This window comes from Phodopus roborovskii, unplaced genomic scaffold (assembly GCF_943737965.1).
Source record: "Phodopus roborovskii unplaced genomic scaffold, PHOROB, whole genome shotgun sequence".
NCBI lineage: Eukaryota > Metazoa > Chordata > Mammalia > Rodentia > Cricetidae > Phodopus > Phodopus roborovskii.
In genome coordinates this window covers 1-125,550 of record NW_026125529.1, presented here as the reverse complement: position 1 = coordinate 125,550, position 125,550 = coordinate 1, and the positions used below count along the sequence as shown (strand labels likewise).

General features: G+C 41.2%; 2 protein-coding genes across 2 annotated transcripts; one reads left to right on the top strand and one right to left on the bottom strand.

Moving 5' to 3' along the window:
- Positions 1 to 6,750: 6,750 nt before the first annotated feature.
- LOC127216131 (cullin-1) lies at positions 6,751 to 81,810 on the top strand. The gene is made up of 22 exons (XM_051176679.1): positions 6,751 to 6,934; positions 31,714 to 32,011; positions 43,761 to 43,935; positions 45,980 to 46,147; positions 48,554 to 48,604; positions 49,085 to 49,175; positions 49,699 to 49,862; positions 54,458 to 54,620; positions 55,153 to 55,283; positions 61,054 to 61,161; positions 61,238 to 61,344; positions 63,916 to 63,964; positions 64,518 to 64,649; positions 65,592 to 65,709; positions 66,890 to 66,966; positions 67,322 to 67,453; positions 68,472 to 68,564; positions 78,981 to 79,028; positions 79,106 to 79,189; positions 79,560 to 79,661; positions 80,361 to 80,474; positions 81,304 to 81,810. Exons 2-22 carry the CDS (start codon positions 31,872 to 31,874, stop codon positions 81,382 to 81,384), a joined length of 2,328 nt encoding a protein of 775 aa, XP_051032636.1. The 5' UTR covers positions 6,751 to 6,934; positions 31,714 to 31,871; the 3' UTR covers positions 81,385 to 81,810.
- A 1,569-nt stretch (positions 81,811 to 83,379) lies between these two features.
- Positions 83,380 to 125,147, bottom strand: LOC127216130 (histone-lysine N-methyltransferase EZH2-like). Its single transcript, XM_051176678.1, is given in 21 exon segments — positions 83,380 to 83,708; positions 84,772 to 84,856; positions 85,018 to 85,098; positions 86,153 to 86,234; positions 87,216 to 87,311; positions 91,484 to 91,662; positions 92,610 to 92,735; positions 93,167 to 93,207; positions 94,268 to 94,362; positions 94,769 to 94,938; positions 95,703 to 95,763; positions 95,765 to 95,944; positions 97,362 to 97,453; positions 99,527 to 99,690; positions 100,244 to 100,346; positions 101,854 to 101,991; positions 102,767 to 102,887; positions 106,072 to 106,188; positions 124,040 to 124,141; positions 124,764 to 124,784; positions 125,040 to 125,147. Coding segments are annotated over 21 exon segments (2,217 nt in total). The 5' UTR covers positions 125,142 to 125,147; the 3' UTR covers positions 83,380 to 83,647.
- Between the last annotated feature and the right edge of the window lie 403 nt (positions 125,148 to 125,550).

Genomic DNA, 125,550 nt, shown 5'->3' with positions numbered 1-125,550 from the left:
AGTTGTGGATGTCTCATCTAAATAACAAGGGACTTGGTCTGAGGTTAAAAATAACCCTCAAGGCCAGATAACAAGACATTTAGTCCCACAAGGTGTGGTTACTAAATGTTTGGAGGTGAGAAAAGTCTGTTTCTTCTTTGTATCATGATGACGGCTTTTGCCATTTTCCCCTTTGGTTAAGGTATATAAGGTTGTTGAAGAATAAACGGGGCATTCAGTATTCACTGGGTTTGCTCTCCTGACTCTAAATCTGTCTCTGTCTTTTCCTTAGTACCTTTGCCTCCACACATTTTCAACCCATATTCTCCCTCTGGTCTGAACCCAGGCAAGTCAGCTGGATCCGACTGAAGTACCACAAGTCAGGTTACTGCAAATGATAAGCCAATAATCTTTTAAAAGCTAAGGACAAGGTAACTGGATGATTTCCTAGTGCCAATCTTTTGTTTAAGGATTGGAGGTGTGCACCGTGACATGAATAAGGCCCAATGTGTTTGAACACCGGAATTGGAAAAACGATAAATAGGTAGAAAGAGTGTGATGGTCACTATTGTCAACCAGATTTAAACCACCCAGGAGATAAGCTCCCTGGACACACAGGTGAGAGCCCCAGAAAACCTAGATTAAGAGCCTCTGGTCATACCTGTGAGGGGATGTCTAGATCAGGCTCATTGAGATAGGAAGATACACTTTGACGATGCACAATGAATGCCACTCCCAGGGCCAGGATCCTGTACTTAATAAAAGGGGGGCTTAGGTGAGCACTAGAATTCAGAGCTGTCTACTCTGGTTGTGGTTGCCATGTGACACCAGCTCTAAACTCCTGCCACCATGAGGCTTCCTCACCATGTTGAACTGTGTATCCTTGAACTGTAGACTAAATAAATCCTTAAATTGTTTCTTGCCAAATGTTTTGTCACAACATGAGAAGAAAAGTACCTAGCACAAAGGGAGCTAATAAAGGGGAAATAAAACAGAGAAGAATGGGAAAGTTTACCAACGAGGAACAAAATTTGGTGCTTGCCTTTTTTTTTTTTTTTTTTTTGAGACAGAGTTTCTCTGGCTGCCCTGGAACTCACTCTATAGACCTGGCTGGCTTTGAACTCCCAGAGATCTGCCTGCCTCTGCCTCAGACTCCGGGAGATCAACCTGCCTCTGCCTCCCAAATTGCTGTGCTGGGATTAAAGGCAAGTGCCCACCACCACCTGGCTCCAGCCTATCTTTTTTATAGAAATAAAATTCAATTTGTTATGTTATGTCTCGACATTCTGCTCAGCCCTTATAATGATTAATCTTTCATGACAATATCGTGATATTTGGTCAAATCTTACTTTGGATGTTTCCATAGGGTGGTTTTTGTTGGCGCGTTTGTTGGATAAGGCTAACACTCAACAGTAGAGTCTAGATGAAGACAGAACCCAATACAAGAAAACCACAGGAGAATGGTATCTGTTTTAGCCCAGCATTGGTGGTGCACACCTTTAATCTCAGCACTTTCGGGAGGCAGAGGCAGGCAGATCACTTGCTGGTTGAGGCCAGCCTGGTCTGAAACTAATTCAGGACAGGCTCCAAGCAATATAGAGAAACCCTGTCTTGAAAAACAAAAACAAAACAAAAAACAAACAAACAAAAAAAAACAAAACCAATACCAAAAAACCAACCAAACAAAAAGACTGTGTTCTTAAGGGAGAATCTAAAGGTTGAGACGTAGCAATAAATAAGCAAAACAACAAAAACTTACTATTCATGGTGGTCTGATGGAGAATGGCCCCATAGGCTCATGTTTGAGTGCTTGGTTCCCAGTTGGTGGGACAGTTTGGAAGGAGTTGGGAGGTGTGGCCTTGTTGGAGCAGGTGTGGTACTGGGGTGGTCTTGGAGGGATCACAAGTCCAGCCATTTTGTGGTTTGTTCTCTCTCTATTGTGGATTAGATGTAAGCTGTCAGCTAGTGCTTCAGCATCATGTGCCTCTCTGCCCGATACTGTTACCCACCAAGATGGCCATGAACTCACCCTCAAGCAAGTAGAAAAGTAACTATGACACTATGGCAAAGTCATACATCTTCTTAAGGTAATGAGGAAAAATTAAAAAAAAAAAAGATTCCTACCCATAAAGGACTACCACCCATCATCCAAGGATAAAAGCAAAGTTTCAGGCCCCTCCATTGGGAATACTCCAAAGGGGTGAAATGTGGTCTGAATAGTTAGCTAAAAATAACCAGATGGACAGAACATAACTAAGCTAAAAGAGAAACATAAAAAAACAAAAAACATGAAAAGGGTCCAAGGTCAGAAGCAGCGAGGGGAGGCAAAGGAGGAATGGAAAAGCAGAGTGGAAAAGAAGAAGAGGTGAGTAAATGGTTATCCTGTGATGTGAGAGCAGTATTGTGGGGGGTTTAGGTTGTTGTTTTATTAAGAATAGGAATTCAAGTGTAGCTTAACAATAGCTTTGGTATAAAAACTATACAGATTTTTGTAGAGCTGGTCAGATTCTTTGAGAATACTTAAGAAAACAGAGGTTGTAGCTCTGTGAGGGCTACAGAGACTGCAGCTTCTGTCATTGGGTGTTCTGGTTTGGTGGCTTTGTTTTTTTTTAAACCATTTCTTGCAGTGTATTGCAGCAAAGCACTCTACACATTAGCACCAGTAGTACATTTTGAATTTTTTTTTAAAGAATGTTGTATTTGTGTTGTTAAATTTTGTGATAGGATTACGTAAGTTTTAAAGATCTGAGGTGATCTTGGAAGATGAGACAGGAGACTCACTAAGAGCATGGGAGTGGGGATTAGCCTGAGCAGCATAATGAGAGCACCCTATTTTTAAAACACCTAGTATCTGCCTGTGATCCCAGCAGGAGAATCAGGAGTTTTAGGCCCGCCTGGGAGATCCTGTCTCAAAAGACAACACAGGGAGCTTTTAAAATTTTATTTATTTTTATTTTATGTGCACTGGTGTTTTTCCTGCATGTATATCTGTGTGAAGGTGTAGGATCCCCTGCAACTGGAGTTACAGACAGTTGTGAACTGCCATGTGGATCCTTTGGAAGACTAGCCAGTGCTCTTAACCACCGAGCCATCTCTTCAGCCTCCTGAGCATGAACTACTTTGAAGAGGACCCAGGTGTAGTCCCCAGCACTCACATTGGGCTGCTCACAACAACCTGTAACTCCAGCCCCAGGGGATTAGACAACTACGACCTCCACAGATACATATACTCACATGCAAATACATACTCTTCATATCCCCTCAATACATATATATAGTAATAAAAAATGTCTTCAAAATCGCACACACACAAATAAAATACTTTTCAAAAATACAATTTACTTGACTGATCCCTTTCTTTTTTTTTAAGGTTTCAGTTTGTGGCACTGGCTGGTCTGGAACTATGTAGATCAGGTTGACCTTAAATTCAGAGATATACTTTCTCTGCCTCTGGAGTGCTAGGATTAAAGGGCATTTGCCACTATGTCCAGCCTATTCCTTTTATAACAACTATTTCAAAAGCTGGAGAGATGGCTCGGGAGATTAAGAGCACTTATCTATAGATGGAGTTTTGGTCCCGCCTGGTCCTCCAGCAGTTTAGTCCCAAATAAATACACAGATGGTTATGTGAATTACAAACTGTTTGGCTGATAGCTCAGGCAAACTCCATCTACAACTTATTTTTGCAGGGGACCTGGGTTCAATTCCCAGTACCCATGTGGTAGCTCATAACTATCTGTAACTCTGGACCTGGAGTAACTCTGAAACCTATTCTGGCCTCCCTCAGCAACCAGGCATGGATGAGGAAGAGCAGGACAGAATCTGGCTACATATATGTGCAGGCAGCACACTAATACACATGAGAAAATTATAAATCACAGTCTTGAAACTAGAGAGATTAGAGTATACTGTAAAGCTTAATAGTGAAATTCTTACGGTTATAACATTTGAAACTTGGATAGAAGGAGTGGTTCACTAAATCTGTGGTTTCCAACCTCAGGCACCGAGGTACTATTATTTTCACCCCTGTATCAGATGAAGTTGCTCAAAACTACCCAGCTAATAAGTGTTGAAGACAAACTGTAAACTCTACTAGTTTCAGATTTTGGTTTTGCTCTTTTCCTCCCAGGTTGGTTCTCGGATCTGCAGGGGCCCCGAGTTAGTAATTACATCGCTGGGAACAGCCCAAGCCAGATCAGTTTGGAAACCAACCTGTGAAATCCCCTCCCTTTGCACAGATGGCTAGTTCCTCACCCAAGTCTTAGAAATAATCGTTCCCATGGCTCTTCAAATGACTCGGTGCTCTTCCATTTGACTGGTAGTGAACCTGCTTTGGGCAGGCTCCAGGGTTCTTCCAGAACAATGCCAAAGGAGGCAAACTTAAGGGAAATCTCTGTCCCCGAGGCACACCTAAGGGCACATATGGGAAGCAGGCAATGAGGTTTTTAAAAAAACAGCCACTTAAACCTAAAACTTAAGCTTTCCCACCTATTTTATTGGCTCTAATTTCCGAAGCTGTATTTTTAATCTCGTTGACTTTGGCCTTGTGAGACCGTTTTTTAACCTTGATTCTAGTGTCACTATCTTTACAAATTTACAAATAGCTCATCCCGAAAGGCACCAGGTTTGCTGACACAGAGATTAAGGGTTTTTTTTTTTTTTTTTTTTTGAGAAGCAAAATTACTATTACATCTTTTGTCCTGTTTGGTAGGGTTATCCGCTCAGAACAGATGGAATCTGGTTGCGAAGTGGACACAGGTGAGTGAAATAGTCCAGCCACCAAAGATGATAGTGCTGGCGGTAGGTAACAGAGACTTAAATCAGTGGGACTAAACACTTGCATTTGAGGCGAAACCGGCTGGAGGGGCACCCTCAAAGTTGATGCACACAACTCATGTCTAAGAGGTGGGAAATCACAGAAAAGCAGACCACACAGAACGATGATCGAAGACCCAAGATTAGGGAATATGAAGAGGAGGTAAACTACCTTTGAACACATAGGAATTCAGTTTAAAATGAAAGCAGCTAAAATATACAAAATGGGACAAACTTTTTTGATTTTTAATCTCCACCCTTAACATGCATCTAAAAAAAAAAAGGAGAAAAGGAAAAAAGTTACTAAATACACCTAAGTTTCTTTTGGCCGAGTTAAAAACAATTATGGGACTGTCAGGTCGGCTAAGGATTTCTGTCCCTAAAGTAGCACTGCATTAGAGTCTGCAATGTTCTAGTTTGCTGAAAACAGCAAGTTACACCAAACACATCTTTTGCCCAGATGATGACCTAACTCAAAATCTTTCCTCGATTGTTCGGGGAATTAGATGGCAGATCTGAACTGGATTTTAAAACAGCTTCCTCTAACTAGGTCTAGCCTCTTACCTATGGCAGAGGGGTGCTGCCAAATTTACAAATGAATATTACAAACATAAGACAGCTGATTTCCAATGGATGAAATTATTCTAGATGTAAAAATACCATTCATGCCATCCCAGGTTGTGATCACAAATTCCAACTATATCCAAAATTGAACCTTACAGAGATCAAAAGTTTAAAGGATAAGGCTACTTTAGTTTGTATATAAAGTATTAGAGAGGGACACACACACAGAGACACACAGACACACACAAGGCCTGCAGGTAGCAAGGAGGTCGGGGTCTGTGCTCATAAACACACACACAAAGTTTGTATAAAGTATTAGAGATGGACACACACACACACAAAGTGTATAAAGTATTAGAGAGGGACACACAGACACACACCCAAGGCCTGCAGGTAGCAAGGGGGTCTGTGCTCATACATACATACACACACACACACACACACACACACACACACGATACACACAGTTTGTATAAAGTATTAGAGATGGACGGACACACACAGACACACACACAAAGTTTGTATAAAGTATTAGAGAGGGAGATCACTGACACACATACACAAGCTTACTTTAGTTTGTATAAAGTATTAGAGATGGACACACATACACAGACACACACACTCAAAGTTTGTATAAAGTATTATAGAGGGAGATCACACACACACACACACACACACACACACACACACACACACACACACACACACACACACACGGCCTGCAGGCAGCACGGGGGCCGGGGTCTGCGCTCATCTGGGGGCCGCCTGCCCCTCTGACTTTCTCGGCTGGCGGTCGGGGACATCGCCTGTGCATCAGCTCCAGGACACTGAGGCCGCCGCGGTCCATGTCAGCTGCCGGGACCGGGATCAGCGCGCAGCAGAGGGGCGGGGCAGGCCGGGCCGGTGCAAGCCCCGCTCCCGCCGGGCTCCCGCAGCCGCTTCCGGAAGTTTCTTCAGAGCCGGGGGCCCCCAACCTCAGCTCATCCCCCACGAGAGGACCGAAGTGGCGGGAAGCGGAGACTTGAGAGGCCGAGCCGACGCGAGGGCGGCGGGAAAACCCGGCGGAGGACCCCGCGCGTCCCGCGGGGCCCGGCTCGGCCTCGGGGAAGCAGGGGCTATGCACGGCCTGCAGGTAGGAACGCGGGCGCCGAGCGGGGCCTGCGGGAGGGCGGGCGGTTGCGGCGCCGCTGGCCGGGCGATGGCAGCGACGGTTTTTCTCGGCCCCCTCCCTCCCTTCCTCCCCCGCCCCCGCCCCCGCCCGTCCCCGACGCCGATGGCGGCGCGTTCCGGCCCTCCCCTCCCCCACAGCTTCGCCCCGTGGTCGCCGGAGCCGGTGAAGCCGGGAGGGCGGGGAGCGGCGGAGGGCGGAGGTTGCGTGGTGCAGGCGGCGGCGGCGGCGGGAGGAGGAGGAGGGCCGGCAGGCGGGCAGCAGGGGAGGAGGAGGAGGAGCGGGCGCCGTGTCGCACGCAGCTCCAGGCGGGGCAGCCCGGGCGCTGAGGGACGCGGCCAGACCTCGGCGGGCCCCGCGAGCACCACACTCGGTCGCCCGAGCGTCGGGGGGCGCCCGGAGATGCGGGTGAGTAGCGCGCTGCTCGGGCCGCGGCGGCGGCGGGAGGCGGCGCAGGCCCCGGCCGAGCCGCGGCGTCGCAGTGACTCGGGCCGCGGCGGCGGAGCCCCGGCTGCCGGCGAGGCCTGAGGCGCCGAGTCGCGCCGAGCCGCGGCCGGGCGGAATGGCGGCCGGGCAGGGAAGTCGTGGGCGGAGGACGCCGAGGGCGGAGCGGAGCGGAACGGAGCCGGCAGGCCCGGGCCTGAGTCACCCGGCCGGCCGGCTGGGCTTGGCCTGGGCCGGGACTCGCGGGGCCAGGCCCGGGCTACGCACTGGGAAAAAGCCGGACTCGGCGCGGCCTGCGTGTGTGTGTGTGTGTGTGGCGCCGGCTTCCGCGCCTCGCGCGCCTCCCCTCCCTTCCCCTTCGGCCCTGTTGGTTCCGTCGTGCTCTCGGGGAACCCGGGGCCCGCATTGTTGCGACGGTGCGGGGCATGATTATTGGGTAACAGTGCCGCCCCGGGCTCCGCTCCCTCGGGAGCGCGGCCCGCCAGGCGCTCAGGGATGCGCTGTGCTTTCCCTAACGCACGGAGCCCTGAGGCGGCCGCCAGCGCACTGGAGTCGGGCTGGGCCCAGCGCGGCGGCCTCGGCGCGCCCCCGGGCCCGGCGGGAGCGCGCGCTCTGACCCCCAAAGGTAACCGGGCGCCGGGCCAGGCGGACCGTGCCGGGGGGTCCCGGGGCTCGCGCTCCGCTAGTGTTAAATCCCGCGTGGTCCTGAACGCCCCCTCTTCCTGTCACCTGTCCACGGATTAAGGAAGGAAGGAAGGAACGCATGCACGCTTATTCCTTGAGCCCCGATCTTCAAAGTTACGGGAGCAGCCAGGTCTGCCAAAGAGAAGATTCCCCCCCCCCTCCAACGAGGTCCACCGTTGGTGCTCGTAGTTAGTTCGGAGTCGTTGGGGGCTTGCGGTAAGGGCGCACGCACTAAAATGCAGCCGAGTTGTCCGAGTGTTGTTAGTTGCTCGCTCTTTGCTGGAGTGTCATTAAAACAGCCAAGGGCCGAGAGTGGGAATAAATGATCACTTTTTTTTTTTTTTTTTAAGAAAGGCGCTTACAGGAGCGACACTGGAGGAACAAAGTTCCTTTTTACTTTAAGTTTCCAGGACCTAAAAAACCTAACCACACTGAAGAGTCGAGTGTAGTTCAAGAAAATAAGGACATGGGAGTTTTCTTTGTGCGTGAAAAGGTTTCAAGGTGTTAGATTTTATTTTTACTTAAAATGTGTATTTGTTGCTTCCCGTAATAAGTTGAAACAGTTCTGTATATCAATTTAAATTCTGAGTATGCAAACACAAGACTGGCCTGTTTTTATCTCTTTTATGCCCATTTTTGGAGGTTTTGGGGGAGCACTTCTTACTAAGCCTTGGAGAAAAGGCCAAGTGCTTTCTGAAAATGCTAACCTTCTCCTTTCCTCCCTCCCCATTGGCATCAGTTTTAAAAAAAAAAAACAAAAAAACAAAAAAAAAAAAACTATTTTTCTAAAAAGCCAAACAACTTTAAATATGCTAGAAAGTTTCACCAGTTTGCAAAACTGTCTTTACTGAGCCTTATGGTCAGGCCCTGGTAGGTGTGGCCCGAATTCCTAATATGCCACATACATCTGAGCTGATTTGGCCAGGTGTCTTCTAGGAAGCTTCACCTTCTTTATTTAATTTTGTCGGTGCAGGCTTGTTGTCCATGCAGGCTTGTTTCCCATACATTTTGACTATGAGATCATTGAAGATAAGGGAATAAATAAGTCCTTTACTTTGTATCCCTCAAATAACATAGAACATGATCTTGGTGGTGCCTTGAATGAAGTTTCTGGACCAACTAAATTAATCCTACTGCCCCTAGTTTTGGCTGCAGAAAGCATAGTCCTGTTGAGCTGGTTAAGAGTGCAAACTTTATGTTGCATGCTTCTCTAGAGTGAATTTTGTCATTCTTGTGTCTTCCCCCCATAACTGGTTACTATGTCCTAGGGGGGAATGTTGAAGGTTTCTTTAGTTGTGGAAATCCAAACAGTGTGAAATAATACTACTGGTTTAAGGGGTCACTATTCAGACTTTTCCAGTTATTGATTGATTGATTGATTGATTGATTGATTGATGAAAGCTTGCTTTTATCCCTTTGCCTTTGAAGTAAATAGAGTTACTATTTAAGGCTGCTTGCGACTGGGATGGTAGGCGGCCCAGTTGTACCAAAAGTTTCTGTGGGAAAGTTTCAGTATGGAAAATGAAGTTAAAGGAACACACTTTTAAGTCAAGCAAAGTTACCTGGCATTCCTCAGATTTAATTTGTTAGGGCCTCCAAAAGTTGTGAATTACTTGCAGTTTGAGCCCTCTGTAAGTCCCAAAGCATAGTCTCTCTACTCTTACCAATGAAATCATAGGGTGAGTTGTCTTTGAGGATCAGTGGTTTCATTTTGAAATTATCTTTTAGATGTGTCTGGAGAGAAAGCTGTTAACTGTCTATTGTAAGGGACAGCTCTAAATTCATTTTTAAAGTGTGTGTAAGCAGACATGCTTGCATGTGTATGAACCACACAGTACACTTGTCTAGCCACCATAGCATACATGTGGAAGCCAGAAGACAAACTTGAGTAGTCTATTTCCTCTAGCTTGTGGGTCCCAGGAACCAAACTCAGTCCCTTAAATCTTGGCAGCAAGCACCTTAAGGTGGTCTTAAGTGAATCCATCTAAGTTTTCTTTAGGCCCTTAAAGTATATGGATTCGTGGGAATGCCGTAACTTTTAAACAAGCGGTGCACCCTGGGGAACTACCTTATAAAAGATAGCATACCATTCATGTTTGACCACCAGAATTCTAAAAAGCCCACATCTGATAGTATTTAATTTTCCCCTTGGGAAACCCGGGCAGAAGAGAGATAATTCTGCTCGTGTTCAGCTTGATTGCATTTCTGTTCTGTGTGAACTTCATGTTTCCTTCCTTCTTACCTCTTGTCAGCTTCGGCATCTCCATCTCAGGAAAGCTGGCCCTGCATCCTGTCTAGAAGCTTTCCCTGGTCCTCATGATGTCCTGCCTATGGTACTATCTCAGTGCTTAACCTTCTGATGACACTTGGTGGTTTCTTCCACTAGACTGAACTTTACCCAGGGATAGGGAAGAACAAATCCCATCCTAGTACCTAGCACAATGTTCATGTCAACATTCATGTACATCCTTCCATTGCAAAGCCCCATGAAGTGTAAGGACTGACGTTTAACACTCCTTGTAGAAAAAAGAAGGGTCCTGAGCTTCGTGTAGTTTCCATCAAGGCTAAGAAGGTATAAAGCCCAGGTGGGAGGTTAGAGCAAGATGGTGATCCCAGTTTAACTTTAAATTTTAAATTTATTTATATGAAATGGAGAGAAAGATTAGTAGGAACTAAAGTGAGATCACTTTTTAGGATTGATGTCTGATCATTACAACAGAATGCATCATACGTAACTATGGTTGGCTCCCAAGAATGAGTTCCTGGTCCTTCAGAAAACACTGGAGAAGCCAGGCAGTGGTGGCACACACCTTTAATCCCAGCAGAGGCAGGTGGATCTTTGTGAGTTCAAAGGCCAGACTGGTCTATAAATTGAGTTCCAGGACAGGGCTACACAGAAACCCTGTCTCAAAAAGCAAAAAGAGGAAAAAGAAGGGAAAAGAAAACATTGGAGAGAACTTAGGCACTGATGGTGTAGACAAGAACAGTTGTGGAACTTTGAGTGTGATGTTATGACTCTTGCAAAAATTCTTAAAACCAGTTAATAAGCTAACAGTTTTTTAAAGGCCTGTGTCAGAAAATACTTAAGAAAACAGGCTGTCAATTTTAAGTTTGTATAAGTATGCACTGCTATAAGTAATTAAAATGGTTTAAGTAAGTAAAATGGTGGTGATTTTAGGTGAAATTATGTGCTCTTAAAATATTTTTTAGAAAAAATTAACCAAAATATAGCAATTTCAAGTCGGGGTAGAGAAACTTAATACCAAAAATACAGACTTTAAAGAAGATGGTCCAATTCAGAATTGTAATACATCCTTATAAAATATTGTAAACAGAATAAAGGGCAAATGACAAACTAACAAATGTTTTTACTACCAAATTTAATTTTTAGACTATCAAAGAGGGCTTGAAACTAATGGATTTTTTCACATGGCAAAAAAGGGGGGGATAGCCTAGAGTAGAAAATGTGAGGAAGTTTCGGCTTCACTAGTGGAGTTCACAGAAGTGGGAATTGTGATATTTTAAAATAAGCCACTCCTGTTGAGAAGATGGAGAAGTATGCCTATTCATTGCTAGAAAAATAATCTAAGTAAATGTAATTTTAAAAGTCCTTTTTCATGTGTGGGTGTTTACATGCATATATGTATATGTACCATGTGTGTGCCTGGTGCCTAGAGGCTTAAAGAGATCATTGGATCTCTCAGAACTGGAGTTCCAAGCCACCATGTTGGTTTTGGAAACTGATCCCTAGTCCTCAGGAAATGCTCTTACCTGCTAAGCCACTTGTTTAGTCCCCACTAAGTACAATTTTTCAAGAGCAAACTGCAACAGAAACTTTCAAAATAGCTAGCCTGATTTTAAGTGCTTTGTTAATGATATAGAAAGTGATAATAGATTAATGATTCCCTCCCCCCCTCCAATGTGATTGAATGCCTTCTAACCCCAAGAAAAGGTTTGTCCATGTTGCTTTTGGCTGTCATGGAGCTTGCTCTGTAGACCAGGCTGGCCTGGGACTCAGCCTATCCCTGCCTCCAAGTGCTGGAATTAAAGGCGTGTGCTGCCACCACTTGGCTTAATGCCTTCTTATTGTGCATTTTTTAGTTTGGAGTTATTGTGGATGACTATTTTAGCATTATTTAGGTAAATATTTGCATTTCTGTAATACTGTATTGTATATTAAAGTACAAAAAATACTAAAAATTAATATTTAATGTATACAGTTTGTGTGAGTATGAATTTTTGGAAGACAAACTGTTAGTAGTGATTATCTTTAAGAAGTGGTTCATTTTAGTTTTTTTTTTTTTTTTTTTTTTTTGCCAGTTTTTATAGTGCACACTTATTTATAGATAGACAACTGAATTGGAAGTTTTTGGGGTCAAGGTGCTGGGGATGGAACCCAGGGAAGCCTCAAACTCTGTATGCTAGGCAAGTCCTCCACCACTGAGCTACATTCCCAACATAGTGAGATAATTTTCAAAAGCTTAAGTTCTAAGAAAATAGTAATATAAGAACCACTGCCAAGGTAGGCCATTGTGCTTATTCAGTGCAGAAATGACTTGGTATTTGAGTTACCTGCTCCCCCTTCCCATGTGCTAATGAGTAGGGGGGTCAGATGTCTGACTTGGTAGTCCCATTCTTTGTCTCTGTTCTCATTCATCCCCCTGCATCATTTTCTACACACTTTAGACCTTTTCCATTAAAATGTCTCAATCTCATGAAGCTCACTATGTTTTGATATTTTATTGTTTATTTAAAATAGCCTTCTTAGTGGAGGTTTCCTTTCTTTTCCTTTGAAGATATATATGTGTACACAAGTCTGTGTACAGGCACCTACCAAACAGTTGTGCAAGTCAGAGGACAAACTTGTAGCACTCAGCTCTTTTCTTCTACTATGTGGGTTCTTTAGATCAAACTCAGGTCACCAGGCCTGGGGGCAGGGCCTTTCCCTGCAGAGCCATCTGGGCAGCTAGCTGAGCATCCCATCCTGTTTTGCTTAATTCATAACTCCTAATAGGAGATACATTTTAAGTTGAATGTTGGAACTGTAGTGCCTTCATGTGTAGTAATAAAACTAAAAATTAATTACTTGACAGACACAGTGTATGCTTTGGAAAACTGCAAGATTTCAATTTTTTTGGGGAGTTGAGAGAAGATAGGTACACAGAAATTTGCATAAAATGCATAGAAACTGTCACCAGATTCAAGAGGGAAATGCCTTTACTACATAGAATACACTATATACACTAAATACACTATATATACACTAAAATAGTTATCTCTGCCTGATAGGCATCTTAAACTCACACCACAGAGAAAAGGTGAGAACTTAGTCCTTCCTTCCTGGAAAGGTTTGGAACCCTGTATGAGCATGAGGTTGATGAGCCATGGAGCTCACAGACTTCTAAGTCCCAAATGGAGTGGTCCGAGGAAGGGTGCAGGTGCCAGGCTTACTTTGGGGAAGTGGAAGAGTGGCTTGGGAAGGACACCAAAGAGGACGGGTAGTGTCGCAGAACACTGATGTTCAGCACTGTCTGTGCCAGACGTGCATATATGTGCTTTCTGACTTACTGGCTGCTGCTTCTCAGCTTTCCCCTCGCAAATGCTCACATTGGCAGAAGTCCATCTTTGCTGTTCTGGTTGGAACTAGACTTTGACATGTGTCACAGAAATGTATGATGTTAGTCACCAGATAGTCTGAAATTCAACTTGAATGCTTCTTATTGGGTATAGTGATGAAAGACCATCTATTTCAGAAAATATGTAGAGAGAGGTAGGCCGCTATGACCAGGGGACCCAGAAGATAGAAAAAGAAGGGAAGTTATAGGGATGTTGAAGACTCAGCCTGTTGTTAGCTCTTCAGTGGTAGTTTTGTACATGTTTGGGGTATAATTGACTTGGCCATTTGCACTGTTTGAAAGAATTCGGAGGTATGGCTTTGTTGGAGAAGGTGTGGTCTTGGGGGCAGTGTATTGCTACTGGTTTGGGCTTTGAGGTTTCAAAAGCCCATGCCAGGACAGGCACATGTGCACTCTGTCTCTGTCTTTCTCGCCCTCTCTCTGCTTGTGGGTTAGGATATAGCTCTCAGCTACTTACTTCTCCAGCACCACTCCTGCCTGCCACCATGCTCTCTGCCATAATGATAAATGGACTAAGCCTCTGAAACTGGAAGCCAGCTTCCAATTAAAGGCTTTCTTTTATAAGCGTTGCCTTGGTCATGGTGTCTCTTCACAGCAATAGAACAATGACTAAAACAATATATGTGTGCCATGTATATGTTTGGTGTTAGAGGAGGCCAGGAGAGGGTGGTCAGATCTTCTGGAACTGGAGTTAATAGCTGTTGTAAGCCACCAAGTGGGCACTGGGGACCTAGCTTGAGTCCTCTGGAAAATCAACAAGTTCTCCGTTTTGTCATTCCCTTTTCTTTTGTTTTTAATGTATGACATCACTTTGGCTATTCCAAAGTTTTGTTTCTGTCCTAATATTTATAATGAATAGACTCATTTCTACCTGTTAACTCCTTTTTCAGAATTAAAAAAAAAATGTACTTGTGTATGTGTGTGTTCATGCACAAGGGCACATCACCACGAAAAGGTTAGAGGACAACTTTGAGGAGTTGGTTTTCTCTTTCCACCATGTGGACTTGAAGATCACACTCAGATCATCAAACAAGTACCTTCATCTGCTGGGACATCTCACCAGTCCCTTGTAATAAAATCTTAGTGCTGCTAAAACTGTGGGAGGAAATCTGGATTTTTGTAATTTTAGTGTTATCTTAAAAAAAAAAGTATATTTTCATCTGGAAGCATGAATAATGATTTTCAAAATATGCTGCTTGAAGATAAGCTTGAAAGCCCTTTGTGAGCAATACCTGAATAAATGAAGCAGGTTACGGGACAGCAAAACTATGACACCATAGTAGTTTTGTTATTGGGCTTATTGGGACCTTGGTAGGCAAACGGCTGTTGAGCTGTAATTTATCTCCCTGCCCTTTTGAATTTTTTTTTTTTTTTTTTTTTTTTTTTTCATTTTGACAAGATGTCTAGAAGTTGTCTGGGTTAGCCTTGACCTGTCTCTGTAGCTTAGGTTGGCCTTAGATTTGGGAACACTTCCCTGGCCTCCTTAGTAGCTGGAATTATAGGTCTATGTTATCAGTTCCAGTCATCTGTGCTGATTTGCTTGTTTTTGAGGCTCCCTACACTACACAAGTGCAGGGACGTGTGTGAATCTGTGCAACACCATTTACAGCTGGTGTAAGGGTAGCCGACATGAACACCTCCAAATGGAGATTGGGCTTCAGGCTTACGTAAAACACACGCAGCAGGGGTCTTCTGTTTGGTTTTTGGTGCTGGGGAATTGAATCTAGGGCCAGACTCAGATATTGCAGAGGAGCTGCCCTCAACACTCCTTGCAATGTCATCTTCTGGAGAGCCTGAGGTAGGAGGGCCATTGTAACCCGGGGAGGGTAGGTCAGCCTGGGTCCAGTTATGAAGACAAAAGCTAGAAACCCTAGTTACCACTTTTATATTTTGACGGATAAAAGCAGGTTATGCAAACTGAAGATTTTGTAATTAAAAAGAAAACCAAACAGTTCAAGAAAAATCTCCAGCATGTACAAAATTCTGGAGGCTTATCTGTTTGAAAACATCTTCTAAGGGGAAGTTGGTATTGCAGGATGAGACAGGTCATCTCAAAAACGGACAAAACCCAAAGCAGGTGGGGGCATCTGAGGGACACCTAAAGTTGGCCTCTAGCATGCACATGCATGAATACACATACACACAGATGGGATGGCTCTTATAAATGCAGCATGACCACATGCTCAGAATGGGGGTTGGCAGATGAGGTGACATGGAACTTACTATGAACTCTTGGGTACTACCAGGGTCTCCTGAGAATGGAGGGGTGCACTTAACCCCACATTTCTTTGTTTGGGGTCAGCACAGTAGAAAAATGTTTTCAAATCAAACAATGTAAAACTCCCAAGTTGGGTCTGGTGTGAAGAATGAAAGCCTCTACTACTCAGCAGGCCAATGCAGGAAGATCATGGATCAGGTTAGCCCCTACAACCTAGTGACCTGCCTTAAAGAATAGTAGTAAGATAGTAAGCATGTGTAACACAAAAAAATAAAAACCCACAGACAGGTTTTGGGGTTCAAGCTGAAGCTCAGAAAAGCAAAGCAGCCAAGCCACTAGAGAGTTCTTCACTCTACCCAGGCTCAGACGGAAATGGGCCATCCCCATCCCGTTGACTGCAGACTGTAGTGCTCTCCGCTAACCCTCAGACTCCCCGAGAGTCACTCAAGGCCTTATGCTCCTCTCTAGTGCTGGGATTAAAGGCGTATCATCCCATTGTTGGGGCCACCTTTGTGTGAGCTCTGTCTCCTGGGATTAAAGGTGTGGCTACCACTGCCTGCCCTATACGGCTAACTAGTGGTTTAGCTTTGCACTCTGATCTTCAGGTAAACTTTATTAGATTACAAACAAAATACCACTACAAGGCTGCAGCTATGCAAGAGAGTGCTTGCCTAGTATTCATGACCCCTCCACGCATCAACAAGCATTGAAATAAAAGAAGTGCATATTCTCAACTAATTTGTAGTGGTATAGGAGGAAGTATGCTTGATTGCTGGCTTAACCAAGGAGAGCTCTGAGTTATTTTAGCACAATAGAATGGGGGGTTTTGAAATCCCTGATGAGGTGATAAATAGCTTCATGTTCCCATGATGTGCTACTTTCACACTCTTATTGAGCAGGAAGTTCTTCAGGCCTTACTCGCTGACCACAGGACAAAGGGTCACTGTGCACATGAAACTGTTGGAAACTGACTGAGTAGGACTGTGGAGACAGTGAGCTGAAGGTAGAGCTCATTGCCTCAGTCTTGCCATATTTTATCTTAGCCAAAGCAGTTGTCATGCACAGACCTCAGAGAGAGGCAAAGGGAAGGGACAAGGGACCATTATCATGCACCGGTGCTGGGAACATTTTGGTGTGGATTTGGGGACATCACTGGCTCAGTCAGTATCATCATAGCAGAAGTATTGTGGAATTTACAGGCAGTATTTATTTACTTGATTTTGACTGGGAGACTTGAATTGTCCCCAAACAGACAATGAAAGAGATTTAGCAGTAAAGAGATCTACTAGTAAGTTGTGGAGTGAGAGTTTCAAGTACCATACACTCTGGTAGTGTTTCTGTATAGTACAGCAGGCATCTGAGATGCTTAAAATCAGAAACTTTGAGGACCAGCTCAATGTTCCAAGTGGGAAATTCCATATCAGATTTCATGTGACCTGGTCACTGTCAAAACCTTGGCACACTGATAATGCTGTATAAGACTAACTTCATTTCAGCCTGTGTTTGTAAGATGTGTGTAGAACATAATCTTATATGTGTCTATGACATTCCAAAGTCTGAAAGGAAAAAAAAAAAAAAAAGACACTGGTTCTGAGCATTTGGATAAGAAATACTCACCCTGTAATACATACCTTGTTAGGTCCTATGAGGTTTGTTTGTTTCCTCTTTTTTGTTTGTTGTTGTTGTTGTTTTGGTTTTCCGAGACAGAGTTTCTCTGTATTGCTTTGGAACCTGTCCTGGAACTCCTTCTGTAGACCTGGCTGGCCTTAAACTCACAGAGATCTACCTGCTTCTGCTGAGTGCTGGGATTAAAGGTGTGCCCCATTACTGCCAGGCTCCTACGTTAGTCTTTAAAAAATAGTTCCAGTTGCTGTTTACTAAATTGATTTCCTGACCTGTACGGTAATAATAGATTATAGCTCTCAGTTTGAACAACATAAATGCTATATAAGTGGATGATCGTGATAAAATATAATTCCATTTTTCTTTAGCAGTAGAACATATTAGATTACTAGTCTATATCATTGGAAAAATAGGATTCAGCTAGATTATTGCCCTGAGACTGAAAATTAAAATTTAGTTCTTAGTAATTAAAACTAGATTATTTGGGGACTGATACAAAGATGGCTTAGTATAGGTAAAAGTGCCTGCAGTCAAGCCTGACCACAGAGGTTAGTCCACATGGTGGAAGGAGAGAGCCAACTCTCAACTCCTGCAGGTTGTCCTTTGACACACATTCTCTCTCTCTCTCTCTCTCTCTCTCTCTCTCTCTCTCTCTCTCTCTGTGTGTGTGTGTCTGTCTCTGTCTGTCTGTCTGTCTGTCTGCTCTCTCCCCTCCTCTGCGGCACAAGCTTCTTTCACCCCATAAGTAAGTATAGAAAAAAATTTAACTAGATTTTGACAGTCAGGTCAGTTCTATGGCGCCTTTGGAGCCTCATGTACATATATTTCTTGGCAAATTTTCAAGTTTTCTAAATGTTCCTGGTGTCCTTGTAATCAGTGATCAAAGTAGGAAGGGTGTAGAGGTTGGCTGAGCTAAACTTCAATACAAATTAAGTGATTTTTAGTACTTTTAATGTTATTTAGAGATTTAGGCTTAATTAATTAGTCTAACAATCATCTGGTACCAGTTCTAAGAGAACAAAACTTATTTACTAATTACTAGATGTTTTGTATGAGCAAATTCCATATTTTATGATATCTGAGGTTTTCTGTAGTTGAAAACATATGTTTGAGAGAATGATTGTGTAAATATGTATATTCAACAATCAAGAAGAACAAGAATGATCAAAAGGAGAAGGCTGCTGGATTAATTTTTGTAAAACTTTGAGGGTCTGATGTCAGAGCTTGGCTAACTTCAGAGGGTCCTAGGAGCAGGACAGAACTGTGACGCTCGATGTATATATTTATTTGCTCTTGGTCTCCCCCAGGATTTATGTGTGTGAGTATTTGCCCACACGTGCATGTGTGTATCATGTGTGTGTGCTAGGTGGCAGTGATCAGAAGAAAGTGTTGAATTTCCTGGACCTGAAGTTACAAATGTTTGTGAGCCAATAAATGGGTGCTGAGCCATGGTCCCCTGCAAAGTATCCTCAGAGAGTCAATTGTGTATTTTGAGTACAGTTGAGTGCTAAAGGTTGAACTGTCAGCAGGCCCCAACTCTAGCCGTAGAACCATGGGCCTGTGGATCAGTGGTTTGCTTTTGTGAAACCTCTAAGGGAGTGAGACTTTGTGTTTACAGATAGTCATTATACATACACTGTCAGTCTCTGCTTCCTGACTGGGTCACTGTGACCAGCTGCCTCATGCTGCTGCCACGCCTCCTCCTTCCCAGTGATTGTGTACGTGTAAAACTTACTTAATAAAACATTGTTTAACCAAATAGCAGTAATTATTAAGAAAGCCTAATTTTGAATTAAGAAAGTAAGCATAACATTTAATATTAAATAATATATTTTGTTTACTAGTGTTTTCTGTCTTGTAGAATATGTGTGTTTCATGTGTGCAAAATATAAATCAGCAATGAACGTCTAGTTTCCTTTTTAAGGAAAGTTTTACAAATATTACCTGAATAAGTTCATTATTCCAGTACTGTCCTTGTGTTTAATGGATTGTAATCATTTTCTAGTAAAGCATATTAATTAGAAGCTCATGGGTTTTAATGAGCATCTACTACTCTAGGTTTCAGAAGGAAGAAAGTCATGATTGGCAGGAAGGGTTCCTACTATGTCACAGCCATCTGGTGGTGAGCTGGGACACAGTGTTGAGGTTACAAAAGACTTGTTTAAGGGAGTGGAAGGCAGAGAACATGGTCTGTTTTGTATCTAGCTGTGAATTCATGGTCGCATAAATTCAACCATGAGACATGCAGAAAGGGTTTTTGAATAAGGTATGTGATTTATTTTTGGTAATTGAGGCATGATAGTTGTCATCCTGTTTATTTGTAAGTTATACTTGCACTATAGCTTTGGAACTGACCTCATTCTGGTGTCATAATGTAATGGCAGATGAGAAAAGGCTCTCACATCTGAGGTGTTCTGGGATCCAGCTGTGATAGCGTTATCAGGAAAAGGCAGCCCCTGTTGCTGTTGGCTACAGAGTCTGCCACCCTCTTCTCACACTTGCTTTGAGTGTGCTGGTTTCCGTCTCCATTGGGCTTTTGGCTGGTTCTCTGGCTTCCCACTCCTAGTAGAGCCCTGCCTGCCCCCGAGTGTGGAGGATTGAACGCAGGGCCTGTGTACAAAGCCCTCTGCCACTGGCTATTCATCTGGAGCAACATTTTTTATGGCCACCAGTCTCTGGACGGTTACTTCAGTCGGTGACTTTTCCAGAATAGATCTTTCCATTGATTGCACTGTGTTGCATTCATCACATGAACTCCTTTTGGTTTGTGTTTCTGGCTGTGTGTATTCAGTGCAGCATAGAAGATGCTGTGTCTCAGTGGCTTCTACTGTAAGTGCCAGCCCTCATCTCTGGGTTGTTTGTTCGTTTTTGTTTTATACTTTGAAGATGAAGATTTTACCCAGGCTGATGCCTACACCTGTACATTTCTGCTTATTTCTTGAGGTGTGGTTTCTTTTGATCTTCACTTGTTTTGTTCGTTTACACTTACATTGACATTTATCGGGCAGGCATGCACACCATGACACACTATGGAGGTCAAAGGCAACTGTCAGGAATTGGTTCTCCTTTAGTTATGCGAGCCCAGGTGGTCAACCTCAGGTCATCAGGCTTAGAGCCTTTACCCACTGAGCTGATTGACTGGCCGGGTTTTATATTTTAAACTGTGCATCTGGGCATTTTCATTTTTTGTTCTTTTCAGAGTTAACGTGTAAAGTTAAGCCCCTTGTCTTCTTTCTCTAGTTGTGCGTCCTCACATAACTCATTGCCATGTGAGGTTGCTTCAGGCTTCCTTATTTTTGAGGTCTTACAGCATGAGAACTTTTAAATCAAGTATTCAGTTTAGTGCCTCAGAAAATTTCACAGAAACCCACTTACAGGTGTCTAACTGATCATTTAGCTTGTCTAGAACAATTGTGAAACAACTCACTTTTGAACTCCATGTTTGTTTACAATATGTTAAGTGATTGTTCAAACCAGGTACAATTGGTTGGGATCATACAGGCAGCTATGTTTTTTATAGCTCTTACAATATATCTTTTTTACTTAATTTTTAAAAATTATGTGTATAGGAGATTTTTGCCTACATGTACCACAGTTATGCAGTCAGAAGAAGGTGTTGGGTTCCCTGGGAGTTTCAGATGGTTGTGAGCTACCATGTGGGTGCTGGGAATGGAACCCAGGTCCTCTGAAAGAACAGTCAGTGCTCCTAACTGTTGAGTCATCTCTCCAGCACAGTTTTTGTGGATTGTTTTTGTTGTTGTTATTTTGTTTTTGGACCATGAGAAATGTTCATATGTCACAGACTGTCCATCTGAGGCTTAACCTTTACTTTCCATTTAAAAGCTAGTAAGTGTATTTTTAACTACTGTAATCTCAGTATTGGTGAGTATAAATGATACTGACAGTGACTGTCACAGGACAGTGAAAGTCATTGCAGTGTTTCCTCTCTCCCCCTCCTGTCTCTCTACCTCTCCCCTCCCCTCCCCTCCTCCCCTCCCCTTTCTCTTGTTTTTCAAATAGAGTTTCTCTGTAGTCCTGGTTGTCCTAGAATTCCCTCTGTAGACGGCTACCTGAGTTCTGGGGTTAAAGATCGTAACTTCAATTTGTTACTGAAGAAGAGTACTGCAAAATGCTGTGGTCTCTTACCAGCAAGGGGTTGTCACATTTCAGACAGGTTAGTGAAAATAAAGATGTCTCTTTCTTCATTCACAGTGACCCCGATTTATCAGTGTTTGAGTGTGAGAGAGGGCACAAGTGTGTTCATAAGAAAGTCAGAACATAACTTTCAGGAGTCAGTTCCCTCTCTCCCACTTGAGCGCTTTAGTACCCAGCTCCTTGTTAGCCCAATGCCCCTGAGTTCTACCAGGGAGCCCACCAAGGGCTCTCACTTCCTCGCTCCCCAGCCAGCGCCCTCCCTCCTGAAGGTGGCTTTTGCTTTTGCTTTTTTTTTTTTTTTTTTGTTCTTTATCTTCCTAAGAACAAATGTGCTTGTGACTGTGTGTTGGCATTTGCTCTTCCGAAAACATAGAAGGTCTCCTGCTAGGATTAGCTAATGTTTGCTGAGAAATCTTTGTGTGGTCAGCACCCAGAAGCCCTCCTCATTCCTTTCCGTAATTACACAGGCCACCATGGTGTGGACATACCAAAGTGAGATCTTCTTGTCCCCTGTGTTTTTTTTTTTTTTTTTTTTTTTTTTTTGACTAATTGCTAGTCTTTTGCAGTGACTAAACTTGAATTTACTTGTGATTTGGGATTATTTATTTAGGGGAGAGATTCCTAGAAGTGGATTTCAGGGTGAAGAGTAAATGTTTCCATTTTTAAGGAAAAAATAAACTTACTTGAATCATTGAACATTTCTGAGTTATAGCTAGGTTGAAATTTTTTTAAAGATTTATTTTTATTTCAAATTTTGAGTATATAGGGAGAGATATATGCAGATGTGTACAGAGTGCACAGCTGAGCCACTAGTTAGCCATAGAGATAGGCAGTGGTGGCCACACGTTTAATCCCGGCACTCAGGAGACAGAGGCAGATGAACCTCTGTGAGTTCAAGGCCAGCCTGGTCTACGTGAGAGTGAATCAGTTTAAAGGTGATCCCAGCACTTGGGATGGCACTCCTTTAACCCTAGCACTAGGGACTTGGGGACAGGAGTGAGGTGGCTGGGCAGAGAGAGGAACAAAATAAGGTAGGAGGAGACTGGAGCCGAGTGGCAGTCTGAGGGCAGGATCGCCTCTCTGGTCTTAGCATTGGTAGTGTTAAGAACTCTAGTGGCTGGCTCTCTGCTTCTCTGATCCTTCAGCTTTTATCCCTGATATCTGTCTCCAATTAGAATTCGTCCTACACAGGTTCTCTCCAAATCCAGAAGAGACATTGTCAGATCTGGAGTTTAAGTTTCAAGTAGTTGTGAGCTGCCTGATAATTTGTGCTGGGAACTCTGGCCCTCTGCAGGAGCGGCATATATTCCCAACAACTGAGCCCTCTCTGCGGCCCCCGAATATTAGCAATGTTATTGACGGCCCTGGGATTGAAGGAGAAACGGTTGGAGATTGATTTTCAAGAACAAATCTGAGGCAGCTGTTGTTGTCTTTCCCTCTCTCCGGGTTTGTGCCAGTGTCACAGATTCAGTCCATTTACCGTAATTCTCCACGTCTTTCTCAGCAGGCTTTTGTTTTCCTTTGCTGTTTTGGGTATTGAGCCATTACCTTAATTTTCTTGTTAAAATTCCTATTAGTTTCACTGCCTGTGTCCTCTCCAGGGTAAACTTCACTAGTAGTCAGACTAACATTTATAAACTCAGATTAGTAGAACCCTTTCTACTCCTAGCAGCAGACTAAAGGCCTTGTGTACACTTGGCACAAATGCGCCCTCCCTGCCTTGCACAGCTTTCTGCACATGTTCTTCCCCCAACCTTGCTTGATTACCCCCGTGTTCACTCTTCTTCCTAGTCACCCTTGCCAAAAGACACAGAGCATTCTATTTGAACCCTTCTTTCTTGATCACTGTGGCCAGACAAGATTCTGAGCTTGTGTTGCCATTGTTACCTATGTTGTCTTTACTGGGGTGATAAATTATATATATATCACATGACCTGTGCATTTAGGCAGATCTTTGAAATTGTACTTTTCCCTGTATACATATTGTTGCAAGGCAGGATTAAAACCTCTGCTGATAGGGTAAGCTTTGAGTTGGAGTGACCTTTTAGTGTTAGGTTAAAGCAATATATGTAGAACTCACGTCATCTTGTGGCGGTGTTTTCATTTCTGTGAATGAACTACACTCAACTCATAAAAATTTAAAACTAGCATGTTCAAGTTTAGTTATTATCCCGTCCTTCTGTGACCCCCCCCCCCCATTTCCAGGAACATTTATTTGTTTGTGTTTTTGTTTGTTTAAGTGTATTCATATTTTGCCTGTATGTATGTCTGGTGCCCAAAGATGCTAGAGAGGGCACCAGATGCCTTGGGACTAGAGTTAAAGATGGTTGTGAGATCCCTGTGGGTACTGAGAACCAAACTCAGGTCCTATGGATGAGTAGCCAGTGCTCTTAACTGCTGGGCCATCTCTTTGGCCTCCCCTTGCCCCTTAATAGCTCTGTTTAGGTGATATATACCTTAAAGTAGTATACTTGTTTAAATTCATAATTAAATTATCTCTAGAAAGTTAGCGTTATACAGCCAAGGCTATGTCCAGTTAGGAATGTTTCTACAGCCTAAAAGATTTCCTGTGCCTATTTAATCATTCCCACTGCCGATATACTTTCTGTCTAGAGTTGCTTCTTCTGGACATTTGACACAACACAAAAAATTACTTATGTGATTGATGTGTGGTGTTTTGCACCTAACATCCACTTGATTGATAATGTTTTTAGGGTTCATTTGTGTTGTATCACTACTTCATTTTTTAAAAATGTTTATGTGTGTGGGTGTTTTACCATACAATGTGCCATAGACATTGATTAAAAACATCTTTGTGTAGATTTTTTTAAAAATTGGGATATATAACTTATTGGGATTGATGAACCACATGCTAAATTTGCTTTAAGTATTTCCTTAAATTCTGTAGATACTTGCTAACTTGGAAAGAGATAAAATAAAGCATTGCAAGTATTTAGAATATCTCTGGGACTTGAGTATTTGATTTGGTTGTTCTAGAAGCAGACTTTATGTGAATATTTATGTTTCTTCTCTCAGAGCCATTTCTTAAAACCTTGAAATGGCCTAAAGAAGTAAGGATAAGCTTGATTGCTATCTATAGAAACCCTTTATTAGGGTTTTATTAAAAATTGTTTGTACTGGGGATAAAACCTAGCATTCTACCATTGAGCCAGAGTGTCAGTCTTGATTTAATTTTTATGTGCTTCTTGTCAAATGGTAGTTGTTTGAATAGAACTTCCTTTCAGTTTGTGTTTAAAAGAGGTAATTTAAAGTTTAAGTGAGTTTTGTGAGCCTTAAATTTCAGTACTGAAATTATGTAGCCTTGCATAAATTAGTAAATGCTGTCCTCGGTGGATGTACAAAAGGATTGCTGATTTTGTTTTTGTTTTTGTTTTTTGAATGCACAGGTTATATTTATAACCCACCAGTTCCTTTTCTGGAGTGCTTAAGTGAAAGTTAAAAATAACTAATTAGTGAAGATTCAAACAAATGCTTTGTGTAGGTTTAGTTGTGAAAGCTAAGGTTGTACAGTTACCTGTTCTTTCTGGACCTCTCACTTAGCAGCAGCAAGTACATTTGTCACCACATCTGTACCATGAAGCTTTTCAGCTGTCTTTTACATAGTTCTTTTGGGAGCGCCTGCTGCTGGTGTAGTATTGAATTAAGAGTAACTCTTGGAAACAACTAAAGAAACAACTTGTGGCAGGAGATAGAAAATAGACTCCATAATTTCAAATCTTAGGTTGAAATCCTTGCCATTCTGTAATACCGAGTTTGGGCAAAATATTTAAGGTCTCTGAGCCTGAGTTTCCTTGTTTGTAAGATGTAGATGGGGCCATGCAGAGAGTATATTTATTGTAAGGATTAAATTATTTGAAGCAACTTCTGTTGAACAGATATGGTGGTGCACACTTGTACACCCTGCTACTCAGGAGTCTTGAGTTTTGGGCAATACAGCAAAACTTAAGACCCTACCTCTGAAACAAAACAAAAGTGTTATGTCAGTCTAGTGTAATATTCTATAGTGAATATTAGTTCTTTTCTGTGGTTGATAAGTAGACATGAGACAGATCTACATGGAATGGTCTGGGAGTGGTTAGGAGAGAGGGTACAGCAAACACAGGCTGTAGAAAGTTATTGGGATTAAATCATTTAACAAAATGTATATGCCTGTACTAAAGAGATTTCCTGGAGCAGCAGTAAGGACATTTGATTAGAAGGGCAAGATTGCCGACACTGAGTACAGGGAAGACCCTCTAATATTAATGGCCAATCTCTAGTGGTCCTGGACATACAGAGACTGACTGGATTTAAGCTAAATTTAATAAAATTGACTTTATGTTGGGATAATAACAAGAGGAATCAAAGCCACTTCTCTAACCAGGGTGGGAAATAAAGAAATGATACTTGTTTGAAGGTGGAGAGATGAGTCATGAGGCTAGACTTGGCCTGTAAAAGAAACCCTTTTCAGGGCCCAGGGAGAAAAATGAAGAAGGGTGTGGTATGCAAGTAGTTTAAGGAGACGTGCTCTCCCAATTTTGAGTTGGATAACAGAGCCTTCCCTTTAACTAAGGGGAAAGTCAGGCAGAAGACCCATCAGAAAGAAGGAAGGAAAAGCTGCTTAGGAGGTTTCAAATGGGATTCTTGCCGTGAAGGCACAAGAATTAGCTAGTCACCACCCATCACAGGCTCAAGGGTGTGAAGGAGTAAATTTGGGTGGCTTTCCCTTGAGAAGAGTACTTTAGGGGTACCCTGCCCCCACAGAAATTCCCCCTGGACTTATCTCACCATGCTTAACTATCTAGTGCTTGAAGGCCAATGTGACAGCCTGCATGGTGCAGACTGTTCAGGTATGAAAATGCTCTGGAGTATGTGATCATAGAGAACTCACCCAGACTAACCCACACTGATAAGAGAGGCCAGGTGGCCTGCAGTGGCATCCAGATACAGCTGCTGAAGCCTTTCCACACAGGACATCCTTTAGATAACTGCTCCTGACTCAGATTTGCCTTCTCTTGGTCCTGACCTTCTTTTCTATGTCTCCATTTCCTATCTTTTAGAGCAGGAGTATTCTGTGCCATTGTATCCTAGAATTGTATGACTTGGTTTTGATTTTTAGGGACTCATAGTTGAGTTTGTCTTCAGGGTCAGAAGAATTTAGACCTTGGACTTAGAAAAGTGTTGGAACTATGAAGAGTCTGAATCTTGGAGAAAGCCATAATGCATTTTGCATTAAGAGATGGGTATGAGCATTTTGAGTGCCAGGGATGGACTGTTGTAGTTTAGGGGGTTACATTTGGATGTCAGGTTGGTGAGTAGTCATACAATGGCTAATCTTGATTGTCAACTTAATTGGATTGAGAAGTACCCGAGACGTTAGTAAAATACACCTCTAAATGTATCTGTGAGGGCTTTTCCAAGATTAATAAGGGGAAAAGACCACTTCTAAAAGGTGATTGGCACTCAGCCACACCTACCTGCCATGATGCCCCATAGACCTCTGAAACTGACTAGAATGAATTCTTGTTCTTTTAAATTATGTCAGGTATTTTATTATAGAAATAAGTAACTGTAAGGTGTATGGTTTTTCCGCTTGCCGCCGCCTGGTCTTGCTGCTGCGCCAGCCCCAAATAATACACAGAGACTCTGTATTTGATACAATGCTGTTGGCCCGGTTACTTGTTTCCCTTATCGGCTAGCTCTGCCTTAATTATTAACCCATTTCTGCTGACCTATGTATTTCTCTTACCGGGGAGCCGGAGGCATACTGCTTTCTTCAGACTCTCCATCTTGACTCCTCCTTCCTCCTTCCTATTTCCTCCTTGTCTCCTAGTCCCTCCTATCTTCCTTTCCTATTGGCCAACAGTGCTTTATTATTAACCAGTATGAGAAACATATACAAAATGACATCTCCCATCAAGTAACTAATTCATTAGCTATTAAGTAGCTTATTTGTGAATTCTGCTGGTAGGCATGTGGGCTGTCCTCCCCATTCTTATAAACAGTGGAGCCAAAGTCTATTATACACATGAAGGAGTTTCTTTAGGTCTGAATAATTTTACTGTACATTTCATAAGTATGTACCACACTGTAAGTGAAAGCCAGGGTGTTGTGAATACTTTTGATAAAGAAATAAAAAAATGAATACTAATTTTATTCAGTAATGCCCAGAATCATTTAAATTTTTATCATATTAAAATGTCACTGTTCACTGGGTAAATCACTTGTTACACAGATGTAAGGACCAGACTTTATATTTTTACTCCAAGTAAATGCTGGTGGGCCTGGTTGTCCACCTCTATTTCCAGCACTCAGAAGACAGAATCATGATGCTCAGAGCAAGCTGGCTCCCACTAGACTAGCCAAATTATCAAACTTTGGGTTTAAATGAGAGAGACTGCCTGTCTCACTTTATGGTGGAGAGCAGTTGAGGAGGAAGACATCCCACATCAACCTCTGGCCTTCATCCCCACACACAGGTGCGTGCATACCACACCTACGAATGCACAATAAGTGACCAAAAATAGAACAGCTAAACTTAGTTTTATTTGAATTTAAAAGCAAATTTTCAATGTACTTTTCATTAACTCTAGGCTTTAACTTTAGAAAGTGCCTTAACATTTTGTGTTACTAGTTTTTCTTTTTGTGTTTCAGCAACAGTCGACCTAACCAAAGCAGTTACCGTCTTCCCATGAAAAGGTGTAATTCTTGTGTTCCTGTCACAGCTCTGATTTGAATCATCTCACTTTAATACTTTTCAGCTTTGGCTCCGGCATCAGCATCAGCGAATTGTATGTCGTCTCAGTTGATAGAAATGAAGGCAGGAGTAGCACATTTTTTGAGTGCTTGAGGGATAATTGAGATGAGGGCACAGTTGTTACCGTAAGGTTTATGGATTCTGCCTTTGCGAGAGGTGTACTCATTAGAAGTCTTAAGCACTTATATTCTTCATGGTCTGTTTTCAGTGGAGTGATGCCTGAAGAAATACAGCTTTCTGACCTTTGGGTTAATGCAGTTGATGACTATGAGATATCTAGGTCTAGCATGGTGGATGCTATCCTGTTCCTTGAGTACACAGCCTCTTCTCTTTGACCTGTTTGTTTTTACTGCTGTGTTCCATTCCCGTCTCAGTTTGTCAAGACAAAAGTGAAGACTGGAAGCTGTTGTCATTCACGTAGGCTTCATGTGCCAGTGACCTTTGTATGAAGGTACAATTGCTCTGCCATCCATGTCTGTCCATGGTGTGTGGTGGTTTGTGCCTTGGTTGCCTGTTAGGTAGGAACATGTGACCTATACATCTCTCAGGGATTGGAAGGGGCCTGTATGGCTGGGGTTCCTAGAGAACACTGAAGTGGTCGGGGACCATTAGCTGCCTTAGCTGACATCACTCCCCTGGCTGGCAACCTTACCTGCAGGCTGATTGGAACACACTGCCGAACTGTGAAGTAGCAGATCTGCAGATGATGTGTTCTCTACAGCTAGGGGAGCTTTTGTCACCAGGTTGGCGACCCTGTAATACCAACAGTGCTCAAAAACAGCCTGATTTCCTAAATATGTCTTAAAATTTGGTTGAAATTAACTGTGTGTTTTGGAGAGCTATCAAGCCTTCTGGATGTGTGATAAGATAAATATTTTTACTTCTTAGTTAAAACTATCTGAATTCTGACTTAGGTGACCTGCTAAAATTTTCAGGTTTTTTGATGACTTAGTTACAACATAGAGGATGTGTAGTTGGTAAAATAATATATTTTTATCCAAAACTATTGCTATGCAAAAGAGTGTATTTCTGAAAAATCAACAGTGACAATAAGCCAGTTATTTGTGGATACCAATATTCGGCTTTACTGCTGTAGTTTTACAGTCAAGTTCATCTCACCAGCATTGGGTGCTGGTTAAGTCAGATAAGCACACAGACTTGTATCTGCATACACATGACATAGGCTGGCAAACAAATGCTTCGGGGTCTCCTGACTATTGGAGTAGTCTGGTAGACCCTAGCTTGCTGAGGTATTCTGTGTGGAGAGACTGCTCAGAGGTAAGTAATACAGAGTCAGCTTTAGCTCTAAGCTGCGTGCCCTGCCTGCCATCCTGGTTGGTCCCTGCAAGTTTGGAGACCCGGCCAAGCAGTGTCAGAGTTCACTGCTTACTTGGCCTTGGGTTTTATGGCCTGAATCATAAATACCTTCTCAGCCCAGCTGGCTTTCTGCTCTTTATTTCACAAATACCTATAACTTAAAAAAACAAACAAACAAACAAACAAAAAACCAAACCAAAAAAAAAAAAAAAAAAAAAAAACAACAAAAAGCAACTATTCCACCTTTACTGTAGACTGTTCAACTTTCCATCTGCCCTTGAGACATTTCTGCAGTATGCTTATGTTTTGACAGTTCTTTTCAGACTTAGATTTGGATTCCTCTGCCATATTTGTTACAACATACTGGTGTGAGGCTCTCTGGATTTATTAAAAATGTAAGATAAGGCTGCCCACTTATATAGATACTAACTTGGAAATCTTTGCGGACCTCTGATTGCTTATGCTTATGAGTTGTAGATACTCAGTGTGAATTATCAGAGAAAAGCAAGCGGGCAGTTAGAAATTAAGGCATAGATTACAAAAAGGGGAAAAGGGGTATGTGTCAAGCATGTTGGGGTAGAAAATGTGTTGTGAATTCTTGTGCTGTGCAAGTGTGTAGATGTCAGAGGGGCAGCTTGCAGGACCATGTAGTCCTAAGGATTGACAATGTATTAGGAATTAGGATGACTGTTTCAGGCTCCGTGCATTAAAAGGGGACAGGGGCCTGGTACAGATGGACGAGTCCAACTTAAACACATGATGATGATCTCTGGAGGAAGAAACAAGAGAACTAATCAATGTGGACGTGTCCTTGACAGCATCAGTAGCACTCTGTATCAGAATCCCTCCAAAAGTCCTAAAAGGTGGATGCAGTGGTATTCCCATTTTGGAGAAATAATCAGGTGGGTGGTAGAGAGTGCATATTTTCCTCCTTTGCTGGTAGCAATTAGAAGTAACTGCACTGTTGATTTAAGTTCCCCATGGGGAAATAAATAAAGAAGTGATGGGGAGGTAAGGGTAGAAGTTGATGCTAGTAGGTGGCAGCAGTCTAAATGCTGATTATTTTCAAGTAGGATGTTAATATGGTTTCCCCAAGGTGAATAAAAGGAAGACTGAAACTGTGTAGGAAACATTTGCTGGGTGGTTGCTTTCTTTATATTTATATTTGAATATATGAAATAAAATACTTTTAGGATAGGAATGATGGTTTAGTTTCATAGAATATTCAGTCCCGTAGATCACATTATAAATGTTAGAGATAATTGAAGTTTCAGTAGTCAAAACTTTATCTTTATGCATGCCCTAAAGAGGCCTTAAACAGGCCTTGTGTTGTGTGGAGCTTCATGTCTTTGATCAGGAGGTACAGTATGCTGAATGACTTGAGGTATCTCAAGCATAGACTAACAGCCTGTGCTGGTATCTCTCAGCCCATTTACTTCATTGGCTTTTTATTTTGTGAAGCCATTAAAATAACTCAGTGGGGTTTTTTGTTGTTTGCACTTAGAAATATTTACTTAAAACTTCTACATTTTAGTGTGCTATGCATAAACAATTCTAAAGTATGTGCACATTGTGAAGTACCAACTAAATACACTATGGTATTCTATAGGGTCCTTGATCAGTGATCCAGCAAGAAAAGCATTATAGACTGTGTTTTGAAGTAGCATCATACATTTAGAAATAACAACCATATTATTACAATATTACCATATTAATAATGCCATAGCCATTTGGTAAGTCTTTACTGTCAAATAGTCTATATATAGATCATCGATCGTTCTTAACAGCCCTGTGAGGAAAGTAATTTGCTCCCATTTTGCAGGCTAGGAAGTTAAACTTAGTAAGGTGTGAGCTGAACTTCAAAGCCAGGACTCCTGAATCCAAGGTGCATTATAAATTTTGATAATTCTCCCCAAATTCCATCTTAGCAGTGTTACCTTTTCTGCCAAGTGCTAAGTGAAGAATTCCTAAAACTCACAGGCAGCTAGTGACATTGCATTGCTTTTCCTTCTTGTTAGCTAGTGCTTCCTAGTTTTGCTGGGAGTTTCCTAAGCATGCTATCTGCCTTGTCTTCAGAGTTTGTCTAAAGTCACAAAGGTCCAGTGCTGTGTTTCAACCTTTGATAACTTTAGAAGGTAAACTATGACAAGAGTCTCTTTGCTTGTTTTCCCCAACCTTTTTCAAGAACACTAATAGCTAAATGGTTTTGGATGAAATGTCTAAGCATATTTTACACACAGACCTGTAGTGATTTTATTTTCACATAGAAAGTAAGACTATCTGAAGTTACCAGAGTGTTGCCCTGTTACTAGAAAGTTAGAATTGATCAGTTCCTCCTTTACTTCCTTTTCAGGTTTGCCTGCAATGAGATTTTACTCTCTACACTTAAAGAACATTCTTTCTGAGCTGCTGTGAATATATTTGGAATGATACTGTCTATTTTCAACTAATGGAGAATTAGCTATCTTTACAAGGGTTGCTGTATTGGACAACTTCAGAACATCCCTCATAATGTCATCAAACAGGAGTCAGAATCCCCATGGACTGAAGCAAATTGGTCTTGACCAGATCTGGGATGACCTCAGAGCTGGGATTCAGCAAGTGTACACCAGACAAAGCATGGCGAAGTCCAGATATATGGAGCTCTATACGTATCCTCTTGCTTGAGCTGTGGTTGGTGTGTCTAGAGTTGTGATTATGTAGTGGTATGTTCTTTGAATTATTAGAAATGTTATGCCATATTTCCTTCCTCATGTTTCTGTAATAAAATCACAAGTTTGCTTTTTACCTTTCTGTATTCATCAGAGGTTAATTTGGTTAGTTATTTAAAGTGGTGCAGGCTACATTTGAAACATAAATGCGCACCACACCCCACCGCCTCCCCTCCTTGTTAATAGGGTGTGCACATGGGTGGGTGTGTGCACTTGAGTGTGTACAGGGCACATGTGGAGGCCAGAGGACAACGTGAAAGAGCCAGGTCTCTCCTGCCAGCAGTCTGGGTCTGGGGGCCAAACTTAACGCCTTTAGGCTTTAGGCTCCCATTATATCAGCAGGTTCTACATCAATAGATTCAACCAACTGCTGATTGAAAATATTTGAGAAAAGGGCTCTCTGTTAAACATGTAGACCTTTTTTGTTGTTATTCTCTGAATAGTATGACAACTATTTTGTAGCATTTGCATTGTATTAGACATTGCGAGTAGTCCATTGATTTGTAAATCAAAGTATAATATGAGGATACAGGGGAATTATATGCAGTGTCATAATTTATACATTAAAAATTCAGATTTTTCCCCCTGGAGAGGTCCTATCACAGGTACCCTGTTGTATTAGTCACTTTTCACTTTTCTGTTGTCATGATGAGATGCCATGACCAAAGCAACTATTAATTTAACGGGGACTTTCTTATGGTTTCAGAGGGTGAGTTCATGGCCATCATGTTGGGGAGCATGGCGGCAGGCAGGCAGGCATGGTGCTGAGGCAGTAACTGAGAGCTCACATCTTACCCACAAGTTTGAGGTAGGTGGGGGCCAAGGTATGAGACTTTGAAACCTTAAAACCCATTCCCAGTGACTCGCCTCCAAAAGAGCCACCTCCTAATCCTTAGAAACAGTCCCATCAATTGTGGAACAGACATTGAAATACGTGAGCTTGTGAGAGCCACACCTGTAAGCACTGAGAAGTAACTATAATTTTAAAATTCAGGTCCTTAGCAATAACAGCCCTATTTCTAGGTGCTCAGTAGACTGTATTGTAGAAAGTTCTGTAGGCAGTATTGGCTTAGGTGGGTTTAAATGCTCATCCTGGCTGCCTTTGTGTCACAGGAGAGTAGGGCAGTTGTATCAGAAACAGTCTGGTCCACAAAGTCCCAAAATATTCGCTGTTCTTTATCAGGTAAAAAGTGTTTACCAGTTCTGAAGGGCATACATAGAACTAAAGCTTGATTGACTGTTACGGTTCTATTTTACAAATGCAGTACCAGGAGTACAGTAGCCATGTTTCTGGCCAACCTGACAGACAGCTTAAGGGAAGAAGGGTTTTGATGTGTTAACAGCTGTCACAGCAAGGGACACATAGCACGTGGTATCAGGTGTGCAGCTGCTGGCTGCAGCACCCACAGCAAGCAGGTGATGCGTGCTCACACTCCCTCCTCCTGCTCCTCTCTCCCTGCAGTCCAGAGATGCTGTGCTGACATAGCTGGTACTGCTCACATCCAAGGTTAATCCTCTTCCAGAATTCCCTCAGGAGTACCCGGAGGTGCTCCTCATGGGTGATCCTGAGTCCCCAGCAACTCCAAAACTGGGATTCACCATCACAGAAAGCATTTCATTGGCTTTTGGTCCATAATGTGTGTATGAGGGACTATGCTGTCTCTTACAGAAGTTATGAGGTTATCAAAGGCATAGTTCCTACTGTTACAAATCAAACCCAGTTAAATTTGTATTTTTTTTAAATATTTGTTTTTATTTACTATACATCAGTGTCTTACCTGTGTGTATGTAATGTATACCACATCCATCCCCATGCCTGAGGAGGCCCAAAGAGGACATTGAATCTCCTGGAGCTGGAATTATAGATGATCGTGAGCCCTCGCAGTGAGTGCTGAGAACTGAACCCTGATCCTCTGCAAGAGCCGGAAGTGTTCCCGCATAACTAAGCCATCTACTGAGCCCTTACTTGTGGTTGCTTGAGTCTATACAAATATAAAATTGAAAGTAGAACTCACCAGCCAGGCGTGGTGGCTCAAATATGTAATCACACCAGGATGGTCAGCAGTTCAAAGCCATCCTCAACATAGCAAGCCCAAGGCCAGCTAAAGGTGCTGAGTCCTTCTTTTTAGGAAAAAGTGAATAAAGCTCAGCTGATTGAGCAGATTGGTACTGATTCCTGAACTTTACAGTTGCTCATTTAATGGGGATATAAGTTTAAAACTTTAGTAATATCAGTACTTACCAAAATAGGTTATATCACATTTCAAATACACATTTCAAATAGTTTAATTTTAGAATACTAAAAAAATTAACATATATAAATGAAACTAAGTATCCAAATTAAATTGTATGTATATGCATAGTATACATGTGTTACTATATTTAAATATGTTTTTACTGTAGCACTTCTTTAAAAATGCAGCTTTGAAGAGCTGGAGAGATACCTCAGAGTTAAGAGTACATACCAGTTTTGTAGAGAACCTGAGTTCAGTTCCCAGGACCCATGTCAGGTGGCTCTCAATTGCTTGTAACCAGCTTCAGAGAAGTGGACTCCTTGGGCCTTCTTAGGCAAGGCAATCCATCTCACTTTCTCTTTCTGTCTCTATCTCTGTCTCTGTCTGTCTCTCTCTGTGTCTATCTCTGTGTATCACACACACACACACACACACACACACACACACACACACACACACACACACAGGCATGGAGACTGAAGTTTTTGTCCTGCCAGCTTAGTCCCAAATAAATACACAGAGGCTTATATAAATTATAAACTGCTTAGTCTTGTTTTTAAGACATGGTTTCTTTATGTAGCTCTGTAGACCAGGCTGGCCTCAAAGTCACAGAGATCTGCCTGCCTCTGCCTCCCAAGTGCTGGGGTTAAAAGGCCTGCACTACCACTGCCTGGCATTTGTTCAGGCTTCTTATTGGCTAGCTCTCTCTTATTTATTAACCCAATTCTGTTCACTGTGTGTCCCCACATGGTCTTGGTGGTTATCAGCAGACTCACTCTCTGCCTTCCTCTTTCCAGCCTCTTAATCTGGTAGCCCCACCAATAAGAGAAGCAGCATACAGAAGGACATCCCCCATCAGAGGTGTGCGCATGATTAAAAATAAGTTAAAAAAGGAAGACAAAAACAATTTTGGGCTGTCTTGATGGTTCAGTTAACAGCCACAACCTGTTTCAGTCCCTGAATCCTCCGTGGTGAAAGTTAAGAACCAGCTCCTGCAAGTTGCCCTTTGATCTCTGCAGGCACATGGGGGCATGTGTGCTACCCCACCCCGCTAAAATAAAAATACAGTAATTGGTTACCGCATGAGCTGCCAGATGTGGTGTGCACACCTTTAATTCCAGCTTTCAGTAGGCAGAGGCAGGCTGACCTCTCTGAATTCGAGCCCAACCTGGTCTACCTAGCAAGTTCCAGAGCAGCCAGGGCCACACAGTGAGACCCTATCTCAGAAACTACAGAGCTTGGAGTTAGAGAGATGGCTTAGTGGTTAAGAGCACTTTTTGCTCTTATAGAAATAGGAGTTCAGTTCCCAGCATCCATATTGGGCAGCTCACAGCAGCCCGTACCTCTACCTCCAGGGGATCTCAGTGCCTTCCTCTGACCTCCTTGGGCACACACAGACAATACAGTCTTTAAAAGGAAATTTTATAGTAGTAACAGCTTAATTGAAGTATCCATACTTAAAAATTAATTTATTTTAGAAGTGTTCGGTGCAGTGACTTTCAGTATATTTAATTTTTTAATCATTAGTATCTAATTTTAGGATATGTATGTATGTATGTATGTATGTATGTATGTATATTGATTGTTTTATGTGTGGGTGTTTTATCTTCAAGTATATGTCCCAGATGTCCTGAAGCTGTGAGCTGCCATATGGGTGCTAAGAATTGAACCCAAGTCCTTTGGAAAAACAGCTGCTACACTTATCCCCTGAGCTACACTCCAGCCCTCAGGATAGCTTCATCACTCCAGAAAGACTCCTTGTTCTCATTAGGAGTTGAATCTACACCTCCCACCCTCCCCACACACACCTCTGGTGGCCAGTTTCTATGAATTTGTCCATTCTAGACTTGTGTAGGCAGTTCTCACAGTATGTGGCTTTTGTGTCTGGTGTCTTTGACTTAGCATAATGATTGTAAGCTCCATCCTTACAGCATTAATCAGAGCTTCATTTCCTTTATGACTGAACATTTTATTATGTATATCCATTCATCAGTGATACCTTTTGTTTGTTATTTCCATGTGTTTGCTGTTAGGCACACTGTTGTTGAGTGACCATATGTTCTCTCATTCTCTTGGGTCATTCGCTAACGTGCAGTCTTTGCCAAGTGAGTGGGTAGTACGTCTCACAGGATCTGGATTGCTAGGTCTGACTCGTGGCCGACTTGCTTGTAATAGACTAAAAGGCTGGTTTCAGTGATAAATCAGACCAGCATTACTTTGAAGGAAACTTATTGCTAATCCATTTGTGGATATATATACACATACATACATACATACATACATACATACATACATACATACATACACAAACACACACAGACACACACACACACATATACATATCCATAATGGGAATCAGTGGGAGCCCACAGTGACTATCTTGACTTAAGGTCAGAGAGTTCAAGCTTGTTCTTGTTCCTCAAGGCCAAATAACAGGATGTTTGACCAAAGGCGAAGTTACTAGATGTTTTGAGAAATTAAGGATTAAGCTTGTTTGTTCCTTGAACCATGGAAAGGAAAGAAGGTGTGTGTGTATGTGCGTGTGTGCATGCGTGCTTGGGGGGCTATAAAATGACTATGAGAAGTAAATTTGGGACTGGTGCAGTATTCACTAAGAGTCCTCCTGACTCTATATTCTGTATTTTGTCTCTTTCTTAATCCTCACTCCCCTGTTCAGGTACAGGTCAGCTGGCCCTGACATAAATCTCACACACACACACACACACACACACACACACACACACACACACACACACGTATATATATAGTTAATAACATTAATATTTTCTTTTTTGAGATGAACTCAAGTTTTATAGCCCGGACTAGCCTTAAACTTGTGATCCTTCTGCCTCAGTCTACCAAGTGCTTGGATTATAGGATCATGGGTACCTAGCCCTGGGAAAATTTTTAAATTGATTGTTTAATTTGTATGAGTGTGCATGCATGATATGGGGGTGAGGTCCTTTCCATGGTGCGCATGAGGAGGTCAGGAAGAAAACTTCTTGGAGGTACTTCTCTCCATCTGCTTTTATGTGGGTTCTAAGGTCAAATTCAAGTTGGCAGGCTTTTGTGTAAACTTCAGCAGCCCAAAATTTCTTAGTATATAATTTTTCACTAAATTAGGTCATTTCTTTTTCTGGTAAATTATTTATGCTTTTTTAGGGCTGTGAGGAAGTAGAAACTTACAATGCTTAAAGAAATATGAAGTATTTAGGTAAGTGAGTAAATAGTAGATTTCTTTTGAACTTGAATTAAGTAATGACATCTCGTATTTATTACTTCTTATGGTTATTATATGTCATACCCTATGGTAGGCTCAGAAATTTTTATTTTTTAAAAAATTGTAATGTTAAAAAACATCAAATCACAGAAGAAGTCAATGCTCCGTGCTTGGCTGCTTCTGTGTGAACAGCTACTGCTGTGTTCACTTTTCACACAGAGAAAACTTTATGAGTGCTGGAATCCGGTGGAACAGTCAGGAAACAACACTCGAGTAACAGATCCACATTTCAAGGCAGGCCTTTGACACAGGAGAAGAATTTCTCACTCATAAATTGGGCCTTTCTCCATGAGAGCCTTAGCAATATTTCATTGTCTGCTTAATATTACATGTCCAAAGGGTAATTAAGATATTGTATTAAATGTACAAAAGGTGATTAAAATAAAGGAAAGGAATTCAAGAACATCTTAGCTGTTCAGCTGTTTCTACCAGTGCAGTAACTCCCAGGTTTCAGAATGGCCCCTCAACAGTCATGAGGTTGGAAGTGGGGCTTGATGGTAGAGTGCTGCCTATCCAGGTGCACAGGCCTCTGAGTTTGATCCCAGGCATGGCAAAAAATTAAAAAGATTGTTTACACAGTTTGCTTTTTCATTGGTAGAACAATCAAAGCTTGTGCTCAGGAGTTTGCTGTTTCCACTTCCCACCCTTCATTCAGCACTGGGGAAGGAAGCCTCGTGATAGGGCAGTCAGTCAGGCTTACTGAGCTCCATCACCTGAGGTAGCACTGTGCTGATGGCTTCCCAAAACTCCATCCTTTCCTGTTTCCTCTCAGTAGTAGTGTGAACTGAATGAATAGTTTTCTCAGCTGGTTTTCCTAAAATCATCTTCTCCCAGCAATCCTGGATGGGTCTGATCCTTACTCAGCCTTGACTGTTGACCTCAGCAAGTCTTTACATAAGCACACGGACCTGTCCTGTGATGACCCAAACCTTGCACCACTAGAGCCGGGTACTTAACCGTGAGTGAGTTTAGCTCTTGTGCCTGCCTGCAGCAAATGCTTGTCCCTTATGCTGCAGGAGCTGCCAGTTGCCTCCTCATGGCTGCTGTTGCTACACTCAGATCTGCAGGTTTCCCTGCATTCTTTCTGTAGGTACTTGGAGTGGGAAGCAGGATTGCAGGTGAAGCTTCCCATTTCTGCCTGCCTACTGCAGATTTCTGTTTTCCTTTGTAGAAAATAATTACAGAAAAGCAGATCAAACAGAACAAAATGTTTTCAAAATACATTGTTGTTGATCTGCAGTCTTTTTGGTATAGGAGTCTGTCTTTGCTCACCTGTTAGCATGGCTTACATCAGATGAACCTAAACATAGGAACGTTTTTAGAAATTTATCAAATATGATCTATGATTCTGCTTGGTCAAGTTTTATAATATGACTCAGCTAAGTCTACACAGATGTCTGATTCTAGTTGCTCATGAAGCTGAAGCAGGCTCTTACAGGTTTAAGCCCTGCTTGGACTACAGAAGCAGGTTCAAATCCAGCCTCAGCAACTAAGTGCAACAAAGGAAAGGAGTTGAGGATATAGCACAGTGAATGTTGTGGGTTCAGTTTCAGTGCAACAAATATAAATTAAGGCTCTGAGGAGTTACTAGTTCATATAAAGAAATATAGCTAGTAGCCATATGGGAAAATACTCAACCTTGTGACTTTTAATGAAATAAGGGGTTAAAGTGAGGTCTTTAGAATATCTAGTCAGGTGGAAAATAGTTATAAAGAACTTGTCATACAGTATTAAGGAGAGAGCGGGACTATGTTCCCACAGAACAGTTGGGAGTATTGCTGTGATCTTGTGATCTTTCTGCAGAGAAATTTGGAAACACGTTTCTCAGGAGATAAAAATACAAGATGGCTCATCAGTTTATTTACTTTTTAACTTTTAACTCTACCTTAAAGAATTAGTTGTATTTAAATTATATACATAATTAAATTATATCATATTTTGATAATAAGAAATAGCTTCAGTCTTACCTGTTATATTTAGTCATCAGATGGGTAATACATGGGTAAGGATGTGTGCCTCGGAAGGAGAGCCTGTGCCCAGCTACCCAAAGTGCTGGTTTCAGTTCCCAGCACCACAGAAAAGAAGCCCTAACGATTGTTAATTGACGGCATAATGCTCATATGATAATTTGCATGGTCTCTACCTTTGAAGCAGGTAATATACGTGTTGTACTGTGTGGAAAGAGGCCTTGCTTGTGTATTGGGGTTGAAAGTGGTTTTTTTAAAGTTCTCTTCTTTATATGTTTTCAGTATAAACATACATTTTAAAATGGGTTTTTATTTTTCTTATGTAACTCTTGATATAGATATACTCTTACAGAAATTACTGCCATGTAAGTGGTCAATTCATGATTTTTTTTTTGTTTTGTTTTGTTTTTAGTGTAGATACGGTATGTTTACTTCCAACCCTGGTGCATAGTGTATATATTCAGATTAAACATGATAAAATGGGTTTTTGGAATGATGATCTAATAGTTAAGGGCACTGACTGCTCTTCTGAGAATCTGGGCTTGGTTCCCAGTGCCACATGGTGGTTTACAACCACATAGAGCTCTAGTCCTAGGACCTTCTTCTTCTTTGTAAGCACTGGGTATAGACTTGATACACAGACGTATACTCATAAAAATAAATGACTCCTTAAAAATTATAAGAAAATTCTGTGCTTTATTGCACACAGTTGAAAGTAAACTTTGCTTTTGAAATATGCCATGAGTTGTGATACTTGTTAGGGTAGGATATTTCTTTTCAGAAATGAATGTAATTGCAGGCCAGAGAGACCTGTTTTATGACTTGTCAATCTGATTATATCAATGATATTCTACTCGATGATGAAGGTGGAAACTGATTGGTTTGTGTGCTAGGAATCGAACCCAGGGCCTTATGCATGTAGGTAAGCCATCTGTTCCTGACCAGTCCAAGTGGATGTCAGTAGAAATAGTTCAGGTTTCCACTTTTCAGTTGTAGTTGGGGAAGAAGTGGATGGGACGTGGCTCTGATAGTTTGTTTTGTCTCTTTTTTTGAATTTTCCCTTAGAAAATAGAAATTATTTGAATTTTGCAATAATTAGAAGTAAAAAGCTGATTGCCCAGTATGTGCATGTCAAGAATGATATGCTGTGGGTAGCAGCCATTTGAGTCAGCCCAGGCCCTTCTGCACTGATGCGTGTGGGGAGACATTGCATCCCCTCCTCCCCTCAGGTGATGGTGATGTGTGGGTAGCTGGAGATGAAATTTGAGGAGGTAGTTTCTCCTGTGTCTGTCCTTAACTGGGCCTGGCATAAAGTAGGTGCCTTAGGGACCTGTTGCAAGAGGACACCAATAGGATCCAGTTACAGACTTTAATTCCTATTAAGCCTAAAGAGCCAACAGAAAATGAGTCATTTCTCTGATATTGGAAGAGTTGTGTTATCTTCTGGGCCTGAACCCATCTCTGTAACATAACCATGCTGTCTGATAGCATTTCCCACCTGCTGGTAGTAGGAAACCCCAGCAGACCTCAAAGAAAAGCCTAGATCACTTTAGGTTCCTGTCAGCTTCCATGCCAAAGAAACTTTGAGGGGGTCCTTGGAAAAGAAATCAGTGTTTAAAGTCAGTGTGTGGATTTGTTATGGTCTGTGGCTGACTTAGTATTGTACAATCAACCCATTGCCTCCGGTATAAAACTTTTATTTCATTGCCTTTTAGATTTTTTAATTTCTACTGTTAAATACTATACTGCTTCTTTATTCTTATATTTCATTTTTTGTCACATTGCACTTTATTTTTTGATTTAGAAGTGATTTATGACTAGCTATGTTCTACTTAGTGTATTTTTAGATATCATCCATTTTATACCATGCATCAGCATTCCATCTTGTCTTTCAGTGGGTTGGTGGGCATTTGGGTTTTGTTTTCTGGCTGTTAAGAAAAATACAGTTCTGTGTGTGTCTGTGTTGATACAGTTGCAAAACTGTATTTTTATAAACTGACTTTTATAAAGTGGCTGCATCATTTTGCTTGCCCACTAACATTATTTGGCAGTTCCTGTTTCTTCCCATTCTGGCCTATCTTTATTTTGTTATCAATTTTAGCCATCTTAGTGAACATGAAGTAGTAGCTCATTGTGATTTGACTTGCATTCACTGGAGATTAATGCTAGTAAGGATCTTTCATGTGTTTATTGGCCATTAATATATCTTTTAGATCTTTTTTGCTTATGTTTAATTGATTTGTCTCCTTGTTACTTATGTTCCTTTCTCAGATTATGGTTTACAATATTTTCTGCTTTGTGGGTTGTCTTTTCTTTTTTAAAAAGATACTGTTTTATTATGTGTATGTGCATGAGCCTGAGTAAGTATATGTGTACCATGTGTGGTGCAGGGCCCCCATTCAGTCCAGAAGAGCATGCCCAGTAGCCTGGAACTGGATGTTAACAGGCGACAGTGAGTTGCTGTGTGGGTGCTAGGAATCAAACCTGGGTCTTTCAGAAGGGCTGCCAGTGCACTTAATCAGGTAGTGTCTGAGCCATCTCTCCAGGCCACTGTTTTGTTTTTTTAATCATTTTAAATTTTTATTTATGATTGTGTGAGTGTAGGCACATTGCAGGGGCATATGGAGTTCAAGAATTCCCTGGAACTGGGATTATAGGCAGTTGTGAACCTCCTGGCTAGGATTCTGGAATTAAACTTGCGTCCTCTAGAAGAGCAAGAAGTGCTCCTAGCCACCGAGACATATTTCCAGTCCCTCAGGTTTATTTTCTGATGTTCAGCTTATTTTACTAAGTATATATCTTTACATGTCATTCTGTATATGTTTCTCATACTGGTTAATGAATAAAGCACTGTTGGCCAATAGGAAAAGAAGATAGGAGGGACTAGGAGACAAGGAGGAAATAGGAAGTAGTAAGGAGGAGTCAAGATGGAGAGTCTGGAGAGACTAGAACCACCAGCCGCCTCTCGCTGGTAAGACCACATGGAAATACATAGAAATGGGTTAATAATTTACACAGAGCTAGCCAATAAGAAACTAGTAACTGGCCAACAGAAATATATCTATTACAGAGTCTCTGTGTGTTAATTGGGGCTGGTGCGGTGGCGGGACAAGACCAGTGGCGGCGGGAGGAAAAACTGAACGCCTTACATATGTGGTATCTGTGTTTGTGCATTCATACATGTGTTTGGAGGCCAAAGGTTGATGTCATTTGTCTCCCTCCGTCATAACCTACCTTAGTTTTTGAAACGAAACCTGTGTCAAAATCCATTGTTTAAAGGCTAGCGTGGCTGTCTAGCAAGCTCTGGGGATGATCTGTCTACTCCAGCACACCACCACTCCTGGCCTTTTTATGTGGTCTCATAACAGACTCTTCAGCTGAGCTGTCTATATTTGTCCCACTGTGCAGAGCAGTCTGGCATGGAACTTGATGTCGTTTATTAAATAATCTTTTACCCACTGATTTTAAAGTTCTTCATATAGTAAATTCTTAAGTACGGGTGAATGTTGTATTTGGTGACTGCATCCTGTATCTGACAGTAGCAGTTGACAAAGTGGCTTTCTCAAAGGCCGTCCTCTGCCTTTCTCCTCCCCAGCCCCAAGTCCTGTCTCTGATTTCCATGCCTGTCTTGCAGTGGTTTGTGGGCCTGCTGCTGGTGCTGGTGTTGTGGGAAGATGTGGCTCTGTTGCTTGTACTTTGCTTTCACTCTCAGAAATACATTTTTGGGTAAACCCAGTTTTGAGTGATCTTAAAGTTATTTATACATAGTATTTATACATGATGTGTGCTTCTGGATGTTATTTATAGCAAGCATCATTGTCTTTGATTAGTATTGGCTTCTGTTTTTCTTTAACTGAATAATGCAGTTATTATTTTTTCTTTGTTATTTGCAATCTTTCCAACCTGTTGGAGTTTTCAGGACAATTTCCACAAAATACTCAGGTTAAACAATTTTAGAGGTCTGGGGTTTTTCTTTTCTTGGCAGTATTTCAAGAATGTTCCATATGCTTTCCAGGCCTGTGGACATCCTTCTGAATGGACTTACTGGCTTTTAACTTTATCAGTTGTGTGAATGGCATCTTTTTCTATTCTAGCTTTTAGCAGGTTTTGATCAATGATTGGGAATGTATGTAAACAGAAGGAAATAAGTTCACATTAATCACCGTTAGCATCTATGGTATGTGTTAATCTCCTTAACTTTCTCCAAGTCATGTTTATAACTACTGTACTAGTGTGCATCAGTCCAACCAAGCTCGGGGAGCTGGAGTCCCTCCTTCCAAGTCAAAAAAGGGGCAGACTCCTGGAGGAGCTCAGTTTGTTGGCTTAGAGTTATACAAGCGTCTGAAGGAGTTTTTGAAGAATTACTTGACAAATCTTCTCAAGGTAAGATGTCTCACTGCTATTATAAGCTTATAAAAATGCTTTGCTTTGTTTTTCCTTAGCGTGCAGTGATTTTATCATGGCTGCCATCTGTCACGTTCACTGCTTTCAGTTGGCCCTATGCCCAGACTGGGTTGGCTGTCTATACAACTGCCCCCCAATCTGTGATTGAAAAGCTCACACTCAAACCATTGCTTGGGCAATGATGGATCTTTACCCATGGCCTTCTGCCTTTGGTGTTTAGTAGTTTGTTCTATAGCAAAGAAACTGGGTTGCCTTACACTGGCCATTGGGCGGGCAGGTAGTGTTGTACATGTCTTCAATCAATGAAGGTGTTTCTACTCTCTACCTGGAAGGTTCTGAATCTCTTTAGTGTACAGTTCATTTTTTTAATTTATGTGGATAATATATAGGGTATTCTACATATTCTACATGCTGCAGGTTTTTTTTTTTTTTTTTTTTTAATTTTACAAGCTAAGTGGAAACATCCCCTATCCCCCCTCACCCCGCACCCACCCCCCACCCTGGCTTTTCCAGACAGGGTTTCTCTCTGTAACTTTGGAGCCTCTCCTGGAACTCTCCCTGTAGACTAGGCTGACCTTGAACTCACAGAGATAGCCCTGCGTCTGCCTCTTGAGTGCTGGGATTAAAGGTGTGCACTACCATCTAGTGTGAAAACATATTCTAACTGACTATAGTTAACTGACAAGTTATAACTAATGTTCCACTTTGATGTTCTTAAACATGAAGCATCTTGCTACAGCCCCTGTCTTTTGTGTTCACAGCATTTTGCAAATAAAGCCTTGTAAGCAAAGTATGTTCTAAGTAGCTAATTTCATCAGCAACATATTTGCATCTTACATCTAGAATAGGTCAGCTTTGCAGTTTAAAATTTATTTCATTTAAATAAACAAAACCTTTGGTTGTATTTTGGTGTGGCCAGGTATTTACATAGATGGTTGGGTCACTTGAATGTTGTCACTGGGCTGTGGCTTTCCACATGAAGACACTGGGGCTTGAATAGGCCACCATTGGCTGGCCTTTACTATAGCTCTTTGACACAGCACCTGTAAATGGTAGTGCAATGTTTTCAAAGGAGGACATACTGTGGAGATACCATTAATACCTAATTTTTCAATTACTTTTGTCCACATAAAACTTGATGAGTTTAAAGTAAAAACCATTTTAATAACTTCCTACTTTCTTCCTGAGGTTTTGTTAGAGAAGAAATATTATATTGCTATAGTTAGGTTCTTTATTAAAAAATGTAACAAATGCCATAATTAAGATTAATATTTTTGTAAGTTTACAAATTTGTGAAACAGTCCATATTTTTTTAAATGATTGCATTAGTTTCCATTGTATTTATTAATAGGATAGGTTGATTTTTTTTTTTTTTTTAAACTGGAAAGATGTCAAACAGATGTTTTGGAGGTAGATTCTGTAATAAGGAATTGCATAAAAACTAAACAAAGCAGAATATGTAGGTTCATATCTGTAACTCCAGCACTTGCCTATAATCCTAGCTTTCATGGGGTTGGAGGCAGAGGAGGAACACAAAGAAATTCAAGGTCATCCTCAGCCTGATTGTGAGTTCAAGGCCAGCCTTGGAAAGCATGAGACCCAAGGGTAAAGAAATTGCCACTAGGTACTTGGGCTACATACTTGAGTTTAGGGGTAACCTGGGCAGCTTAACAAGAGCCTGTCTTGAGTTAAAAGTAGAACAGTTGCCTAGAGCTAGAGTAACCCTGGGTTCCCTCACCAGTGCTAAGGAAAAAGCATGAAAGAAATCTTCCATTGCATTCTGAAAGCTTAGAGTGCACTCTGGGACTGCATGTACACATTCAACCAACTTAACTTGATAATGAAAGAACTTTTTTAGTGTTTTTGTAAGAATTTATTAGCATATTTCATACACAGCAATTAAAAGTACCCATCTATAAACCATATATATTCATGTATTTTATGCAGTAGCTTTCTCAATAACTTCTGTCTTGATTATGTGACAAACCAGGTCATATTAAAGCTTTAGTGTACTTGTTTTTAGGATGGAGAAGATTTAATGGATGAAAGTGTACTGAAATTCTACACTCAGCAGTGGGAAGATTACCGATTCTCCAGCAAAGTGCTGAATGGAATCTGTGCCTACCTCAATAGACATTGGGTTCGCCGAGAATGTGATGAAGGCCGAAAAGGAATATATGAAATCTATTCAGTAAGATTTGTTTTTAAAAGATAAATAACATTTAAATATGTTGTGGGAAATTGGAGCTGTAAAATAAACAGTTAAACAGTCCTGTGTTTACTTTTGAAGTGTCTTCAATTCATTGACCAGTTAAGGTTTGCCTGGAACTGCTTGAGCATTACAGACTACTGAAGGCCATTCCTGCTTTTTCTCTTTCCATGTATTTTGTGCAACATTTAAAACAAGTTTAAATAAAGCACCAACATACAGACTCAGCCAGACATGGTGGCATATGCCTTTAATCCCAGTACTAGAGAGACAGAGGCAAACAAATGCCTCTTGAGTTGCAGGCAGCCTATCCCTACACAGTGACATGCTGTTAGACAAGAATGAGCCACCTTTGTTACTTCTTAAATCTGCTTTAAAATCCACACTTTCTGTGTCATCAGTGTGGCTGCTGTTTAGAAGTGCAGTGTACCGCCATAAGTTCTATCAAGTAGAAACAGTATCCCAGTCTGTGTCCAGAGTGTGCTGCTTAGAGAGCCTGCTCCAGTGATTTGCTAGTTTGTATCAAAGCTCAGTGGAACAGTTGTAGGTGTGGTTTTTGTCCTAGGCCCAGAGTCTCTAGCAAATGTGACTGCTTTGTCATGCAGTGACTTCATGACTAATTGCATGTAAGATTTTTTTTTTTCCTTTTTCTATTCATTTTTAATTAGAGAAGATTGTTGGTTTCTATTGCGGTAAATAAGGATCAGGATAAACAAATAGGCCGAATAGATGTTTATTCAGGGAGAAATAACTTACAACCTAGACAGATGAACACCAGGAAATTAAAGATCCTCTCCTGTCCGAGTCACGCCAGAAAGAGAGAGCCTTTCCTGGCCCCTCCGACCTCCTTCCACAGGTCACTTTCGCCCATGGCTCCACCCCCCAATGGGCGTGGTCAGTGCCACAGAAGGAGACAAAGTAAATATCCCACTACAGGTTTCCTTCCAAGTCACCTAGAGAATCTATGTTAATTTCATTGTTAACATGTTAAGTTTTGACACTAAGACTCGTTTGTTATAACCTTTCCTGACATTTCTTTGGTTTACCTCCTTGCCTTCTTTTGCTTTAAAAGCTTTATTTCTTTGAATCAACAGATCACCCAGAGTTAGGCTAGGTCTAAGGATGCAGTTGGTAATTTAGAAAACAGCTGGAAGAAAACATTGTTAAAGTGTAGTGAAATGTTAGGGTCTGATAGCCGTTCTCCTGTCATTCTCCTGTCTGAAGAGGCTGGGGAGGAAAGGTTTGGGGCTGAGCATAATGGTCTAGGTTGCTTCTCTCCTACAAGAATTCCTAATAATGCTGAGCCTGGTAGTATACGACTTTATTCCCAGCTCATGCAGAGGAAGGTGGGTCTCTGGGAGGCCAGCCTGGTCCACAGACATAGCCAGGGCTACATGGGGATGGGGGTGGGGGGATAGACAAAAAACTTAAATATTGCTCTTGTGGCATTTATTTTATTGGTGACACTACTTGAAAAATACTTTTGATAGAAATTATTCATATGCATATTTTCAAAAACATTTTTACAAACTTAATTTTATCTCTAGTTAATTTGGGGGAGACTGATAGCATTTATATTTAATTAATATCTTGATACTTTATGTGTAAAGAATTGTAAATTTTAATTCTTTTTTAACTTTCTAATACCTCTCCTAACAGTTTAAAATTATGTATGAATTCTAACTTTCTTCTTTATAGTAATTAATCGTAGTATAATACTTGTAGGAAGACTAGGAATGAAAAAAATGGACCATAGTATTTATACATTCATGCTAAAATGCATATATTGGGGCTGTGGAGATAGATGGTTCAGGAACACTTTAGTCTCCATCCATGTGTGTACATCCTCAGATACACATGTGAGCGTGTAACATGTACACACAAAAACATGTCTCACGTGTAGTAACATGAAGACATAAGTACAATAGGAGGTTTTAATAAGTACAAGAAACTGCATTTAAAATACATAATCCAGATATAAAATTTGGAAGATTTTTATATTTATCTTGATATGTTAGAAAACTTTGGTAGTGACTGGAATTACTTTTATCAGGTGTATCTGGTCTAAAATTATTTGATTCAGGGAATACATTGACATGTTGAATCTATTACTGGTTTTTAAGCTAATACAAGTGTTCACCTTAAATGAGAATGTTCTTTTTCAACTTTACTGTTAAAATGTGAGCTGGTTAACATCTGTGCAAAGTGATTTACTTGAGAAGGAGCTCTGATTTTATTGTAATAGTAGTTTTGTGTTGTTTTGGTTTTTTACTGAGTTTTAATCTAGGAATTTTGGTAAAACTAAGAATTCATATCATTGTCTGACTGCTTTTGTAGAACCATAGTGAAATTTAGTTATTTAATGCATCTTTCCCCCTTTTTACCCAGCTTGCATTGGTGACTTGGAGAGATTGTTTGTTCAGGCCATTGAATAAACAGGTATCTACTCTGGAATGTGTTTCCTTTTAAAATAACTTCCCACTTTTATGTTGTCTTCCCAGGCCTTTGAACTATCTCAAGAATCATTGTTGGTCTGGGTACATGGCTCTGTTGGTAAAGTGCTCGCTGTGTTTGCATGAGGCCTGGGGTAGATTCCCAGCACCCATGAGGACAGCAGGTGTGGTGATGCCCACTAGTGACCCTAGCACTTGAGAGTAGGGCTGGGCAGATCCCTGGGCCCCTGCCAGTAACACCCTAGCTCTCTGAATGCACTCCATGGCAGTGAGAAACTGCATCTCAAAAAACAAGGTGATGACCTGGGGAGCAGTACTTGAGATTGTTCACTGGTCATGTACATACCCATCCACCTAAAAAATTTGTTACCTTGTATTATTTAATGGCTTTAAACGTGTAAAGGATTTGTAAGATACATTGTGACCTGTAACATGTCTACCTAATATTTTTTCTGTATTCTTAAAGGTAACAAATGCTGTTTTAAAACTGATTGAAAAGGAAAGAAATGGTGAAACCATCAACACAAGACTGATTAGTGGTGTTGTACAATCTTATGGTAAATAATTTGTCTTTATTCAGTTTTCATATCACATGACAATTATAATTCTAACATTCATTTAAAAACATTTAAATATCAAGAATATCAATCCATTTTTAAGGTACTTTTAAGTAGTAATTTTGTAAATTATAAATAATTTAATCTTTGTACTTTGAGAAAATAAATTATCTCCTTTGCTACTTTCATGAGGAAATATGATGTGGTTGTTTTTGACTTAAGTGATAACCAGAAATCTATCAGCTTAAAAATTGAGATTGAGGCCCTGATTAACTGTAGACTTTCTCTAACTGAACTTGTGATAATTTTGGAAGTATCCCTGGCCCAGGTAGAGGTGGATTTACTGCTATGCATCTTGAAGTTTATTGTTTTGTTTTTATTGAAACAAGAATATTTCAATACTAGTGAATAGCAGTTAACCTTATAAACCTCCATTATGTATTGATCTTTCAAGTGTAACTTAAAGTATTATCTGTGAAACATAACAAAAAGTAGGGTAAACACAGCTCATATTTCTTTCTAGTGGAATTGGGGCTGAATGAAGATGACGCATTTGCAAAGGGCCCTACGTTAACAGTGTATAAAGAATCCTTTGAATCTCAATTTTTGGCTGACACAGAGAGATTTTATACCAGAGAAAGTACTGAATTCTTGCAGCAGAACCCAGTTACTGAATACATGAAAAAGGTAAGCCTAAACATACATAGTGTGTAAAGTAGGTGTCAGTTAAGGTGCTACTGCTTCCAGCTCCTCACGAGGCAGGCTTGGCCCTGCTGTCTCACCGTGTCCTCTGGGTCTAGCTTGGGGCTGACTCCTGTAACTCTGCAAGGGACTTCTACAAATTGATAGTCTTGTTCCCTTTGCACATCTAAGGAGGCGCCTAGATAACTGCACACCTTCATGTTTTGAATCACCTCCCCTTGAGTGCGACTGACTAGTGGGCTCCAGAAGTTTTCAGCTAGATACTCTTGAGATTTGCTAGTTATTATTTATTTGTTTGTTTTTGCTACTTTTCTCTTAAATATTTCCTAAGAGTCTATAGCTTAGTCTTCAAGATTATTTTAGGAAGGAGGATCTAAATTCTGACTTTGGAGAAGAACCATGTATCATATCTACGAGCATTATTTTACTACATAAAGCTTCCATGAACTTCTAATAGGATTTTTTTCTGCTTTTCCTTGGAAATTCAGGTATTCTGGATGTAGGGTCTGAGGAAAGACAATGTCAGGAGTCTACAAGCTTTCTGTTGTATACTGCCAGGCCTAAATATCTTTAGGCTTTGCATGCTATGCTGTGTATGATCTCTTCCACCACGGTTCAACTTTGCTGTTATAACACAACAGTCATAGCAATGTGCAAATAAACAAAAAATGTACATTCGGATTTTGCCAACAGACTGTAGTGTTTGGCAACTCCTCTCCTGAATGTACTAAATTTTCAGACCAACCCTAATACCTGCAATACCTGCTTGTCCTCTCTTGGGCAGGAAATGGACTGTAAAGTCTTTGCTTCCGTGTTCAGAAAAAGATTATAGAAGACCAACCACCCTGCTTCCGACTTACAGAAAAAGTCATACCCAGCTTGTGGTGTCCCAAGTGCATTTTCATATGGTGCACTTACACTAGGGATGTAAGTGGGCCTTCTGAGTTTGAAATTGAAACTCAGTTACATACTTTGATATCTCAAAACCCAACTAAAGTGAACTATTTTGTTGTTTATGTGGAATAGAAGCAGTTCTTTGTATTTTGTATGTGACTGAAACCTGGCCAGCTCCTTATGAGTATTTGAAATATAACCTGCTCATTATTTAATTTTTTAGTGTGACAGTGTAGTTTTTTGTAAGAGTGTTTGCCTTTGTTTTGTCTATATTCGTCTGTTTATATACCTGCATGTATATAGACTGGTTCTCTCCTTCTATTGTATGGGTATCAGGTCATCAAGATTAGCAACAAGCACCCTTTTCCCACCTAGCCATGTCTTTAAAATGGAACCTTCCTCCATGCTGTGTGCCACTGTGGTACCCGACTACCCTTTGTGGACTTGTGTCTGCATGCCACTGTGGTACCCACCTACCCTTTGTGAACTTGTTTATGATTGTGGTGTTGTCTCCTGCACAAGGGAAGCAAGTTTTAGGGCAGTGGTGCGTGCACACTCTAAACAAGGAAATCTGTTTTTTAACATTCTGACAACTTCAAGAATAACAGTGTCTGGTGTGTAGGGTGTTTGCAAGCCAGCCTGTGCCCAGCTTTTGAGCTTTATAAAAGCATGAAAGGTCCATCTTGTTCTGGAAATCCATAATTTAGACTCTTAAAAACAAACGATGTATAAATTCAGCCACATGAACACTTTTGTCTCATACAGCAGGAATCTTATATCCTTGTATCTTGAACTAGGCCGCTAGTTCTAAAGGTTAAAGGATGACCTTAACCATCCTATTTACCTGTGGACAGGAATAATAATAGTAGGTGATATCGGGGATTTGGTAAGCTTTAGTTTTAAAATAGTAATGAGGTTTGAAACAGTATGCATGTGCTAGATGTCTGTGTTGAAAGGAATTATAGACAAGTGTGGCAAAGCAAACGTGATGGAAGGCTCTGGCCTTACACACGTACGCCTCAGTCTCCATCGTGTACCTGGGCAGGAAGGGAACCACCAGATAAAAGTTAGCAACTTTAGTACTTTGAGAAGAAAACAATCAAGTAGAATACATCTCAGTAGAATAATACTGAGGTAATACCCTGTGACAAGATTTCCTGCCTGGTTCCATAGCCATCAACCAGTAAGAGAAACATGTACAGAATTACATCTTCCATCAGTTCCCTGCTTTCAGCAGCCTATTTGAGCTAGGTGTCGACAGTCCCTAGGTGGAGCGTCTGCTTATTTGCTGTTGTCAGGAGTATTTTAGTACAAACATTTGATAATTCCTGGTTCATCCAAGGATGGCTTAGATGGTTTAACAGCTGTAAGCTATATTAACACTTTAAAATCTATCTCATGTGATTGAGATTAATCTGACCTATGAAAAAAGCAAAAAGAAAAAAATAATTTTATCTGAATATTCTAAATTCCTAATATTTTTATTATTATTATTAAAAAAAAATATGGGCCGGAGAGATTGATCAGGAGTTGAAAGAGTGGATATTGCTCTTGCAGAGGACCTGGGTTTGGTTTCCAGCACCCACATGGTAGCTCATGGTCATCTGTAACCACATTTCTGAGGGATCCAGCAACCTCTTCTGGCCTTTGTGGGTACATAGTGTTCATACATAACATGTAGCCAAAGCACTCATTCACATAAAATAACTAGCTTCATGGTTTTGCTTACAACCTCTCAGTTTTATTTTTTTCCACCCCCTTGTTTTTGCTGAGCATTGTTCCTGATGGCGTTAATCAGGCATTTTCAAGAACTTTAGGGTACTTAAGTCATTTGAGTATGGTCAGTACTGAAGGTGAGCAATGGATCCCCAAACGGTCCCCAGTTAGGGCCTGCTTCCTTATTTATGCCACTTGGCTCCTGTAAGAAGCTCTATAAACTGACAGCCTAGTGGGTGTCCCGAGAGAATACACAGGGACATCAAAGCCTAGGTGACCCCTGTTCTCCCAAGAAATGGGTGTAACTTAAAACAGGAAGAGTGACACTTAGTGTGCCAGTGGAACGAAACCCTGGAATTGAGCAGCAGGATCTGAACTTGGAATTTATTGTTCTAGAAGAACTTTGATAGTCCAAGAAACAAAAGTTCAAATTAAAGACTTTGTAAAACACACAATGATAGCCTCAACAAGCCCGAGACACTTGGCACACTGCAGTGTTGCTGTGAGCTTTTTTATTTATTTATTTATTTTTTTTTTGTGGGAGGGGAGCCTATTTTGTTTCGTTTGAACTTAAGCATTAATGATTTAGTATAGGTTAGTGGATAATATTTCATTTATCAAGTTTACTGTAAATTATTTTACTATATTTTGAATTTTAATTTTCTTACTAGAAATTTACTAACTTCAAACTTTCGTGTTTCTTTGTGACTTATCTTTTATCTTGTTCCAGCTTTTTGGATTACTCACTGGTTGGTTAGAGGTCATTCTGTGCTAAGGCTTTGTGATGCCGATCCAGTTTACTTTATGTTTGGCTTCCTAGAAAGTATGTGATTATGTGCTGAGGCTCTAGCTGTTTTCCTGTAGTTTAATAACTACCCATTTGATGGTTCAAGTTCTGCCTAGTCAGTTTTCTTAGTATTGAATGTTTATTAAATTCCAATGGTAATTCTCCAGGTTTATCTGAGAGGTCCCTGTGAAAAGTAAAATACTTTTGTCTTTTTTTTATACAGATCAACTGAAAAATTCAAGGCTATCATTGAAATTTCTTGCTTGCTCTGATAGTGTAGCAGTTTCTCAGTGACTCTGTACCACATGTTTCTGGTGACAGATTCTACAATATACTGTCATTTACTTGGGTGTTTGTTGTATTATATTGTCTATTAGCCTCTCTTCCTTGGAGAGAAATCCCGAAGTTGAGACTCCTAAGTGGTTGAGTGGGCTTTTGAGGTGTGTTCAGTAATTGGCAGAAGAAGCCATCTCTTGCCAGGCATTAATGGCGCACACCTGTAGTCCCAGAACTCAGGAGGCAGAGGCAAGCTGATCTGTGAATTTGAGACCAGCCTGGTCTAAAGAGCAAGTTCCAGGACAGACTCCAAAGCAACACAGAGAAGCCCCATCTCAAAAAGTGCCATTTCTCCTTCCCTCCCTCCCTCTCTTCCTCTTTCTTTCCTTCTCTCCCTCCCTCCCTCCCTCCATCCTTCCCTCCCTCCCTCCCTCCCTCCATCCTTCCCTCCCTCCCTCGGTTCCTCGTTCCCTCATTGCTGGTGATTATTTCTGAGTGGTCGTTTCTGGGATTATATTGGTGTGACCCTTTAGTTCAAACAACTTTCAAACCAAAGTAGTGCTTCTTAATTCAGAGTCCATATGTTGCAAAGAACTTGTAGGTTTCTTTCATGGTCATAAGAATGTGGGTCGCTGCCTCCAAAATGTGAAGTACCATTCACCCAAAGAAAAATTATATGAAGACATTTGAATTGTTGATTATAATAATGTTCTTAGGGCACTTAAAGGGTTAGAGCATGTGTTGCAGAGAGTAGAGCATACCAGAGTCTGTATGATATGGTGGGTCGTCGGCCGCCCTCCAGTCTAATCATACTTTACTAGAGCAGATTTCTGTATTTAATTTTCATTGTTCATGTAATAGTTCTTTAGAAGTGACTCAAACCATGGTTTGATTGACTTCTCTGCAGGCTGAGGCTCGTTTGCTTGAGGAGCAGCGGAGAGTGCAGGTCTACCTCCATGAGAGCACACAGGACGAACTAGCCCGGAAATGTGAGCAGGTCCTCATTGAAAAACACTTGGAAATTTTCCATACAGAGTTTCAGAATTTGTTGGATGCTGACAAGAATGAAGGTGAATGTAATTTGTGTCATATACTTGTGTTGGTATTAGCAATGGTGGACAGATTTTTTTTTTTTAAGATGTCCTTGTTTTGTTTTCTCTTCCCTTAATTGCTCCTCTGTGCTGGTGGGAACTATTAGTGGCTCAGTGACATTGCTGTTGGGATTTAGGATTTTCCATCTTTAACCATCATAGATTGAACACATATACAAAGTGAATAATTTGGGGATCCCTCCATGACTTATAGTTGAAATGAGTATCAATATATATTAAGTTTATTTTTCAAACATATTTTAGTACCTTCTAGAGCATAAATAATATCTCATTGAGATTTTAGAAGACACTGATTACTTTTTCTCTGTTGTTACAGTAATGGTTCATGGTAAAGGAGAAATAAACTTGTAATATCCTGATTTTAACAAAACACCAGATAGTAGATGATTTCTGGTTTCACAGTATGTTGCACTTGATATAATACATAATGAGCAGAATAGGTATGCACAGTTGGTTTCCATGCATAAAATTGGCTCCTTTTTTCTTTCAGATTTGGGCCGCATGTATAATCTTGTATCTAGAATTCAGGATGGCCTAGGAGAATTGAAAAAACTACTAGAGACACATATTCATAATCAGGGTCTTGCAGCAATTGAGAAGTGTGGAGAAGCTGCATTAAATGTAAGTAGTGCCTGCCTAGTGCACCGGAGCTGGGTTTTTTTCCCCATGTCAACTGCAGTGGATATTTGCTGCTAATTCTAGGGAGGGAAGATTTTACTGATGTGCCCAGAGAACCTGTTGTTAGCTTTTGAAACTAGGGCATTCACAAGATCCTTTAATTATTCTAGCTCTTCCCTTCTCTCTTTCTCTCTCTCCTTCCTTTCTTTTTTTAAAGACAAGATTTCATAATGTAGCCCGTGATGGCCTTGAATTTATGAGATTTACCTGCCTCTTTGTTTGTGCCTCCTGAGTGTTGGGATTAAAGGCTTGCACAACCAGCCCTCTCCAGGACCTTTTTAAGTATTGATAATCTCCTTTTTTCATTTTTGTCTTGTTTTTGTGTATATAAGTGTTTCTGCCTGAGTATTTGTGTGCCTGAAGAGGTCAGAATAGGGAGGGTCTCAGATGCCTTGGAACTGGAGTTATGAATGGGTGTGAGCCATCATGTGGGTGCTGGGAATTAAACCCTGATCCTCTGGAAGGGCAGCCAGTGATTTTCAACTGTTGTGTGATCTCTCTAGCTTATTTATTTGTTTGTTCATTTGTTTATATTTTTTTCACTGTGTCAAAAAGTGGATTTGTACTCACAGGTTCAGTGCCCACAGCAGCCAGAAGAGGGTGCCATAACTCCTAGAGGTAGTGTTTTTATTGTGAGCCACCCAGCTTGGGTGCTGGGAACTAAACTGTGTCCTTTGCAAGAACATACACATTTTTAACTTCTGAGCCATCACTTATCCTAAGTTTGTGAATGATAGGGCTGTAACTTTAGAAGAACAAGGATGCTTTAACTTTTTCTTGTCATGAAACAAAGAAAAATATTCAATACTTTTTTAAATCTAGCATGACCAAGCTGTCATTTTTATGATACTCATTTTTTTTCCAACAGAAGGAGGACTTTAATCCTTCTGTTAGCAAATTTACAGAATGAATTGTGGAAGCAATTCATTCCCAAATCAGCCTTTACACCACCCACATCACACTAAACTCTAGTGTGGACCATGCTGTGGGATGATAGTACCAAAGTGAGCCCTGGTTGGTTCGAGCCCAGTCAGAAACCTGTCACTGAACCTGTCTGTTGCTGCCCTTCCTTGGTCAGATGGGCCGTGAATTCAAGGCAATCCTGGGCAACCTGGTAAATTCTAGACCAGCCTAGGTATAGAAGAAGGCCCTATCTTACTAGAATAAACCCAGAAGTTGTTCATTATGCCTGAAACTTAGAGCTAGCTATTCACAGGCAGGCCAGACATAAATGTTAGGAGAAAACAGAGGTTATAATAATGAGAATAGGTAGCATATCATAAAGCTATGTTTGTTTCTTTTTCAGACAGTAAGCCACATGCAGTCTTGTTTTTACTTACTGTCAGGGAAAACAAGTCTGTTAAGAAAATGTAAATTTCTGCTAAGAATGTATGAGGATTCATGTTTATATCCTTTTTTCTTCCCCAGTTAGGTAATATCAAAATTAATTTTATAGCTTGGCATAACAAACACCTTTAATCCCAGTACAGAGGTAGGTGAATCTCTGTGAATTCAAGGCCAGCCTGGTCTACATAGTGAGTTCCAGAACAGTCAGGGCTGTGTAGATCCCGTCTTAAAAAACAAAAAAAGAAAAAAAAAAAAAAACAAACTATATTACTGAACACACATGGGGTGGTTTAGTGGCTAGTAGGGAAAAGAATTCTGGTTAAACATTGAGTGGTTGTGCTGCAAACAGCCTGTGTGCAGTTGATGGCTTGTGGTCAGGGTGTATGTTTCTGAAACTTTGGCTTTATTTTCGTATAAATCATCTATCTCAGCATAAAGATGCTCAAAAGGCCAGGTGCTTATGGAGAAGGGTCACACATTTGTCCCCAGATGCTTGTGTGATATGTTTGCTTCTTCCTGGGGACAGGTGTTAATTTCTTTCCCCTAACTTCCCAAAGGCAAATTATCCAGAGGCGTGGTCAGTGCTGAGGAGTATCCCTGTGTCCTGCAGTCTGTGGCTAACTATTTTGTGGCACAGAAGCTTGTATAACAATTGCCCTCATTAGCCTCTGGCCCTGTGGAAATGCGGGTGCAGACTTTGCACTTGAAGGTGTATGTAGGCTTAGGTTGAAAGGGTTGTTTAGAAGGAACGCAAATTTATACATAGGAAGAGTGAGAGATGTTTTTTTAAAAATTATGTAAAATCTCAGTTTATTTCTTGAATAGTATTGGGTCACTATGAATTGTTTCTTAGAGTATTTAGTATCATAGCTGGTCCTCAGATGAGGTGTCTTGAGTCTTACTATACAGGTCAGGTGGTCTCTTCTTCTTGTCTAGCCTCCAGAATCATCCTACTGTGGTAGATTGCCCAGTGTCTGACTCAGGTCTTTTTGAAGACCAGTGTTAGTACACCTTGTGTGTGTGCATTCAAACTTGGGTCCTTATACATGTGTGTACAGGTGCGTGTAGAGGCCAGAGGTCATTGTTGATTGTCTTCTTCAGTCACTTTTCACCTAGGCAGACAGAGCCCTGGAAACTCTCAGTGACTATAAACACAGCCTAAGAAGTAAGACAGAGAGGACTAAAGGAGAGACTGGAAAGGTAGAGGTGGCTGAGCAGATGTTGGGAAAACTTGGAAGCATATAAATTATGCCAACCCCATCCTCAGGGCACAAGGGAAGCTGCTCAGAGCATTAATATTAATCATAACCATGTACTTGACAGAACATTGCTCCGTGTAGAAGGTGATTGAAACTGATAGGAGTGGCTGTAGGAAAAGCAGTAGACTTTGTGACAGCTAAGATGGAGTAACAGCTGGGGAGGGCAGTCAGTCATTGTAGCATACGAAATATAGAGTCACTTGGCCTCTGAAGGGCAGATTGTGCGGGCTTGGTGGGGACTTTGGTGTAGATATTAGATGTGTTAGTCATGGGTATCATTGCAGCTTTTAGAATCATGAATACAATCCCTTGTGGATGGAGAGGAGTTGTTTCTTATATGAAAAAGAAATCTCTCATGTACTGTTATGTATATGAATCAGACTTTAACTATTATGTTCATTTTGTTTTAAACCTAAATGTTTCCTCAAAACCAGGCATGGTGGCACATCCCTGTAACTCAGCCACTCAGGAGGCAGAGGCAGGAAGATCAGACCCAAGGCCAAGAGACTAGCCTGGATTGTGGGACCCTGCCTCAGAAAGCAAAACAAAACAAAACAAAAACCAGGGCTGGTGCAGAGGTGTTGCATGGGAAATAAGATTCTGGGACACAATGTAGGCTGATTGATGTTTTTTTCTGGGAGAAATCACTTACAGCAGAAACAGATGACCACTGTGAGTTCCCCGCCCCAAGGATGACCCTGGATGCTCTCTGTCTCCAATCAGGAATTAAGAGAGTGACTAGGGTCCGAGACCCCAGACCTAGACCCCACAAGTCATGTCCGCACCTGTTCCCTGCCCCAGTGGGCGTGGTCAGTGCATCAGGTGCAGGCAGGTGGATGTCTCATTACACAAGGGCTTGATGAGAAGGAGGCCGGGCCTGATAACCTGAGTTTGATCTCTAGGGTTCACAGTAGAAGGAAAACCCTGTCCCCAGAAAGTTGTCACCTGAGCTCACTAGTGCTGTGGCCCCTCCCCTCCCTCATCCTCAAGCATGTCATGTGTACATGGTAATAATGACATTTTTAAAGTTACTTTTCCTGGGCCTGCTCTTTTGGAACATCTTTCTGTGGGCTGCTATCAATTCTACAACCTCAGCCAAACTCTGCTGGGTCTTCTCTTATATGAAGACTTTAGAATCGATCTGCAGGCTGCTTTATTCTTTGCAAAGCTTTGCATCTCATATGGGGATTTCTTCTGAGCATTTACTAAAAAAAAATGTTTCCAAATCCTGAGTCTGAGGGAAAAATTAAAACAATGAAAAAGCCATAGAAGGGTTTTCATTCTCCTAGCACATAACAGTAAATGTAGAGTCATTACTGACGTCCCAGAATCACGGCAGGGAGCTGGAGCCTGCAGGTGAAGGCTCACATCAGTGCACAGGCCACACTGAGAGGTGAGATGAGAGCACATGGGAAGGGACTTTGCAGGCTCATCACCTACCGGCTCAATAAATGAGTTTACTGCCCCTCCACAGCTAAGCTTGAGTCACTCTCATAAGTTCTAGAATGTTTTTATACATAATATACCTTGTATGACTCCTGTGAGTGGTAGTCCCCAGAGTAGCAGGTTTTTTATAAGCAATCTTGAGTCTTTAAATTGGCAATTTTGGTATTCAATTTGTTCTTTGAAGAGATGTTATCCTCTGTGTGGGCTCTGAGTGGTCCAGCACTGGCTACTTAATTTTCCTGTAGTTGGATGCTCACTGTAGTTTAGAGTTCTTTGTAAAAACCAGTGGCCATGGAAACTAACTGTAAAAAAAGAGTATATGAACATTGTGTAGTAATTTAATGTGAGATCAGAAAGCATTGTAAAACCTGAATCCACCAAAGTAATATGGGCTTTAATGACAAAATTATATCATCACCATATATTTTTTCATGATAATTTTGCATTTATCATATTTTTAAACAATACACACCAGCAACTTATAGAGAATAATTGCATGATAGGATTCTGTTTTTACCCATTATTAAAACAAATCTTACCAAAAATTCTAAGTAATTAGTATTCAAGGGATTCTGTTTTCTCATTCCTGAATCATGCAAAGTAATGTGTCAGGAACTGGGGTCTGGACACAGAGTGGTACACCTGTAATTTCTGCAGGGGAAAGCAACAAGATCACACGTTTATGATCAGCCTGGGCTACGTAGAGAAATACTGTCAAAGCTATCAACAGTGAAATGGCACATCAGGACTTTGGAGGCACTGCCAGAATACCTCACTTCTGTGCACCCGTATCTCCTGGGTTATGAAGGGCTGGTCAAGAGCCTTTCTGCTGTGTCTTTATCAGCTGGGCCTTTTCCAGTCTCAAAGCTGAAGAGAAGAGAACATGTCCGGCTCAGGAGTCATCTACCTGATTCCTTGCTTGGCTCTGCTGCCACTTACTTTAGTAAGAAGTGTAACTAACTTAGCTCAATCATCTAAAATGGACATTTAAAAATGGTACCTACCTCATACCATGGGTCCTTGGCTGGCAAACAATGACTGCCGTTCAGCTACTTGGTATTGTGTGATTCCCCATCTTCCACCAGTGTGGTCTGTCTCCTTTAGCATGGGACATGTTCTTTTGTAGGAAGAGTTCCTGTTGCCCACCCCCAAGTTCCCAGTGCTTGCACCTGGCCTTGGCCACATAGTTGCCATTGTGGATTCCCCTAACTATGTTTAGACCTGCTGCCATTTTGAAACATAAATTCTTTCATGATACCTTCCAGGTTTTTTTTTTTTTTAAGGTACTTTTATTTTTATTTATTTATTTATTCATTCATTCATTGGCTTTTCTGTCTGTATTGCTTTGGAGCCTGTCCTGGAACTTGCTCTTTAGACCAGGCTGGCCTCGAACTCAGAGAGATCCAATTGCCTCTTCCTCCTGAGTGCTGGAATTAAAGGCATAGGCCACCAACACCCGGCAAGGTACTTAACTTTTAATCTGGAGAATTACTTTGTTTTACATGTAAACACAGTGTACTGTGTTTCAGTGGTGGAACCAAAAGTATTTCTGATCATGTTATCTTCTTTGAAGCTGTAGTTAAAACTTGTAGACTGTTTTATAGCAGCAGAAGAATATGCTCTTTAATTCTTGTTTGTTTCTGGTTTTTCCTCCACATAAGGACCCGAAAATGTATGTGCAGACAGTTCTGGATGTTCATAAAAAATACAATGCCCTGGTGATGTCAGCATTCAACAATGATGCTGGCTTCGTGGCTGCACTTGATAAGGTAAACATGTCACTGTGTTGTCTGTTTAGTATGTATGAACAGGACACCTTTTCTCTAACTGTCTTTTGTATAACAGGCTTGTGGTCGCTTCATAAACAACAATGCAGTTACCAAAATGGCCCAGTCATCCAGTAAATCTCCTGAGCTGCTTGCTCGGTACTGTGACTCCTTGTTGAAGAAAAGGTACCACCTTTGTTTTGTGGTTTTCCCTAGCACCCGATTTAACCCTCAGTTTCTATACAGGGGATCGGTATTTACATTACATTTATTCTTGTCTCATCGCGTTTGTTGATACCCGCATCAGCTCCCACTGGCTTTCAGAACAGCTTTCAGAAGACTGAATACTATGAGATGGCTATGTGATGCTTTATAAACTTAGCTTTTGACAGAGCTGCTGTGTAGCACAGCTATCTGCATACTTTAAATTTTGTTTTCATCTGGCCATTTGTTGGTGCTATGTATTCACTTTTCAGTCACCTTGTATCTCGCCTGACACTTCGTGACTCTCTTGCCTGTTCAAGGGTGGCGAGGGATGGCCAGGCGTGGCTTCCTGCTGTGGTGTGTCTACTGCTTGCGCATGTCGTGGTTCTCGGCATCTCTCCCTGTCAGTTTCTGTTGTCCAGAAATGTTCAGGGTTTGCCTCAGTCCCACATGACACATCACCAAAGGCTGTGCAGGGGCACAGACCCCTAGTGCCTAAAAGCTCTGTAAGGCTAAGCGAGCACCCACAAGTGCCAGTGTGAATAGTGACAGTCTTGCACTATCAGGACCAGAGAGATGGATTCAGTTCTTAGTATCTACACAGCACAGCTCACAAACACGCATACTTCTAGTTCCAGTGAATGTGATGCCCTCTTTGGCCTCCATAGACTCCCATGTGCATATGATGCTCATTACCCACAACCAGGTACACGCACATGCACGCATGCACACACGCATGCACACACTAATTTAAGTTAACAAATCCATGTCATCAGTGAACTGGAGAATAACTGGACAGAAGGTAGGCTGTGCAGCATCCTCAGACTAAGGTGGTGGCTCCACAGTAGCACACCTGACACCGCTCACTATGCTCGGAGAAAGGTCCTCTGTTTGGTACATGGGGGCAAACGTTGAGTAAGGGTCACTTGCTACCTCTGTTTTTAAATAGCTGTTTCTCTTTGCTTTACCAGAAAGCCCATCCTCCCGGAGCCAGTGGGAACTTGAATATTTTATTATTTTTCTGTGTATTGTCATGCTGGTCTGATACATTATTTATTCTAGTCAGTTATTTATTCTAATCAGATGCACTAAACGTATTCTTTCCAATAAGGAGTAAAGGACTTTAAATTTTGTATTATGTTTTATTTATTTTGGGGGCTATGTGACACACATTTGTGGAGGTCAGAGGACAATTGCAGGAATCAGCTCCCTCCTACCATGTGAAATACTGGCATCAAACTCTGATCAGCAGGCTTGGCCACAAGTGCCTTTCACTGTGCTATCTTGCTGGTTTGGAAAAAGGAGTTTACACTTGGTGCCTCTTAGGATTTGGTACTGCTTCTCAGGCCATTGCCGATGATTAAGTGACTTTAATTCACAGTTGCTCCATAAGGCCTTCAGTTTGTGTGACAGAACAATTGTGTGCCCATAATTGTCTATAGTTTATTAGTCACGGCTATTAAAATTGAATGGTGGAGACATTCCAGATTGCTACTTTAGCAAGTGTGTGTTGGTGAGCAGAGGCTAGTTGGCATTGAGCAATGAGGAGAGATAAGCTACCTGGCCTTGGAAGGACAGGGCCAGATCTTCTGAGCCAACTCTCTTATGAAACACTTTTTCATAATGGATATGATGGTGCATACCTGTGTTTCCAGCATTCATCCTGAGGCAGGAAGATTTCCAGGAGTTGGGCGGTAGCACGGGATGTCTCAGAACAGTAACAGATCACAACAGTTTTAGAGATTGTTTGACCAGCTCTTTTTTTGTTTGAGTTGGGTTTTTTGTTGGTGGGGTTTTTTTTTGGGGGGGGGGGATTATAATACAATTTCTTACCTTTCCTCCTCCTCAGCTCCCTCTCTTGTTATACTCCCTACCCACCCAATTTCAAATCGTGGCTCCTTTTTCTTTAATTGTTGTTTGGTGGTGGTAGTAATGTGTATGTGTATTCCTAAGTACATAGATACAGCCTGCTCAATCTGTATAATGTTAGGAGTATGTATATGATTTCAGGGCTGAACATTTGGTATTAGATAACCAACTGGTGTTCTGTTCTGCTCTATGCATTCCTTAGTTGTCTGGGTTGAGGTAAACTCGTACATTTTACACAGGATCCTTCTACAAATTTTTTTTAAAGCCAATTTACCCTTAGTTGGCCTTTGCTTAATTCTATCCATAGACTAAATTAATCAATTGTTTTAAAGATACAAGCACAGATGAAAGCACACCTCACCCGTGGCTCAAACCTTTTCATTACCTTTAATTATTAGGCCATTTAACAGGGACTATCTTAAAACTTTATAATAGTGTAATTAGCTTCTGTTGATATTCATCTTAGATATTGTGATTATTTTATAATCTCTTCCATGGTCAGGTACAGTGTGAGACTTGCCGAATTGTGGTAGGAAAGGAGAGTGACCTCCTCTTGCATACCAGCTGACCTGACAGGTCCACATTTAATACTTGAAACCACATGTAGCCCTGCCAGTTTGGCAGAATGGTTTGTGTGCACATCTGCTGGCTTGTTTGTAAACACACTGCCCTGTTCCATTTCAGTTCCAAGAACCCAGAAGAGGCAGAGCTAGAAGACACCCTCAATCAAGTGGTAAGCTGCTCCCTGGCCACACCCATTGCCCACTAGTACATAGGGCCTGAAATGTGCGAAGCAGTGGGCATTTGATTTTGAGTGTATGGTTTTACTCCTAAAATTGTTATTAGTTTAGTGTTGGAACTTTGCTCAGTTTTTTTTTTTCATTTAATTTTTCAAAGATTGGTTTATTTTACTATATGCATGAGCGTTTTGCCTGTATGTGTGTGTATATGTACCACATGTGTACCTGTTGTCCAGGCAGTTCCTTTGAAACTGGAGTTACAGGTGGTTGTGAGCTACCATGTGCTAGGAATAGAATTCAGGTCCTCTGTTAGAAAGAACAGCAAGTATTCTAATCCAATGAGCCATCTCTCCAGCACTAGTACTTAGCTTTTGGCTACTAAGTCTAGTTTAATTAAATGGGATATAAGGAATGGACGGCAGTACTTATTAAGCATTCTGGGGTGAATTTATGCTGTCTATTCAGGTAAGTCCTCGGCTCCTGGTGGTAGCCAGAGATAGCTTGTGAGTTTACTTCACCAAGGTGTGTTTCTCCTGGCTTTGTCAGATGGTGGTCTTCAAGTACATCGAGGACAAAGATGTGTTTCAGAAGTTCTATGCAAAGATGCTTGCTAAGAGACTGGTGCACCAGAACAGTGCGAGCGACGATGCTGAAGCCAGCATGATCTCCAAGTTAAAGGTGCTGCTCTTTTCCTGAAGTCCAACTCTTCCTCCTCAGCCTTTACTGATGTGCTTTCTAGTGTCCCCGCTGTCGGCGGACGGGCAGGGGAGTTGGTGCTTGAGAGCCCTGCTTCCCAGCCACACGTGTAGCGCTTTCCCCTCCTTTACCACCTTGTTTGGGCCCTTCTGTCCTGCTTGGTCTGGCTCGTCATACCCTCATCCTCGCCCCCCCCCACACACTCAGCCTCGTTGACTTTGGGTGGACTCTTAGCTTCTTAGCTCAAGCGGTCAAAAACGAAACACCATGGACCAGGTAACTTAGGCACAGACACTAAGTCTCCATCCCTGAAGAGGGCACTCCTCCTCCTCGAAGTCGATTGCTCCACTTGGCAGAGTACTTTTGGAGAGCATCCTCTTAGAGAGGCACCAACCCCATGATAAGAGCCCTACATTCTCCTAACTCCTCCAGCTTAGAGGTTTAAGCTTCAGGCACATTGTGGAGGAGACACTTTGGCAGTAGGTTAAGGGATAAACAGATTATTTGGGATATGGAGGGGAGGTAGATTGAAGGATACTTGTGACAGCCTAGGGTAGCCTCAGATTGTGATTCTATTACCTCTGCTTCCTGAGCACTGGGCTTTCAGATAGATTTGTATCACTACACCTGGTTGTAATCATTTCCTAATTGTAATCTACCGAAGTGGTGGAACACCTTGTTTTAAATGCTGCGATATACTTATTGTATATTAAAAACTTAATTGTTCAATTTTTAATGATCATTTTATCGCATACAAATTTTAATCAGTATGTATTTATACCATAAGATATGACTGTTACTAGTAGTTGGTTCATACAACAAAGATATGTTGTACTGTGATTTCTCTAAAATTCCCTTATATACGTTGTATACATTTCGTGTTTCTATACGAATTAATGAGACAATTGCCTTGGTTCATTTCAGCAAGCTTGCGGTTTTGAGTACACCTCCAAACTTCAGCGAATGTTTCAAGACATTGGTGTAAGCAAAGATCTGAACGAACAGTTCAAAAAGCACCTAACAAATTCAGAACCACTGGACTGTGAGTATTGAGTGCTCATAATCATTGCAGAGAAGAGAAGTGACAGAGTTTGGAGTAAGGGTGGTAGATGGTGACAGAACTCCTAACGCCCAGGATGGTAGGATGGTAGCCTGTGTCAGGACCAGAGGGATCAGGCCAAGTCACATGTTTCTGTAAACATAGTTCTTAATTGGTCTAGATAATAAAAAGCTGGAGTCTAATAGAGAGGGAAATGCTTAGAGGTCAGGGAGAAGGAGCGAGTCACGGCACACCTGCCTCCTTACCGTCTTAGCAGACGAAAGAGGAATTTTCCTGTTTCTGCCCAGCTATCTCACTTCCTGTCTGTCTGTACAGACCTCCAGACCTCTGTGCTTAGCTAGTGGCGAGCTCCATTCTCTGACCCTCAGGCTTTATTTGTACAAGCAAGATATCAATCACCACATGTTCCAGCTTGCGCCTTTCTGATGTGTGGGTTTGTCTTCTTTCGAACCTTAGTTTGGATACATTTCTGATTATTTTCCTTCTCTCATGTTTTTGATGAAAATTGGAGAATTTTATTCTTCCCAAACCAGAACTTCTATCATCATTAAACTTAATGGTTTTGGTAGTAGAATCTAAGTTGTCTGTGAAGATGAAATTATCCTAATGTGTAGGTTATACATGATCTCTACTATTTGTCTTCACGGTAGTGAATGGTGCATGAGCTGTAATGGAGGTAGTTGTTTGCTGTTGAGCTTTCCATGTCCTTGTGTTTGGATCTGTTAAACTAAACTATTCCTGGTTACCACATACTGCTTGAGCAGGCTGAACTTCATATGAAAAAAAAAAGAAATTGAACAAGGCAGACCAGCTTGGAACTCTCCATTGACAGTAAAGTGGAGAACTGTTGTCCCAGAGGAAAGCGGTTTCTGTTCTGCAACCTGTAGTCTGAATTTTTGACTTAGAGCATCTGGCTGTGTAGCCTGCTAGCCTGGGACGAATTGTCCTCTGGGACTGATGTTGGGATCACAAGTGTGCACCACCATGTTAGGCTTCCATTTTTACTAATTTTAATTAGATAAGGTGAAACTCTTTGTGTTGAAATCTTAATTTTATATTTAAGCAAGACTCAATGCCTTTTCTTTAATGTTGATCATTTCTGTGTATGTGAAAATAGGATCTTTGCATTTGTAAGAGTAATTAAGTGTGTTCCCACCCCCAGTGGACTTCAGTATCCAGGTCCTCAGCTCTGGGTCTTGGCCCTTTCAGCAGTCTTGCACGTTTGCCTTGCCGTCAGAGGTAAGGGTTGTTTCCTGCTCTCTGAGCTGTGTGGAGAGGGCAGGGACAGTGTGTGCTGGGCGGTCGGTTGTCGGTGTCGATGGAGAGCAGGAGGTGGGCCTGGGTTGGGTAGCGGAAGGCTGGTCACTCTTGCAGCAGTGTTGATTTATTGCGGAAGCACGGTGAACTCTGGGCCTGCCGGGCCTCAAGTGGAGACTTTGGTTCTGCTCCGCAGGGCCCTACAGGTGCCTAACGGCTGCGTTCACGTCTCTGTAAGCACTGCTTTTGTTCTCAGAACTTGGCAGGAAGTTTTATTTAGAAACGTGGACTGTACAATGTAGAGCCATCTATGATAGAGCGCTGTTCTTCCATCCAGCTGGAGCGCAGTTATCAGCGGTTTACAGCCTTCTACGCCAGCCGTCACAGCGGCAGAAAACTGACGTGGTTGTATCAGCTGTCCAAAGGGGAACTAGTCACTAATTGCTTCAAAAACAGATACACTCTGCAGGTAAAGCTGTCTTTTTAATTGGGGGGCAGGTCTCTGACAAAGTAGTGTAGGGGTGGCGCATGCTTGTGGTCAGGTGAGCGGAACTCATGTTTGCCTGGGGTCGTCACCTCCTTACTTGGAACCTCGGTTTTCTCCTCCATTTTGAGTCAAGAGTGTTTTTGCTAATGCCACAGAAGTGCTCTTTGGTTGGTGTCTGGCATGCCCCTTGCCTGACACGCTCAGTTGACAGATTTAAGAGCTAACAGCTCACATGTCTAATTCTAGTCACAGCTCTCTGCAGCCTCGCGTTGCTGAGACTCCTTAGTGTGGAGTGCTGAATGACGACAGCTGTGGCACTGATTGCACTTGTAGATGAGAAAGCTGGGGTCATTTAACTGACATTGTTCTGTGACTTATTTGTTGCAGGGCCTAATTTTCTGTTAAGGTATTTTCTTTCAGTCTAGAGTCTTTCTATTTTAACTTCTGTACTTGGTGTGTTAAAAGTAATGCTTATTTCATATTGTAAGATGGTCTCAGTTGTGAGCTGGTAACAATAATTACAAATACCTTTTAGTGTTAAACATTAGAATGGGTGACTCAAAGTACTCACTAGTTTAACCTTTCAACCCCGACATCGATGAGGTACTTAAGACCAGGTAACCATTATAACTGGTCTGGAGGTCTCTATCAACTTGAACACACATGCATTATATATACATGGTTATGTACCAAAAAGTCATTTTTGCTCTACTGGGTATAAAAATATAATTCACGACTAATGTCTTTGATGTGGTGTGTACTTTTACGAGAGTAGAGATGCTTATATAGTTATCTTTGTATAGAGGACACATTTCAGGAGAAAACGGAGTCTTTTCAGTGTTTCAACAGTGACTTTAGGGAAAAAGTACATTACCCTGGCCTTGTGACATTTTTTACTCCCTTTTTTGCATCTGTTGGAAGACTATTTTGTGAAAATAGGTTGTACTTGTAAGACCATTTCTCATTTTCACATTTCTCTTTTTTCTGTGGGGTCTTGAAGGCCTCCACATTCCAGATGGCCATCCTGCTTCAGTACAACACAGAAGATGCCTACACTGTGCAGCAGCTGACTGACAGCACTCAAATTAAAATGGTAACCCTACTGTTTCACGCTCGCCTTGTACTTTGTCAGGATGTTGGGGAAGAGGAAAGGACATGGGTGTCTTTGACTCAGTAGATGTTTGCAGCATGAAAAAAAAACAGAACAAAAGGACCCCCCCCCTTGCAAACAGTAAACTTTGTCTGACCACAGGCAGCAGAGATCATGCCAGATCCACAGAGGGCTCTGCGCTGGGACCTCTAACATACCTTTGGTGGCAGCAAATCCAGTGAATACCCATGGTTTATGTGGGGGTGTGGGTGTATAATAGGCAGAGTTCATTTGGCCAAAAGTTAACCTAACTTACCTCAAGATAGTGTGAGGGACATCCAGCACATTCCTGGTGCTGGTGGCACTAAGATCCAGGTTGTTAAGCTCCATGTGTCATTGTGATGATTTTTTTGACTGTAGTTTGTAATGGGTACTCAGGCAGACATGGTAGCTAGCACTTATGATGGTTGTGGTCAATTCCAGCTGAATCCCAACAAGCTTTTATGCCAGCGTTGTAAAGCCGTTACAAATTTCTCTATTTTTAAACCCAGTCAGTCTCTCTCTCTCTCTCTCTCTCTCTCTCTCTCTCTCTCTCTGTGTGTGTGTGTGTGTGTGTGTGTGCGTGCGTGCGTGCGTGCCTGCCTGCCTCCCTGCCTGCCTGCCTCCCTGCCTGCCTGCCTATGTATTCCTCGCATTCATTTAACCTATTCTGCTTTGAGACAATGAAATGTCTCATTCTTTAGCCAAGGATGACCTGAAACTCTTTATCTCCCCCTGCCCCCATCTCGGGTGCTAAGTACAGGTGTTCCTCAAATCTGACTCTCTCTCATTTAACCATCTCTTATCCTCTTTTCCTGCTAGAATTTTCTGATTAAATTTTGAGTTATTTTTTTCTGCCATTCTTCCCATTAGTTGTATTGTCCTGCAGTATCTTTCAAATAGCATGAAGTTTCATGTGATATAAAGTGGACCATTTAAAGTGTTTATTTAGTCAGGAAACGATTTTACATAGCCATTACTGGTATGCAGTTCCAGAACATTTCCATCTCTTGAGAGTAGACCCACAACCATTAGCAGTAACAACACCACCTTCCCTCTTTGCCCTGCGTCAACCTCTGTGGACTCTCTCTTCAGAGGCCACGGCATAGAAGTGGAAGCGGGTTGATGTGTCTTTCTGCCTTATTTCACTTAATATATTCTGTCTGCAAGGTTTTGCAGGTGTCAGTACTTTATTCATTTGCGTGTGTGCACATTTGTGTGTACATGTGCACCTGTATGCATTGGAGTCAGGCGTTGCTGTTGTATACCTTCCGTCCTATCTTACTCATCCAGCTGGGCATCAAGGCCAGTAAGCTTCAGGGATGCACTTATGCCCACTAAGTTTTTACATGGTCCTCATGCCTGTATGGCACTGAATCATCTATTCAGCTCCACTGTTTTAATTTTTAATTGTTTTTATTGTTTGGGAGGGAGCATACACGCATGCCATTGTTTAATTATTTTTATTGTTTGGGAGGGAGCATACACACATGCCATTGTTTGCCTATGGAGATCAACGGAACAAAGTTTTAGTTATTATGACTACTCATGCTATTAGTGTGACATGGCTCAGTCACGTACTCACTTTGTATTAGCTTTGGAACATAGGCACACTATTCCATGGTTTTTGTTTTCCAGCTTTTCACTTTGTTCTTCCTGTACAATGGAGCTCCTAGTCCCTCATTAGCTTTCCTTTTTTCTTCTATATCCTGATGAGCATGCAGTATCTCAGTATGGTTTTGCATTTTCCTAACCAGTAGTGGAATTGAGAATGTTTTGGGTGATTATACTGTTTGTGTTCCTTGGGAGAAATACCTGTTCAGTGTTGTAGTCTGGTTGTCTTCATTGTCAGGTTGTAAGAATCTTTACATAATTATTCATTTTGTTAGGCTACACAGCCAGTAAGTGTCGTGGATGCACGAGACGCACCAATGCCCACGCCGTGCACTACAGACAAGAAGCTTCCTTCCACATGGCTGCTGGGGGTCAGATACATGATTTACAATATTTGTCAGGGGTTTGGTTTGGTTTTGGGGACAGGGCTCCTGTAGACCAGGATGACCTCAGACTCACTAGGTAGAACATTCTTGAACTCGGTGTCCTTTTACCTCTGCACAAATACCCTTGAGTACCAGATTCCTGGCATGCTCCGCCACAGCTGTGTTTATGCAGTGCTGGGGATTGAACCCGGGGCCTTGTATGTGCTAGGCAAACACTCAGCAAAGCTATTGTCCCAGCCCTCATTTTATTTTTAATTGATACATGTACTTGTCGATGGCTACAGTATCAAGACCCATGTGCACAGTTTTTATTTTTTTTTTTTTTTTTTTTTTTTTTTTTTTTTTTTGCATATAGAGTATTTTTTATTTAATTTTATATAACAAAGTCCAATTAAATGAAAACAAACATTTATACACAATATTTGGGAATTTGGGCGTCGTTCTTTCCAAACTACTTCCTGCTGGTAAGGGGCGCTGTCTTGGGGGATTCGAAGAAGATTCAGATATCCTAGCTGTAGTCTGTAGGGCTGTTTTGTCCAGCTGTTTGGAATGTAGGATCAGCTTGTACTCTGTTTCAGGCGGTCTGGTGTGATCAAACCACATTAGTCTGGAAGGAATCCACATCTTTTCATTTTCTGTGGAAACAAAAATAGAAATACTTTTCCCCCAGTAACTTGTTCTTCAACTTAAATTTTGGAGTCAAAGCGTTTTTTTTTTTTTTTTTTTTTTTTTTATTATTATTATTTTACATGTCGATCCCAGTTCCCTCTCCCTCCCTCCCTCCCTCCCCCCCAAGCCCTCCCTCCCTCCTTCCCTCCCTTTTGCCCTCTCTACCCTCTCCCATGCACTCTAAACACCCTCCCCTCCCAACCCCCCACCACAATACAATATGTAGGGGAATGCCATCCAGTTGGGGTCATGTAGATCTGACAGGTCCTGTGAAGTAGGGACTAGGGCTTCTCTCCTATCTCTAGAATAAGGCAGTTATCCCTCCATGGGGGATATGTTTGCAAAGTCATTTTGTGCACCAGGGATACATCCTGGCTCCACTGTCTGAGGTCTCTTAGACTGCTCAGACCTTCTGGCTGAGACCCATATTCAGGGGAGTCCGAGTCAGACCTCTGTTGGCTTCCCAGCTATCAGTCTAGTGGCCCTTAGCTCCTCCTTGTTCAGGTAAGCTGTCTCTATGTACTTCTACCGCATGGTCTTGTCCTCTCCATCTGCTTCTGGGTTCTAGTTTGACTCAGTGTTTATGTATGGGTGTTTGCTCCTGTTTTCAACAGGCATTAGTTGAGGACTCCATGGAGAAGTTAGTTGTTGATCTCACTCTCCGGGAAGGGCATTTATGATAGCCTTTCCACGGAAGCTGAGATTGTTAGTTGGGAGCAGTCTTGTAGTTCCCTCGACCTTTCTTTGTGTTCAACTTTATCTTCAAACCAATATTGGCTCCCTCTTTTATGTTCTCTCTCTCTGTCTCTGTCTCTCTCTCTCTTTCCTATTTTCCATTCCTAACCAGGCTCAATCCTCCTAGTCACACATGCCTTCCCCCTCTTTTTTTCTCTTTTTTTTTTCTTTTTCTCTCTTTTTTTTTTCTCCCCCCCCAAACCCGGGGTGTGGGGGGTTTTTCTCCTTCCCATTTTGTTGGGGGGTTTTTTTTTTATTTTTTAGTATAAAATTTTTATTCTTGTTCCTTTGGTGGTTTGAATTATAGGGTGGTGATCATTTGATCTAGGTCTAAAATCCATATATGAGTGAGTACATACTGTGTTCCTCTTTTTGTGACTGGGTTACCTCATTCAGGATGGTTTCTTCAAGTGCCATCCACTTGCCTGCGAATTTCAAGATACCATTATTTTTTTCTGCAGAGTAGTATTCCATTGTGTAGATGTGCCACATCTTCATTAACCATTCTTCAATTGAAGGGCATCTAGGTTGCTTCCAGGTTCTTGCTATTACAAATAGTGCTGCTATGAACATAGTTGAACAGATGTCTTTGTTGCATTGATGTGAATCCTTTGGGTATATGCCTAAGAGGGGGATTGCCGGGTCCTGTGGTAAACTAATTCCCATTTTCCTGAGGAACCGCCATACTGATCTCCAAAGTGGCTGTATGAGTTTGCACTCCCACCAGCAGTGGAGGAGTGTTCCACTTTCTCCACATCCTCTCCAACATAAGTCATCACTGGTGTTTCTAATTTTAGCCATTCTGGCAGGGGTAAGATGGTATCTCAAAGTTGTTTTGATTTGCATTTCCCTGATAGCTAAGGATGTGGAGCATTTTCTTAAGTGTCTTTCAGCCTTTTTGATTTCCTCCATTGAGAATTCTTTCTTCAGTTCTGTACCCCATTTTTTAATAGGGTTATTTGGTGTTTTGTTGACTAGTTTCTTGAGTTCTTTGTATATTTTGGAGATCAGCCCTTTGTCGGATATAGGATTAGTGAAAATCTTTTCCCAGTCAGTGGGCTGCCGTTTGGTCTTGTCAACTGTGTCCTTTGCCTTACAGAAGCTTCTAAGTTTGAAGAGGTCCCATTTATTAATTGTTTCTTTCAGTGTCTGTGCCCCTGGAGTTATGTTCAAGAAGCGGTCTCCTATACCAATTTGTTCAAGGGTACCTCCTACTTTCTCTTCTAAGAGGTTCAATGTGGCTGGATTGATGTTGAGGTCTTTGATCCATTTGGACTTGAGTTTTGTGCATGGCGACAGACATGGGTCTATCTGCAGTCTTCTACACACCCTCATCCAATTGTGCCAGCACCATTTGTTGAAGATGCTGTCTTTGCCCCATTGTATCATTTTAGCTGTTTTGTCCGAAAATCAGGTGTTCATAGGTGCATGGATTAATATCAGGATTTTCAATTCGATTCCATTGGTCTACCTGTCTATTTTTATGCCAATACCAGGCTGTTTTCAGAACTATAGCTCTGTAGTAGAGCTTAAAGTCAGGAATGGTGATGCCTCCTGATGTTCTTTTATTGTATAGGGTTGTTTTGGCTATCCTGGGTCTTTTGTTTTTCCATATAAAGTTAATTATTATCCTTTCAAGGTCGGTGAAGAATTGTGGTGGGATTTTAATGGGGATTGCATTGAATCTGTAGATTGCTTTTGGTAAGATTGCCATTTTTACTATGTTTATCCTACCTATCCAAGAGCATGGGAGGTCTTTCCATTTTCTGGTATCTTCTTTAATTTCTTTCTTTAGAGTCACAAAGTTCTTATTATATAGATCTTTTACTTGTTTGGTAAGCGTTACACCAAGATACTTTATGTTGCTTGTGGCTATTGTAAAGGGTGATGTTTCTCTGATTTCTTTCTCTGCCTCTTTGTCGTCTGAAAAAAATAGGGCTACTGATTTTTTTGAGTTTATCTTGTATCCTGCTAGTTTGCTGAAGGTGTTTATCAGCTGTAGGAGTTCCCTGGTAGAGTTTATTGGGTCGCTTATGTAAACTATCATATCATCTGCAAATAGAGACAGTTTGACTTCTTCCTTTCCAATTTGGATGCCCTTGATCTCCTTTTGTTGTCTTATAGCATTAGCTAGAACTTCTAGTACGATATTGAAGAGATATGGAGAGAGAGGACAGCCTTGTCTTGTTCCTGATTTTAGAGGAATTGGCTTAAGTTTCTCTCCATTCAGTTTGATGTTGGCAGTTGGTTTGCTGTATATTGCTCTTATTATGTTTAGGTATGTTCCTGTTATCCCTGACCTCTCTAATACCTTTATCATGAAAGGGTGTTGAATTTTATCGAAGGCTTTTTCTGCATCTAGGGAGATAATCATATGGTTTTTCTTTTTCAGTTTGTTTAAATGATGGATCACGTTGATAGATTTTCGTATGTTAAACCATCCCTGCAATCCAGGTATGAAGCCTACTTGATCATGGTGGATGATTTCTCTGATGTATTTTTGAATTCGGTTTGCCATTATTTTATTGAGTATTTTTGCATCGATGTTCATCAGGGATATTGGTCTGTAGTTTTCTTTCTTAGTTGTGTCTTTGTGAGGTTTGGGTACCAAAGTTATTGTGGCCTCATAAAAAGAGATTGGCAATAAACCTTCTGTTTCTATCTTGTGGAACAGTTTGAGGAGTAGTGGTATTAGTTCTTCCTTGAATGTCTGGTAGAATTCTGCACTGAATCCATCTGGCCCTGGACTTTTTTTTCGTTGGAAGGCTTTCGATGACTGCTTCTATTTCATTTCGGGTTATAGGTCTATTTAAGTTGTTTGTCTGTTCTTGATTTAATTTTGGTAAGTGATAGTTATCCAGAAACTTGTCCATTTCCTTTGAATTTTCAATTTTTGTGGAATACAGATTTTCGAAGTATGACCTGAAAATTGTCTGGATTTCCTCTGTGTCTGTTGTTATGTTCCCCATTTCGCTTTCTGATTTTGTTAATTTGCATGTTCTGTCTCTGCTTTTTCGTTAATTTGGATAAAGGTTTATCAATCTTGTTGATTTTCTCAAAAAACCAACTCTTTGTTGCATTGATTTTTTGTATTGTTTTCCTGGTTTCTATTTTGTTGATTTCAGCCCTCAAGTTGATTATTTCCTGGCGTCTGCTCCTGCGCGGGTGAATTCGCTTCTCTCTGTTCTAAGGTTTTCAGTTGCGCTGTTAATTCATTTATGTGACTATCCTCTGTTTTCTTCATATGGGCACTTAGTGCAATGAACTTCCCTCGTAGCACTGCTTTCAAGGTGTCCCATAAGTTCGGGTATGTTGTATCCTCATTCTCGTTGAATATTAGAAAGTCTTTAATTTCTTTCTTTATTTCTTCTTTGACCCAGGAGTGGTGCAATTGCACATTGTTCAGTTTCCATGAGTTTGCAGGTTTTCTGCTATTTGTATTGTTGTTGAATTCCAATTTTAAAGCATGGTGGTCCGATAAGATACAGGGGACTATTTCTATTCTCTTGTATCTGTTGAGGTTTGTTATGTCTCCTAGTATGTGGTCGATTTTAGAGAAGGTTCCATGTGGAGCAGAGAAGAAGGTATATTCTTTTGTCTTTGGATGGAATGTTCTATAGATGTCTGTTAGCCCCAGTTGAGACATAACTTCTGTTAATTCTTTTGTTTCTTTGTTGAGTTTCTGATTTGTGGTCCTGTCTAGTGTTGAGAGTGGTGTATTGAAGTCTCCCACTATAAGTGTGTGAGGTTTTATATGAGCTTTGAGTTTTAGTAGTGTTTCTTTTTACGTAATGTGGGTGGCTTTGTATTAGGGGCATAGATGTTCAGAATTGAGACTTTGTGTTGATGGATTTCTCCTGAGATGAATATGAAATGACCATCTTCATCTCTTTTGACTAGTTTTGGTTTGAAGTCTAGCTTGTTAGATATTAGGATAGCTACGCCTGCTTGCTTCTTATTTCCATTTGATTGGAAAATCTTTTCCCAACCCTTTACCCTGAGGTAATGTCTATCTTTGGAGCTAAGATGTGTTTCTTGTATGCAGCAGAAGGATGGATTCTGTCTTCGTATCCATTCTGTTAATCTGTGTCTTTTTATAGGTGAGTTAAGACCATTAATGTTGAGGGTGAGTAAGGACCATTGATTGTTGATGGTTGTTTGATTTAGGTTTGTTGTTGGCAGTGGTATTGTGAATATATTTGTTCTGCTTCACCCTAGGTTTCTGGTGTAGTTGGATTATCTGTTGCCTACATTTTTGTGGGCGTAGTTACCTTCCTTGGGTTGGAATTTTCCTTCCAATACTTTCTGTAGGGCTGGATTTGTAGATACATATTGGGAAAATCTGGTTTTGTCATTGAATATCTTGTTCTCTCCATCTATATTGACTGAGAGTTTTGCTGGATATAGTAGCCTAGGCTGGCATCCGTGTTCTCTTAATACTTTTAGAACATCTATCCAGGACCTTCTGGCCTTGAGGGTTTCCCATGGAGAAGTCAGGTGTAATTTTGATAGGTCTGCCTTTATATGTTACCTGTCCTTTTTCCTTCGCTGCTCTTAATATTTTTTCTTTATTCTGTATGCTAGGTGTTTTGATTATTATATGTCGAGGGGTCTTTTTTTCTTTGGTCCAGCCTATTTGGGGTTCGGTATGCTTCTTGTACTTTCATGGGCATGTCCTTCTTCAGATTTGGAAAGTTTTCCTCGATGATTTTGTTGAATATGTTTTCAGCACCTTTGAGCTGGGCTTCCTCACCTTCCTCTATGCCTATTATTCTTAGGTTTGGCCTTTTCATGGTGTCCCACATTTCCTGGATGTTGTGTGTTAAGGATTTGTTGGATTTATGGTTTTCTTTGGTCGATGAATCTATTTCTTCTAGTTTATCTTCTGCGCCTGAGATTCTCTCTTCCATCTCTTGAATTCTATTGGTTATGCTTGTGTCCGTGGTTTCCGATTTTTTGCCCAGCTTTTCAATTTCCAGCTTTCCTTCCATTTGTGTTGCCTTTATTTTCTCAATTTCGGTTTTCAAATCTTGAACCGTTTCCTTCACCTGGTTAATTGTTTTTTCTTGGCTTTCTGTACTTTCCTTAAGGAATTTGTTCATTTCTTCCACTTTTTTGTTTGTTTTTTCCTCTATTTCTTTAAGGGATTTTCTCATATCTTCTTTGAGGGCCTCTATCATTTTTATGATGGTGATTTTTAAGTCATACCCTTCTGCTTCCTCTGCTTTGTTGTTGTGTTCCATTCTAGTTGGTGTAGATTCCCTAGATTCTGGTGGTGTCATGTTTGTCTTTCTGTTGTTAGGTGTTCTCTTGTATTGCCTTCTTCCCATAGTTTCTTCCCTGTAGGTGTTGGTGGTGTCTCTTCCCTCTCTCTATGGTCCTTCCCCGATGGGCTTATGTGGATCAAAGATTCAATGTCTGTATCTCTGTGTGGTCCAAGCTCTCTAGGAGGCTTCTCTTGGCCAATAGCCGGGAGAAGAGGACGAGGGCTGGACTGGAACTTGAGAAGGTTTTGCAGGGTAGTGGGATCTCACTGGAAACTGGCGCTCTCCAGCTGAGACCTCGTTCTTTGGCAGGGCCCGGATTTGGGGGTCAAGGATCTTGCCTGTAGGAACTCCAAGTGGACCCGCAGAGATAGGCGGATCTCTGGGAGGGGCCTGGGACTCCAGCAGAGGACTGGAGGCGGGGTCAGGGACCAAGCCGGTGGAAATTACAGGTGGTCCCACGTGGATAGTCAGGTCTCCTTTGTTCGGAGTTGCTCCGAGAGGTCTCCGGCGAGGGTGGACTGTTGGCTCCACCCTCTGTCCCAGTGCTCAACCAGAGCGGCAGGACCGTAGGTGGGGTAGGGCACAGGGTGGGGGGGGTAGGCTGGAGGTTGGGATGGGTGGGGGTGTATCAGAGCTCCAAGGGTGCTCTCAAAGGGGACCGGAGACAGGAGCAGCAGGATCAGGGGCCAATCCAGGGAGTTCAGGCGGGGGAGGGGGGTAAAGAGGTTGAAGGGGACAGGCAGCCCCAATTGGGCCCAGACTCACCTCTGGCCAATAGCCGGCAGAAGAGGACGAGGGCTGGGCTGGAACTTGAGAAGGTTTTGCAGGGTAGTGGGATCTCACTGGAAACTGGCGCTCTCCAGCTGAGACCTCGTTCTTTAGCAGGGCCCGGATTTGGGGGTCAAGGATCTTGCCTGCAGGAACTCCAAGTCCACAGTTTTTATTTTGATGAAGGCTACTTTTATTTTTTGTTGTCTGGCTCTCTGGTCTCTACATGGCCTTCTTAAGACCACACCAGTCTCTCTACTTTTCTAGTGTTAGAATTCTCTTAGGGGACTTGAACTGTCATCCTTCAGGCCCCAGCTCATGGCTGCCACATCTCTGACAAAGGTACCTGCATAGCCTCTGACCAGCATGGGTGCCTTTATGAAGAGGGCAGAATTTCTGTCTAGTGTTGGTTAAGAATCCAACTGAGGTCATTGGTGCCCATGAGGCTGGAGGTGCTGGAAATGACCAGACTGGCTACTGCCTACAGATGAGAGGTTGTGTAATGCACTGGGCTCACTAAAGCCCATAGACCCCAGCATGCTCTTGAGTACAGTATAGCACGGTTCTGTTGGGCCCCTAAGTTCTTCATGTGCATGTTCGGGGTGTAGGTTAGCGGTAGAACACTTGCCTGGCATACACAGAGCCTTGGGTTTGATCCCCAGCACCATAGACATTTCTTGTAAACATCCAAACAACAAAGGAGTAATTTCCTATAGGTTTAATTGAAGAAGCAGGCACACATTGTGTTCAGGGTTCATAGGAAGCTGTATTATTGCCTCTGGTTATTGGGTGCTTTCGGCCATAAAGAAAATGTGAGAACAAGCTGTGTCACTTTCTCTGGGTGGCTTCTGTCCCTGTGGGACAGTGAGCTGAATCTCTGGGACAACCGCTGAAAAGAAGTGTTCTTCCTTCTTGTTCACCATCTTTTTCTCTAATTGCAGGACATTTTGGCACAAGTCCTACAGATTTTACTGAAATCAAAGTTGCTGGTATGTTTGTGTAATTTGTGTTAAGCTAAAAGAGAGCCTTTTCCTGGGATGTGCATGTAACAGTTACTTTCTTCTAGGTATTGGAAGATGAAAACGCAAATGTGGATGAGGTGGAATTGAAGCCAGACACCTTAATAAAGTTATATCTTGGTTATAAAAAAGTAAGAAAAATCTAATACGTAATTGTTGGTCTTATCCCCTGGCACTGGGAATTCTTCAGGATCAGCACAAGCCAAGGGAAACTGAACTCTGAGGGCCTGATACTGCCTACCAGTCCCTCAGATTACCTGTGTGTTATTTGATTTTCTCTTGATGTTGAAAATAAGTCTTCTCGAGTGACTTGTATAGAAGTTTAGACTTTTATGTCAAATTGTTTTGGTGTTATACTTGACAAGTGAGGGCTCAGGTGTCACTTCACATCCCAGCCCCATGGTAATTACATAGCATTGCATGAGCCGCCTTCCGCCCCAGTGTTGAAAACAAGGAAGTATACTTTGTGGTGACCATTTCCTCTGTTGTCTTAACAGTAAGAAGTTAAGGGTTAATATCAATGTACCAATGAAAACCGAACAGAAGCAGGAACAAGAGACCACACACAAAAATATAGAGGAAGACCGCAAACTGCTGATTCAGGTGATGAAGCTATGTCTGTACTGTACACGTAGAGAATTGTGTTACCCTCCTAAGTGCTTTGATTGGCAAGTGCTGCCAGAACAACACAGGGCTCAGTGATGGCCAAAGATGGACATTGGTGTCGGAGGGTGAAATGTTTTATGTACCCAAAGCAAATAGTCTTATATTCTTGCCTAACTACTGGGAAACAGATAAACATGGCAGATTGAAAGAAAGAATAGAGTTAAGGGTAAGGACAGGTAGTGTCTGAGCCTCAGCAACAGAACTTTCCTTTACTCTTCGGTGCTTTATAGTTGGCCAAATCATTTTTTAAGGACTTATGTTTATTTTAAAAGCACGTTTTGCCTATATATATATATAAGGCATGTCCATGACTGGTGCCCCAAGAGGCCAGAAGAGGGTACTGGATCTCTTAGATTGTCGTAAGCTACTCATGGAGGCCCTGGGAACCAAGCCCGGGTTTTCTAGTTCTCTTAACCACTGAACCATCGCTCTAGCCCCTTGGCTAAAACATTTTAAAGTTTGTTCTCTTAGGATTGAAACCTTGATAGAGCTGATTGCTTGTGCCCTCTGACCTGTAGGATACTTGTTACCCTATGCATGGAAGTAGAGCTGTAGTGATCTTGTACAGGCTGCCTTTAACACTCCTGTTAAGCTATTCAAGTGCTGAGTGCATGTTTTTCTTTGTTGACTGCATAGGCGGCCATCGTGAGAATCATGAAAATGAGGAAGGTCCTGAAACACCAGCAGTTACTTGGTGAAGTCCTCACTCAACTGTCCTCCAGGTTCAAACCTCGGGTCCCAGTGATAAAGGTACAGGAATTATAGAGCAGTACCTATCCCTTCTCATGTTAGGAGAGATGTAGCAACAGAATTAATCGCTGTTACATGAAAATGGGGACTGGCTTAGACAAGAAACTTCAACAAAGTCAGCCTATCTTTCTTCTTGAAATGGACACCCTGATAAGGAATAAGACGTCCCACGTCTATGTTTATGTGGCAATTAGCTGTGAACCATAATACAGCGTTAGCTGATTTTGCTTGGTAGAAGTAGTGGACAGAGAGTGCTCTCTGCTGTGCAGGTGACATCCTGGGTTGGGTTGTTAGGAAATGCGTATCATTTCTGCTGCTGTTCAGGGATTGTGTTGTATAAACTACTAGCCCGTATCTAGGGCACTGGCGATCTCATTTGCGTAGTTTCTGCTGACAGAACTCAGCAGGTCTTTCCTTTTCTGGAACTGCCTGCCGGGTGGCTGTGAACAGTGAGCCTGCAGCAGTCAGGAGACCCGCAGTTTATGAGGGCCCTGTTAGCACAGGGCCTGCATGTCCCTCCAGGAGCTGCTTCCCACTTTCTGTGAGGCATCCAGGCTTTCTTAGAAAAGGAGATTGTGGCCTAGATAGGCAGCAGCCCTTGTGACTTAATGCCTCTGGCAGATGGAGGAGGGGGTACTCGACCACCTTAGCAGGTGTCACTGAAGGACTGCATTCGGGAGAGCAGTGGCATTCCAGCTCAGCAGACAGGTGACTTTGCTCCCTGCTGAGCTCAGTGGAGGGTGACCAAATGAGGGCGCAGACCTCTGTCCTGATGGTTCTTTATATTTCTTTCCCCTTTCATTCCCTCTTTCTCCTAAACAATGCCCAGAAATGCATTGATATTCTCATCGAAAAAGAATATTTGGAGCGAGTCGATGGTGAAAAGGACACGTACAGTTACTTGGCCTAACCGTTCTAAAAGGGTCTGTGACCCACAGCAAATAGTTCTCATGAATAGAATGGACACAACTCAAGTTCATAGCAGCCAGCCTGCCACCATTTGGACCTCCCTTTTTAAAACTGAGACCACAGTTCTCACCACCTGGTCTCAGGCTACAGCCGGACTGCTCAGGACTGACACATTTCAGTCTGTAAACAGACGCCAATGCCATTTACCCTAACTTACGGACAGAGGGGAACCGAACCTTCCATGCTGAGGCTGCATGCTACTGCACTTAAATCAATACATTGGCTCCCTGGTTAACCGCTGCTGTCTGAGGCAGCACAAGAGCGAGTCTGAATGGACCCACGTGTAATCTGCTATGAAAACCATTTGTATAGTGTGTTTCATTTTTTAATGTGTGAAAATAAAGAAAATTAAAGGATTTCTGTACAAGTTGCATTTGGTTTTGTTTTAAGTTTTACTAATTTCTATATGTAAATAAAAGATTTAATGATTGCGCAAGTGTATATTCCCATTGTCTTCCTGGAATCCAAAAGAGCTACATTCTTTGGATCAAAATTTAAGGTCATAATTTTTAAGGCCCCTAATCATTTTGGGTACTGGCCCTTGTTTCTGGGACTTTCTCAGTGTAGTGAGGGCTATGACTCCAGATTGCTGCTGCTGCTCTGCAGGGACTAAATGAATCCTCAGACAGGCACAGAAACTGGACTCCTGGGCTCCTACCTCCACAGTACTAAGATCGATTAGAGACAGGCAGTGGCGCCTTCTCACTGGGTGTGGTTCCAATCTGTAAAGAGGCTGCAGTTGAAATTAAAGCAGGATGCTCAGCCACTTGTGTGTAAGAACTGAGCAGCTCTGATTTCAGGTCCCTCATAGCTTCCCCAAGGAGGCCAGGTTGCAAGGCTATCATCCTCCTCAGATCCAGTCTCTCTCTCTCCCCCCTCTCACATGCGCGTGTGCACACACACACACACACCCTCGGGCCTCCAGGGACATGAACCTTTGTCACCAATCTCCATTTCCTGGCCAATGCGGGTGAGGGATTCTTCTGCCAGTCTTGGTACTGTCACTCCTATTCATTCTGCTCATACTAAGGGTGCCTTAGGGTTCTTAAGCAGAAATACTTAGCCACCTTCACTGAGCCATTCCTATGATTAATTTTAAGCGAGTAGCTCAGAATAGCCTGCCACTGTTCATTTTGGGGGTGAAAGTCACAGTTGTTGTTATCATAGTCTTGCATATGTTAGGTTAGCTCTACCACTGAGCCATGTCGGTATCCTTAGCCCTTCTCTTTGAGATAGTGTATCATTGGGCATCCCAGGCTGGCCTCAGACTGCCTCTGCCTCCCTAGTGCTGGGAATTACAGGCATGCTCCAACTCTCCATGCCTTTTGGTATGTCTACTTTTAAGCAGTCTTACTAAGACTGTGTATAAACCAGACACCCCACCACCTCCCCTCTGAAGGGCCACAGAGCTCCACAGACACAACACGATGTGAAAACTCCCCTTCTAATTTGCAAATGGAATAATGCTTACAGCTTGCTTGTCCTTCTTACAGTTCATTTTTATGTCTTGAGACAAACATGTTGTAAAAAACACCATGGGCTGGGTTTGGGTATCCCCAATTCCCAACCTTCCTGACTTAGCTCTTCAAGTATTGGGATAAATCACTATGCTTACGTGCCCACAATAACTGTGCCTAATAAAGTATAGAATTTAAGCTGTATAAGTTCTTAGAAATAACCTAGTACAATCACAATCATTTTACAAATGGACAGCAGATTTGGAGGTTGAACAGCATTCCCTAGGGCACAAGGTGATTCACTTTCCCTGATGATGCCCAGAACTCACTCAAGACTGAAAGGCAGTGGAAACACTGTATCCAGGCGAACACTATGCCAGTACATTTATTAGTTATTGAATATTCATAGACAACTGGAAAACCAAAGCTGTGTAGTCTTTCTAGAATCAGTTGATGACGCTCTATGACAAGTGACTCAACAACAAGTTCAAGTATTCTTTATTCAAAGTTGAAAAATGTACCATACTGCATTATTGCAAAAATTCACTGGTACAAAACATTTTGCAGCTGGTGAGAAGGCAATAAAAAGTTGATTTTTTTTAAAACTCATTACTATAAATTACTGTTACAGTACTTTGCAAATTCAGAATTTCAAACTGCATTTTCTTTTTCTAAATTGCCCACAGTACTCAAGGTTCCTGAAGCTAAGGCAGCTGTTTCAGAGAGGAGGGGAAGAGGTAGTCGATGTCAAGGGATTTCCATTTCTCTTTCGATGCCCACATACTTCAGGGCATCAGCCTGGCTGTATCTGAAACAACATAAGCAAGAAATGACTTCTGTCCAATATCAGGGAAACTAAGCCTGTTGATGTAGAGGATTATGTCACTACAACATAGACCACATTACACGGCTGTCACTCATCACCTACTCGTTGAGAGGTGCTGTGCCAGAGGCATTCCCCAAGCCCTCCCTGCACCTCTGCCACACTCTGAGGCAATTACACATTGCCGTGTCTGGGTCTAACATCGAGAAAGCAAAATCATGACTTGGAATAGCTAGTTCCAAAAAGCAACCCCCCATTGTGCCAAGACGGGCACTTGAGGGTCCCACCACTAAGGAAGCTGGACACCTTTGCCTCTAACCCTGGTGCACTTAGCGCACGCATCAGGCAAAGCCACTTGTCGTGACCTCCCAACCAGGACCCTATTCCAATCCCCAGGTGTCACTTAATTCTCTCCAGTTATACAGCACAATGTACTAGAACTAAGCACACACAGGCCCACATTTCAGCAACTTAAGTTTCTGGGTGGGGTGGATATTCAGTTACAAGAGTTCCCTAACTAGAAACCCTTAGCTGACCATTTAAATAACTGTCCCGTCATGTCTGCCCCTTGGGCAGGGGCAGCTCCACACTGTCAGCGGTTGTGACTAGCTTCCCCAGAAACATCCACAGTGACCACAGAGTAACGATAACAAAACAATGAAGACATAAATGTGCTGCCAGTAAAGATATTCAAACCACCAATGAGAAAGGGTGCTGTGGAACACAGATGTGAAGTGAGACATAAGACCCAGGGGTGGCAGCCAGTTATCAACAGCATCGTATTAAATGCAACTTCCTGCGTGGGGTTTGTTTTTTTGTTTGTTTGTTTTTTCTTTTCCAAATAAGCATTATATAATTAACACATGGCAACCTATATCGAAGGAGCATTTAACTCTCTACTGGTGTCCACCACAAACAGACTAGCCAGTTGAAAGAATGCCCTCTCCAATGACAGCAGATCTGGCAAAGAACTGAACAGCCTTTGACCCCAGCTCACAGTACAGGAAGGGAAAGCCTGCAGGTTATACTAAAAGTTTATTTTACCAACCTGTAATCAAAAAACAGCTCTTCACCAGTCTGGATGGCTCTCTTAGCAAAGATGCCTATCCTGTGGTCACCGTTAACCATCATAACTGGAAGAAGAAATACGGGGCTGGTGAGCATGAAGACAGGCCACGCAGGTTGACTGACTTCACACAGGCAGGTGCCCCAGAGGTACTGAAGTCTGCTATCACTTGGCTGGTAAAAAAGGGAATTTGTGCATCAAATTGGAAATCCCAACCTAAAAGCCTACCTTTTGCATAGCAGTTTGGATTTACTGAATGATTAGCAAAACGAATTTTGTTGCCCTTGCGGGTTGCGTCCACCACAAAATCTAAAAAGAAAAAAACAGTCCAGTGACTAATTGCAATCATGAACCAAAGTTATTAGGATTTTAGAAATAGGTCTTCAGGATTTGCCTTCAAAAGCAAATAAAACATTTAATATAAAATGACATTTGGAAAAAAAAATGCTATTCTAGATTAAAATGAACCCCTGGTAGTTAAATATGGCTCTCAAATGCCAAGACTTCTCAATTATATATTGCTGAACAAAACAGCCCTTAAAAAAAAATGTAGTCCTGGGGCTGGAGAGATGGCTCAACGTTTAAGAGCACTGACTACTCTTCCACAGAACCCTGGGTTCAATTCCTAGCACCCACATGGCAGCTCACAACTGTCTGTAACTCCCGTTCCAAGAGATCCAATGCCCTCTATACAGGCATTCATGCAGGCAAAACACCAATGTACATAAAATAAAAAAAAAAAATTATATATATATATATATATATATGTAATATATATATGTAATCCTGGCGAACTTTTCTGAACATCAAGAAGTGGGCATATTAACATTTAAGATTAGAATATTTGCAGAACATTTTCATTTAAAAAACAAAACAAAACTGTTCTAGTGGTCCAGCTGTAAGTTTCTCTGAATATCTGTACTGAGCACAAAATTGTCACCAATCCAGGCTGCAGCACCTGCTGTTTTCCTCACAGCCTGTGGACAACATCCTGGGCCACAAGGTACTTTCCACACGCTGCCTGTGCTCCCAGATCAGGGACAGTGACTGGTGGGGTGCTGAACAGCCCCCCAATCTCACGGAACATGAGGCAAGCCACAGCACCACAGCACTGGGGACACAATGTCCCCTCTCAACCAGAGTCTGGGACTTGCTGTTTCCTGCATGTAGCCTTCTACTCAACAGGGACATCCCCTCTCCTCACATCTCTGAGCCTAGGCCTGCTGATAAGAATCCCGGGAGCTGTTCCTATAGACAGGTGCCTCATCCCCGAATCGTGCTGACTTCCAACCTGAAAAGTTCGGCCAGCAATCAGATCCCAAACCAACTCCAAGGAGCTGAGTGCCCCCAGCTCAGAACATACCATTGTTCAAGTTGAACAGGAAGCTGCACATGTATTTGTCATACACTTTCCCTCTTCTGTCTGCTTCATCCTGAGAAATGATCTAAAAGGAGTAAAAGGAAGGCACAGGAGGAAATTGCTTTAAAGTGGGTAGTCACACCTGTCAGGACATTTAAGAGCCAATGAAGCTGGGTGTTGGTGGCACACCTTTAGTCCCAACACTTAGGAGGCAGAGGCAGGCAGACCTCTGTGAATTTGAGGCCAGCCTGGTGTACAGAATGAGATCCAGGACAGGCTCCAAAACAGCACAGAGAAACCCTGTCTAGAAAAACAACAAGAAGGGGAAAAAAAAAAAAAAAAAAAGACCCAATGAACAGAATTTTGGTCCCTCTTGAGAATATCAAGGGGTCATAATAGCCAAATTCTCTTCTCTGGTGTACAACAGCAAAGAATTTTTAAATTTTAGTATATTTTATCTATTAATTTATGGGGAGAAGTGCTTGTACACTCATGCCCCAGTATGTTTGAAGGTCAAAAGACAACTTGTAGGAGTCATTATTCTCCTCCTACCGTGTGTGTCCCAGGGACTAAACTTGGCAGCCTGCACCCTTTACCCCCAAAACTGTCACATTTTTTAAGAAAATTCCAAATCTCTGAGAGATTTCTATGTCCTAAGTAATATGCCTAGAGGAAGTGCCAACATCATTTTTCTGCTGAGTAAATGAAAATGCAAACTGTGATTTCCTGAAGCTGTCTTAAGACCCTCCCCAGGCCTACAACTTAAAAAAAGTCCAAGTTAATAATGCTGTTATTTCTGGGTCCCCATGAGCTCGTCTGCCAATTAAGTAGAACCAATTCTACATAGGAAAACTCTTGTTCCCGAACACCTTATCTCCGGGTAATAAAAGCCAAACATGACTAGAACAAAAGCAATCTAGCTAGTTACTACACAAAACAATCTACAAATACAAAAATCTCCAGGCTAAACGGTATTTAGTTTTAATTCATTCTAACTTAGACTTGTCCAAAACAATGTAAGCTGCTACCACACACAGGACCACTGGATTTCAAGAGTGTGCCTTACCTCTCCACAGTACTCTGAGATGAATTCATTTTTCTGTACAGGGTCTTTGATAAAGATCCCCCAGCCTGCCACATCGGATGGCGCCAGCAGTAAGTGCTAGAGAATAAGCACAATCGCATAATGAGCGCACAGCAAAAGCAAAAGACTAGCAGGGCTGCAGCATCTTTGAGACCAAGTTACCACGGTTAAACCTCAGACCCATCCCAGGGAAATCACTCAATTCCCAAGTGGATTTGACAGGTATGAAAGTTGCCTAGTTCCTAAACAAAATTCAGGATAAATATCCTCTTACAGGAAAAACAAAAGCAAGCCTCTGGTGTCATGGGTACTGCAGAAAGGGAGGTGTGTGAGATCTTACTTCTGCTCAGTTCTCCACTAACTTACTTTCAACCAAACATAATCCGAAGGGTTCATGTGGAATGATCACATAGAGGTGAGTAAATTGTGAGGGCTCTGAACTGATCCCCTGACAGACTTAAATCTGGTAGCATTTCTGGGAGGGGGCACAGAATGGGTGCATTCTGGTTATGTGTATCTTGTTCCTGGCCCTTCCTGGGTCCCTCTGACTCCTGAGTGCCATGGATTGAGCTCCTGTGCCTACCTCATGATGCTCGGCCTCACTATGCACAGGCCAGAAGCAACAAAGGCAAGGGACCGTGTGCTGAACCCTTACCAGACAAAACCTACCTGTTGTTTTTCTCAGGCATTCTGTCCATGGCAAAACTGAGAAACACAACATTTTCTTTTTGTTATTTATCTACTTAGTGTTATACACACAGTGCATGCATGTGTGTGCACATTTATGTTCCCGTATGTGTACACGTGTGCAGGTCAAGAGCACCTTCTGGTAATTCTATCTATCTACTGCTCTCCAGCTTACTTCTTTAGAGGCCGGATCTCTCTCACTGAGCTTGGAGCTATTTCAGTTAAACCCCAGGCCCACCAGCTCTGGGGTTTAGTGCATATCTATGCCTGGTTTATAATGTGGGTGCTAGGGATATGACCTTATGTACCCCTGTCTGCAGGAAGCTCCTTACCCATGGTGTCACTATGTGACCCAGGCTGCCCTTGGATATGGGTATGCCAGCACAGGTGGTTGATGAAACAAATTTAAGGTAAATACTCCACCATTCTCCTGGACCTTTCCCCTCTATTTCCCATGTGTATTCTGTTGCATGTGCAAGCCCTCACCACATCCTGCTTCTTTACTGGTGCTTATTCTTCTGGAGATCCTGCCATTTCCTCCACAGAAGCTTTGTTCTAGCAATTCCTCATGATAACACAGAGAATTACCATGAAGAATATCATGATTCATCCATCCCACAGACAAGGCCAAGATGACCACTGTTTTTTGTTTTTGTCACAAGGTTTCTCAGTGTAGTTTCTAGCTGTCCTAGAACTCTCTCTGTGTAGCTCAGAGATTCATTCATCTGCCTCTACCTCCCGAGTGCACCATCACCACCCGACGGACATGATTGATAACTTTTCATCATGGCCCTTTAGCATGTTTCACTCAGAGCCTTCTTGTGACCTGTAAAAGGATCCCCAGATCATCCAAACATATGTCTTCCTATTCTGACCCACCTGTGTCAGGTGAATTTCCCAATATTAGCTAACTAGGGGAAATAACCAAGTGAGCCCAGTAGTAAAAGCTGTATATAGATAGTCTTCTATTCTAAGAGTTAGAATGTCACAAGGGGAACACGGCAGCAGGCGGGTTACTGCCCACTCTGTGCACAAGCTGAGGGTAGGCAGGGCATATCTACCCTTCAATGGCAAATAGGGGGCCAGGACACAAAGTGAGAGATGGTCTGTTCTGAACAACCGCCAGGGGAAACTGAGATGACAACATTATGATCTGATGACCTAAATGGATATGCAGCTACCTAAAGTAAAATGATCCAAAACACAGCTGATCCAGATCATATCTTCCATGAACAGTGTTGGCTCACAGACCCAAGCAAGAAAAACAAAGCTAAGAGAAGCCGAGTGGCAGGACTTCAAAGAAGATCCCTAAGCGTGGGGCATCAAGGGCTGGAGAGATGGCTCAGAGGTTAAGAGCACTGCCTGCTCCTGCAAAGGACCCGGGTTCAGTTCCCATACAGTGGCTCACAAAGGGATCCAACACCCTCTTCTGGTGTACATCTATGCATGTGTACATATAAATATATCTTTAAAAACAAAAATAATAGGGTGCTATTAACCATGTGACAGCTCATGGGATGTACCTGTGCCACACAAGGCAGGGGAGAGGCCCAGTGGGGTACCAGGGTTTGTTTCTTGCTCCATTTGTAGGTCTTTCTTCTTCCATCCACCCCCTCCCTTTTGTTTTTAATTCATGGCATGCTAAGGTGCAGGTATGGTGGACACCTTAAGGAGTCAGTTCCCTGCTTCCACCATATGTGAGTACTGGGTTTTACCCATAGAGCCATCTCATCAGACAGCAAGTCTTGTGAATCTGGGTTTCCTTACCTGTAATGTGGGGAAGTGCCTGCTACATATATGAAACAGCTAATAATATCACCTACTGTGACCAAAAGAACCAATAAAGAAAGCTATTGACTCTTCCTGGTATAAGCAATCAGTCACGCTTCTTTTGCTTGGTATTTACTACCTGGCTACTCATTTAAAATCACCTATGTGCAATTCTCAGGCTTCAAACACATAAGTGCTGGGTGGGTCACTTTCAAGGCTTTAAGGGTGTTTGTGCAATGAGACAGTCTTATGATGCAGTCCACGTTCCTGCCTCAGTCTCTAGAGTGCTTTGTGCAATGAGGCAGTCTTGTGATACAGTCCACGTGTATACTCCTGCTTCAGTCTCTAGAGTGCTGGTATTGCAAGCATGCACCACACGCCTGGCTATTTCCAACACTAAAGACCAAGGACAAAGTCTACAGGAAAGTCCATCTTTTCCTATGTGCATTAAGAATCCTTAACAAACAAACAAAAACATGATGAGCATGAACCTGTACACTGACAGAAGTCACCATCTTCTGAAGAGATGGATACAATGCCTTTGTGTCAACAAAACAAGAATGAATGAACTGTTAAAAGTATGAGGTAATAATTCCTATTTCAGTTCTGACAGCACACCTCAGAATTTCGGTTTACTGTGGGAAACCTTTATTGTGCATTAGCTCTGAGGTGGCCAGCTGTGTCAAGATGAAGCTGGTTATCTGCTCTCCAGCCACCAGCTGAACTAGATGATGAAAACAAACTGTACATTCTATGAAAAGTTCATGGCCACAGATGTAGCTGCTGATGCTCTCAGTGAACAGTGGAAGAGTTATGTGGTCTGAATAAGGGGTGGGAACAAGAGGTTTTCCCATGAAGCAAGGTATCATGACCCATGGTCGAGTGTGTGCCCGTTGTTGAGTTGAAGCATTCTTGTTACAGAACAAGAGAAAGTGGAAAGAGGAAGTTCAAGTCTGTCTGTCGATGCCAATCTGACTCTTCTCAACTTGGTTATTTGTTAAAAGGAGAGAAGGATACTCCTGGACTGCCAGATACTATGTCTCAGTGGTAAGAGCCCAAAAGAGCTAGTAGGATCTGAAAGCTTTCCAATCTCTCCAAAGAATATGATGCCCACAAATATACTGCCAGAAAGCCCTTAAACAACAAAGGTAAGAAGTCCAGGACCAAAGCAGCCAGAATTCAGTATCTTTTTGCTCTACATGTTCTGCAACACAAACACCAACATATTGCTGTGAAGAAACATTACACTAAGAAAAACAAAGAGGAAGCTGCAGAACAGGCTAAATTTCTGGTCATGAGAATGAAGTCAGATGATAATTCCAAGAACAAATTGTCAAGAGATGTAGGCTCTGATGAGAGCTTCCACTTATAAGTCAGAGTCCAGTCAAAAGTTAAGTCTTTAAGAGTAACAAATAAGTGATATGACCTTAAATGTGGATGGGGATAGGATGACGCCTGCATTATCAAAACACTGACCATTTCTCTTTCATCAACTGCAGCTTTAAGGGCCACTCTTATTTCTGTTGTTCCCAGATAAAATCCCCCAGACTATCAGTAAATAGCCATTTTTCCAAAGGATGTGGACAAACTTCCATTGTGAGTAGAGTACTGATGTAGCATGCAAAGCCCTGGGTTCAATCCACACTACCATCTACAATCAGGCATGGGAGCATATTCATAGGTCCAGCACTCAGGAGGTAGAGGCAGGAAGGTCAGGGTCTCAGTGAATTCTCACACACGGTGAGTCTGGACAGTGCAGGTGACAGGAGCTTCCAGCTAGGACTGCTACTCACCTTTTTAGAGCCGCGCTGTATACTGCAGTTCTTGCAGGACACATTTTTACTGTCCCAGTGGTCAGCAGCCCCACATGTAAGGCAGAGGTCAGGGTCACACTCTCGGACAGCCAGGTAACATGGGCACTGCTTGGTGTTGCACTGTGCTTTGCACCGGCATCCAGGAAAGCGGTTTTGACCTTCAGGGATAAAGTTTATCACCATCACCATCATATACAATCCTTTATCGGGATGTAGCCAATGTCCTGCTGAGCACAGGAATGACTCATTTCAACCCTCACAACCTCTCCCTCACTATTCCATTGTAGAGGCCAGGAAACAGCAGACATGAAGCTGCTAGGACTGAGAAAGATCACTGCTGGGCTTTTGTTGTCCATTTCATAGTTGCTAAATGGCGTATGAATAAGTTCTACGGTGAATTAAATAAGCAAAGACAGGCCTTGGACCGGATGGTATTCATGGCCCTTGGCCATTCCAATAAGCCAGCAGTTCTCAACCTGTGGGTCGAAACCCGTCTGGCAAACTTTTATCTCCAAAAATACTTACATTATAGTTTATAACAGTACCAGAATTACAGTTATGAAGTAGCAATGAAAATAATTTTATGGCTGGGGGGGGGGGGGGGGTTACCACAACATGAAGAACTTTATTAAAAGGCTGTAGCATTAGGAAGGCTGAGAACCACTGTAATAAACCATATTTCTAATCCATCCCCTGGTATCCAAACTCTGTGTACAGCTTCGTTAAGTGACTCTAAAAACCTACTAGCCCTACACTACTTTTCTTGTCTCTAACTTACTCCTTTGGTGCCCACAAAAGGCTTGGGCATCCTTGTCCTTACAGTCTATGCCACTTTACTGTAATTCAAATGACCAAAGAAAAACAGACAAATCCAATCCATTGCTACAACTCTGGCTAACTTGTGAGGACACACACACTCACATTACCCAAGAGGCTGACTAGAATTAGCACGTCTCAATGGATACTTGTAGACTAAGCTTTCCTACAGCAAGCAGTAAGAGAACACTCCCAGTCCTCATGTCTTCATTTAAAATCACCATTTTCAGTTGCTGACCAAAGGCCTATTCAATTCTCATGCAATTGCACCAAAGCAACAAATACTTACACTCTGAACTACATTGACAAAACTTTTCACAAAAATTTTGTGCTATCACACAAGGGCACGAACTGTCACAAGGCTGTCGTGGATGGTCACAGGGTTGATAGTTGTAAACATGGTTAGAGGAGCCGTCTGAGTAAAGATAACAGCACGCAGCCAATGAATCCAGGGAGATGGGAAATAATCATCACAATTAATAAGACATTCTTCCCCACTACCTCTGGAACATCCTTTACTGGCTGCCTTTACTGAAATACACACACTCCTGTGGGGGAAAAAAAAATCACCTCCCGCCCCCAAGTGCTTGAAAACCTGGTCTCACATGTCAGCCCCACCCTGCCAAAGTGCCAGTTCACTGCCTCTCACTAACTCACTGCATCCAACTCATTTTCACTTTCTGAACAGCAGTAACTGGAGAGCAACAGACACATTTCATTTAAACTGATTTGCTAAGTAGAAGTCAATTAAATCAGAATAACCAACACTTCAATCCAGTTTCTATTCTAAAACAAAGACAAAAGTAGTTTTAGGCTAATAATGAGGTTAAATGGGGAGATGCTGACCCTTTTTCAGTTGTATCTTTCTGCAGTGTGCAGCCCACAACCTGCAAAAAAAGAAAAACAAACTTCTGTGTGAAGGTGCAAAAACAACCAGTTACAAATCCAACTGAGACCCGTTTAAGTGGACTTGTCTATGCAATTAAGGTAGCAGTGCTGAGAAACCACGATGAACCTTACACTACCATTCTCTGTTGGCCGGTCAGTTCAAACCAACCTGGGAACCTGCTCACTCAAGTTGCTGTGCCTTGCCCAGGAGCTTGGCATGAAAGTACTTGTCCACATGCCTGGTTAAGACTAAGGATGCCTTGTTCATAACCTACCGATTTACTGATACTTTCTATATAATTTCAGGCATCATTAACCACCCAGTTGAACTGAATGGTAAGAAATTTTTAACCAAAACTTCAGAAGCACCTGCTAAGGCTTAAATTCCTGTTTCCATGGGAAAAATTGTTTAAAGTTTTAAATGATTTACAATAGCAATGCAGTACACACAATATGAGCCTATACAGAATCTAACTGCTTCCTTACCTACTCAACACTGTTTCATTTAAAAAAACAAAAAAAAAAACAAAACAAAAAAAAAAAACAAAAACAAAAACCAATGGGTTGGGGAGGGATCCAGCCATGATTTCTCTGGCTCTAGATTTGCAAAAAGTATTCTGTACACTTATTCACTGAAAGTTTTTGTGAGAAGTAATATCCACAAACTTGGATGAGGCTCACTCTAAATATCAGAATGTAATGCCAACCTCAGAAAATCCAGGCTCCTAGAATAAAATACACTTTTAAACGCTGGCCCAGAGAGCACTGTAGGAACACATGTTAAAACATTCCACACCAAATGGCTAAAAGAACTGTTTATGTAGTCTGTACTGAAATATGTTTTTCTCAACCAAAATCCATTGTGGCAACCAAAATTTTTATGACATAATATGCCAAATATACTAAAGTGACTGCATAAAAAAGTAACAGCAACCATCAGGGAGAAATGACATTTCTATAGGTCTATGTTTGACGGCAGTTTAAAACCATTTTTATAATTATTCAAGTGAAAATCGACTTCTGCTCTTGGGAGGAGCACCAGCTCCTCAGCAGACTTACCGGTGTTTTCTTTTCTTCTTTCTCGGAGGAGTGTCAACATCCTCAGTGGGGACAGGCGCTATGACACTGGACTCTTTGACTCTGAACTCATACACCTAAGTGAGAAGCAGAGGCAGAGTAACGTGCATAGCCACGCCATGCTTTTGCACACTGGAAAAATGATTGTCTCTCTCGGTGGCAATGCCAGGTACACAGAGTATAGGGCAAGACACAGAGTAGAAATCACAGCTGTCTCATCACATTGGGAACATAGCTAAATTTAGAATCTGGCCAAATTTCAATTCTATCTATTTAAATATACCGCATCTAAACTGAAATCTAAACTGGGGAAAGGGGAAATTCAGAAACAGCTAAAGAATACTACTGAATTAATTTTCTTAAAGGGAGGGAGAGAAAGAACTCTTTTCAGAAGATGAATAGAATGAAATTAGGATGCTCCAAGTTTGGACAATGGGTGCCTGTTATCGCTGCATTTGAATCTCTTTGAATACATATGCTTACCTGTCTACATGTTTTGGTCCCAATTAGCCTAGCAATGGCACAGAAGTTATCGTAGTAAGTACCGATGAGGACTCTAAACATTGAGGCTTCAGCACCACTCCACTCCACGTTCTCAGGAGGTTCAATGTTTGGCTTCATCTTTATTGGTGTTTGACACCGAGAATTTGCTTCTACAAAACCAAACGTTAGCACTAGTCAAGAAGTGATGTCTGGGGAAATGACTCTGTGTCTAAAAACTCCTATCATGCAAGAACAAAGACCAGAGTTCAAATCTTTCCAACCATGTAAAAGTCAGACATACAGCATAAACATGTTATCCCAGCACTCGTACAAGGAAATGAGAGACAGACGGGAGAATCTCCAGCAATTCACAGGTCAGCTAGCCCAGTGTACACAGCTTTAAAAAAAGTGAAAGACCTTATCTCAAATAGGATGGACAGGGAGGATCCTCCAAGAGGTTATTTTCTGCCATCTGCCAGAACACCATGGCGTAGCATGCGCATGCGCACGCACACACACACACACACACACACACACACAAACTAACTAACTAAACTAAGCAGCAATACTTGTTTTCTTCTTCAAGAAAGTTTGTACGGGGAGACGGTACAACAGCAAGAACAAATTGGCTCAGACCTTCCAGTAACCCAGACAGACACAGATGGCAGGTGGGACAGTGGGAAGGAAGAAAGCAGGAACCATGCAGCTATGCGCCACTGAGAGAGAGAACTCTCTGATCTTAGACGGCTATGTGAACAGGAGAGCACACTGTTCTTGCAGCGAGGACCTGGGTTTGGTTCCCAACACGCATGTCAGGCGGCACACAGCCACCTTTAACTCCAGCCTTCTGTACCTACATGCATTAGATGATCTTAACTCTCATAAAGTTCAACGTACAAAGCCATAGCAAAGCCAGCTGTCAGATGTGTCTTACCAGAGGAGCTGGAAGTTTCGTCTTTCTTCTCCTCTTCTTCTTTATCATTGTTTTCTCCCCCCAGTTTCAGTCCCTGCTTCCCTGTCACTGTCTGTGTCCTTTGACTCCAGCACACTGATGGTGGGGGTGCTGGGTCGGCTACTGTTGTTGGGAAGCCTCCCTCTTCTGCGGCCCCCTGGACGTTTGGGTGGTGTTTTTATCCGCTCGGCAGTGAGGGCAGCAGCAAACTCCTTAGCTCCCTCCTGCAAAATGAAAAATGGAAGAATCAGGATAAAGTTCTAAACCTTATTTTTGTGGAATAGAATAAGAAGACATTGCATAACACAAGTTGGTCAAGAATCAATTGTGGTATCCATTTGTATAACATTTGTGTATCAATACACCCAACTATTTTTTGTCTGCTTTTGATAGAAACATAAAATGATGCTAAATCAGGCAAGACAATTCTACAAGATGAATTTGTAAGATATGTTAAATTAAAACATAGTAAGTTAAAATATACAAGTATTTTGCATAATAAAGTTATTTTCTCTACATATACATTACACTTAAAAGAGAATCTCTATCAAAAAACTCACTAAAGTGTTTCAAGTCAGACTTCCTATTTCAAAGCTTAAAATAATACATACCTCCTTAAAGGTACTATTTAAAGTATACAAGGACACAGAACATATACATGCATGACTTAGTCACTTCTGGTCTTACTATTAAAACATCCAATATTTTTTTTTCCTGTGAAGGATGCAAAGCCACAGGAAGACATAAAAGAACTTTTAGGAACAAGAAAAGGGTTACATTTTTGCATTCTGAAGTATCACAATCCAATCTCAGAAAGTATAAAACAATGGTAAGAACATGGTTTGTAAAAGAGACCACAGAAACATTTTAGATGAGCCAATAAAGTTCTGCCTTATAAAGAATATAAAACAGTGCTCAAGAATTCTTTTTTATTTATTTTTTTTTTTTTACATTTTAGTGGAAATAGAAGGGAAAAGTTTGAAAGGAGCCAACAGTTTTATACTTCACTCTACAAAAACCAAATTGCTTAAAAATAGGATACCTTCTGTAGGTGCCATTCATTGAATCTTCTGTCCAAAATCCAACAGGCAATATATACCCACTTAGTTCCTAGGTAGGAGTGGCTTGGTTCAAAGAGGGGAAATGGTAAAAAAATAAGATAGTACCCGTAAAAAACAACTTTCCTACCTCATATTTTCCTAATCCCTTACTCCTAATCTCTATCACTTTAAAAAAAAAAAAAAAAAAAAAAGAAAGAAAGAAAGAAATCCTGTGGGATCTATGGTGTAGCTCAAACTACAAGTGGCCTAAAACATTCACAGAAGGGATACGTCCATGTGAAAGGATTAGGAACGTCAACATCTGCACACAATTACTGAGTTTCTGGTGTCTAAGTGGGCTATGCATGCCTCACACTCTCATAAACGTTGTAGAGAGTCCTTGATCCTAAAGAGAGAACCAGTGCTGAGGAAGCATGACATCACTGACTACGCTGCAATGCGCAGCTATGGCAGAAGTGAGCGTGAGGACCCTGCCTGCCGTACGGCCATTAAGTGTGGACCCAGACAGGGTTAGGGCTGCTTCACCACCTCCACCAGCGTTCTTAAGAGCCCTCCAGAGAAACCAAACACTGAATCTCACCAGATGCTGGTAACACTGTGGTCCACAAGGCTTGTTGTCCAGAGCTGTTTCTGTGTTCTTTCGCTTATATGTATTGGGTGTTGCGTGGAAGGCTGTAAATTAAACACAAAGTATCTGAATATGGCTATAAAAAGTTTACTTATAAAAGTTTCACTTCCCTAGATCCACTGGAAAATCCACTAATACCTTTCAAGTTTGTAGTTTATTTTATACAACTTCCCTCCATCTATCACAGGGTATTTTCCACTCTTTCTTCAACTTTCAAGACAGTTAAAAACATGGTAAACTCTGGAATAATTCATAATTCTTATTTTCCCCTTGCAAGTACAATTGATGGGCATAAAGTATGCATATAAACATGGTGGACGCTAGGGAAGGAAAGAGCCTAATACTATTATTTTGCCAAATGGGAAAGTATTAAATCAACTCTTAATAACATCATTATAACCATAAGTTAATGCATTTCTTAACCATCACCAGAGAAGCTTCTATTTGCAGTATATGTGATTAACAAAGAGACCCACAACTAGTCAAGATGCAGGGAATAAGAGACCGGAGAATGTTGAAGCCTACATGGGACATCTCCATCACACCCCTGCTCCAAGGCCCAGGGATAGTTGAGGAAAAGAGCATAGACTTAGTTTAGAGACAGAGGCAGTAGATGACTTGAAAGTGTTATTAGTTTGGTTTCTGAAATGTAACTTTACTTCAAGTTTACTGAAGATAGATAACACTGACAAGTCCAAATAAGGTATTCACTCACTGTCTGATAGATAGAAAGAAATTAAGACAACTTACAAGCTACTGAACTACCAAAGCATAACTTCAGATGAGGAACGCCATCAACACAAGGAGATGGAGCTAGAAGTCTTGAAATCTATTTCAAGTATTTCTAATTTAAACTACTACAATCTACCCCCACTTCTCTCCCCCCCCCCACATACACACACACACAAAATTTCCTATTTCCAGGCCAAAATACATATTACAAGAAATTGTAAGTAGAAAGGAGCAACAAATATAAACAGATGGAACAAAAATTTTAAAACAGGTAGTAAGAAAGATGTAGCTGTAAGTATCATCACTGGCCAAGAATGTTGGCACACACTCTTAGCACTCAGGAGTCAGAGGCAGGCAGATCTCTGTAAGTTCAAAGCCAGCCTGGTCTACATAGTGAAACCTTGTCTCAAAACAACAACAAAAAGCATGGACAGGTACTCAAAAGAGCAAAGTAGTATGGGGCAGCTTAGTATAGGAGAAAGCAACTTCACAGTCAGCTATGATCATGCAATATAAACACAATGAAATACAACAGAAAAATCTATCTATATTAACTAGAGAAAGTGTTAATAAAGTGCAAGCATTTTCAAACTGTGTGCTTAAAACTAATTGATCCTTTTATACTCAAACATAGGGATGTGCTATATACCCAGTAGGGGCAAGGCCCGGGTTCAATTCCTAGTACTACAGAAGACAAACAAGCCCACACGTCAGCCTGGAGAGAATTCCAACTCAGGAGGCTGAGGCAGAAGGCTCAGGATAATCAGCAGTTCAAGGCCTGCCTCAGCTATATACCAAGCATGAGACCCTGTCTCAAAAAGACACAAAACAAATTCTAGTTAACTAGAAATTTTACTAAGAAATTTCACTCCCTAGAAATGTCATGGGCAAAAAGTAAGTTTTCATACAGACACTGAGAATAGTTTATACTTTGCTTGTATTGAAATGCAAGTACTTATAAAGCAATTACTCAAAGGATCAAAAATAAATAAATACTTTACCACTAGGCCAATTTGCTTATATAAATGCCCTTTCAGCCAATTTGTTACTGAACAAAATTTGTTCAGAAATATCGGCAATATTTCTCTGAGCTATGAGTTCCTTCACAGTAATAATTTCATTATAAAATAGACTTATAAAGAGTCACTGACCCGTACTCCAGGTTAATGGGAAGCAATAACGAATTAAATGTGTACAAAAGATGTCAGAGGACTCCTCAAACAAGGTAAAAGTAATAGTACAGGGATGTAACATATTTCTCAATCTTTACTACAAGACTGACTGATACACTCTAGTTTTAATAATTGACAACACTTTTCAAGATGCTTTAATACATAGTTCAACAGCAAAGATAGAAAATGAAAACGTACAATAATTACACTTACGATGTAGGAAGCAGTCATACTTAAAACATCGCCGACAGAAAAGGGTATGAAATGAATGTAAGCTTTGCTCCCTCTGGACAGATTTAGCATTTGGTCCATCTATGTTTGGGGTGCACTCAGGAGGCAGAGCACCCGGGAGCTGCTGCTCAGTGAGTTCTTTATATCTGACATCAAATAAACACAAAACATGTAAATAAAGCAGAAAGAAAAATCACTTTTTTAAAAAAATAAAGTTTTTAAGAGGCTTCCGTGGATTTGATTTTTTTTTTATGTTTACCTTACCTAAAACACAACAACAACAACAAAAATCTAACCCATGGAAATATTTACTTTCAGAAAGAAATAAGCTTATCAATACAATTCAGGTACATCACAGAAGAGGTTATTAAATTAGTTTGAATTAAATATAAAAATCTCTAATAGTGACCAGAAAAGGTTTACTACAATAGACTAATGTAAATTGTAAGTGGGTCTACCATGTGCATAAATACTCGTATGTATACTTATTCTATATGCAATAAACATTTTATAACACATATACAAGAATGGGGGTGTGGGGTGTGTGAGAGAGGGAGAAGATTGTGCTTGAAGTACCATGTGAGGTGTAAACTATGGAATGGCTCATCAGACACAGTAATTCAATTTAGAAAAAAACAAGATGATGAATTATATGTAAGACTGTCCCATATTGGAAAAACAACAAAAAAACATTCTTACTTTTCTTTTAGTTCTTCTGCTGTTCCCTTATCTGGAAACATTGAGGAAATAGCTTCAAAAATTTTATCAGCAGGAAACTTCCGAGGTGGGCAAGTTTCTTTATCTAAATAGTGAAGTGTGATAAGGGAGATGAAAGAAACAAGTTTCAATCTCATTTTTCTCTTCATCACAGTACCTCAACAAAGCTGATTTCCTAAGACACTGTCAACTTTGCTTCGCTTTTGGGTGGCTGGGGAATAACTAAGCAGACCAGGTTGATATCAAACTTTTGATGATTATTATGCAGTGTGTGAAGGTCAGAGGACAACTTTTGTGAGTTAGTGCAGTGTTCATCCACAGTGGAATTCAGCAATCAAACTCAAGTCACCAAGATTCGCTCAGCAAGCACTCTTACTCAGTGCCAGCCCACTTTCCTATTCTACTGTCTTTGGCTAGGACTAGCGTGGGCTTTTTGTTTTGCTTTGTTGGGGAGGTTTGCCTAGTGTAGTCTAAGATGGCGTAACACTCACTACGTAGCTGAGGGTGACCTTGAACTTCTGATTCTCCTGCCTTCACTCTCAAGTGCTGAGAGTACAGGCATGTGCCAAACAAACCCTGTATCATTTACTTCTAATGGAAAGCCTGTGGAACATCTGAAGGACAAACATAAAATCCAAACATGAGATGTTTTAAGAGCAGTGAAAAACAGAATCCCCAGATTTTGATTATTTGCAACTAATAGCTTTGTGTCAGTGGTGATCACTAATCCACTTTCAGATCTGCCAGTAACTTGGCAGAACTTAGTGATCATCCAGTTGACCCCTAAGGTGTGTTTTTGTTATAAAGAATACATGCTTTTTGATAGTGCAATTCTCCCCCTAAATTCTACTAATCTGCCTTAACACTAGGCTTTTTGAGTAGAGGACAGCACTTATGGGCTCTGCCATAGGATGGACTGGTTTCTAATATTCCTTAACAAGTGCAGATGCAATAACAGCACAGCTCCTGAGTCAGACCTAGGTCGTCACCTTGGGGCCCAGGGCTCTCCGTCTTCCCAGTATTGCAATTTTCAGTAAGTTCTTTAGCATCTAAATTCATTTCCAATATATAATGGTTCTGATAGCAACACATACACTGTAGAGCTGTAGAAGGATACGTGAGCTGGTGTATAGGAAGTTAGCATACAAAGTACATAATATTTGACATTACCATAAAGATGTTATGATAATTGATCAGCAAAGCCCAAAAAGAATTATGTTCCTTTGCCAGGCAAAAGAAACAAAGAAGCTCCAGTGGAGAGAATGAAATGCCATGCATGGAGAATATATTCAAGTATGCTACTACGACATATAACATTTAACAAAAGGAGGGGAAAATTACATTCTACCAATACACAGAGTGTTTTTCATATTTAAGTATATGGCTGTATATATGCCACAGTGCACAGGAATGTGAACATAAGAGGGCAACTTAGGAGAGCCCGTTCTTTTCTTCCATTGTTAAGTCCCAGGGATCAAACTCAATTCAGTCAGACTTGATGGTAAGCACCTTTAACCACTGAGCCAACCACTAGCTCCACACTCTTTCAAAGAATGACGTAGGCCATACAGAAAGACTAGTATTGCACATACCATCTTGACTGTCCTCTACATCTTCCTGTTTTTCTTCTCTTTCATCAGGGTCATCTCCATCATCATCGTCGTCATCATTATATTGACCAAGAGCATTTACCAGCTCCACAAAAATTTCATCATTTATAAATCCACATTCTAAAAGTCAGTCAGAAACAGGGGAAAGTGTAATGACAAAAGCTTATGTTTGTGTTTCCTAATCTGGAAGAATAGCCAGGGCCTATCAGCACAGAACAGTAACTAACCTGAGGGGCAGATATGGTCAGTCAAGATCATTTCACAGCCAGCAAAGAAAACAGCAATTACCTTTTAGTATCTGTTGTTCTCTCGGGAATCACCCCCTCCCCAGATGGTCCAGGACCCTTTACTCTCCTAAACTTATAAAACCCGTGGCTTTAGCCTCCTCCCAATCTGTGCTACCGACTGGCCACTTCAAACCTTGCTTCCCACTATCATAGGACCACATCACCCTGCTCTCAGATACCAGAGCCTCCTATACACAGAAACCTGAGTCCAGGATTCTGATGACTCAACTTCAGGCACTAAGGTGGCCCTGAGGAAAGATGTTTTCGAGCAGGGAGGCTTTCTGAAACGCATATCCCATAAATAGAACTTCAAACCTAGTTGATTTTACTATTAAAGTTTACCAAATACACACACTCCGTTCCTATAAAATTTCCATGTTGTTGCTGATGGTTACTTACTGATGGTAACAAGTGGCAAGCAAGTAAGACCCTCTAATGGAAAAACTAAAAAAAAAAAAAACATCAAAAATGTACTCTGGCTAGTCCTTTGTAGTAAAGCACAAAAATTAATTTTATTACAAAAAAGGTTTTTTACAAACCCTATGCTTCAGAAACCAAGTATCTTGAGTCTTTAGCAAAGCCCTCAAGAGAATATACATATAACTCACCTCTGTCTCCATGTACTTTTCCATCATAATTTTTTATTAGTTCTTCAATGAAAGTGCCATCCTGATCTAGAACTTCATCCCCCATATAAGGAATATTATGTAAAACAGTTTCATCTTCCACCTCAAAGTTAGAAAAAAAAAAAAAAAAAAAAAAAAGATGTATTCTAATTATTGAATTTTTTTTTTTTTTTTAACTCATGTGGAGGCCAGAGAGATAGCTCAGCAGGTAAAGACACTTGCTGCCAAGCCTGACAACCAGATTTCACTCCCCGAGACTCATGTGATGGAAAGAGAACTAACGCCCCACAAGCTGTCCTCTGACCTCCACACATGTGCCATACTACACAAATAGAGGTACATATATATGTATACATACATTTTTAAGCTCTCAATGTGAGAAGTACTACAAGTATAGCTCATTAAATGGGAGACACTATTTCAGCATGCAAAAGACCGAGCTCAATTCCCAGTACCACATAAAAAAGTCAATGAGATAACAAAAAACAGTATTTTCCATGACCACTTGTCTTACCTAGGTCTCTAGAGCAAACTCTTACCTACTGCAACTATATTTAATCTCATATGCAGTCCTCCCTTAAGAACCTCTAAGAAAGGAAAGTGCTGCAGGTTACATGAGACGTTCCTATTGTAGATACTGAAATGGGAGGCATCTGCTATCGGACTGATGAATGTGATTTATCAAAATAAACAAATAATCACCAAACGAGTTACTGACTTCCTTTGGTGATCTAGGAAGTAAGATAGTCGATACAATAAGATTCTCAGGACCCTGTGGTGGTCTGAATGAGAGCTGTCATTTTCAACACCTGCTCCCCAATTGGCAGTGATGATTAGATGAAGGAGGTGCAGCTCTGCTTGAAGAAACAGGTCAGTGGGTCTCATTCCAACTCTAGTTCTTTCTCTCCCCCCACCTCTGTCTCTGCTTTGTGATTCAGTTGAGGATGTGACCTCTCAGTTTCTTACTCCACCCACCACATCTCTGGCTGCCGTAGTAGATTCTCATCCCTCTGGAAATATGAGCCCAAATAAACTCTTTCTTCTATAAGTTGCCTGGGTCTTGGCGATTTATCACAGCAACAAAGGCATATGAAACAGAGTATGAATGGTCCTGTTAAAGTTTATACCAAAGAGATTTATGCTTGTAAAATCTATTGCAAGTCATACATCAAAGTAAATTATGCTAGTAAACAAAATGGGTAAGTCAACATCAAAGTGTAATAGACAGTTGGGAACGTAATGCAACGTAAAGGAAGACTAGAATACTTGAGAACACAAAGGACAAAAGAAGGCAACAACCATAGAAGGAAGAGAAGTTTCAAAAAAACAAAACCGGCAGCAACTATACAAGACTGGATGGTTCTGAAGCATGTATAAAGAAACTACGTTATAGCAGACCTGTACAAGCCCTTAAACAAGGTATTGATTAAGTTTTGAGTTTTAGAAAATTAACTATGAAAAACAGGATGGACTAGCTAAGACTCAACGGAGAACACAGAATGTTTCAGGCATTAAAATGTTATAAGCCTAGGACCAGACTATGACAACGACAAAGAGGAAAGAACATACTGGAAAAGACCATGAGATACATAGGTGACCATCAGACAACTAAGAAACAGAAATATGTTTTTTTTTTTTTTCTCAAATGATCACTAAATAATAAATTTTGAGTTTATCAGAAGTGTAGATAAAGGAAATGAAAATTGAGACAAAAGCAAGATCTGAGGTACAAAAGGAAATGTACAGCTTAATGTATTTTTGTTCAGGTTCAAGCACATCTTCACTCTCTCTCAGGTCCAAGCATATATCTGCAAACTCTCTCTCATGCCCAAGCATGTCTGTGCATCCTCAGGCCCAAATGTACCTTCACACTCTCTCAGGTCCAACCATATCTGCACTCATCTCGAGTTTCATTTAATTTTGCACGTACAACTACCATGTAAACTAAGAGAGCCCCTTTCTTTGAAAGTAAGCAAAATTAAATATTTGTCTATTCTGTCTTCCTAGTGGTAGCCATCTAAGCCTTAACACTAAAATATATACTAGCCATAACAGCCATCTAATTTGCCTTGGTCACTGACCAGCAAAGTCCCAAAATGATGTAAACTACCCTCAAAACATTAAACATTAGTTTCTTTCACAATTCCAATCTGAAAACATGAAGTCTCATTTAGGGTATCAACATGATTCTCAAATGCAGTATTTTTTAGTAAAGCTTTAAATGCAAACATGTATTCACTTTCACAGGATTAACTGAAATTTACCTTTAACTGCCACTGGCAGAGTGTAAAAAAAAAGCATTACTATTTAGAAATGTCTGCTATTTAAAAAAAACAGACAAAAAACTTCTAGCAAGCAATTTTGTACAGCAATTCTCTAACTTCATCAAGAAATTATCTCAACACTTTATATATACATCACTTCAGAAACAAGCATGCATGCATACATGCACGCGTGCGCGCACGCACACACACACACACACACACACACACACACACACACACACACACCACACACCAAAAACACCATAGCTTTATTCAAGTGTGTATGTGCGTTCATGTGGGAACAAGTTAGTATGGAGGCCAACAGCCAACTTTTTGTGTACTGTTCCCCAGGAGCCATCCACTTTAAGTTATTTTGAAGTTTGGACTATAGATTACAGATTAGGCTTGGCTGACTGGCCAGCCAAGGAGCCTCTCTCCACCTTACCACTATTGGCATTACAAGTCAAGCCTACATCGCCATGCCTGACGTTCTCACACGTGTGAGGAACCATCTCCCAAACTCCAAAGTACATATTTTATTGAACAATACAAGTCAAGAATACACTCTTCAATTTCTTTTGTTCTCCCTTTCTTCGTCCCATTTCCATAAAGAAATGCATATCATCATTTTAGTACCAAAGCTTGGACCCCTGTTCTGTGCTACCTTGCTAACCTCAAACTAACATAAAGGCTTGCCACACTATCTTAACTTTTTCTTAAAACTGTTTGATGACAAACTCTCAGTTAACAAAATGAAAAGTGAGGCTGAGGCACAGAACACTATACTTTTAAAGAATAAGAACTATCAATTTCATCTTTTAATGTTTACTTCTACTTTTCTTATGGAGAATGCAAGAAAAGAACTTTAAACCGTTTTCAACTGTTAATTTTTTAAAATCACTCCAATTGATATCATTTTGATAGCTTTTAAAATTATTTTATCTTTATCACCATAAAAAATATTTACCATGTTTCTTATTTAAATACATTGTCAAACAAATAAGAGCTACATTACTTACATACCATAAAATTCTGCTGCAAAGGAGACCAAGAATACATTATGGGCACCGATGCGACTGCATTCAGGGTCTTCAATGGGATGACTTGTGCCGGAAAATCCAAGTCACTGGTCACTGAGCACTAAAATAGAACATAAACAAATAAAATTTCCTCTTAAAAAATAGAAAGAGCAACCTTAAGCTATGGCCATCATACTGTGAACAGATGATGAATTCTTAAGTAACTTTGAATGGATTTTTTTTTTTTTTTTAATCTAAGATGGAAAGGCTCATAAAACCCAAAAAGGATCCTCTTTTCTCTAAGGGTGAAAAAAAAAAAAAAACAACTACAGATTTTGCAAGTTTTAAATCCCTCCAGTTTTTCTCATACTTACCATTACCAGTTAGAATAAAAAACAATATTCGTATTAGCCTCAGAAATCTGATCTGCTGCTGCAAACTTTCTAAAACTTGAGCTTATATTTAATTCTGACCACCTAACCATACAGAATAGAGTATAATATGTATACCAATTGTGCATTTAAATCATAAGATTAAGAATGTTACTTTGACCTTTTTATTTTTTGAGACTGTCTTGTTATCACACTCAATCTGTAGACCAGACTGGCCTTGAACTCACAAAGATCCACCTGCCTCTGCCTCCTGGAATTCTGGGATTAAAAGCATGTGCAACTAGACCCAGGCACATTAACATTTCCTTTTTCATTTGCATATTGTATCTTGTTGTGTTTGGTTTTTGAGATAGTCACATGATACAGACAAGTCTGTCCTCAAATTCACACTCCATGGCAGACATCACTATGTGTGTCTAATCTTTTATCTCACCTTTTTTAAAAATGTCAACTTTATATATTATATTATCAAATGATGCATTAAGAGTAAGAGATTTCAGTTTCAATTTTAAAAATGTATTCTAATCAAGTCTCTAATCTCTAACTGTTCATATGTAAGGCACTACATAAGCACAGGAAATGCCTTACCATAGATCTTACTACAATACTCTAAGACCCATTTTGCAATGAGAAAACTAAGGTAAAGAAAGGACAAATAGTTTGCCCAAGATTATGCACAGATAAATAGTGGTCACACTGCACTGACCCACTACAAACTGCCAAGATACTTCACCTGTATAATGCTCACACTTTCTGGTCCCTTGAAATGCCATTTTACATCATCTACAATGCTAATGACTTAATGTTAGATTTCTGAGGCAATGTAAACAGACAGAATCTGACCTCCAGAAGACAGAACTGTGTATATTAATGCACAGTGGGGGACAATCTCTCCCAAGAGGAAAAAACTGAGGGGTCTACCAGGTGAAGCATAAGGGGCCTGAGTGAGGAAACTGTTGTAGTCAAAGTGTCTCCTTCCTGAAACTGTTTGCCCAAGGCAAGACAGACTATCTAACTGTAATCTCATAGGAATCGTGCTTCAGAATTGAGGCATTCTATCAGATTTCATAGCATACTATTTCTCCTGTATCATAGAAGAAAAGAACTCCCAATTAAACTGTGATATAATACTTTCTTATCACATTGACTTTAATAAATATGTTGGTTAAAACTGCTAAAACTTTTGCAACTTTAATTCTAAAAATACAATAAAAGTCTGTGTTCTAATAACCACATTACTTGCTATCCTGGAGAGGAGTAAAATTTTCTAAGAGTTCTCTTCTCAAATGTCAAGTCTCCAAGGCCATCGCAAAAACATCCTACATGTGTATTGATGGTCTATAACTAATAAAAATAGAATAGAAGGAAACTATGTCAGTCTCTCTCTCTCTCTCTCTCTCTCTCACACACACACACACACACACACACACACACACACACACACACACACAGTCTATGTTTTATACAGTGTGTTTCCAAGTCCGCAAGACTAGGACTGGATGAGGTGAGCACGCTCACACACAGGCCACATGAGCCCTCACCACTACAGGTGCTGGGATACTCTGACCATCAAATGCTGACTGACAGTGATGTCTACTAATGTGCTTTCCAAATATGCAAAGGTAAAAATAACAATACCAAAAGCTCAAAGTCAAGCAAATAAGGTATGAATGCGTGTTACTATTCTCTTTCCTGCTAACTGGCTTCATATACAGATCCTCAACCCGCCATTTGCTAACCCAAAAACAATGGGAACTAACATTTACTGAATACATACTATGTGCCAGCCACCATGCTAAGTAACTGTGTATATATGATCATAAAAGTTTCCATTATGACTTTATGATAAAACTTTACCATCACAATCCATAAATGAGACTAGGAGCCAGTCTCAGAAAGTAAATTTAGAAGGCAGGATTAAAAGAACTTCTTAATTTACCATGCTCTAGTTATTTCTTTCAGAAGTTCACAAGGAAAACTCACAATAGCAGCCTACAGTGTCCGCTGCACAGAACAGACACCCAACAAGGTCACAGCGGCAGCTCCCCATCCACTCTTCTCTTACTCTACTCCTACCTAGCACAGCTTCCTTCCCTTCACCCTAAATAGGTAGTTAACTTTGGAAATGGTCATAATTATTCAATAAAGCATCACATATGATCCAGTAATCCTAAATATAAAAAAATTTTACATCTTAAAAAAGTTATTGACTTTTGTTTTATATTTTGGCGGTGATAAACTAATTGTGAGGTTCTACACTCCCTTTAAAACACAGACAGGTTAGCCCTCCAGATCTGACTTACCTGTTTTAGCATGTGATTCCAGGGTCACACATAAAGTTAGACAGTTAAATGTTCTTTTCAACCACTAGATGGGGGACGATGGCTTTGCAGAAAACTCTCTGGATATACTAAATGAAAGCTGAGTTGACCATAAACAGAACTTATAGAAGCATGGAAAACAGAAAGGCATGGGCTGAAGCATGAATTACACCTCCAGTCCTATACCTCTGCCACATCCCAGGCACCCATCACTTCAATTCAGAGTCATCCACAAGTCATCAAGGGATGAAACACAAACTCTGTAAGGGTAAAAGCACCTGAGGGAAAAGGTATGATTTTCCCTCTCTACCTCAAAATAATACTCAGCACAGTATCTCAAAACAAGTTTATGGAATCAACAGACTGCATTTGCTGATCCTCTATAACAGAGTTCAGTTCAGAGCTGAGAACAACTATGTAGAAAACTGGCTTGAGCTCTGCAGCACCTCGGGATCCTACCCACCCTGAACCACTAACCATGCTAAAACCATACCCTTCTTACTTATGAAATGATACTGAAATGCCATAGCATTTGCCAGTAAAACAAGGAAATGTTTATGTGTTGACTTGCAGGAAAATTACACAAAACTGCCAGTTACTTCGCAACTTTACTTTCCTTGAACATACTTCACCATCAACACTTTAAATACTCTATTGCTCAGAGCAAGCCAAAATCTGTTACCAGTCTCCATAGCATTTTTACCTGTTCAGTTGTGTCTCTAAGAGGCCCACTTTAGCAATTTAAATTTGTAATTCTAGTTCTAATTTCAGGCTCACACAAGACATTACAGATGATTCATCAACAGTGGTAAAGAAAGAAACTAGTTATGAAGGATGCCACATTTTCAGAGAAACATAGCTTACTGCTAAGTAACAAGGTTCCTCTGAGGTTGCAGACTTACATCAACCAGCTGGTACAATAGGCGACTGTGTGGCTGGAGAGGGGAGTCAAGCCAAAAATAGTAGTTGTAGGAGTACACAACCAAACTGAGACTCTTGGCAGAAGGCTGGTTCCAAGTAAAAACTGTGTTATGGAAAATCGTAGAGGGAGAGCAGGTGAGTGGCCTGCAGGGAGGGAAAGAAATTAACACATCCTACTATCTGCTGAGCACTATGTTAGAGACTTTACCAGAGTTGACATTAAATCAAATTCACTACTACACTATGAGGTAAATATTCCCAGTTTTAGGCAGGACATCCCAAAGGACAACAGCTACAGCCATCCCACCTCTGAGTGGTCCTTAGCCTGAGGCCAGTTAAGCACAGCTTCCAGAAAAAAGATGGGAGTTACACCACAAGCTACCAAGTGTGTTAATCATACATTCTTGGATACCCAACGGCTCATTTAGTATGCTCAGACACAATGAACTGTCAATATTTTAAACAAGCTTCTATTTAACAATGAAGAAAGTACAGGAAAGCCATCACCCCAAAATAGAATGTGAGTTGCCATCAACTCTAGGAAGGTCATCAGCCCAGAAGAGAGTAAAGAGGAGACAGCAGCTTCCATCAACCCTAAAGAGAAGCTGGCTTCCATCAACACTAAAGAGAAGCTGGCGGTTATTTCTGAAACTACCTTCATTTTTCTTCAGGACTTAAAGGGAGCCAAGTTTTTGTGCTGTGCTTATTGTTGCTGCTGTTTGTTTGTTTGTTTATTTGAGATAAGATCTCACTGTGGCCCTAACTGATCTAGAACTTGCTTTGTAGACCAGGCTAGCCTTGAACTCAAGAGATCTTCTTGCCTCTGGCCCTTGAGTACTAGGACTAAAGACATTATACCACCACATCTGGTAAACTCAAGTTTTTAATTAGCTAGGCATTCTTATAAGGGCAGTATACAGGATTTACATTCTAGACTACTTTTAGGTGAAACAGGAAGAAAGGGAAAACAGAAAGAGTTAAATACCATGGGTTAAGGAAGCTCAATAGCAAACATGAGTTTCATTAACTAGTTTTAAGGGCAAAGGAGGAGACTTGACGGAGACAGTCTTAAGAAAAACAACTGTTTCTGACAGAGGAGGGTCAGAAATAAAAATAAGAATGGTCCAAACATCTTCATGCAAGCATTTAATGAAAGCTAACGAATAAACAACAGTCCATTTCAGATTGTAAAATGCTTCCATTTTTGATGTTATGCATTTATGTCAAAGAGCCATTAGACTGGAGACTACCTTGTAACAAATGATTTTTACTTTCATCTTGTATCACTTCTTCACTCTCCTTTTGTATCATTTCTTACACTTATTTCAGGGTGTGTGTGTGTGTGTGTGTGTGTGTGTGTGTGTGTGTGTGTGTGTGTTGGGGAAGGGAAAGTATTTTTTGTTGTTGTTGTTTTGAGACAGGGTCTCTGTGTAGTCCTAGTTGCATGGAATTTTCTATGAGTCCAGGCTGACTTCAACCTTGCAATCATCCTCCTGCCTCTGCTTCCTGATAAGATTATATGCAGCCTTTCAGGAGGATTAGTGATGGCTACTCTTGGTTGTCAAATTGACTCTATCTAGAATTAACTAAAACCCAAATGGCTGGGCACACCTGGGAGGGACTTTTTTCTTTATCAAATCATTTGAAGTGGAAAGACCCACTTCTAATCCTGATCTTTGAGGTATGAAGATACATCTTCAATCACATCTTTCGAATGGGAAGATGCACCTTCCCATTCGAATGGGCCACACCTTCTGCCGGCAGCCTATATAAAAGACATAGAAGAAGGAAACTTTGCTCTCTGCCTGCTTGCCCTCAAGTCCTTCACTCGCATTAGAGCATACATCTTTGGGATTTCCAGTGTACATTGAAGACCAGTTGGAACATCTGGCCTCATGGACTAAACAACTACTAGATTCTTGGACCTTCTATCCGTAGACTGCCATTGTTAGACTAGCTGGAGCACAGCCTGTAAGCCATTCTAATAAATCCCCTTTATAGATAGTAAATAGATTATTTATTTATCCATTCATTTATTCATTCTATCTGTTCTGTTCCACTAAAGAACCCTGACCCTGACTGAATACAGATTCTAGTACAAGAAGCCATTCTATAGCAACAGAAGTATAAGGATAAATCTTTTAAGTATCTGGAGCAGGCTTTCCATTTTGCCAAAACCTAGTTACTGAAGCCTCGCCTCTCCTAGCGCTCAGAGAGTACTGAAAGCCCATGGTGTGAACTATTTCACAAACTTAGAGGCAAATGCATTTGATTATCCTGATTCACCAAATGTGAGAGGCAACTATGTATATAAAATTTTGACAATTTGTGGGAAAATAAGGAAAATGATGATTCCAGTTGATTGCCCCTAGCACCTCTGGATAAAGGAAAAGAATGAGCTTCATGATAAAATTAACCAACTTCTAGAATCTCAGAATATAGTTAAGGATAATAATGAACTCAGTGGTAAAACTGACCAGCTCCAGATGCACATACAGCCTAAATAAAGCAGTAGTTCTCAACCTACTGGTCATGACCTCTTTGTGGGTCACATAGATACCCCGATTATCAGGTATTTACATTATGATTCAGCCACAAGCAAAATTATAATTATGAAGTAGCAACAAAGAATTTTAGGGTTAAAGAGTCACCATAACATGATGACTATATTAAAGGGTCAACATTAGGACGGTTGAGAAACACTAGTAAAGTAAAATGTGCCCTGGAAGAATCTTCTCTCCAGCAGTCACAGAGCTCAAGCTGCAGAAAAATCAAACCAAAGTTCCCATTATATAAGACTGACTTGTGACTGAATTACAAAGAAAATTCAAATCTCAGCCTCAGAGACTGTTAAAGTTAAGGACACTATTTGGTAAAGGACAGAATTGAACTTGGGAAGCAGATGTGTGTGAGGATCCTATTGAAGCCTCAAACTTTGGAGCCTCAAACTCTCGAGTGTTTATTTATCCCACCCAAGGAAGTAGTCTCTCCACCCTCACAGCAGAAAATGTACTCCTACCCCAAACCCTTGAAATATTGCCTTTTCTGCCTTCGACTGAGGAAATTAATCCTTTATTGTCTGCTAAACCAGCAGTGACTTTCTCTAAAGGAGATGCTAGCAAAGAAAATACCGATGTCCCACAGGGCCCGCCAATAGTTACCTCTAGACGAGTGATTCTCAACCTTCTAATGCTGTGACCCTTTAACATAGCTCCTCATGTTGTGGTGACCCCCAACCATAAAAGTATTTTCATTGCTATTTTGTAACTGTAAGTTTGCTACTGTTATGAATCATAATGTAATTTTTTTGGAGACAGAGGTTTCCCAGAGGGATCGCAATGCACAGGTTGAGAGCCGCTGCTCCAGACTCAAGGCAAAGCGGGTTCCTAGGAGAGAAACAGAAAGTGTAGTACACTGCACTACTAAAAGAACTTAATGAGTTTGCTAATTCATTCAAGCAGAAGTCTGAAGACTATGTGTAAAAATGGATTTTAAGGGTGTGGGATAATGGTGGAAGGAATATGATCGTATTGAGTTTATTGTTATAGGCCCTTTGAGTGGAAATTCTAGCTTTAAAATGGAAGGGTGCAGTTTTAAAAGGTGTCAAAAGTTTGTGTGAATGACTGGCTTAAGCATCTGTCAAAAGATGGTCTCCTAAAAGAGTTGGAGATGCCCGATATCCCTTGGCTTAGTGTGATGAAGGGATTTTAAGGCTCAGGGAGACTGTGATGCTAAAGCTGTGTAAAAGCTAATCCTCCACAATGGGAAGGTCCAGAAGATGTGCCCTTCATTAACCCTGTAAGACATAAAATGGTGAGATAGGCCAGTACACTGGAAAAGCTTTGCTTTCACCCGTTCCCTTTTACCAGACCTTAGATGCAGCTGTCCAACTGGCTGAGTTTAAAAAATGCAATGGGTTTAATTGGGACCCAAAGCAGGAGCCAGGTGGCAGCACTAAACTGCCAAAGACAAGGTGACCACAGCTACTGAATTGTCCATGGTGGCCTGGCCTGTAGTGGGCAGAGCAGGAAAAGTTGATTGTATGGTACATAGACTTTTGCTACTGTCCAATCATGTTGTGACAAAACATGAGACAGTTAAGAAGCTTATTGCATTTTTATCTGATCAATATAACCAGAAAAATTCTCAATCTAATAGAGGCTACAGAGCAAAAGGGAATCAGCCCATAAACCAATTTCCAGACTTTGAAACAGTTTGTAGACCCAAAATCCTTTAAATGAAGGGATGTCCAGGTTCCACTGAGAAAGGATCTTGATACAATATCTAAGTGTTTTACAGTTAGCCTTTTTCCAGTCTTTCCCCAGAGGGACCTGAGGCCTTTTACAAGGGTAACTGTACCCTGGGGGAAAGGAAACAATCAGACTTTCTGGGGTCTATTGAATACTGGTTCTGAATTGACATTGGTTTTAAAGCCCCCAAAGAACACTGTGGCCCTCCAGTTAATGTAGGGGCTATGGAAGTTAGGTTGTTACTGAAGTTTTTATGTCTGAAGTCCACAATAGTCCACACTATAGATCCAGTCAGTTCCTGAACTCATCCTTTGGTTATTTACTCAGTCCCAGAATGTACAATTGGGATAGATATACTTAGAAGCCAGCAAAATTCCCACAAGGTTCCCTGACCTGTGAAGTGAGGAATATTACTGTTAGAAAGGATAAATGGAAGTCTTTAGAGTTGCCTGTACCTGGGATAACAGTGTATCAAAACATAGTACCACATCCCTGGAAGAATTGCAGAAATTAGTGTCACCATCAAGGACTTGAAAGGGGTAGTGTTTCCCACCACATCTAAGTTTAACTCTCCTATCTGGCCAGGGCAGAAGACAGATGTACTATGGATAATAATCAAAATTCAATCAAGTTCCCCAACTGCTGCTGCTGCACCAGACGTGGCGTCCTTGCTGGAGCAGATTAAAACATTTCCTGATATTGTCGATAAAGTGAATCAATGTGATATTTTGCAGAAGAGACAATCACTAAGCTCCAGCACCACATCTGCCTGCACACTGCCATGCTTCCCTTCATGATCATATTTTGATTAAACCCCTGAAACTGTAAGCCAGCCACCCTCAATTAAATGTTTTCTTTATGAAAACCCTAACTAAGATACCCACTAAGCCACAAAGTAGGCTGTACCCAGCAGCAATCCATTGTCAACTGGAAGTAATGTATACATGATCAGGCCTTGATCAGGTCATGTTTTATTTGGAAGAAGAAATGGCCAAATGTACAATTATTCATAAATTCATGGGATGTATCCAATGAATTGGCTGAATGGTCAAGGACTTGGAAAGAGCATGATTAGATTAGTAAGAAAGACATCTGGGGAAGAAGTATGTGGCCAAATCTCCATATCTCTCCAAAAGGTTGAAGGATGTGAAGATACTTACTGTCCCATGAAAATGCTCATCAAAGGTGACTTCAGCTGGATGACCTCAATAATAAAGTAGATAAGATGACAGATTCTAGGGACAGTCAGCCTATTTCCCCAGCCATTCCTACCATTGCTCAATGGGCAGATGAAGTAGCCATGGTGGCAGACAGGAGTTATACATGGGCTCAACAACATGGACTGCCACTCACCAAGTCTCAACTGGCTACAGCTGCTGTTGAGTGCCAGATTTGATAACAGTAGGCACCAACACTGAGGCCCAGATATGTCACCATTTCCTGGGATGACCAGCCAGCAATCTGGTGGCAGCTGACTACATTGAACCACTTCCTCCATGAAAAGGACAATGCTTTGTACTTATTGGAGTACATACTTATTCTGATTACGATTTGCCTTACCCTCACCTAAGGATTCTACCAAAACTACCATTTGTGGACTTACAAAATGCCTTATCCACTGTCATATTATTCTACACAGTATTACTTCTGACCAAGGAACTCACTTTACAGCCAGAGCAGACAGACAGTTGCTCAAGATCATGGAATCCACTGGTCTTACCATGTTCCCTACCATCCTGAAGTAGCTGGCCTGATAGGAAGAAGAGTCCTTGAAGCAGCACTAATTAGGTGGCAGTAGCCTGAAGGGCTGGGGCAGGAATCTCCAGAAGATGCTATATGCTTTGAATCAACGTCCAATGTATTGTATAGTTTCTCCCATAGTCAGGATCCAGGAATCAAAGGGTGGAAAGGGGAACTGTTCCACTCACCATCATCCGAGTGATCCACTAGGAAAATGTTTACTTCCTGTTCCTGTGACCTTAAATTCTGCTGGCTTAGAAATTTTGGTTGCAGAGTGGGGAGTTGCGCCAAGAGACACAACAAACATTCCACTGATCTGGAAGCTCAGACTTCTCCCTGGCCTCTTTGGACTTTTGATGTCCCCTTAAGCCAACAGGCTAAGAAAGGAATAACATTGTTAGGAGAGAAGGTTGATCCAGATTACCAAGAGATAATTGGGTTGCTTCTCCACAATGGAGGTAGAAAAGAGTATCTGGAGTGCAAGAGATCCTTTAAAGCATCTCTTGGTGCAATCATGTCCTGTGATTAAAGTCAATGGGAAACTACAACAACCTAACCCAGGCAGGATGACAAAGGGCATAGACCCTTCAGGAATGAAGGTATGCGGTCACTCTTCCAGGAAAAGAGCCAAGACCGGCTGGGGTGCTTGCTGAAGGTGGAAGAGACAGAAAACGGAAAGTAGAGGAAAATACTTATAAATACCAGCTAAGGCCACACTACCAGTTGCAGAGATGAGGATTGTAATTTACACAAGTAGTTCTGATGTATTTTGTTTAGAATGTGTTTGTAAAGATAGCTTTCTTCCCTCGGATGCTTTATCATGTACTGTAACATCAATTAAGAGAATATCAGTGGTCATATTTAAGTCTGATACTAAAAGGATGTCCCTCAAATGACATTGCCACCTATTCTACATTTATAATGTGTTTGTATGAGAGATAGTCATGTTAGGTGTAATTACAACCTCGGTGTTTTCATTTGGAAATTAAACATGAAATAAGGAGATGTGATTGTGTGTCAAGTTGACAAGACGTGGATTTGTGATGGCTATTCTTAGTATCAATTTGACTTGAAATTACCTAAAATTCTAATGTCTAGGCACACCTTTAAGGGATTTTTTTTCTTAACTAAATCATTTGCAGTAGGGAGGCCCACTTCTAATCTGGATCTGTGAAGTAGGAAGATCCACTTTTAACCTGCTGGTAGACCATATATAAAGGACAAGGAAGAAGGAAGCTTACAATCTCTTTGCCTGCTTGCTCTCAATGTAAGTCCATTCCTTCACTGACATTAGAATCTACTTCTTTGGGATTCTGGTGTGTACTGAAGACTGCTTTAGATGTCCAGCTTCATGGACTGAACAGATACTGGATTCTTGGACCTTCTGCTAGTAAATAGGCATTGTTGCACTAGCTGGACCACAGCTGTAGGCCATTCCAACAACCCCCCCTTTATATAGATAGACACAGATTCACTATATATAAATTCTGTTCCTCTAAAGAATCCTGACTAATACAATTAGGCTCCTTAACACACTTCCTTGAATCCCCCTTCTTCAGAAGCTTGACCCTAAATGAAGGGATCATAAACAACAAACCTAATCCTGCAGTAAAATCCAAGACAGTCTGTTTGACTGAGGCCATGCATGAGGTTAAAACATATATGCTGTTCTGCTAAAAACCACTTTTGTTAAACCACTGAAGATCACAAATAGAACACAGTTCTAAGACATAAACTACAAAACACTCAAAAAATCTAGGTATCTTAGTGTATGCCTATAGTCCTAGTACTTGATAGACAGGAGAATAAGGTAGGTATTCAAGGGTTCAAGGTAAGCCTGGGCTATGGAACCCTGTCTCAGAACAAAAATCAAAAGCACAGGAGTAAAATTAAAATTATACTCCAGAGAGAAGAAAGCAGGAGTGTGGCAGGGAACAGACAACAGGGCACTAAAGCATGTGTGCATGCAGTCTCAAGTACCTACTTAATGATGGTGCTAAACCATTACTACCACCAAAAGGAAAGAAACTGAACCCTGAACAGAGCATTATATGAGTTCAGGCTATCCACAAGCTGTGGCAGAAACCTGTCTCAAAAGCTAAAGAAAGCAGAGCAGCTCCACTAAACTAAAAGACAAGGCTGTCACAACTATGGAGTAAGCTACACTTAGGCTCCTGCAGGGTCAGCAGCTTCTGCTGATTTTGTCAACAGGTAATTAAGTGCTCCCTACTGTTGACTGACTAGTCAAAATAGTGTTGAAGTAACTAGACAGCTAAACAAAAAGGTACACCCCACCTCCACTCACTGTTTATTCTATGAAAATTCCTAAAAGGTTAATTCGGTATTAGAATACAAAACCAAAACCAGATTGGTATGGTGATATATTTATTATTTATGACTTAAGGGTTCAAGATACAAAACCATTCACAAGCTATAGAGGTTAGGCAATGGTGATACACATCTTTAGTCCCAGCAGCCACACTAGTCAAGCACTGAAGCTGAGCAGTGGCGGTACACACCTCTAAATCCAGGACTCAGGAGCCAGACTTATGTGGATCTCTCCAGGAGTCCAAGGCCACCCAGATCTACACAAGATTGAATCAGTCTAAAGGAGAATTAGAGCCAAGCCAGAGCTAGGGGTTATATAAAGACAGGATCCCAGTGTATCAGGCTGCATTCTGAGGATTCTCCAGTCACACTGAGGAGAGGAGCAGTCTGAGGCTTGGGGAGAGCTCATGGAGACAGGGCATTTCAGCCTGAGGTAGAGGAAGAGTTAGTGGCTTGGCTGCTTTGCTTATCTGACCCTCAGCTTGAACCCCAATTATTAGTCTCTGGGTTTTTATTTTTGTGTTACAGATGAGTAATTTATAATTCTTAAGACTTTCTAAGCCCTTGAGGAACACAGAAGTCTAAAGCTTAAAATACAATTAAATTTACCAAAGATGGTATCAAACCGGGAAAAAAAATGTGAAAGATACAAATAAAAACTTCTAATCCAAATTATATGAAAAAATATCAATCTAACTTAGACCAGATGCCAAAATAGCCAATTACAAAACAAAGGCACTGTAAAGGTGGTTCAGTAGTTAAGAGCACTAGCTGATCTTTAAGCAGACTCAGGTTTAATTCCCAGAATTTAGATGATGGCTCACAATTAATTATCCATAACTCCAGACTAGAGGATCCAAGGACCTCCTCTGGCCTCCATGGGCATCAAGCACACAAGTGGCGTGCAAACAAAACATCCGACCACATAAAGTAGCATTTAAAAAATATCTCCTAACAAAGACACATACATATACACACACATGGAGGAAGGAAGGAGAGATGGGGGGGGGGGGGGGAAGAAAGGCAGTTTACAACATGGGGCCTAAAGAGATGGCTCAGTGGTTAAGAGCATTGACTGCTCTTGCAGAAGACCTGGTTTCATTTCTTATCACCCACAACAAATCTGTAACTTCAATTCCAGGGAATCCCACATCCTCTCTGGATTCCTCAAGCACCAGGCATGCACAAGGTGCACATACATGCAGGCAAAACACTCAACTTCACTGAGTTAAGGCAAACTGTAACACAACATGCAACATGTGTCTATCAGACTAGCAATATCCTGTGTTGAGAATAAATGCAAACAGATATTTTCACTAAAAGCTAGTATGAGTGAGGCAGATGAGAGGGACCCATTTCTTCCTGGGCCATTTAAGCAGGTGGTAAGCACTGATTAAAATCTGTTTAAACTCACTAGTAGTGACCTATAAAGGTAATTCTGAGAGTAAAAGCATTGCCACCAAGCCTGACAAAGTTCAATTCCCAGAATCTACATGGTGGAGAAAGCCAATTCCTACAAGTTATCCTCTTACCTTCACAAATGTACACACATATGCACACAAAAATAAATGAATACATGAATAAAATGTAAAAAACTAAAGTACATTCTTTAAAAAACAAAAAAGCCAATAAATGGTTGCTTCCTAAAAAAAAAAAAAGCAGACAGCTAGACTCCTTTAACTGTCAGCTGGTGGACAATCCTTTGCTGTCTTGACTGTCTTAAACAAAAAGGACTGAGTAGAAAACCCTAACGAACTACTCTTAATGCCAGTACCAGCTACCTAGGTCACACCTTGGGCATCGTGAAATAATAACAGCATGATCACAGCTGACAGCCCTCACTCTCAAAGGCAGCCCTAGCCAGGGCTGTTTGGGGGCGGTATCAGACTTCTGCCATTGCACTCCTGGGTGAACTCCAGATGACACTGCAACCAGATTCATCTAGGCCTGAGAGGGATCACTTTCCCCAAGTCATCTAACCAAAGACGACTTGGACTGTGGCTAAAGACAAGGCTACACACTACTGGTGCAGTACACAAACCTTCATGACAGCACTTGCTAAGAGGCAGGCTGATTGGTCCAAACCAAACTTTCTTCAGCTATATAAGCACGCAATTCCAAGCTCAGTGAGTTGGCTAGGAGACATTCTGCTATGCTGTCTCCTCTGATGTTGTAATATGAAGCCCAAAGGCTTCCCTCAAATTACTTTTCCTTGCCTGGTTTCAATGGTGCATGCTAAGCTGAAACAGAGAGGAGTAACAGCAAAAAGTGGGGTGGGTAAGCGCAGCACTGGCAGGGACAGCAACAGTCCCTGGCGGAGCGGAGGGGACCCACCCCGCAAAGCCTGCCCCTGTGCGCAACCCTGCCGCGCGTGCGTGACCACCACACGCCAGCTTTAAACCCTCCAGTCCTTATCTCAAAAGTTACAAGAAATATGCTACTCTATTGAAACTTAAGAATGTATCTGAGGACTGGGATGTTGCCAAATGATAGGTAATGTTTGGGAGTGAAGAATACTAACTAACAGCTTGGCTACAACAGGAATTTTTTTCCTTTGCAAATTGTAACTAAAACTTCCTCTTTACAATCACCTGAGTGAGATGCATTACAAGGCAATAAATAAGCCATGCAATCAAGAACTTACTCACCCATTAACCAGACCCAGTTGCTCTTCAGCAAAAGATGATAAGTTTAAATTACACTTACATGTTCTATTATTTTAATAGAACTCAACATTTTTTAGAAATTACTTGTAAATATAAGCAAACAATTTTAATCACCTCCAAATATCTACATATATTTAGAACCCCAAAAGTTTTAAAATTCCTCATGAACATAAAATTATATCTATTCTAATGCTATTTCTATTGCTAACATCATCACATTTAAATGTATGCCAAAATTCTCACTCTTCTCTTAATAATATACTTATAAATACATTATATTCTTCTAGACATATACATGGCAGATTATTTTATTAAATTACTTATCATGTCATTTACCAAGCAGACAGGTATTACTTAAGCAAGTCATTCACAGTAGAAAAAACAATTTACGTTCAAAATAATGAAGGGCAAGTATGATGGCATGCATCTTTAATCCTAGCACTCAAGAGGCAGGGGCAGATGGATCTCTGTGTTGGAGTCTAGAGCTACATAGTGAGACCATGTCTCAAAAGCACTGAAGGAAAATACTTCATAGTATTTAGTGGGGGCGAGGAATGACAAATATACCAGAAATATACTAAGAACATCAAGAGAATGCCAATTTCTTTACTAAACCTAGGAAAAAACAACTAAAAAAAAAAAAAAAAAAGGAAAAGTTTTTTCTAGTTGTTAAGACAACTTGGAAACTGTATTTTGATAAACAGCCACATGATAGCAATAGAAATGTATCCTTTGGTGTTACTTAATGACATCTTGATGCTGGATAATTCTTTAAGGAAGAAAGGAATTAAAGAGATGGCTCAAGTTCTCAGGCTCTGTGTCAGGTGGCTCCAGGGGGATCTGATACCCTTTGGCCTCCCCCAAAAGCGTGACTGGAATGGTGGAGGAGCAGAGATGGACGGTGGCTCCCCAGCTGCAGGATCACCCTTGCTCTGGGTGACTTTGATGTTGTCTTAGAATACATGATTTGGAAAGGCTCCTAGTTATTTACAGTTTTGTAAGATGACAACTCTTTAAAGTCTGACTTATAATTTTGTACATATGTGTTTTAAACTGATACCTTTCCCATTATCTCATGCAAATCAAATAATAGACATTGGTGTTAATAGCTTTCATTATCATTTGAAGGGCAAAGGGGTAATTTATGAACACTCTAAGCAGGGCTTTGAGGTAATTCTTTTGCAATGTTTATTTGTTTTGAATGGGGTGTGGTAGCCCACATCTGAGGCAGGCAGATAGATACCTGTGAATTAAAGTTTAGTCAGGGCTACAAAGTAAAACCCCTATCTAATTTTTTTATTTTATGTGTACGTTTGTCTACTGTATGTGTCTTGTGTCTGTAGAGATCAGAAGGAATCTAATTCCCTGGAACTGGAGTTAAGGCTGGTTATAAGCTACCTCATAAGTGCTAGAAACTGAACTCAGGTCTTCTGCAAGAGTAGCGGGTGCTCTCAATTACTGAGCATCTCTCTATCCCCTTCTTTTGAAAGTTTTATCTGGTGACCTCTTTAAAATTTTGAGCAATTCAATGGATGGTGGTGATGGCACACACCTTTATTCCCAGTACTGAGGAGGCAGATGCAGGCAGATCTCTGTGAGTTCAAGACACTTAATGTTGCTTGTAGATAAACTGTTTTGAATATTTTTGCTTCCAACATATTTTTATTGGTTCTTTGGGGGTTTCACATCATACACCCGTATCATATTTGCTTCCCAGACCCTCCTTGCCTTCCTGCTCCCTACTCCCACCCCAACCTTGTGACTGCCCCATATTTAAAAAAAAAAAAAAAAAAAAGTGTACCTTGTATTATCTATATACTCCCTGGAGCATGGTCAAACTCCTAGTGGTCTCCCCCTTAATAGAACTGAGTCCTTCCCCGCCCCGCCTGCACCCCTGCTCAAAGCCGTCTGTGTGGAGAGTGGCATTTCAGCATCCTATCACAGCTTTTAAGACTTCCCTTCCATGGCTTCCTGTTAGGCTCTTACTATTTGGGGGTGTGATGTGGAGGTAGGAATTGTCCCAGAAGCCTTCCATGGCTTTTCTTTCTCAGCTGTGCATCTGTAGTCATGGACATCACTGCCAAAGTAGAGTTTGCTCTTTACAGTCCAGGGAGCTTGGTTTCAGCATCAGCACAGATCACAAACAGGACCCAGACAAGGCCCTCAAAGCCGCTGGGATTGTAGACATGAACATGGATTCAGGCCACAGCACAGACCACAGACATCAACAGACCTGGCCACAGTAAGATCATGTCCCCAGGTAGCAGCACAAGCCACCCACATTAGCATGTGTGTGTCCACTCCCCGCTCCCATCAACACAGACCTGGCCTCAGTAAGACATGCCCACCATTACAATCATGTATGTAGCTACTGTATTGTCACAGAAGTCTTTGAAGTCTGTGTGTCAAACCTCCACAAGCCTCACATGAGAGAAAATTATGGCTTGTTTATTATAATACTGATATATTTTAAAACTCTCATTGAATAGAACAAATATATGTTCCCCATGTGTATGCACTCATAAATAATCTACTACAGTGGTATGATCTTAATTCTAAATCACTTCTTTTTTCCTTTGGTTTCTATTTAACACCCTATGCCATATCTTTATACATAAAACAGGCAGCTAAACAGAAATGCTCAAACCTGAGTCCTAATAATGACCTCTCCTGTTTAGACCTTTACCATTCCCCCTCATCTTGCTGGCAGCATACTTTGGTAAGATATTCAATTACAGACTCTACCATAGAACTTCTTTAGAAATTACAATATAATTACATTTCTCACTTTCCTTACCATAAAATTTTTTGCCTTTCTTTGAAAATAGGGAATTGTCTGATGATGATTAAGATGATTAAGATCTACCTCACTCAGAAAATGCCCTAGAAAACACCAATCTCTAAATGCTGAATTTTTTTAAATTCTCATAGAAGTCTTAGCCTTTAAACAAATACATAATAAAAAGCTTTCTTAGCTCATAAATATGAAAAGAAGTATTTCTTATCACATGGCTAATTTATATTGGGAGATAGGAAGGAAAGCAATTGTGAGTTAGAAAGCCTTGCTCTAAATAATACTGAATTGATGAGCATTTTAGAGATTTGATTTCAAAGTTATTTTTAAGTCTAATATGCTTAAACACTCTGCACTGCTAAAGGAATTGCTAGTGATGAGAGAAGCCTACTGTCATACACACAGAAACAAATCACAGTGAAACAGAGACACCCTGGAGTCCGTGACTTCTTCCCAATAAGCAATAAGCATTCCAATAAGAAGAAAACACCAAATGTGTAGATAATTATCACAACACTTTGTGTTAACCAACCCTCCCTAGTCCCGCGCAATGAGCTCACAGAAGTCATGATGTGCACAGGCTGTATCCTTCGCTGCTTCCACTCTTGGTTTAAGGTTTCCGTTCTTTCCACAATCTTCTGACGATTGGAACTAAACATAGTCTTTTAAAAACAAACAAGACATGGTTCACTGTTACAATATGTAGCATCTCTAAAGCAGGTAAAAATCTAGTGAATCCTCAAAAGTACCATGACCAAGTCCTCAAAGGTACACATCTTTTAGGGTACACTACCCTCCAGTTACCCATACTCTAATAAATACAAGGACACCGCTCCCACTACTTCCTGGGAGTGAGAGGAGGACAGGAAACTATCTCCATCCTTTCTGAAATCATAGTGACTTCAGAGACACAAACAAATGTCTTTGTGTTTGGGCCTGAGTCTACATAAGGTGGTACAAAGGCATACTAAAAAGACTTGATTTCCAATCAGGGCAAATAACCCTTAGACTGAAATATTTCTGTTACCACTAATAAACATGATATACTTTTTTTTTTTTTTTTCATTTTTGAGAAAGGATCTCATGTATCCGATGCTGACTTCAAACCCATATGTATCCCAGGATGATCTTTAACTTCTTTATTTTTTTGTTGCATTGCTAACTCGTGTGCCTGTGAGTGTCCATGGAGGTCAGAGGACTTGTGTGAATTGGTGGAATTCCATTCCATCATGAAGGTTCCAAGGATCAAAATCAAGTCATCAGGCTCGGCAGGGGTGCCTTTACCTGATTTGTCACCTCATCAGCCTAATCTTCGAACTTCTGATCCTCCTGCCTCTACTTCCCAAGCGTTGGGATTAAAGGCACATACCACTACACCAAGCAGCCATGAAGTAATTTTAATTGAGATCAAGAACCATAGCTTCCAATTCTTCATCGATTTTACTGTAAATATGAACTTAACTGAATATGTATCATTTCAAAGTAAAACTCTTTAACGTGGGATGAAGGAAACTAGTTTCAATTTTATATAAGATTAAAATTACCTTTTCTTCATCCAGCTCTTCTGAACCTCTTGAGCTGTCTCAGTCTCATGTACTCTGATTTTACACGCTTCCGCCAACAAACTGGTCCCTTCTCAGATTTCTTCCCAGTCTGGCCCATGATTATTCTAAAAGCAATAATGCAATATTAAAATCACTTCTAATCTCCATATTAAAATCACTTCTAATCAGATGAATATGATCTTTTAATCCAAACAAACTGATATCAGCAAAACATTTTTACTGTTGATATTTGTGAGAGGAATGCCCATGTGTTCTGTGTCGTTAGATCATGGAAATGCATCACTGAATGATTTTCATTTAACAACATCCTTTAAAGCATATTTTTATTTATAAACAGTCTATAATCCTAAATAGTAGCAGGTTTACAGAAATGTAATCTCATTACAGGAATTAAGTATACTATACCACAAGGCAGTCTTTACTCCACAAGGCTCACATTTTTAGAGGGAAAAAGCCATAAAACATTAAATTTTTAATTATTAAAAAGCTATTATAGGGGCTAGAGA

Coding starts and splice junctions, on each gene's coding strand:
- LOC127216131 (XM_051176679.1), top strand. CDS start 31,872: ATGTCATCAAACAGGAGTCAGAATCCCCATGGACTGAAGCAAATTGGT. Junction 32,012..43,760: donor AGATATATGGAGCTCTATAC/GTATCCTCTTGC, acceptor ACTTTCTCCAAG/TCATGTTTATAACTACTGTA. Junction 67,454..68,471: donor AAAACAGATACACTCTGCAG/GTAAAGCTGTCT, acceptor GGGGTCTTGAAG/GCCTCCACATTCCAGATGGC.